The sequence below is a fragment of the Xenopus tropicalis genome, chromosome 6 (genome assembly GCF_000004195.4).
Source record: "Xenopus tropicalis strain Nigerian chromosome 6, UCB_Xtro_10.0, whole genome shotgun sequence".
Lineage (NCBI taxonomy): Eukaryota > Metazoa > Chordata > Amphibia > Anura > Pipidae > Xenopus > Xenopus tropicalis.
Window position 1 is genome coordinate 100,477,318 of NC_030682.2, and position 144,179 is coordinate 100,621,496.

At 37.3% G+C, this 144,179-nt stretch overlaps 1 protein-coding gene across 2 annotated transcripts; it reads left to right on the forward strand.

The window, feature by feature from the left end:
- The first annotated feature begins 38,654 nt into the window (after positions 1 to 38,654).
- On the forward strand, positions 38,655 to 110,576 carry neto1 (neuropilin and tolloid like 1). 2 transcript variants are annotated; one of them, XM_004915261.4, is made up of 11 exons: positions 38,655 to 39,817; positions 41,061 to 41,114; positions 42,175 to 42,312; positions 55,291 to 55,539; positions 92,005 to 92,046; positions 92,134 to 92,261; positions 94,261 to 94,489; positions 102,910 to 103,023; positions 105,027 to 105,573; positions 106,517 to 106,590; positions 108,984 to 110,576. In XM_004915261.4, the coding sequence occupies exons 1-10, from the start codon at positions 39,790 to 39,792 to the stop codon at positions 106,575 to 106,577; spliced, it is 1,590 nt and encodes a 529-aa protein (XP_004915318.1). In that variant the 5' UTR covers positions 38,655 to 39,789; the 3' UTR covers positions 106,578 to 106,590; positions 108,984 to 110,576. The 2 variants fall into 2 exon arrangements, with proteins under 2 accessions (XP_004915318.1, XP_002940520.1); XM_002940474.5 differs by having other exon boundaries at positions 38,656 to 39,817; positions 108,949 to 110,576.
- The last annotated feature ends 33,603 nt before the right edge of the window (positions 110,577 to 144,179 follow it).

A 144,179-nucleotide genomic window follows, 5' to 3' on the forward strand; every position in this document is an offset into this window, starting at 1 on the left:
ATTAACCCCAGGGTCCCCAAACTTTTCACAGTTGGTCACTAGGGGACTGCAGGTTTACTTTTGAAAAGTGGGCAGAGCCAACAACAATCAGATTTCATCTATTGATTTTTATTGGTTTGTTGCCAGGGTTCCCAAACTTTGCGTAGTCAGTCGCTGGGTGACTACGCATTTAAGATTTTTTGTATTTTTTTAAGTGGGTGGAGCCACCAACAGCCAATCAGATTTTACCTATTGACTTTTAATGGGGAAATTCAACCTGCTGTCATTCTCACAGAATTAACACCAGGGTCCCCAAACTTTTCACAGTTGGTCACTAGGGGACTGCAGCTTTAGTTTGGAAAAAGTGGGCGGAGCCACCAACAGCCAATAAGATTTCACCTATTGAATTTTATTGGTTTGATGCCAGGGTTCCCAAACTTTGCACATTCAGTCACTGGGTGACTACGTACTTAAGGTTAGGAAAAGTGGGCGAGGCCACCAAAAGCCAATAACATTTCTTTCAATGTTTTCAGTGGGGAAATTTTAACTGCTGCCAGTCTCACATGTTTAATGTCAGGGTCCCCAAATTTTGCACAGTTTGTCACTGGGTGACTATGTTCCAAGTTTAGAAAAGTGGGCGGAGACAACAACAGCCAATCAGATTTCAATTCAATTTAAATTGCTGCCATTCAGACACTATTAAAACCAGGGTCCCCAAACTGTGGTCCAAGGTTAGAAAAAGTGGGCGGAGCCAACAACAGATCAGATTTCATTCAGTGACTTCATGTTTTTCAACCCAACATGAAGTTTGTTCTCAAACTTCCCTTTCTAGTTCACTATGTAACTTCATGGTGACATCTAATATGCACATATTTTACAATACAACCTGCAGTTTCAATGATATACAAATAAATATATTGTACCAAATTATCTGTTACTTTCTGGGTAGCTGGGCAAGGTATGGGTTCCTTTAACAGCCTGGTACAAAGTAGAGATAACACACTTGCTGAAGTTATGGTGAGAGTGAATGCAGCACTCTCTATTTTACTAGAACAGGTAAATGAAAACTTTAAGAGAACAAGTACAAATAATATCAGTAAGAACAAACCAATACAGTAATACGATTTATTAACCCCTGTGGTGCACCACATATAACTAAGAGTTCAGGCCTGCTTGTTGTGTACACTTTATATTGGTGCGCACTTATCTGTAATCCAAGGTGTGACATCCATAATATCCAGTACATTAGATTTATAATCCTTTCAAGGAAATCTATCCAGTGTTCCCAGGAATTACAGTGTCCAGTATTTAATCCTGGTTCTTCTCTTGGGTAGAACTGGGCCACTAACTAAACAGGGGTAACTGACTCTAACGGGCACTGGAACCTGGGGCTCTAACCTACTCTGATCAGAGAAGGGACCTGACTAATGAACCTTCTGGTTCTTATACAACAATTCCCTAAATCCCTAACTGGGCCCTAGATCTGCACTAGTTACAGTGAGGGCCTACTGAAACTGGAACCTAATGGTGCTAAAGTGCAGGGAGAATAAAATCCTTCCCTGACTGACACTTACTGGCACACTAAGGGAAACCTGCAACTGGTGCAGCCTTTCCTGCACTTTGTCAACCATGTATCCCAGGGGGTCTCTCTCCCCCTTCTGCCAGATCTGTGCATGCTCTCTCCTTGCCTCATTGCCTTGGCTTCCTCTTTCCCATCTCTCCTTGCAAAGTCACATGGTATCAGCTTTGCTGTTTCCCTTCTGCAGGCTGGAAGTGACCTTTGCACAGGCCTCATTTGCCTGCCTGTTACAATATAAAGCTGGGTTGAACTGAGTGATGAACACACTGTGTGGCCAAATGCTATGCAGGCAAGCTATGCTTCAATTCTTTCTTTGCAATAAACATATAAAACATGCAAGTAAAACAGTTTACTTGTATCAGAATAATAGTATGAGATTGGTTGAACTCAAGAAAACTGAAGTGAAATAGAAGTTGTTGTAGACTGGACACACAGTCAATCAGGGTTGGACTGGGCTGTGGAGGGCCCATCGGGGGCCCGTGCCCATAGCGTATCCCCCCCCCTGAAGGCCCCCCCTAACCCCCCTCGCAGGGCCCCCCCTAACCCCCCTCGCAGGGCCCCCCACCCGACGACCTTGCCCGAGCGCGTAAATATAACGTGTCGGGGCAGGAGCGTTCGGGCAGGGGGAGCGCCGCAAGGGTCGGGTGTGGGCCACCGGGGCACACTAGAGCCGGGGCCCACCGGGATTTTTCCCGGTGTCCCGGCGGCCCAGTCCGACCCTGCAGTCAATAAACCAAAATCTTAACCAGGCACAATCCAGGCTGAGTCACAGGACCTTAAACTTTGCCATGTTTGCATTGATTGAGTGCCCAGATCAAAAACAGTTTTATCACTTGGAGGTTTACCTTAAAGTTAACTTTTAATATGTTGTAGACTGGCCAATACTAAGCAACTTTTCAGTTGGTCTTCATTATTTATTTTATACAGATTTTAAATTATTTGCTCTCTGATAAATTGTAGAATTTTATTGTTATTGTTACTTTTTATTACTTATCTTTGTGTTCAGACCCTCACCTATTGCAACTCTACATTAGCAAGTCCCTGGTTGCTAAGGTCATTTGGACCCTAGCAACCAGATAACATTCCAAACTGGAGAGTTGCTGAACGAATAGTAAAATGATTAAAAATAACACAAATAATAGAAAATGAAGACCAATTGCAAATTGTCTCAGAATATCGCTCTCTACATCATACTAAAGCTTAATTCAAAGGTGAACATCCCCTTTAAACATTTTTGGATGAACCTGGATGCAGTGGAGTGGAGAATCGGAACCAGAAGGAATTTTATTATTCTCATTGACCCCCTCTAAGGTTTGTTTCCTGTTGGTACCTGGTTCTTTTACACATTTGCATTACATTGTAAGTAGAACAAAATTATATTGTAACTTAGAATCATATTTGTTTTTAAAAAAGTTTGATTATTTGAATATTGACAGATGGGTGCTAGCTACATGTAGAAGTTCGGTTGGACAAATGAGCTTTTCGTGCCAAAAATAATTGACAAGGCATCAAACCATTAACTGAATACATATTGACACGCAATTAAATAACAGGAACTTGTGAATAAGCCATTTGGAACATTAAGTTGCTTTTGGAGGTTTGATAAGTTATTAAATGTGTACCAGAGTGTATGTTTTGTGCAATTCGAGGTTTCCTTTGTGTATAATTCCATCTTCCTTGTAAATGTTCCTTATTTCTCTTTGTTTTTTCCATTGATCTACTATTATTCATATCTAGAAAAGTGTAAGTAAATGTAAATGAATAAGATTATGTTAATATGGAAAAAATATATTGGAAATCCTGTAATTTCATTGGCAGCTATGGATTTGTGTAGAAATGCCAATATAAAACATAATAGGAAACAGAAAAACATTATATATATATATATATATATATTCACAATACAATAAGAGTTAAGTTTAGCTTGCCTTAAAATATTTAGGGGGTTATCTAATGGTAATTCATTTTTTTGCATAAATAAGAATACAAGTTTGCATTTCACATAAAAAATTCTTCATTAGACAGTTATTGCATATTTTAATTGCACTGAACACAGTTTTAAAGGGGTTGTTTACTTTTAAATTAACTTTTAGTATGTTGGTTAAAACTGCTATTCTGAAACAATTTGCCATTGGTACTCATTTTTATTTTTTGTGTAATCATTATTTCGTTTTTTTATCCGGCAACTCTACATTTTAGCAGCTATATGGTTGCTAGGGTCCAAATTACCCTAGCAACCAGGCAGTGGTATAAATGAGAAAATGGAATATAGATAGGAGAGGGCCTGAATAGAAAGGCAAGTAATAATAACAATAAAATGGAGACCCGTGACCCCCATTTAAAGATAGAAAATGTCAGCAGAAGAAGGCAAATAATAAAAAAATAAAAAATGAAAACCATTTGGAAAGTTGCTAAGAACTGGCCATTCTATAACATTCTAAAAGTTAACTTAAAGGGGAACCACCCCTTTTAAGGTCCTTTCGGGTGCAACTTTTTTAATAAGACTTACATAGCAATAACTTTAAGCCCAGAAGCTCATGCAATGGGAAACTCAGACCTGGTGGCTTACCCTGCTTTAATACTCCTTGAAGAGTTCAACCTGAAGACCACATAAATGTCTCTTTTTTTTTATAAAGCTGAATACCTAGGCAGCAGTGAAGAGTGAACAACACCTAAAATTGTGTCGTTATATGATAGTTACTCACTCATAAGAGTTAGTACTACTGGTTAGACTCTCATACTGGGTCTTGCTGGGAATAAAACAGAACGAAAACAGATGATACAGATTGGATGATATGATAGAAAACATTTTTTTTTCTATAGAAGTTTAATTAAAAATCTCAATTACTGCTATGCAATATTCAGTACCCCATACTCAATAAAGTGCATTAGCAAAATAATTTATAGCTTAGAATTAATACAAAGAAAATTTAATCACATTTGTAGGGTGCTTTGCAGGCATTTGTGCCAACTTCATAAAAAATATAAAACATAACATGCTCTGTGCATTTACGCCATACACAGCTCCCAGGTACACAAGCCACATTTTATAAAACATCACAACTTCTATAAATGGCTGTTCCTTTGTAGCACCCCTCCAGTGCTTCTACTACAGGAATTTACTTTAAGTTGTTTCTCACATCGGAACAACAACCTGGCTGAACTGCAATGCCACACTTCACACCAGATGGAAAATCTCTTCTCCTACTAATAACCCCATAGAAATACTACTAGGAAAACATATTTATGATCGCTCTTATCAGACACAAGTCCCACATATGCCCAGCTCCTTCCCTAATGCAGTTCTTTTCCAGTATAGCGATCATCACTGCTTTTGCGGAGTATCTTCTAGGCCCTGGGCGTGGGTTTCCTCGTTACCTGTGCCCTGCTGCTGATGCATTTGCTTTACTGGCTTCTTCCTGAGCAGTTAAATGCTATCTGCTAATTGGTTGCTATTGGTGATTAAACCTGTAGTAAATTTTGCAGCTTTTATTAAGCAAACATTTCTAATTTTCTATGGGAAAGCAATGCTATTTTTGTCAATAAAATTAGTATTTTGTATATGTTTCGGGCATTCATATTTGCTAATTTTCCTTTGCTGTTTTACTTTTATCATGAATTATAATAAAATTCAAGGTTAAAAGAATTGAGTCTGGCAGAGGATTTTACTAAGCAAATTAAACAAGGCACTGAGACAGATACAGATATAGTTCAGAAGGTGTAGATGACAGTCAGAATTGACATTAAGCAGTTATAACCTACAAAAAGTCAGGAGCAGAAAAAAAAAACCTATAAGATGAGTCATTCATACATCTGGATATATACTGTGAAATCCAACAGCTGCCACTAAAGATTATTACCTCAAAATAGACAATGGTTGATCTGTATATCTTTGTCTAGCTACTGAAATTCCATTTAGGTTAGAAAAAGAAATAAGCTTAGGAAAATTCTCATAAAAACAAGACATAGCAAATGTATCTGGTATCTACAGTTAGTATTAGTGGTTGTATATATAGTGTATGTATGTGAGTGTATAGATTGGTAGGTGTGGGTTGTGTGTGCTGGGTTTAATTGGATGGGTTGAACTTGATGGACTCTGGTCTTTTTTCAACCCTATGTAACTATGTAACTATACTGAGGGGCAGATTTACTAAAATTCTTGCTGGCCAGACACTTAGCAAACACTTTACTGATTATGAGGAAAAGTTTTCCATGAAGTGACACATTTATTAAAGCAGATTACACATATCCATTCATCTGAATGTGTTTCTTTGAGCAGTCAAACATCACTTAAGGTTGTTAGAGCTCAGTGGCAGCACTCCCTCCACATCAATAATCCCCGACACAAAATAATGATGGGAATAAATGCTTTGGAGAAGTTTTTTTCTGCTGTTGAATGCATTGTTCCGTTGTTGGAAAGAGCTTGCTAAATCCGACAGAATTTATATGTATTTTACATTGTTGCCATGTGGTAAAGAATACTGTCATAAATCAGCCTGTTGGTTTTGATCAGTATACTGGAAGTTAGAAAAGGAAACAGAACCCTGATTGGTTGCTCTGCTACAATTATGTGCCTCTATCAACCCTGGCCTCTTTTGAACACTTTTATTTACACAGTATTTGGCCCTTGAGTTACAAAAAAAAGATCAGTGGACTACAGATCTATAAATTACTTAAAAATTCTATAGGATAAATTCTTAACTACCAAGAAAGTAGACCCCGCAGCCTCAGGATGACACCCCCATCCTGGTTGACCCAAGATTTATTTCCCCTCGCAGGTTATCTGCAATTTTATGCAGAGGGGGCCAGAAAATTTTTGCTGGGGGGAAGGGGGGCAGGACACCTCTGCAGTCATCTTGCAGTCAAACCCTGATATTCTTGCATTTTTATGGTTTGTTACTATTTATACACTTTTTTTCTTTCCGTCAATGCCAGTGTAATTAGCTGGATTTTATACGCTTTACACCAACATTTAGTCCTATGTTTCTTAAAAATTCCAATTTTCCTCTTTGAAATAAAGCTGTTCTAAACAGGAACCAGATGCATATCTTGCAATACTAATGAATTCTAATTAGTTTGCACCTCCTGTGACCATCTGCCAATCACTCATCCCTATTCCTCTAACCTGCAAAGTGGACTTTTGCAATAGCTGTGCCACTGAGTACACAGTACAGCTTTGCAGCCTGAACCTTGTTATTAATACATTAAAATACTGTTTTGCACAGAGAAACTGATAACTTTTTTTATATACTTAAATACTTACTTGTTTTAAAACAATTATCCAATCTATTTTTTCCTGAACAATTAAAATTGGGGTTCTTCTGTTTTTTTTTTTTTTTACAAAAAAGTAGGATATTAAAAAATATGTCAATGGTAATTTTAGAGCTTTCTGGGCAAAGGGTCTCTAAATAATAGATCCAGAGCCAGAGAAGCACAAACCATTCTTTAGTCTTAAGTGCCCTATTACTATGGCTTTCTTTAGATATACATCTAGGGAATAAATCATGATCAATAAGAGCTGATCATACTTTATAAAGTCAGATCTTGTTAAATGCCATAGTTAGTCAATATTTTCATCTATAAATTCCACTGGGAAGTTTCTATTATATGCTTCAGACTTATGACTCTCTAAGGGAAAGTGCAGAAATCAACAGAAAATTAATTCAATATATGTTGCTGTAGCTTATTATACATATCCATATATTATTTATTAACTTATTCAGTTGAATATGAATTTTCTTGTCAAATATGTTTTGCTAAACATTATAATCTAATTATGAATAATCAGGATATAAATAGCGCTATCCATTTAAGTAATGAGAATTTGTTGCATAGACATTCTGCCTTATGCTACGCTAATTCATAATAAAATTAATAAAATTAATTTAAGTACAAGTCTCAAAATGTGTGCATAAACATTGACAGTTGTATCCACTGATATACCAGTAGGGATTAATTAATTTAATATGTGTATAGACCCTATAATATTCTCATAGGGTTTTGAATGTAACGGGCTAAACAAGTTTAGCAATATCTTGCATTATTTTGGCAGGCTTATAGAAAGAACAATAGAGGGGATATATTTGACTCTATTACTGACCCTACTTTGACATATTAAGCTGCATTGTAAAATATACTCTTATCCAAATCTGTTTAGCAAATAAATAGTCCATAACTCTTTGAGCCTGATGCCCTCTTATCATTTTTACAGAAGTTACAGTTACTCTACAGGAGCTTGCGATTGAGGAATTTTTGTCTGATTTGTCTAAGCTTGCCTAACATAGGCAGGAAAACAAAAGCAGATGTAACCCCACCTTGGCTGGCTAAGTAATTGATAGAGCACTAGTTACACTGGACACTCTCTTGACAGGACTGGCTTTTGCTATGTGGAAAGGTAAAGGAGAGATGTTGTGTTGTGTGACAAAATAAATTAATTGGACCCCAGATAGTTCTGGAACAAAACAAATAAATAACAGGCTTTATTCTCTTACAGTGGCACCGGGTGGTTATACATGTCATATACATGCCAGGCATAATCACAGCAATCTGATACCCCTGTGGAGATAGCTTTCTCTCACTACCCTTGGGGCCTCTCCTTTACTTGGCATAAATCATGAAATAGCAGGCTTAGGTGCATAAGCACTGAGCATTGAGCAAGAAACCATATATTGGTTGGTGGAACATTAATATCAGAAACAGAAGTGTTAAATGGTAGTTTATTAAATGAATATATTCTCATAGAATGATCTCAAGTGTTTTATGAGTCTGAGTTGAGGTGGTTGGAGAAATTGAACTCTATAGCTCTGCCTTATAGGTTTTACTATACTGTATCAATACAGTGCTTCATTACCTCTTTTTAACAGGCCTTCCCACTCTCTAAAGCACCAGAAGAGCAATTAGCACAGTAAGTACACTATATGGCCAAAGTGGGCACCTGACTGCCTAACATCTCCTAAACCAAGGGAATTAATATAAAGTTGCTGCTATAAAAGTAGAATTCTTAACGGAGCAGTAGAGATTGAGTGTAGGAATGGCTAGAGCAGGGATGACATTTTTAAATTAATGCTGAGATCGCACATTTATATATACTTAGCCTACACACAAGCGAACCCCTGTAATGCTGATGTGCCAATCATTAGGCATGGTGACAGGAAATTGGCACTTGTCCCACAAATGAAAGAAAATATCAAAACTGCTGGTTTGTGGAAATTTTGCTTGTAACTATCTCTCAAATATGATGGGGCTCAGTGTTGTTTGTTTGTGTCCAATTTAAGTAGAATTCTGGCAAACATTTATAAACAAATACATTCCACATATTGACAGTCTGAGTAATAAGTTCATATATGCATTGCATAACTGCCTAGAAATTAGTTTAGTCTGCAGAATTCCAAGTGGTCTATAATTAGACATGTAGCACTGGTGTTTCACTCTTAAAGGAGAAGGAAAGGCTAATAAAGAGTTAATCTTAAGCTGCAGGCATACCTTCAGTTCTCTCAATAGTGCCCTTAAGTCTCCCCATATTTCTCCAGTTCAGATGATCAGAAGCCAAACAGGAAGAAAAAAACACTGAGCTCTGTTAAGAATGTTCCCGTAATGCCTCACTCCTGCACCGACACACAGCCCAGTGTACATGCTCAGTTTGTAAGACTATGAGGAAGCTTCCTGCTGCTGGCTCAGATCCACATTCCTCGGGGGGGGGTGAGTTCTTAGCATTCTTTAGGGAGGGGGGAGCAGGAAAGGGGAGGAGGAGAGAGCTGCATGTCTCTGGCACAGGAAAACAGACACAATAAAACTTTTGACAGAGAACTCAGTGCAGGGTTTCTGTGAGTGCTTATGGCTGTATTTACATAGACCTTTCTGATAAAGCTTACTTAGTTTTTACCTTTCTTTCTCCTTTAAACTAAAGAAGGATAAATCATTAGGGCTGATCTAACCTGCAGCCTACTTTAATGCAATATTTACAGCATTTAATGTGAAATGAGTGAATTATTTAGTTGGAATTGTAGCAGTTTATATAGTGCAAACTGATACATGTCAAACCACTATAATTTCAAAATTAAACAAAATAAACACTTCAACCCCAGCAATGATTTAGCATGACTTTAACCCCAGCCATCATTTAGACACAGGGTGAGATCTATCAATGGTTTAGCTTGATTCTTTTTTTTTATTCCAGTTTTTTGCTCTAAAAAAAACTTGAATTTGAGTTATGGTTCAGAAACTCAAATGTCTGGTATTTATTAAGAGCAAAAATTTAAAAAGTCACCACCTAAAAGCTTGTAAATTTCTATAGAAGTCATTGGGAGTCGTCCTAGGCAAAGTCAAGCCATATTTTCAATTCAATATATTCATATTTTATTTGAGTTTGTAAGCTCAAAAATTCTAGGTAGCTGAGTTTTTTATATTCTTACGAGTTTACCACATTAATAAATAAGCAAGCATTCACTAAGCGACTAGATTTAGAAAAACAAACTCAGATTCACAAACTTGACAATGGATAAATAAGCCCAAAAGAGTCTTATTTTAATATCTCAAGAAAAGTGCTGATTATTACAGATTCAAGCAGTAGTTTCAGTAAAAATAAAAATTGTATGGTTGGCTATTAGGTTTTGTGCTGCAGTTTGTGATGATCTTTGAGCGATTCAAACACTAAATCTAAACATTGGGCTGACCTTCAACAGTAAGGTTCATTTCAGCTAACTGATCTGTGGTATAAAATGAATCAAGTGTGGGAATGAACTAAATATGAAAAATATATGGGCAGTGCAAGAAATGTTTCCTTTGTGCAAAATAAAGCAAAAAAACAAACAAAAAAGTGGCACATTTTTCACCGGTTTATGTAATAAAACTTCTTACCGAAAAATTTATTTTTAGGCAAAAAAAATTCTAAAAGTCAGTTTTTTTTTAACTTCTAGATAATTTCAAGATTTATGAATGTTTTTTTTTTTTTGCCAGAACTCAATTTTTTTTTATTGTTCCCCGAAAAATGGATTTTTAAAAAATAACTACCATAATTTGTGATTTATTAATGTTAAGTTAACTTTTTTTTGTAAAAAAAAATTTGACAGGTTTAATCTGTCGAGTACCATTGAGTCCTATGGAGGCTTAGAATAGTAGAGAAATAAAATAGTCAGCAACAGTCCTGCACATTTTCATGAACAAGTTAATCCCCTCATTGTTTTTGTTTTCACCCAGCTTCAAGGGGAACTTAATCCCCTCATTGTTTTCAATTTCACAGCTTTCAGGGGGAAATTAATCCCATCATTGTTTTCAGTTTCACCCAGTTTGTGAAAAATAAAAAGGATTGTGTTCGTTTAAACTCTAATTTTTCGAGTTTTAACAATGCTTCAACAAGAAAATTTGGGATTTCACACATTATCGTGAACTATTATAAATACAGCAGTGATCGAGTTTAATTCAAATTTATACCATACGACTTTCAAGGCCAGAAAAACACAATTTTTAAGTAAATGTGCCCCAAAGTGTATGGAGAAGTGAACACTGGGCAGCAATGTAGCACAAGTGTTGACATTTACAAACAGCTAAACAGAGCAATATACTGAAAAGATGGGAAAAACAGAAAGCCAAGAAGCAAATTTACATCTAGTAAAAAAATCCCATCATACGTGTCAGGCACCAAGAGCATCACATTATCAAACCTTATTAAAATTGCAAATGTTTTTAATAAACACATTTGCAATTCTAATATTGTTTGGTAATGTGATGTTCCCGAAGACTGAAGTTTATGATGAGATTTTCGAAGCAGATGTTGGGTGCATTTGAATTTTTTGCTCATTTGTGTGACCAAGAACATAAAATTATGTAATAATCCTGGGGCATGTTCAACAAGAATTCAGATTAAACACAGACAGATATTGTGTGTGATAGCTTGAATGGATTGAAAAGTGGATATTAAAGAAACTGAAACACAGAGATGCACAAAACACAGACAGCAACTTACATGTAGATACTGAGGGGGTAATGATTAGATCTCAGCAGCCCAGCAATACTCACAAACAGTTCCATTCTCTAATCATTTTGGGTCCTTCCCAATAATCATATTTGAAAAAAATGTTCCTAAATTTGCTGTTGTTCATTTAAATACAACAATATGGGACCCATTCATGAAAGCACAATTTTTTTTTCAGAATTTTTTTTTTCTAATTTATAGAACTTTTCGTAATGACCACTATAATATCGTTAAAATTACGCGTCTTTTTCATGGTTTGTGTTAACTTCCACTTGCAAAGACTATGATCATTTCGGAATTCATTCAAGCTTCGGTATTGTGACTATCTTTTGACCAGGTTGGACCTGTAGAGTGCCATTGAGTCCTATGGAAGGCTTCCAAAAACATACATTGAAATTTCAAAGCCAGAAAGGTTTTCACGCTGTTTACGATTGTTTGGATCCAAAAATTTGGGACTTACGGATCTCAAACACGATATATTGGTACGACCGCGGAAATGATTTTCGCACAATTTTCGGAAATTATTGTGGTCACTCTGAATATTTTCCAATCATGCTTTTAACCAGTGAAAATCTGTGCTTTCATGAATGGGCCCCTATCTGTTTTGTCCTAGAGGTAGATTTATTAACACTTGAAAAAAAAATATTATTTAAAAAAGTCTCGAATGGGTTAAATCAAGGAAAAAAAGCTGATAATAAATACAATTCAAAATACACTTTAAAACATTTTTCCCGCCGTTTATGATCGTTCGGATACGAAAATTTTGTGACTTTCAGATTGCCAATACAATATTATCGTGACTATTATGATTTTATCGTAAGCATTTTCGTGACATTTGCGATCATCAGAAATTATCGTATCTAATCCGAATTTCGAACTCGTACTTTGATGAATCAGCCCCATAGTCAACCATAAATGTATGAAAAGTATATTCAAGATTGTGATTTTTTTTTGCCAAAGTAACAGCATCCCTTTAATTTATATTTTATTTAATTATCAGATGATAATTAATATTATAATAGTAATATTTTGCTTTGCCATAACAAATTAGATATACTATCAGTACATATAACGTGTAGTTTTTAAAATTCAGAAATTAGGTTACAAGGAATACAATGGTTGAATAGTACATTTTTAATTTTTACCAAATGTTTTACATGCATATTTTAATATAACTGGAGTTATTTGATAAGGAGGGGTGCAGTGACAAATGGTTATGCTGCCTTTGCTGGTTATGTTTACGTTTAAATAGTTTGCTATGTTAGAAATGAGACTTTCATGGTTGACTGGGTATATTGAAAAAGCCAAGTACTGATGAAATTGTTACAAACCCTCAATTGGTTAGGTAAGTGCAAACCCACAAGGGGACAACAGAGGAAGAGCATGGCATGATGGATTGGCCTGGGAGATTGGAATATGTCTGCAGAGACATGACAATAATCATATGCTCATGGAACATAACAGGCCTAGAGTAGAACAGTGGAGGCTTTACCATGAAATATGAAGCTATATGGTCTTATAGTATCCCACATCCCGGAAAGTAGTATAAAATATATACAGATCTTTTTATTTCATATACACTGTACACAATATTTGTAATAAACCCAAACAAATATGTGACGAATAACAAAGAACATGAGCATCAAATAATTATATATAAGACAATATAATGTAATTAAATTATTTCAATGCATTTGCCAATGATTTCGTCCTCTTACCTAACTCTGCTCTTAAATAGAACATCATTTATTTAAATGTAGGTATACTTACCTCTTATACTGTAGCTAGTATCAAAGATTATATTATCTAATAATAAAGGAGAATTTGACTGCAGAAAATAATAATATTGTAACCAATACTTAAAGGAGACATATACAATAATTTTTCACTTTATCTTAAAAAGCAGCTAACACAGTAAAATTGAATACAATAAAGTTTATTTTCTACCTACTCTTCAAGAAGGCTGTTAAATCCCTGCTGAAACGCTGAAGCCCCTCCCATCCACAGGGCTTCCGGCCAGAAGAAAGTCTCTGTCTTCAGCTAGGGCCGCCGGCCCTAGCTTCTTTCCCATAGAGACGCTGCAGCCACTGAGAGAGGAGTGGGCGTGAGATGTGGGCGGGGACTTTGGTGACATCATTTCCCCGCCCACGTCAGTCACGCTGGGGTCCTGCTCTCTTGTGCTGCTCCCGGCCCGCCCAGCCCTCCTGAAAAGCTGTTCACTTTGCTGGCAGTGTCTGTGTAATAAAAAGGGCCTTACCGGCTCGGCGGGGACGCCCGCCGCGCCGCCATCGGCGGGGACGCCCGCCGCGCCGTACTCCCAATGCGCCGGTTCCTTCTTAGTGCGCGCGCGCGCGCACTTCCGCATCTCATAGGCGCATGCGCGCTGACGTCATGACGTCAGCGCGCAATGGCGCGAAATTTAAACTATTTAAAGGGCCATTTTCATACATTCATTGCCCGTGATAGGTTTTACTCCTGGTGCCTGTAATTGTGCTTTATGCTTCCTGGTTGCTCCTGTTTTGACCCTGCCTGGCTTTGACGATTCTAATTCCTGTGTCCTGATCCGTTCCTGTCCCTGACTACTGTTTCTGCCTCATCCTTCTGATTGATTCCCGGTTTGACCCTTTGCCTGCCTGACGATCCTAGTTATCTGCCCGCCTCGACCCAAGCCTGTCTGACCACGTATTTGCCTACTCTTATCTGTACCGTGACCATCGGCCTTAAGACTTATATACAGTCGTGCCCCATTGCTAGCCAGAACTCCTGCTCTGCACCTCTCGTATAAGTCCAGGTGGCATCCGAGTAGCTGAGGGCTCCTCCCGAAGCCAAAGGCGGTCACGCTACTGGTGAAGCACGAGCCGAGACCAGGGTGCTTTGCACTTGTTCTGGTATTGGGTGCCGATCGTGACAGTCTGTGACTCGATCCTGGTAAGTAAGCCTCTTGTATCTCTTTATTGAAAAATAATATTTTTCCAAATTAAAAAAAAACGTTTTTCATACTAAAGGAGTCAAATCTGTTTATTCTATAGACTGTACCTAATGAAGAGAAATGTGTTTTTTTTTTACATGCAACTCCCTGCAACTTGTACTTTGACACCTAAACTGTTTTTTTTTGGTATTTTCTCCTGCAACAACTCCCTGCAACTTGTACTTTGATAACTTAACTGGGTTTTTTTGGTATTTTCTCCTGCAACAACTCCCTGCAACTTGTACTTTGACACCTAAACTGGGTTTTTTTTTGTATTTTCTCCTGCAACAACTCCCTGCAACTTGTACTTTGATACCTAAGCTGGGTTTTTTTGTTATTTTCTCCTGCAACAACTCCCTGCAACTTGTACTTTGATACCTAAGCTGGGTTTTTTTGGTATTTTCTCCTGCAACAACTCCCTGCAACTTGTACTTTGACACCTAAACTGGGTTTTTTTGGTATTTTCTCCTGCAACAACTCCCTGCAACTTGTACTTTGACACCTAAACTGGGTTTTTTTTTGCATTTTCTCCTGCAACAACTCCCTGCAACTTGTACTTTGACACCTAAACTGGCTTTTTTGGTATTTTCTCCTGCAACAACTCCCTGCAACTTGTACTTTGATACCTAAACTGGCTGTTTTTTGGTATTTTCCCCTGCAACAACTCCCTGCAACTTGTACTTTGACACCTAAGCTGGCTGTTTTTTGGTATTTTCTCCTGCAACAACTCCCTGCAACTTGTACTTTGATACCTTAACTGGGTTTTTTGGTATTTTCTCCTGCAACAACTCCCTGCAACTTGTAAAGATCAGGCAGCAACACAGGACAGCTATGTGCAGACTGGTAACAGATACACAGGCAGGGAGGTGGGAGGGGTTTTCCCTGCTACAGCAGAGTTCAGCCTGTCAGTCAGTGCTGTGACCATTTCCTGTGGGAGAATGAAGAGACACTCCCACCTCTCATTTCAGTTTAGCTTCAGAGGAGTGAAGATCTCTCTGCAGCTCTGATATAAAAACGATTTTAGCAGGTAAAATGCATTCAAATCGTTTTTTTTTTCTGCAAGATTACATAGATGGAAGAAAGATGAATCATATAACTGAATATGAAGGTGATATTAAATGTCTCCTTTAATTCAGGCAGGACACCATTTATATTTGTTACCCTGTCTCTCAGATGAGGCCTCTTCTAAAATTAGGGTGATGTTGTTGTGAATTGCAACCTTAGATGCTTCCACTCATTTTTAACATTCAGCTGTTTCAAAAAAAACTCAAGAAACAAAAATTGTTTGAATGTTGGCATTTCACCCCACCATAGACTTCTGTAGAAAATTATCTGATTTTATATGCTGAATTTTCCCATTTAAATTTTAGAGACTTTTTTGGTTGATAAATCTTCAGAAAACTCAAATCCAATAAAACTGAAATCACATTTTTACTCATATTGCAAGCTCCATGTGATAATTATAATGTGCGCAGGGGAAAGGATATTTTGCATATATTCAAATGTTATGCTCACAATTACAGCTAAAAGATAGCAAAAACTAACTGAGGAGGATATATATTGAATAGTGAAGTTTGGGGAGTCATTTATAAACCAGAGACTGACTTAGAAAGAAAAAGTATCCAAACTTAAATCCCAAAGGGGGATGCGTAGTAAAGAGAATGGGGATATTTTAGCTGGAAAGAGGTTTAACTGTATCACCTGATGTGGTAGTAGAGTCAATTAAAATGCTATATATAAATAATATTGGGGCATAACACACACATTCACATGGAAAATTGGCATTTCTTTTAATTTTTCTCCTTTGGGAAATGTGTTTTTTTTTCAGCTGAAATACATTGTATAAATAGCAATGTAAGGATATCTTTTGTGCAAACAATACAGCAAATATACTATACAATTCATGGAAAATAAAAGCTTTTCTTATCATTTTCAATAATCATTGACTTATTTCAAGTGTTTGATTTAAAACAGATGGTAAAAATGACTTTCAGCATTGCTGACAACACACTACATGCTGCTGAGAAATGTGTTTGTCTATCTAATGGGAGGCAGTTATATTTATTTTTTGATGATAAATAATGTAGACAATGCTAATTTTATACTGAACAACATATTTACATATTTAGCTGTAAATAAATGGTACATTGCAGATAAACAGCCAAATAAACAGCCAATTCATGCTTAAAATACATCATAGAATATATAGATTTCCCTGAGATGTACTGATTTTCCAAAGAGAATTGAGCTTGTATATTTTGCTATTCTACTAAATCAAATCTCTTTGCACACCTGGGTATCTTCTAAAATGATACAAAAGTTATCTACTCCACAATCGGAACATCAGTAAGTTATATTTCCTACATAATACACCTAATCAAATTTACAATAATTACATTAGCCATAACGAATAAATGTTAATTCAACATTCTACTAAAATTAATAAGGCATATTTATCATAGCCTGAAGAAAAATCATGAAAATACATAACAACCCTTACTGATGTCTTATTTCCCTTCTTGTTAACATCCTTGAAAATCCCCGTAAACATGTTAAGATTACCTCTCCTACAGAGCCTGTCCAACTAAATTACTATGTAGGAAATCTTACAGGCTGATTTACTCTATACAGAATTCAGTCCTTTGTGGTTCTTATCTAAACGGTAGACTGTCTTGAGTCATGGTAATAATACATGAGCCAGATGTTAGATATCAGGTATACTGTAGAACTAATTTATTTTATCACATAAATCTTACATGAATAATATCCAAAAAATGAACATCAACTCCAGAAATTCCATAAGAGACTTAAATTGTTATCAGAAATGGGGAAATGCAAATATACAAAGGAATGAAACACACTCATTTTGAAAGCTAGTACTATATGTTAAGTTTTCTCCTCCCCTACCCATTATCCAGTTTCCTATTGGTGTTTTGTCTTTTAAATACCGTTGCTGTTGTATGTGCATTTAAGTAGGCTTTATGAGATGAGTGTATAATAAAGATTTTTTCTTTTTAACTTTTCAAATGGCCTGTCTTTTGGATTTCCAGAGTGCCCCCCTTTATCCTTTTTTGTTTCTGCGCTAATGGCTTGTCTGCTCCCTTGAGCTGAGGGTTTGGGGTTGGAGCACCTGGATTATCCTTTTCATCTTGGTGAGTTCTCTACGGTTTACGGATGCTAAATTGCTAGATATAAGTGTGTGTTTGTGTAGTACTATACATTTGCCATTGTTTTAGTGAGATTTATTTAACATGATTTAGCTTAGTTGGTTATGTTAAAACAATGTTTAATTTAGAAAAGAAATAGAAAAGGATTTATTCCATTTTGGAACACATTTGTTCTGTAGAAAAGAAGGACTTAATATACACACAGCCTGACAAAATATTGCTATATTATATATCATTTCAATTCAGAGACTCCACTTCCACTATGAGAATGCCACAACTGATGAAAGACTGCACGGAATGACCATTGAATGTGGAATCCAAATTGGGTAATCAACTGCCAGTTTTCATATCAAACAAGTAAATTCCTATTGTCTTAAAGCAAATTGCTAGCCAAGTATATATTTACATGAGGTAATCTGGAAAAGGCTGTATGTGAGAAAGTAGACTTATCCCGGTAACACAGGCAATAGGCAGAAATAGGGAATAGAGTGTCTCAATTATTAAGTTTATGATTACACAGAGCATGGAAATAGTCTGTATTTCCCATATCATTATAATCTTATATATAATATATTATCTGCAAAGTAGAAGAACTGCTAAGACCTACTGTAAGAATTTCTTCCCTTAGTAAAAGCCACCAGATTTCATTCCTAAGCGGTATGGTAATTATAGCTATCACATTGTCATTGTGATCCTTAATAAATCACAGAATATTTTATATTTTAATTGTTACATTATATTCATACAATATTATCTTGACTGTACTGTAGTAGCCAAAATGCATTGCCATGGCATGGCAGTAAAAAAAGGAATAATCAGAGGTATCAATGATACAGCTTAAAGAACTAGAAAGTATCATAATTCTAAGGCAGTGCTTAAACAAATGTATTTGTTATCAACTTTTATTTAGCCCAGCTGGAAATATTGTATTACAATATTTTAATTCTAGTATAATAATTGTAATAATTGCTAACTGCAATAATAACATGGTTGTGTTGCTAATCTATATATAATGTTTTAGTGAATATTCTGGGTCACTATGACAACACGGTTACTATGATTACTATGTTCTTTCCTGTCAAGAACCTTTTATGGGTTAATGTTACAATGATATGACTATTGTGCCTCTCCATATGCATTTACATTACTAATGTATTGTAATCTGGCAATAACAATCTCTGTAGTTAATAGGGCAGATAATGATCTGGATAATGATCTGTATTCTATACTTTTAATCTCACTCCATCTTACATATATGATAAATGAGGAATAATATCAGCAAATCCCGTTGCCTTCACTTTTCATTAGATAGCTATCATAATACCACTTTTAATGATTGGTTGCCTCACTTTATGATGTCATTCAGATTCAGCATCTTCATTATATTAAAGTTTGTTGGCAAAGCCAGCTTTCTGCTTATAACAAAGCTCTAAACAGGCAAAATGTGTATAATTTTGCACAAACAAATTGTGATACTTTAATTACTCCATTCTGCAATCTCATCTGAGTGCCTGCTTGATGGCTCTTACCAGGGGAAGAAATTCTACAGACTATGGAATATCTCTCACTGCAGTACTCAGTGTTTAGTGAGATTAAACATACCTCTATTCCATACTATCTTTATTGTTAACCTTGTTTTAGAAGTATATACCCCTTTCCATTTCTTTTTTTCCTCCAGTGTGATTTTTACCAGCTAGTTGTACATTTTTTAAATGCATCTAAATTATTTTCTTTTTAAATAAATCTAAGTGGGGAGGTGGATGTCATATTCCAATTTCTATTGCTCTTTATACAGAATTTGCAGCCTGGGGGAATGAATGAAATGCACTGTAGCTATTGGTCGTGTATAAGTAACAAATTCATGTATCCTTTCAATCCCACCTTTTTCCATGTAGACCACATCAATTAAATTGCAAACAGAACGACTAATTCAAGTTGACATCTCAGGGTCCTTTTGTGGATCCCTGTTGATCATTTTGAGCATATACAGTAACAATAATTCAGGATGAAATGATATTTAATAAGGTTTTCTTTGAATATCCAGTGCCTGATACCAGAAGTGACATGTGTATATTGTAATCTTTGTCCTATAACATTTCCTGGGAACCTTAATGGAAATGTCATTCGATTCACAGGACAATATGATCAAAGGTAAGGGAGCTATTCAAATGATTCAGACCAATTCAGACCGGTTATACAGATCATTGGTAAACACTCTTCAGCTCCTAAGGGGTTGTGGCACAGTCCAAGCTCAAGTCCTTCAGGGTTGTTGATACAATTTACACTTTAATATCTTCCTGGCAGTTTATGCGCATGGAATTAAGGCAAATGCTTACATCATTCAGTTTGCATGGAGGGAAGGAGTTCCAACACATTAGCTTCAAACAAAGCTGTGGAAGGTGTGTATTAAGCTAGATGTATCAGTCCAGTGGCATTGTTGGGCAAAATGTTTAGAAGAGGGGGGTAAACGTAAACCACTGAATCTGCTATATCTGCCCAACAACCTTATATGTACAGCTCATGTCACTGTCTATCTAAGGTAAAGCCAAGATTTTATATCTGATATATAATAACTTTTGAACAAAGCAAAACCCATAGTATAAATAAGCAGGGGGTAATTACCAACACTCACAAGTAATAATAACAGAAGAACAACTATAAACAACAATAAACAGAAGTTGGTTACTATATCATAGCAGCACCTACTGTAATAAGGCTCACTAGTAACTCCCTAGTGTAGATATTTATTTATAAAGATACACAGTCAAGTCTTCTTCTCCATTTCATAAAGTTACTACTGTAAGTCATGATGTAAAAACATTTCTTTTCACACCTTGAATTGCAGCTAACTAAACCCAGAAATGATACTTGGTACCTTGGTCTTGATAATAATATTGTAGATTATATTTTCATGTTGTGACAGATGGAGGCACTGCCAAATGTTTTACTCAGGTATGTGGAATTATTAGCCGTGCATCAGGACAACATACAGTATGTTTCCATAGCTTTGATTTTTTTCTTTCACATGCACAAGCATCCAATGATGAGCAGAACCAATAAATATCAATTCTCTGGGGCAGATTTATCAAAATGTTAGGTCAGAGCTCACCAAAGAAAAAATCCAACTTTCTATTCATTCTTATGGGATATTTTAGAAGCACATTTATCAAACTTTATCCATTGATAAATATGCTTTTAAAAATCCCATTGGAATGAATAGGTGAGCTCTATCCCCACATTTTGATAAATCTGCCCCTTGTGCAAGAGTAAACCTACTGAATACAAATCTGGACTAGTCTACAAGGCTTCTTTTCTGTCAACAATGATTATTATAATCACTTAAGCTGTGTTCAAAAGATAAACAACAATCAGTAAATAATACATTTATATCATTTAAAATGTATATTATGCAATTCATACATTTTAAATGTGTTTGGTATCTGGTTCTTGTTTCATGCATTTATATTATATATCATTATAAACATTTATTATAACCCATTTAAAATAGCCTATTGGACATAACTGAAACAATAGGTGACGTCAGCTAAGATAAAATGCTTCTATAGTATTATCAGATTTATATAGTTTGTAAAATAAAAAATGTTCCTTTAGATTTATAATCAATACTTAAGGATAAGCATGCTTTAAGTAAAAGTGTATTCCCATTAACAAGCTAGTGTTTTGCCTTTATTCATTTTTATATATAGTATTTAATAGCAACCAGTAAAGGAAATGCATTGCTGTCAATGGGCCAGCACTGGTGATTGATGAGTTAGAAGCAGCTCATCATTCAGATTACCTCAGGCACAAATCTACAGTATGTAGCTCCTGTTATGAGGCAGGTACATCTGATATAGTTATATGCAATATAAATCATCAATATTTAAAATGATAAGTATAAAAAACAGATTTTTATACTGCAGTCTTCTTAAACATGCAGAATCACAATATGTTCTAGTTATCTTGTTATGGACTGTAGAATGAATTGTATCTATGGAACTTAGTAGTTCCTGTAGTAAAAACACAGGGGGCTCATTTACTAATACTGGGCAAATTCTCCCATCTCCCAGACCAAAACCTATGTCAACCAATAAAATGTTTGTTTTCATTATTCTGCCTGTTGCAGCCTGTAAAAATGTAATCACTAACTGTTTTTTATGGGTTACTGCCCTGGTGCAATTGTCCCAGTGTTGATAAATGAGCACTGGCAACTCCACCTGCCTTTACACATATATCTCTAACTGCAGGCTGGATACCAGCAACACTTTCTCTGGATAGAATAATTCCATTGCCTGAAATATAATTGCATTGGGTAGTGTTTCTACTTTCCGGGTTGTCTTCCTTTAGCGTTCCATGTTCTCCTTCCTTTTTAGTTGAGAGCAACTGTATCATTAAGTAACCTCCTAAGCCTGCTATTCTATATAACTTTCCAAAAAGAAGCAATATTCAGTATCCAGATGTACATGACCATTGGGGATAGACACATTACTAAAAATTCAAGATGTCCCTAAGCTTCAAGCTGTAAGTAAGCTTGCAGAAAGCTCTTGCAAGTAAAATGAGATTGACAAGTGATGGGTTGATTCCACCCTGGTTATTTTGGTAATGATTTCTAAAAACACAGTTGTTACTATACAAATCAGTTGTATAAACATTACTTGGGACTGAAATGTGAAAAATAAAAACAAATCGAAATAATATATGGGGTCATTTACTTCAACCAGGGCAATAGAGTGAATAGAGTGACCCTTAGTGCTTGTGCAGAAAGCTCTTCTGACCGGGGCTGCCTGACCTCGGCACATCGCACTGGATAAAAAATCTGGTGCACGGTGCAGTGTACAGTATTGGTAGGTTCAGGCCATCCCTGCCCTTTTTGCCTGCCATAGAAAGGAATTAATTATAAGGCATATGTACTTATCAGACACGGTCTGCAAAGTGCAGGTTTCAGATCACAACATTTTTTCCTACAGTGCAGTATATTTTCCCAGAACCCCAGCAACATTGTTGATGTGTGTTGAGTTGTGCACACTACAATTGCATCTGATTGGCCAAAACACATCCAAAGTACCTTGCACATTGGTGTGAATTGGGTGCAAGTTGTGGCTAGCATCTTCAGTGATGGCCTTATGTTACTTCCCATGCATGTGGCAAAATGGAATTAGACAACAACAAGAGATCCTCTGCACTCACCCTTTATCAATATATATAGGACATTAAGACATTCTGTGCATTAAGCTACTAAGAAATGCCCTCCCCTAATGGTTTAAAATTTAGTGGTTGAGCACAACTTTCCCCTTTTTTGCAAAATGGCATTAGTCATGGCAAGTCTGGCATTAGGCATGTCTGTAGTATCTATTAATGCAACATATCCTGGAACTGCCAGAAAGTCCAGGGTAGAGTTAAATCCAGGTTTCACCAGCGTCAGTGGGTGCAGTTGCGCATGATTAATTAGAAGATGAATGCATTGTTGCTTAGATCAACTACACAGATGTACAAGGAGCATGTTTGGGCACTTGTAACTTTAATGAATAGCATCAATACATGCCTAAATTTATGTCTAGTTTAGCATGCCTGCACTTGCTGTTGTAAATGAGGCTTTATATCCTAACACACACTTGTACAATCTTGTACCATTTAGCACCTACAAACAACAAGAAGAGTGGCACTCTGGACAGCAATCTTTGCAGAGTTAGCAGAAACAGCAACTGTGGACTGTCAGATCTCTTTTGGCCTATTCATAAATCATCTGTAATGTGAAAATTAAAATAGACCAATGTGACTACTACTTCTACTAACAACGTGAGTTCTAATTAGCCCCACTAAGTTATTCTCAACACAAGCATCAAACAGCTAGTTCGCTGATTGCAATTTCAACCACCACTCTAAAACCATATTCATTCAAATATAAAATGATTAACAGGTGATATGCTGTGAAAATAATCTTTTATATCATGCTTTATACCAATATATTACTTACAAAGATTGCCAAGACCAATGGCAGGTCATTAAGCTGACTAGTGGAGCGGTTCATTGTGGGCACTCCTGATATTGCAAAACAGATTCAACACAGAACACTTCATCATGAATGTAAAGTATGTCACAAGAAGAGATGTGTTAATAGCATGAAAATAATATTTATACCTTGTGCATTTAAGCCTTGCCCCTATTGTGGGGATACAGTAGAACACTGATTTCATTCATCGTTTAAATAGATGTTGGGTACATTGCCCTAAACATGAATTATTAGTACTACATCAAAATACTTTAAAACATATTAAAAGTTTAACTGAAAAAAAAGCTGCTAATTGTCTATCCTTATTCAGTTCCCCAGTCTCCAGGCTACTGAATTCAAAAATCCAAACTGAATCTTACTTGCACAACTGAATAAACTTATGCCTTACCCTATGAATATGTGGCATATGTTATAAACATAAACAGATTTAGCTCATATTGTGGCATTCAGAAAAATGCAAAGACCTCATGTGCCCTTAATCCCTTGAATGTACCCACATCTCTAGTGATAAATCCTACACTGAGTCAGTCACAAGGACACATCACTTAATATCTCAAAATATAGTTGCTACATTTAGGCCTTTAAGCCTGTGACTAATGTGTTGTGGGCTCTAAGGTCAAAATCTTTGAGCAGCCCTTTGCCATAAAGTTTTATATATGATATAAAATATCAAGGTAGATTAACCAAAATGCCATTAAAGTGAGTAAACTGATATTGTTGATGGACTTAAAGGACAATGAAAGGTTAATATAAATTAAAAGTAAGTCTAAAGGCATTCTTTTTAAGTACTTACTGCATATCTAAATTCCCAGATCCCTGCTTGCTTCTCTGAGATATGGTGCTGGCAGCCTACAGCAGTGTGAAGCCTACAGTGACATCACTGAAATCTCTCTGTCCTTCCTGTAGGCTGCCAGCGGCAGCCTTCCTATTCTCTGAGCATGTGTGTAACTTGATCCTGCCTCCTGTTCTGAGCTACACATGGCCACCAGCCAATCAGAAGCGGATCTGGCAGAGGGGAGGGGGGGAGGGAATGAAACACATGTGCAGTATGAAACAAGGAGGGAAAGGAAGGGAGAATACCTTTTTAGAGATGGCTGCCTGTTCTAGAAAATGTGAAGTAAGTGTGACTGAGTAAATATTTGATTAGGTGAGCCAAAAGTGTGGCGTTTTTACTAAACAATAGGAGGACTATTGGGCAGTATGCTTTTTAAATTTTGACTTGCATTCTCCTTTAAATGTGGGTCCAGATTTATTCTTTGATCTAATCTTGGGTAGCACTGGGAATTTATTCTCTCCGGGCAAAAATCACCAAATATATGAACTTATCGTGTTTTATATATAAATACTCACTCCACATTCTACCTTATTTCCAACTGGATAGTTCAAAATGGACTATAGCTCTCCAAATAGAGAATCAAAGTGATTAGCTGGATAAGAAAAGACATCACATGCTGTTTAGAAACAACCATAACCAACCAATGCAAACACATTGTAATGACTCTTTCAAAAGCATATGTATATACAGTACAGATAGATAATTCCAAATTGGATTTTGAAGATGTATGTAGGGCTCTTTCTCATTCAATTCACTTGACAATATGAGTTGGAAATTCCCTACAAGAAGTTAGGCGAGGAGATCAAGGTGTTCTAGCTTTCCAGAACACCAGAAAAAAGGAATGCAGAATATTTTTTTACTTTTTTTGTACATAAACAAATACAAGCACAAGGGTGAAACGTTTCTAACTATTAGAGCAGCTATAGAGTTATGAATGATTAAGCAGGGATTCATAAACTTAAAGGGATCTGTAATGCTTTTTAGGTGTACTTTTTGTTTCTAAACTAAACTGTTTACATAGCAAATAATTCACTCTGCCATTTAAAATGTTATTCTTAAACCAACAAATGTATTTTTTCTTTAGTTGTAATATTGGTGTGTAGGCAGCCATCTCAGTGCATTGTGCCTGATCCTGAGCTTTTAGATGAAGCCTACATTTAGGGTTGCCACCTCTGCCAGCTTTCTTAGCTGGGCAGGGGGTGGGGGTGATGTCATGGGGGCGATGTCATGGGGGCAGTGAGGAGGTGGAACCATGACATCGTGGGGGCGGGGCTATGACACAGTCAGTGTTACTGAGGGTTTTGACCCGGGCAGCCCTTCCGAAAACTGGGCTGTCCGGGTCAAAACCGAACAGGTGGCAACCCTATCTGTGCTACACATTAGAACTGCTTTCAGGTAACCTATTGTTTCTCCTACTCCCATGTAACTGGAGGAGTCCCAAGCCGGACTTGGATTTCTTACTATTGAGTGCTATTCTGATATCTACTGGAAGCTGCTATCTTGTTACCTTCCCATTGTTCTACTCCCATCGGCTGCTGGGGGTAAAAGGGAGGGGAGTAATATCACTTCAACTTGCTGCAATGCAGTAAAGAGTGACTGAAGTTTATCAGAGCACAAGTCACATGGCCGTGGCACACTGGAAAATAAAGAACGTGGCAAGCTTAAATATTTTAAAAATCTGTTTGCACTTTTAAAAAAGGATTTCAATGCAGAATTCTGTTGGAGAAGCTTTATTAACTGATTACTGATAACTGTTTTGAAAAAAAAAAACATGTTTTCCCATAACAGGATTCCTTTAACTACAATAAACAGATTTATGTTAGAAAATGTACCTTAAAGATTCAGATGCCTGTAAAGCCTTGAAATATCAAGTCAAAGTCAAAAGTCAACTGTAAATAATAGTTTTAAATGCATATCAGATCAGATAAGTATGTACTTGAGATTTTCTAGTTATTAAACATGTTAAGATTCATTTGCAAACTCAGCCACAAGTGCAAACATCATAAAACTGACGCAGGATATCACCTAGGATATGGAGTCTTTCTATGTGCATTTTTCTATATTTCCTTATGGGGAGACAATAACCTTATACCTATACCCTTCATGATGCAAGAAAAATGTCTCAATAAAATGTTTTCTCTGCACACTCTTTTCTGTTCTTTGTACACATGTCTACAACTACACTGCAATGTGACTACTGAACAACACGACAGCATTGAAGCATATATTATTCCAGATCCTCAAGTTCTGCTTCATATTTCCAGAAAGACAGAGTTTATAGAACAAATGATTCTGTTGCTCTTACTTGTTTGCCATCATTTGTTTGACAGTGTACATATTTTATGTTGCTGCAGGAGCAATCCCTGTTGTATTACTGACAGTTCGAGCCAACTCACAAATAATTTTGGTTACTAAGAATAAATTGGTGCATTATGTGTAGTAATATAACAGCTTTTTTCATTTTCTGCTCATTTTAATATTCATTTTTATTGATACATTGCTGGCCAATAATGAGATTTAATGTTCTAGTCCATCTTATATCATCAGAGCCCATGATCTATTAGCCCCAACTATTTATTATGAGCATGGGTTGCAAAAACTGAAGTGCTTGTACTTTTATGCCCAACTCCCCATTGCAAGTGTTGGGAGGCATTAAGAAATCCATTCAGACAAGCTTATGTAGAAAAGGCACACATCACATACAAAATAGAAATACATATATAGATTTTAGACATTGCTGCATTCACAGATTGGAAGGAAACCATGGTAGTTGCCAAGACTTTTAGATTTCAATCCTCTTAGTTACAGTGTCTGTACCCCCCTCCTTGGCCATCAAGAGAGATCTGTTTCTCTGCCTTCAAGACAATCTGTGCACCACCCACTATGTAAGGCAAAGGGACTTCAAGTAGCAGAATTCATTACTTTACAATACAACAAGGTAAGGGAGGGGTTTCTCCACCTGGAGAAGGAGGGTTGATGGTACTAAGAGGGACTAAGGTCCAAGTAGAAGTAGTCATTGTGAGGAAAGATTATCTATGAGTGAAAATTAGGATCAGGGTAATAAGTAGAGCAGCTGGAGGCTACAACAAGGAGACTAAAAGGCTTATTACCCTTTGGTATCACCAGCCAGTATAGGTACTCAAGTTCTAATGCTCTGGGATAAAGCTCTGGGGTAAGTACTGCTATAGGCATCCTTCTAGCACTGGGGACTAGTTCACCTATAAGTGAGTACTACCTTTGTCATAACCCCTGTAACTAATACTCTGAGGTATCTGTAAAATGATTGATTAAATGTTTACCATCTGTTAAGTTACACCAAGGAGACTGATCCAGCTAAAATACAGTTATTTTGACAAACCACTGGCAGTGAAGTTATTGAGATATCTGTTCTGTGAGTGTGTAGTTGTGTTTAAACCTCTATCCTACAGCAAGGGCCCACCTGAAAGAAGAGTACTATGTCACACATGCTATACTGGGCCACGAGCCCACATTATGTAATACCCTGCAAGATCCTAGGTACCAAGGATTAGTTCATTTTCTTAATAACATTACAGATATAAAATTGAAATGATACAAGATTTTGTTAAACATAAAAGTTAGTGCTGACAAAGTTAAATTAATGTATAAATAGGTGGGAACACTATTAACTGTAGATAATATTAGTTGCTAATATAACTATAATATAACTTTTGTGAAACTCTAATACCGCATCCATTTTGTCAGTCCACCAGTGTAGGTGATAAAACTCCTTACTGAAAAAGTTGTTATTGTGCCCCAAAAAAATTAAACTAACTTCATGCATGTCTTAAAAAAATGCGCTAGGGGTAAAACTGCCAACAATGCTTTTATGTGGCCTTCCCAAGGCCACATAAAAGCAACTCCCAGAAAATGAAAGCTGTGAATTCTCTGACCTATCCCCATGCAGTTTACCAGAAAAGTTTTTATCATGATGAATTCAACAACTTTTTCAGTGCGTCAGGAGAGCTTGTATAAATTCTTTTTTTTTTTTTTTTTATCTCTGGATATACCATATACAGTATGATCATAGATTGCAAATAGGAATGAAATAGCATATTTTAGAAATATTTTCCCCAGTAGCTTCCCATCTCAAGTGGCAAACTATGCCATTTTGCATGTTTTTATGTCTTTAAAGAGAATGCCAGGCAAATGTTATACATTTATCTATTGATGTGTGCTTCCAGCAAACAAGGCTAGCTTTAAAATGTATACAGATAATATGTTTCTTGTTTTTCCAAATTAAACTTGGCACCTCATAGCTAGTGTTAAGAAAAATGTCATAATAAGAAAAAAATGCTGAAAATAATGTGCTTTGAAATTCTCATGTCACTGATCTATGTGCATGTGTATGGGAATGATTTACAGAATCCTCCTAAAATCGCATATACTGAAAAGACAGATGGACTGGGACTCAATGCAAATAGCTCTGTGCTGTGAAGGACTATTTATCATGATGTTACTGTGCCCTGCCTACCTATGCAATCAATATCAGCATGTAAGGAAAAGTTTAATTACCTGCAATATGGTACAATGTTTGAATTAAGAGATCATATTTTTTTTGTTTTACACTCATGTATGACTAATATGCAGCAGGGTGGTGGAAATTGTTCCAAATCACTGAGTATATAAATTGATGGTACATGTATATACAGTATATGTGCTTATGTTATGCTTGAACAGAATGTAGCTGGATGATTAGAATTACTTATATATACTGAATGCAGTGGATCAGCACTCCCTTTTTCGTTCAAACATTTCTTTATTCATTTTATTAATTCATCATGGTACAAATCTGTATGTATATATATATATGTTACCATTAGGTGAGGGTGCAATGAGGCTGTGACCACAAAATTCATATAAACAACAAGAGATACACAAGACATTAAGACATTCTGTGCATTAAGCTACTAAAAAATACCCTCCCCTTTAAACAAAACAGGAATTGTTTGTCCATATATTGCAATATATTCAAGCCCCCCAACTATGTCAAAGTCATCCCTGGTCTGGGCAAATACTAATACTTAGATGTCAAGATAAACATAGCTATTACGTGCATATGTACTATAGGCTAAGGTGATATTCCCAGTAGCGTACCATTGATAGCGGTACCTCCCCCCTCCCATCTTTATATTTACAATCTTTCCCTTCCAAAATATTCCTAAATGAGGTAAAATGGTTGCACACCACAATATGTATATAAACATACTGGAACACTTACTTAACATGTGTAAAGTTCAAAGAATGGTAAAATCACAAACTTACTTCTAAATCCACTTCACAATATTGGTGTTGTGTTTTTTTCTCCCATGGCCAATTTTATTATGGTAGATAGGGATAGGCAGGCACTATCAGCAGATAGAAAGAGAGGGAGAGCTTAAAGTAATAATGTAGTGGGCAAAGGTATTGAGGGCTAGTATTCATAATGAAATGTAGGAGAAGGATAGTAAATGCATGCACTTTATCAAAGCCACTCAAGAATATGGAACTTCAAAAGCAATATGCCTTTCTTCTGTCCAACAAACCTGGTTGAAGAGTATTGAAATACTGCAATATATTTTATACAATTTCAATTGTCCATTTATTATTTAATGCCACATTTACTAATATTGCTCTGCTGCTTACCATTTATCTTATTTGGTAATGTAAGGGTTATTTATCTTTGGGAGATAGTATATATATAGTATAAACACGATTGGCTATCGCTAGGATCCAAAGAGCAACAAAACTCCAACTTCCCATTAACAGAAATATGGCAACAACAATCCATAAATATATACCCACAGTAATTATATGTCAAAAAAGCCTTTTTATTATCACTTCTAAAAACTGTGCGGCCAGCATACTAATATCGCATCGCTTTCTGGAAGATATCAATATACTTGACCTTGGCAAGTATTGATAGAGGCATTGCATATCCAGAACACCAAGAAGCAGTCTAATTGCTCTCATAGTTTCTGCCAAGACTACAACTCTAGATCACTGCTGAGGTTTATGGACGCCCAAAGATTTACTAATGCTTGCAAGTAAAGCAAAGTGGGTAGTTAATATATTTCTCTAGGCATGTGATAGTGTTCGATAAACTTGAACAACCTATGTCACAACACCATGTTTAAATATGCTTTCAAGCTTGTTTATCCACTTAATAACCTCCTCTGCCTCCAGATCTGATTTCTCCGATGCAAGCCAATCAGCAATCACAGTATGGCTAAGCTATTCAGTTGTCAGCCAATCAGAGTGGTTCTGGTGCTGCACCACCAACCCAGAGACATGCCCGCCCTCCCCTTTGCAACACATACATAAAACCCCCAAATAATTATATGGCCTGCTTAGTAAAAATAAAAACATTTTGCCCAGGCTACTAATATCAATTAATAAATACATTTAATAAACTAATATAAGATGCAATTTTTTTCCAATTTTCCCTGATAATATGATATGCAAAATCAGCTTTTACAGGATGCTGCTGAACAGTTTGTTACTGGCTGTTGAGTCATCATGTAACAAAACTGAATCACAAAATGTCTCCGATTAAACTTACAATGTAACAGATGGATCTAACTGTGCTTATTCATTTCTTCTGTTCTAGACAAAATAGATACTAATTAAAACTTGTGTGATTCATTTTCACCAAAAATTGCAATTCATTTTGATGTTGGAAACAATATAGAACCTTATGTTACACATATTTTTTAACAGAAAAAACTTTGAAGGTTTAGTTAAAGTTATTTTAGTATTCTAAAAAAAAATATGCAGCCCTCCTTTATGAGTATTAAAGGACAACTGAACCCTAAAATTGAATGCGGCTTAAAGAGCCATATTTTATGTACTGTACTTATTGCACCAACGTAAAGTTTTAGCATTTGAGCACATGCTTAGTGGGCTCTAAGTAGCTATTTAAAAGCTAAGGTTAGGGGTTGTCGCAAATTATCAAGCAGATAATAAGGTTTGCCTGTCATATAAGCTAATGCTGCAGGGCTGATTATTAAATTCTGATGTTAACTGCACTGGTTTCTGAGCTACCATTCAGTAAGTATCTGTATTAATTACTTAACAGCCTTATATTGTAACATTTATATTCTATATAAACAGTATATTGTGAATTGGTCCCGTCAACTCAGTAACTGACAGCAGCACAGAGCAGTGCAGTGAATGAGCAGAAAAGAAGATCGGGAGCTACTGGGGGCAACTTTGGGGGCACAGATGTTCCCTGCTAAAGGGCTGTGGTTGCCTTGGGTTGGTACAGAAGCCCAAAACATAATGTAAAATGTTTCTGCCCTACTTCTTTAGTTAGGCTTTAGTTTTCCTTTAAACTAATTTTAAATTTTTGCAGTGTGTAGAAAACAAATATGTTTCTGTATGTCTTTATCTGTGAAAATGCTGTGACAGATTTAGTGGTGCTTAGAGGCTTACCATAGACATATCTGTACTGTACACTCTCACTGTAAAGCTATTTAGCTTCACTTTCTGCAATCCAGTATATGACCAAATCTGACATGGCGAAAACCATTATAACCTATTAGCAGAATTGCCGCAACTGGTTGACCCAGACTACTAAATTGCAGCAAAACATTCATCCATAAGATTTTATTATTGTTTCTCGCTGCTGTATTTCTCGTCCATAAGTCTAGTTTCCCCACAAAGCTCCAAACAATTCTCTTGCCTATATTTTCCAGAATAAAAGGCTGAGCAATGCAGATAATGAAGGAAATGGTCTGCTTTGAATTTACTCCATTTGCATCATTCAAATAAGGTTTTCTCTTTTTTGCATGGTTTTTGCTTCCTTATCTCTTCCACGCATGTCACACAAAATTATTATTTTTTTGTTAAAAAGCTTTATAAGGAAACGTAAACAAGAATAGAGCAGAAGCAGATACAAACCTTAGTTAATATCACACTGCAGAAACTGGCTTCAGCCCTGTGCTATAATACACTGAAATAGGTATCACAGACCCTCAATGATGGTTCAAACTATAAGCCAAGACCGCTTGGTATCCTCTAGCTTTTCCCACTGTTCATCCATTTTGTAGTCCAACTCCAGTACCAGACAGACAGCTGGTTGCTCATCATTTATAGTCAGAAGCACAAACAATATAATACAATCTAATTAACAACATTTGCAGTCTGTGCAAATCAGTAATGCAAAAGCTGCTAGAGGGCACAAAAGGTGCAGCAAGAGACTACAAATTCTCATGTCTCATGGCTTCATTTAATTAAGGTTTCTTCCTAAATTAGCACCACTGTACTTGCTTCTGGTTACACGTGAAGCTTTAGTATACATTTCTATGTTTTGTTGAATTAAAAATAGAACTGAAAATTCTTTTACACAGCAAAATATTTTCATCCTCATCAAAAGAATTATAAGCAGTTGCATAGCTAATTGAACAGGTAGTGTGACTTGAAAGCAATTCAGCTATGCGATCCTTTGAGGGCTCTTTACAGCTCAAATATTTAGATGCTGATTGCTGTGCTTGGGTAATCACAGTGCAAGAGCAGATCATGAACCCAACGTCCAGATGTTCGCTTCCCTTTAGCAGCATAGGCTTTGTTAATCCTAGGCATTATATGAGATTCTAGAGATATGAAAAGTGGCGATTAATTATTCACAACATAAATGCAAAGTAATTGGTTTTATTTATTCAGACTAATAAAGCAGTGTTCACAATTATGAAAAACAATGGTTGTAGTTTTGCTACAATCTGCTAGATTGTTAGAAGTCTGGACCCTGCCTTTCCATGTTTATGTTGAATTAAAAAACGAGGGGTTGTGACCTGTTGACATGCTCTGTGACCCTTAAACAGTGCAACTTCACTTGTGGAACATATAGATCAACCTGAAGACAATGAGAGATAATTTACAGCAGACAGGGGAAAAGAAGTGCAGGGCACTAAGAGGTGTTAGTGTAGAAAGAAATGGATCTTGATTTTTTTAAAAATTATTATTGTATCCATGTTTCAATATTTAAAAACTTCCCTAACTGTCATAGTGTTGCTTATCAGTAGTGACCACTTCTAAGCAGTCACATGGTCTTTACAGAACCAGAACCTGCTTTGAAAACCTTTACTATGCAAGCCAATGGACCACTGGTGCTATAAAGCCTAACTAATTAATATGACCGTGGCTGCCCAAAAGAAGAGCTCAATAATAATTCTTCTGCTCCAATGATACATTCACATTTACAAAAAAATAAATATACAAACCTGGCTGGCAGCTCGGCAACAATGTTGAATTGTAGCTATAAAAAATCGTGAATTGCATTAATTTTTTTGCATTTTGGACTCATGTAGTAAATTTAGTTAATGACCCCTATGATGTATTAGCTGAAGCAGAGTAGATAGATGCATGGAACTGATAAACTATACAAGTATATGAAAGCTGAACTGTTATTGTAACAGAAAATTATGGAATTCTATTAAAGCTTGATTAAGAAAGTGTCAATATGGTAGCCCTTTAACAATACACAGCAGATTTCTTAAAATTTAAGTACAGTGTGTTATAATTTTGTTGAGTACCTTATTAGATATGTTTTGGTAATGTATTCATATTGAAGACTAGTGCTTGCATTTCATACAATACATAGATGTACTTTTGCATTTAAAAAACAACAATAAAGAATATTCATGCTTCTCCTCAGTGCATATATTTTTTCTTACTGGAAATGCTAAACATTGCAAAATAAGTTTAATAAGAATGTTCAGCTGAAGACAAAAAAACTGAACTCTTCCAAAATACATAGCATCAGTGAGCTGAAACACCATCTATGCATTACTTTCTATAAATAACATGCTTGGCCCTGATATCTGGTTTTTGAAACCTAAGGCATATGCCATATTTGTGTCTATGCTCTTTGAATATTTTAGGCACAAAACTTTATTTGTACCACCTGTTCTCAGTGGGAAAGAAAGCTACCTTTCTGCTTTTATGGTATAGCATGTGAACATTAATTAAGCTATATTTGTACTTTAGGAAGTGATGGTGAATGCTTAGAAAAAGTTCCATTGTTAATCAGGGAGCTTGAGTTTGGAAGACACTGCTTTTCTTGTCATTTTAGGCAATATGACAAATAATACAGAAAAATGCCATGACCTATAATATTTTTTGGCTGGAAAAGAATTGTCTTGAATGTGGTTACCATAAGTTAAGCTAATGTTTATAGGCAATGTTGTATGTTATTGTATAAATTTTTCCTCAAGGGACCACCTTGTAGATCCAACATGCTTTCCCTGCATTGCACCATAACAGCTGTGCTTCACTTTCTGTTATTATATGTTATATGTTATTAACAACCAGAAGTCAGCAAGGTGTACTGTCTATATTATAATAGAAAGAAACAGCATATGCAATACAGCTTTTTCTTACTGTAATATTTGCACTGTTTTCATGGTTGCATGGGGCAAGGAAAGAGATTTTTCTGGGTATGGTTAGCTTTAGACTTTCTAATAAAACCCTTGTAAAAATTCTGTCTTTGGTTTCTTTCATTCAAAGCGGAAACAGTGAATCTCACATTCCAACATTGATATGCAACAGAGATTTATGGTTTTAAGACCATGTCAATACTTTAATTTGCTCAAACAATGTCTTTTCCCACAATTCTGTGCTGGTAATCAACAAAATTAAGCAAGCCTAGACAGAATAACAAATTCCCCAGTTTCGGTGATACATCTAAGTAACACTATAGTGTTTGTGTACAGTCATTGCTTAACTTGAGTGATGCGTTACGTAAAAGAAAATAAATATAGGTATGACTTTAATGAACATTCTTTTTAATTTAATTAGAAGGATAGCCCCCCACCCCCACCAAACAAGAAAAGGCAAGGAAGGAGAACAATTGAGCTTTATTTTCTTTATTATGGATTAGCGTAATGTAAACCATAAAACACAAGCAATTTCATATAAAAGGCACTGCTTTATAACAGACACAGATGTTATTTCCATGATAAGAAGGTATTAATAACTTAATAACAACACTACTCACATTTATTGAGATATCAGCAAGTCATTATTTAGCTCTGTAGAGGACGACTAATGGAAATAAAGTAGAAAAAAAACATCAAATGGAACCCCAGTTTATTTTTCATATATTTATTTTTTAAAGAATTGTTACCCCTCTTACCCCAAAAGTATATATCTAGGATGCAGTCTATGTTAAGAGATAAAACAAAGTCAACCTGATAGATATCTGTACAAGCCCCTGTCAGACTTTGGTTAGAGACATAATAGTTTTGGTTACATAGGCCCATAAACTTCCAATGAGGTCAAGAGACCCAGTATTGGTCTGTATATGGTGAACTTTATCCCTACTGTACCTTGGTTTATTTTTTCATACATTTTTCATACATTTGAACATGCAAATGAGGGGTTGGGTAAGGTTCGGTAGTCAGTCAATCCCCAAACATCTGCTTTTGATTTCTCTCTGCTATATAAAGAAAGTGGATAAAAGAATAGTGGATGCTGATTGGGCTGTTATAAAAAGGTTATCCAGCAAAAAACAGTGGAAAAGTCCAAGCAATGATTTCAGGAAACGGTAAATCAGAAGATGTTTATATAACATCTACAATATGTGGAAGAGCCATTTCATTGATGCTTGTAAATCACATCAGATGATTTAATAGCATGAATCTTTTTAATCATTCACAAAGAGCAATGCTCCATGTGAACTGCCAACTCTCAAGTCTGCTGACAGCTCAAAACTGACAGCAAGCACACTGCATCGCAGTTTTATACTACAGAATCATTCTAGGTGCTGGTTGCTCTCCAAGGTTGAGACCATGGTTTGTTTTGACACCTTCTTCCAGTAAAAAAAGTGGACCTCTTTTAAACCTGAAGTAGGGCCCAAAAACGTTGTGTGCTGCCTTCGAAATAAATATGGCTCTGTGCCTTTCAACTTCCTTTTCCAAGCCATCCTGTGCTCCTTTTCCTTAGCTTACTGTTACACATTCATGGACAATGTGGACGCTATAGAAACAGAGAGCACCAGTAAGAAGACAAGGGGAGAATAATAGGATGGTTCACCTTTAAGTTAATTTTTTGTATGTAATTTTTATAGTAGGGATGCACCAAATCCAGGATTCGGTTCAGTATTCAACCAATATTCGGCCTTTTTGGGCAGGGTTTCGGATTTGGCCAAATCCATGGTCCCGGCTGAACCAAATCCGAATCCTAATTAGCATATGCTAATTAGGATTCGGTTCAGTATTCGGGTGAATCCCTTACAATGGATTCGGGGGTTCGGCTGAATCCAAAAGACTGAGTTTGGTGCATCCCTACTTTATAGTAATAAGTTATAGTTGGTACTGTTTGCAAAAGAACCCCAGTCTATGGGTTATATCATAATTAAATGTACTAAGCTGCAAACGACCATCAGTAATTGAAATAATAGTGGAAAATAAAAATCTAAATATAATTAGGACAAAAAAAACAGTCTAATGTGTTTCGTTCATTATGGGGCACTCATAGGCTATTGGTCACACCCGGTACAAATTATTTATAGGGGTAATGACCTCTCAGAGTAAGTCACAGAAATTACTTGTTAAATATCTTCTTTTCAGTTCTGATCTATTCATAATCCAGTCTTTCATTCAAATCACTGCCTGGTTGCTATGGTAAATAAGACCCTAGCAACAAGATAGCTGCTAAAATACCAACCTTTTAATACAACAGGAGGTGTGCTTATCTTTGCATTAGTTCTGGACCCTGAAAGGCAGAAACATACAGGGCACACAGTTGTTGAGGCTTTATCTGGCACATAGTGCCCTAGGTTTCCCTTCCATACTGATGGATTGGTGCCATCATGATGGTTATTTTTTCAGTGTGAGGCGGGGTAAATAAAAAATAGAACAGCTAATAAATTCTCTAAGACTAGAACTTGTGCAGGTGTTAGAGCAGATCAGGTAATGGGCCTGGTCCAATCTGCAGCAGTACATGTATTCCAGATAAAAGAGTCCATTGCTTTAAAATATTAGGATTTCCTTTCTTATAACCACAGGCAGCAGACAGTATAATAACCTAACCTTTCACCCTGTCTGGAGAGGAAAGGAGTCATATTCCTAATAATAAGCACTATTGCGTGTTCTCTTTTAATATAAAGGCAGTGTCTTATTTTTAGGTGTCAGTATCACTTTATCAGATAAGTATGACTCCATACAGACCTGTCTGGGTGTATGTATCTGCAGTTCTACAAAATGACATGATGTGGGAGATAAGTCACCAATACAGTATGTTTTTATGAAAAAGATGAAGAAGATGAAATGAGTTGCACAAAGAGTGCCAAAGACAAACTCTAAAATAAACCAGTATACACTTCTTCCCCATAGATAGGAGGTTTTATAATGTAAATGGAAAAGTGGCTTTTCCGTTTTGTTTTAATCTTTTGATGCTAAAAGGCTTTTATGTTTGTTTATTGAAAAATGAGCTAAAGAAGGGGAGGATGACCTAAGATTGCCTGTACCATAGGGTTAAAGTAAATGGCATGAACTTATATTTCTTCATACAGCTCCACTAGAGGAAGATTCTCCTGTGTCCCTGGTAGGGTAATTCCACTGTCTAAGCAGGAACAGACAAAGTTATCCTACTTTTCTGCTCTTAACCAGATAGAAAGGGTAAAAGACTGAGTTTAGGAACAATGCAGGTTCATGTGGAAAGCTGTGAGAACCTCTGCACAATCATTCCTCCCTTGAGTTCCTAATACAAAGCAAAAAGCCTTAATGCACAATGATAACGATTGCTCCAGTGTGAATCAGAAGATCATTCTCATACTAGCTTATGTATTTACTTTCAGACTACTGAATGTGCACAACACAGCTTAGTTTAAAGAATCTGTGGCCAAAATTGCCTATAGATACTGCCTGGGGGTATGGTAGACCATTCACAAATAAGTGTATGCTACTCCAGATAATGGAGACAGTTGGATTAATATGATCTCAATCTCTTTTAAAAGTTGCAATCAGAATAAATGCGAGAGAAGCTGATCCTGTGTTACATGCTGGTTGCATTATGTTTTCAAGGGGAATTCTGCCGCATAAAGATTGCCTGGTAGTTGATGTCTTGTACAATGATCAAATAAAAGAAAACCCTCACCCCTGCCCCTTCCCTCCTTCCCTCTCCCCCCTTTCCCTGGCTCCAGTGCAAAGCCTCCCAGTTTGCTGCTGAGTAGTTTGCAGCGCTAGTGACGCTCAGACAGAGCATGAGGATTGCAGTGCTGCTGTGCGACAGGCCGGACTCGCTACTCTGTGCTGCTGATACTCTCAGGTGCTCCAAAGCAAAGAGACTGCTTAAATAAGTCTCTGAATGAAAAAGTGGACAGCAAATGGATTTAGGCTGCTTTTTAACTTTCAGTCTCGAAAGGATTTCTCGGTGACTGCATGCCAAGCAAATCTGCCTTGATGTATTCTGCTTGGTGAGGCACCAGATGTGAGAAGGACGGATACGATCTAAACTGTGAGCACTCACCAGAGTGGGGAGCCCTCTCATCTGGCCCAGGGATCCGATGCCAAAGTTTCATTGCAGCTCTAATATTGGAGGGATTAATTAAAGGGACAGGGCGCTGGGCAGCCGGCGAGTTATTGGTGAAGCAAATCGTCTGGATTTATCTAGCAATTTGTCTGTGCCTATACAATCCCCCTTCTTCTTACAGTATGCAACAATCAGATTGGTTACATCATGGATGTTTTTCACTCGGGGGGATTTGGGTTTTTTAATGCGGATTTAATCGCAGAAATACTACTAAATCGCTATTTTTGTGCAGCTTTTGTGGAGAACGTTGCAAAGGTGGAGCAAGCGAGGGCAGCAGATGACGGACCCATTAATCCTGTCAGTGCTTGGGAGCAGCGCCGGGACCCAGGAAGCGCTGCCGTCTGAATCGCCTCGATGCTTCGATCTCCTATTGATCGCAGATGAAACTAGCGATTGTTCCTTTTTGCGGCAGAAGCGATGCTTTTTTTTTTCTCTCTCCTAGCAATTCACATCGCTAACAGTAGTTATGGTAAAGTGACCAGCCGCTGTCCATTTGCGGTGCCAGCGATCTGTTGCAGCAGCAGAGCTCCAGTGGTCTGGATCTCAGATGTCATGTAGAAGGATGTGTTTGGGTGAAGCGCTTCCATACATTTATCTGTGGATGCGATCGAGGTGATCGAGAGGAAGTGGCGATTCCTGCTGTGCTGTCTTGGATTTTTTTTTTCTAATCCATCCTATTCCCCCGCACTGGAAGTCCTCCTGTATCTAAATGGAATTAGTGGAGATCGAAGCCCCTTGTGTAAGGAACAGACATGATCCATGGGCGCAGTTTGTTTCACAGTAAGTGAGCTCCACTCTCAGCTATGAATATTCACTCAACTCTCTCCCTGTGCTGCTGTCTGTCTAGCTGATGCAGTGCTTTAGATATGTGTCTGAAACCTACAATATTAGCCATCCTGTCAGGCACCCTTGTCCAATGTCGGACTTACTTTGGCCATTATTGAGAGAGAAGGCTAGTAGTGGAATATGGGAGAGAGCCGGCTGGATTGTGCCGGGCAATGATTGACATTCACTGGATGTAGCCTAACTATTTCCCTATGCTGTGATGTGTGGTGCTGGCAGGTAGCTCAGTCCTGGCTTTTCTGCAGTGATTAGGAAATGCTAGACAACTGCTGTTTAAAGGGATACTGATATAGGTTTAAACCGGTTAGTGCTTATAGTGTAGGTGCCAATAAATCCCCTGCAGTCTGCTGATGTTTAAATAAAAGGACATGGTTATATGGTTGAGGTTGTTGTTTTCAGGGAACTGCACTAAAAATATTTCCCCCAGCCTTCCATTTCACTGTATTAAACATCCAAAGGCCATTTAATGTGTGTGTATTAAGGAGGTTCATTTCCATAACTCATTAAGCACCAAGGACAGCTCCATCTGTGTGTCAATATATCGGTCTTTTGATGCCACTGTCTCTTATCATAGCAGCCTTTCCTCAATCCCTTTCATATGCCTTTTCCACTAAAACAGCCCAGAATCAACTAAAATTCATTTCAATGAAAGTACTTCTGATAGATAGGAGGCCTGCCTGGGTAGTACTGTGTATGTATACATTTTACTCCTGAATAAACCCTCATTTTAGATTTTTTGCAACCGATATCTAAAAGTGAATGGGCTTCATGCAAATATTAATGTAAAATTCCCCCTAAGGTGTATGAAAGGACAGCCTCAAAGTTTAATGTGATCATTAGGTTTTACTCCATTGATAGCTACTCGGTGGCTCTTTATTCCCTCCAACTGATTGGTAAGGCTAGGAATAGCTTATTTAATGCATCAAACCATTTTATGTGCCAGATGCATACCAGACAGTGCTGCTATTTTGGCTGTGACAAAGACATACAATATTTTACCTGGGCATGGTCAAATGATGCTTATTTCTGTAGTTTTAAATGCCCTGTAATAATACAAGACTAGAACGTTTCATGCAATGTGATCTTGGCACCAGGAACTTACTGAGCCCCATAATATTTGCTTTATTAATCTCCAAAGTATAAATGCATTTGAAAAACAAAGTGTCTTCTTTTGTTTCAGTTGTAACAAGTCTAATTATTCTACATGTGTCTTGGGCAACAAAAACAGGAGAAGGTAAGTGCCTTACTAGACTGACCCTTCATTTACAGATTTTTTAGTATTATGCAATAAATCAGTATGAAAATGAAGTTACAATGTATTTTATATATTTTGTATGTAATGCAAGTATAAGTACATATGATCTACAATATAAAAATACAATATAAGTACAGAAGTAAGTTGCCCAGTGACCTTTAATACCATGCCTTATAGTATATTAAAGGTGCACTAACCTTAATAAAAGCTCCACTGCATCCCACAGAGTTATCTCTTGACTGGATTGTGACTATAAAGGTGGTTGTACACAGGGTGAAATTAGTTATTAGTAGTTCAGCCTGAGCCAACTTATTGGCTTATGTATGGGTTCAAGACAATAGACTGCTGGACTTATATCTAGCTGGAGACATGTCAGATATTTAGTGGGCCTTAAAGTCTGCCCCCAGCTGACTAGATTACCAACTTGCTTCAATACTTTGCTTTTTAAAGGCAATGAGGGGTGATCCTTTTACTGGAAGTGTGAGATAGAATGTAAAGAAAGGCATAATGGTGTCAATAAATATGGATCTCCAACATGCAGTATCTAGCTGTTTTGGGATTTCAATTGCCATTATCCACTGATAGCTGAAAGCTGGCAGTGGTTGCTGGGAGGTGTAGTCTAATAAAAGCTAAAGAATAACAGTGGCCCCAGTTAGGGTATTTTGCCTCAGACCCTGCCTGTTGTGCAAGGAGAGAGGACAGGTATTCCACTCAGGGAACAAATCCTGGCACCAACTCCCTCTTATGGTGACTATGGAATAGCCATCCATTTAAGTGTATGTTCCATATAGGGTATGAGTGGCATACAGGCTGCAGAGCTATTACATGCAGGGATAAAGCCCTGACATGTTGAGAAAAAAGGAAAGCAAATGGCATATTATGGTGTTGTTTTTAGCAGTCTGGGCCAAGGCATATTCCTCAGTGTTTCTGGTTTCCTGTTATACTAAATTATTACAGAGCAGCAGACACTATTAATAGAAGGTGTATATGTTGGTTTTATTTATGAAGATATTGTATCTTGATTATTTTTATTTTTTAGACAAACAGACCACCACAGAAGGGCAGAAACCAGTAGAGTGTGGTTCTTGGACAAAACATTCAAATGGAGGCACGTTCACATCTCCCAACTACCCCAACAAGTACCCTCCTGACAGGGAGTGCATCTACATTATAGAAGGTACAGAAAAGTATGTTTAGTATGTCACAATATGGGAAAAGCCTTAGTCTAGAAAACCATACCCTATAGCAAGCAAAAAGCAATTACCTTTTTAGGTTTGTGATAGCAAATGCCACCCTGGTTGGTTTCTTTAGTCTACTAGACTGGGGCAAAGTTTGCCAATGTTTCTAGAAAAGTATTGTATCATTTTTTATAGCTTCTAGTAGTTAACCCTGTAAAAACTGTAAAAATTTCCTGAGACTGATCATTATATGATCTAATCATGATGGCCATATATCTTTTTAACCACAACAAGCATTGTTTTATTATTAAGGTACTATGATATATGTATATTATTATAATAGCCTATGCAATAGTTTGTGATGCTGCCGTTTTGTGTAGCTTTAGTCACTGTGTCAAAATTTCAGGACAGTGTGAAGTTGCTTCTTGGAGAAATGAAGGACAGGCACTACAGTATACATCATCATAATCACAGGCAGATTTTACTGCAGTGATGTTTCCTCTTGGGTTTGTAGAATACAAATGCACCATATCTATGCACACACATACACACACACATATTTATAGTGATAATCATATCTTATAATTACAGTTGCATTTCTATTCTTTTTAGTGCCAAGACTGCCAATAGTGTATCATTCAGTAAAAGCCTAGAGTTTATAGGAAGGTATAAGTTTAGAATGAAGCATGTTAAAACAATGGTATACTGCTGAAAAATCACATCATAGTGTGGGATTTATACCCAGAATCATACTGGGTCATTTCTGGTAGAAATCCTTTTATCCCATATTTAATGTAGACCTTATATTATGGACAAGCAATTAACATACAGTTTTTAAAATTAACATCATGCTGACTTTAGATAATTACACGTATGTGCATTCTGATTTGAGGCTCCTGAATTGCCATAGTACGGGTTACTCAAGCTTCAAAAAAATCAAATCAACCCTAGTTGTGATGAAGTTATTAAGCATACAGCTTTGTGGTGGCTGCTGCTCAGATGTTCAAAGAACACAGACTTGTGCTAAGGTCTAAATGATGGTGAAGGAAGTAGAGCTTGGGCCTATGATTACCAGCCACAAGCAAGAATGTAACAGGGCACTCCAACACCAAACGTGGGACATCATGAGATAGACAGTGGCAAAAAAAATACATGTCACATTCTAAATCCCATTCTACATATCATCAACTTTCACAAAAATTCAAAAATCTTAAATTGAAAAAGTCATTTAAATTTTGCTAGGACAACTCCCATCGACTTCTACATGAACTCTGCCTCTTTTAGATGCCGAATTTTTTACATTCAAGTTTTGAATAAATCTTGAATACTGTGATCTTTTGAGTTTTAGTGCAAACAACTTGATTGGTGGTAAAAATGTCCATAAGAAGATTGATTAATCCCCAACTTATAGAGGGGGAAACGACTTTTACAGGGGCTGATTTACTAACATATGTACTAAATTGTATCAGTTTAAACACCCATGGCTACCAATGAGCAATTTGATTAGTACAAATTACAAATTAAGCACCTGTGTTGGTAAATGAGACCCACAGAATAAACCAGAGATTTTAATTTTAAATTATCCTCTTGTTGTAATTTAACTTGTGAGCTTTAGTTGATTAAAGAGAAGTATTTGTAACCCAGTGATATGGTTGCACTCAGGGTAGAGGCTACCTTCACTGTAGTCTGAAACCTGAAAACAAATAGAACACAAGTTTTAGCCCTTTAGAGGCCCTGAGATTTCAGAGTAGGTACTTATGTAGATCCTACTCACTTCAGGAAAGCAGAAAAGTGAGAAAGGCGAAGAAACCAAATGTTTAGCTGGCCAGATGTATTGTTGGCATATGAGCTTAAGGTCCAGGCAGGCAGCAAGTGAGAGTCTGTATTTAGCTAATAGGCGAGTGCAGACTGCTGATATCACAATCCAGGAAGAGGATAAGTTCAAGAACAGGGCAGAAGCCAAGATCTCTAATAGCAATGGCAAGAATGGATTTAGCTTGTCTTGATACACAGCAGATGACATCACGGGCAACAATCATGAAGGAGCTCATGTTTAAATAGGGGATTTGGAACCAAATAATAAAGTCACCTTCCAAGGTGTATGTCCATAGACATCAATTGCTACCAAAGGAAAAAGCTTGGGGTTTTTTATTTCCTGGGAGCCAAAATCTATTGAAAGTGAAGTAAATTCACCTATATGTGGTAGTCCTAATTGTAGCTACACAAGTAATATTTCACATGGGTGATCTCTCTGACCTTAGTGAAGAAAAGCTTGAGCATACCCAGATAAGTTGGGTGTATTGGTGTTCTCTGCCACCTCCTCGCTTGGTTTGTATAATGGTCTCTCCCTTGGTTGCTCCAAGCCTTGGTTTTCCACCTGTCTTTGATGTGCGTATGCAGGATCTCTATACTTGTCACCTGTCTAAAGTTAGTGTTGCTTTAATCAACTTCAAATACCAGGGTCTTTAATTTTTACTATAGGCATGTTTTAGGCGCCCCACCTGAATCTGTGTTTGAGTCGAAGAGTTTACTCCATATAATTTCAGTACTTTTCTGCTACAAGGTGACCTCAAATGAAGTGATATTCTTTAAATGTTGGTGATCTTATCAGTACTGCCCGACCAATATGACCCATATGCAATTCTGATGGGAGATGCTGGTCACATGTCAGTAACTGCAATCACATAAACAACTCTTTGTAAGAAAGCAAGTCCAAGTGATTCATTATAACATAAATAACCATTACATAAATGTTTATGAGTTTCCTTGGAAGGAGGTTGCTAATCCTTGAATTACATTAATAGGCAAAGCAGGTGCTTATTTTAGAAGCTCTTATGTGGGATTTTAAATATGGACATGACATCTATAGTGACTTGTAGGCTCTGTTTTGAGGAGTTTTTTTTTATTACATTCACTGCTTTTCCTGCACAGGCATAAATGTGGAAGAACATGTGGAATAGGGGCTGTTACACACAAGAGGATATCTAAATCCTACACACGTTTGTATCTGTCCACATCGATGTATTCTAATATTCTATAGTGACTTGTAGGCTCTGTTTTGAGGAGTTTTTTTTTTATTACATGCAGTGCTTTTCCTGCACAGGCATAAATGATGAAGAACATGTGGAATAGGGGCTGTTATACACAAGAGGATATCTAAATCCTACACACGTTTGTATCTGTCCACATCGATGTAGTCTAATATTCTGTACCTAGTGATGCTGAAATGTATTCCCATATAAATGTATTTGTATCAGCCATAGGCACATAATGGTGATATTTGCACTTGTTCCTTGGTATGAGGATCCTTTGGCTTTTTGTGGAGCAGTGCTGGTTTTATTCTTGCTATGAATTATATTCATTATGTGCAGGTGATCAGTTTTAGTGAATACTGTTTTTTTAATCCTTTTGTCTATAAGAAAAATGTTTGTTTTGTATGCAAGATTCTATGTTTGTACAGTTTATCTGTATAGCACCATCAGTTATTATTATCCTTTTTTTTTATAGCCCAAGTGCTATTCATTCCTATGGGTTTTTTAGAAGTATATTTATCAAATGATGAGTTCTAACTTTCACCCACTGATAAATACATTCCCATAGGAATGAACAGAATGTGGGTGAGTTTGTATTCTAAACTCACATTTTGAAAAATCTGCCCCATAATGTAATACACCATAGGAAAGACACTTATAATCAGATTGGTAACTATGTACACAACATTTTTTTAATGCTAAAAGCATACAGTAAATACCGTGTCACATACTGATTAAGCATACTGAAAACAATACAAATGTACTGTTAAACCTTGCTAGAAAAATATCACCTCAGCTATTGCTAAGCTACAATACCCAGCATGCTTCACGCCCTTATCATATGCTGGAAGTTCTGCAAATTCCAGTGCATTATCAGTCTCAGCTGTGACAATACACAGTTTGGAACCACCTGCCAGTAGCAGTGACTTCCTATGTATTTGTCATATATACATGCATTGTGGTGTGAATATGATGCTGCCATCCAACAGCTCACAATGCTTTGCCAAATCAAATCTTTATATTACGCTCAATCCATACACTGGTTCAGGGCTGTCCATCTGGAGACCAGCAGGGACCCTCCGATGCATTTTTATGGCCCCCAGTCTGTTCAGGGGCTCCACAGTTGTAGTTGTATGACATCATTTTAATAATCTGGCCATCCAACACAGTGTATGAGAAATAATCATGTAACAAGTTGGAGAGCCTTACAGCAGTTTAATTAGGGTTTCCATGGCACTGAAGAACCGAGAGTGGTACAGATTTTCTTCATGATACATTAAATTGTATAATTTCATAATAGTAGGCATGGGAACTACTCTACATTACTTGCAGATTCTTAGAAAGAGTTTTTCAGCAGCATCTATTTTTGCTGAATGGAAATTGCTTGCAAACAATATTTAATTAAATAAGCTGTTTCAAACTTAAATGAATGGCAAATTTGAGATGCAAGAATGCTTTTTAGGCTTTTTGGTTTTATCGTTGTTGGATATCATTGATGCACTATCTCCCGGATATGGTTTGCGATTCAGATGAATCCGAGGCATTTTAAGCAGGATTTGGACTAATCCAATTGCCACCCAGCATAAGGGTTTGGATTTGGTTCAGTATTTAGCTGAATCCATACTGAGGGGTTTGGGGATTCAATACCAAAATGAAGGGTTTGGGACATTCATATTTAGCAGCACTTATAAAAAAGTATTATATATAATATTAAAGGTAATGAAAGCAGCAAATCACATTTTGTTGTTTTTTTAGTACCCAACCTACCGTATGTTGTTTAGAAAATCTGTGATGAAAATGTAACTTCAGTTTGGTGATTTAAGAGTATCAGAATGAATATTTATACTTTTAATGCATCTTGCTTAGGATAGAAATGCTAAAGGATAAGAGTTAGGGGAAGCAGACCTAGTTAATATGGAATTTAGGACTCAAACTAAAATTGCTCATCGGGGAATCAATACACCACATAATCAGTAAAACATATAATCAACGACTGCATAATAGCGTACTGCAACTGGCAAATCATCTGCATCAATTAGGCAATGCACAAGACATTCAGAAAGAAATCATTCTGAGCAGTCCACTGTGACAGTCACTTGGGGGTGAATGCAGTTACCTGATCACTCAAACAAAAAGCTGCCTGACATTACTCAAACAGTATTGATCTCCCGGGGAGTGGGGTTGCTGGCCTGTGACCTGGCAAAATGCTTAACAGAAAGTGCTGAGCAATTAGGTAACGCTAGGGAGTGTTGTATGAATGCTATAATCAAATTAATTTTGTGAGCAGGGATTTTGCATTGTTTTCACTCCTATCAAAAGAGTTCCCTTTATGATGGAATGATGAACTTGGATATATTATGGGGCAGGGGGTAATTCAATAAAATACAGGTCTAGGACCTGTTATCTAGAATGTATGGTACCTAGGGTTTTCCATATAAGGGATCTTTCCATAATTTGGATCTCCATACTTTGTCTACTAAAAAATCATTGACATATTCATTAAACCCAATAGGGTTGTTTTACCTTCAATAATGATTATGTATAGCTTAATTGGGATCAAGTACAAGGCACTATTTTATTATTACAGAGAAAAAGGAAATCATTTTTAAATATTAGTTATTATTTGCTTATAATGGAGTCTATGGTCTTGGACTGTGATTTTGAACTTTCTAGATAACAGGTTTATGGGTAATGAATCCCATACCTCTATACAAATATGCAAGTTTTCAAATTGAGTATTTCTATGTTTTCTTGTGCTTGGGTTAGCAATAGGAAGTTGCAAATGATTTTTTATTCTTGCAGGAAGTTCCATACATTTCTAATGGCCAGAGATCACCCTCCGTCTGCAGCTCTTGACATGTGGCACTTTGGCACTTAACCTTTGTATCTGTATATATTTATTAAACTGTTTGGTCTCCCTTTGGTTAATCAATCAATTACAAAATATATACAGCACTATGCATACAATAGCACTATATAAATACATATACATTTTCTAATAACAATGTTGGCTTGTAATTCAAGCATGCAATATATTAAAGGTCCTTTGTACACTTCTTTAATTTCATATGGAAATAAACAATTGCACCTTTTAGAATTGTTAGATCCTATATTTACATGAATAAATGAAAACATTGTTATTGCTACCATTTACCATTTGTGTTTCAAAAAGAAGCTTGCAAACTTACCTGTTAACCTGCTGTAATTAAAACAATTAAGCTATAGAAGTGGCTACTACAGCCAATACTTTCTATTCTGGTCACTTTTCAAACCAGTAAATATACCCTATATATATATATATATATATATATATATATATATATATATATATATACAGTGGAGGAAATAATTATTTGACCCCTCACTGATTTTGTAAGTTTGTCCAATGACAAAGAAATGAAAAGTCTCAGAACAGTATCATTTCAATGGTAGGTTTATTTTAACAGTGGCAGATAGCACATCAAAAGGAAAATCGAAAAAATAACTTTAAATAAAAGATAGCAACTGATTTGCATTTCATTGAGTGAAATAAGTTTTTGAACCCTCTAACAAAAAAAGACTTAATACTTAGTGGAAAAACCCTTGTTTGCAAGCACAGAGGTCAAACGTTTCTTGTAATTGATGACCAAGTTTGCGCACATTTTAGGAGGAATGTTGGTCCCACTCCTCTTTGCAGATCATCTCTAAATCCCTAAGGTTTCGAGGCTGTCTCTGTGCAACTCTGAGCTTGAGCTCCCTTCATAGGTTTTCTATTGGATTAAGGTCCGGAGACTGACTAGGCCACTCCATGACCTTAATGTGCTTCTTCTTGAGCCACTCCTTTGTTGCCTTTGCTGTATGTTTTGGGTCATTGTCGTGCTGGAACACCCATCCACGACCCATTTTCAGTTTCCTGGCAGAGGGAAGGAGGTTGTCGTTCAGGATTTCACGATACATGGCTCCGTCCATTTTCCCGTTAATGCGAATAAGTTGTCCTGTGCCCTTAGCAGAAAAACACCCCCAAAGCAAAATGATTCCACCCCCATGCTTGACGGTGGGGACGGTGTTTTGGGGGTCATAGGCAGCATTTTTCTTCCTCCAAACACAGCGAGTTGAGTTAATGCCAAAGAGCTCTATTTTGGTCTCATCAGACCACAGCACCTTCTCCCAGTCACTCACAGAATCATTCAGGTGTTCATTGGCAAACTTCAGACGGCCTGCACATGTGCCTTCTTGAGCAGGGGGACCTTGCGAGCCCTGCAGGATTTTAATCCATTGCGGTTTTCTTGGTGACTGTGGTCCCTGCTAATTTGAGGTCATTAACTAACTCCTCCCGTGTAGTTCTAGGATGCTTTTTCACCTTTCTCAGAATCATTGACACCCCACGAGGTGAGATCTTGCGTGGAGCCCCAGAGCGAGGTCGATTGATGGTCATTTTGTGCTCCTTCCATTTTCGAACAATCGCACCAACAGTTGTCACCTTCTCTCCCAGCTTCTTGCTAATGGTTTTGTAGCCCATTCCAGCCTTGTGCAGGTCTACAATTTTGTCTCTGACATCCTTGGACAGCTCTTTGGTCTTTCCCATGTTGGAGAGTTTGGAGTCTGCTTGATTGATTGATTCTGTGGACAGGTGTCTTTTATACAGGTGACTAGTTAAGACAGGTGTCCTTAATGAGGTTGACTAATTGAGTAGAAGTGTCTAACCACTCTGTGGGAGCCAGAACTCTTAATGGTTGGTAGGGGTTCAAAAACTTATTTCACTCAATGAAAGGCAAATCAGTTGCTATCTTTTATTTAAAGTTATTTTTTCGATTTTCCTTTTGATGTGCTATCTGCCACTGTTAAAATAAACCTACCATTGAAATGATACTGTTCTGAGACTTTTCATTTCTTTGTCATTGGACAAACTTACAAAATCAGTGAGGGGTCAAACAATTATTTCCTCCACTGTATATATGTGTGTGTATACTGGTATCGGAACACTTAACCGGAAACCCATTATCCAGAAAGTTCCGAATTACGGAAAGCCCATCTCCCATAGACTCCATTGTAATCAAATAATTCACATTTTTAAAAATAGTTTCCTTTTTCTCTGTAATAATAAAACTGTACCTTGTACTTGATCCCAACTAATATATAATTAACCCTTACTGGAGGCAAAACAATCCTATTGGGTTTAATTACTGTTTAAATAATTGTTTTAGTAGAGTTAAGGTAGGAGATCTGAATTACAGAAAGACCCCTTATCTGGAAAACCCCAGGTCCCGAGCATTCTAGATAACGGGTCCCATACCTGTATATATATTCAAATGCTACAGTATAAAAGTAATGTAAATTTAAAAAAGATGTGAAAAGTACTGTGCGTGTGTATATACAGTGGATATAAAAAGTCTGTCAGGTTCCTGTGCTGTACAAAAATGAGACAAAGATAAATCATTTCAGAACTTTTTCCACCTTTATTGTGACCTATAAACTGTACCACTCAGTTGAAAAACAAACTGAAATCTTTTAGGTGGAGGGAAGAAAACCAAAAAAACTAAAATAATGTGGTTGCATAAGTGTGCACACCCTTAAACTAATACTTTGTTGAAGCACCTTTTGATTTTATTACAGCACTCAGTCTTTTTGGGTATGAGTCTATCAGCATAGCACATTTTGACTCTGCAAGATTTGCCCACTCTTCTTTGCAGAAACACTCCAAATCTGTCAGATTGCGAGGGCATCTCCTGGGCACAGCCCTCTTCAGATCACCCCACAGATTTTCGGATTCAGGTCTGGGCTTTGGCTGGGCCGTTCCAAAACTTTGTTTGGATGTATGCTTTGGGTCGTTGTCATGCTGAAAGATGAAGTTCCTTCTCATGTTCAGGTTTCTAGCAGAAGCCTGAAGGTTTTGTGCCAATAATGACTGGTATTTGGAACTGTTCATAATTCCCTCTATCTTAACTAAGGCCCCAGTTCCAGCTGAAGAAAAACAGCCCCAAAGCATGATGCTGCCACCACCATGCCTCACTGTGGGTATGGTGTTCTTTTGGTGATGTGCAGTATTGTTTTTGTGCCAAACATATTTTTTTACTATGGCTAAAAAGTTCAACCTTGGTTTCATCAGACCATAACACCTTTTCCCACAACCTTTTGGGAGACTTCTCGAGTTTTTGCAAAATGTAGCCTGGCTTGGATGTTTTTCTTCGTAAGAAAAGGCTTTTGTCTTGCCACTCTACCCCATAGCCCAGACATAAGAAGAATACGGGAGACTGTTGTCACATGTACCTCACAGCCAGTACTTGCCAGATATTCCTGCAGCTCCTTTAATGTTGCTGTAGGCCTCTTGGTAGCCTCCCTGACCAGTTTTCTTCTCGTCTTTTCATCAATTTTGGAGGGACTTCCAGTTCTTGGTAATGTAACTGTTGTGCCATATTTTCTCCACTTGATGATGACTGTCTTCACTGTGTTCCATGGTATATCTAATGCCTTGGAAATTCTTTTGTGCCCTTCTCCTGACTGATATCTTTTAACAATGAGATCCCTCTGATGCTTTGGAAGCTCTCTGGGGACTACGGCTTTTGCTGTGGGATGCGACTAAAAAAATGTCAGGAAAGACCAACTAGAGCAGCTGAACTTTATTTGGGGTTAATTAGAGGCACTTTAAATGATGGCAGGTGTATGCTGACTCCTATTTAACATTATTTTGAATGAGATTGCTTAATTCTGAACACAGCTACATCCCCAGTTAGAAGAGGGTGTGCACACTTATGCAACCACATTATTTTAGTTTTTTTGGTTTTCTTTCCTCCACCTAAAAGATTTCAGTTTGTTTTTCAATTGATTGGTACAGTTTATAGGTCACATTAAAGGTGGAAAAAGTTCTGAAATGATTTATCTTTGTCTCATTTTTGTACAGCACAGGAACCTGACATTTTACTAGGGGTGTGTAGACTTTTTATATCCACTGTGTATATATGTACAAAGTGCGTCTGTGCCTCTCAGATAGATAGATAGATAGATAGATAGATAGATAGATAGATAGATGAGAGGCAGATAGATGAGAGGCACAGACGCACTTTGTACATATATACACAGTGGATATAAAAAGTCTATCTATCTATCTATCTATCTATCTTTCTATATATATACAAAATTACCGTATATACTCGAGTATAAGCCGAGTTTTCCAGCACTCAAAATGTGCTAAAAAAGGAATCCTCGGCTTATACTCGAGTCAAGCAGTACCGGCGCATCTGTTGTGTGATGCTGCAGTCACATTGAGCCGCCGATCAACACCCCAGAACCCCCGCCCTGCGTCGCCCAAGCGCTCCAATCCAACAGCTGCATGCAGGCACGGCACGCATACGTAAAGGGGAGGGGTTAGGTACTTGCGAGCGACGTGCCTGATGTTCCTGTACTAAGTCCGTATGACTGACGGTATGAATGTGAGAGCACGGGGCAGCGTCCGGCGGCGCGACATGGACCGGTGAATGCCGACGGCGCGACATAGGACTGTGAGTACTCGGGCGGCGCAACTTAGCCTGACAGAGCTCGGGTGACACACGGGGGGGGCGGGTCCGAGTGGTGTTAGCCGGCGGCGAGACTTAGACTGACAGTGCTCAGGTGACACACGGGGGGGGTGTTAGCCGGAGGCGAGACGTAGGACTGACAGCCCACTTTTGCATTCTACTTATGGTGTGCCTATTGTGTTTTGGGCCCAATGGCACAGGTATCTTTTAGGGCCAGTAGGATGAAACTGGAGCTTATGCAGAAATGCTTATAAACACATTGCATTGCCAGGGGCTGGCTGGTTTGTGCACTTGGCATCACAACATCCAATACAGTAGCACAGCATATACTAAGTGAAGGGCCCCATTGAAGACGAACTTTGCCTACATATGGCATGACCATGCTCTTCAACCATCTGGGAATGTGTGTGAGCTCCCGGGATCAGATCATGTCTGCGCATAGGTCATGGTCCATCAGTCAGGGGGGTAGGAGCTCTTTTTTACTCCCCGTCAGATTTGGGCTGTTGACCTGAAGGAATGTAATAAATGCATTGGCTTATCCTGTTATCCGGGATATAGGATTGAGAGGGCATGTAGTAAGATATGAGGTAAGCAGAAGTTTTGATAATTGGAATTTCTTATGGTATCAGTTTTGCTTTGAGAGCTTTAATACACTGTAGAACTCTCAGTATCATTCCTGTTACTTACACACTTTTTGTGAGTGTCCTTTTATTAAATAATTTGATTATCGAAACTTAGCAGTAGCTGCTGCATTTCCCACCCTAGGCTTATACTCGAGTCAATAAGTTTTTCCAGTTTTCTTAGGTAAAATTAGGTACCTCGGCTTATACTCGGGTCGGCTTATACTCGAGTATATACGGTACATTCTTTTCATAAAAAATCTATTTTTTCTTGTAGACTGAGAAACCCATTTAAGCAAAATGCCAAATGCAATGCAAAAAATGTCAAAATGTTCCTGTCCATAATTTTGCCATAGTTATTGGAACGTTACAGTATAAAAGTAATGGCATTTCAGTAGCATTATGCTAAGTGAGATTTTGATTCCATTATTGACAGATAAGGCACTTTTTGTTCAATTGTAGTGAGAAATTTTCATAGTTTATAAATTCCTACTTTAATAAAGACCATCAAAAGGCATAAAAGTAGAAAATGTTCTTAGTTTTATAGATAAGACCCTGAGCTGACTGCAATGAACAAATAAAAATAATTGAAGTCCCCCCTCTCTTCTCACACACAATATAATGGGAGCACTCACATTGGTATTACAGGAAGGTTTACACTTTCGTAATTAGATACAGAGAACAGCCCTTCATTTCTCTACACCTCACTACCCATCTTCATTTGTGTCTCCATATATTCCCTAACATACAGTATGCCCCTGTTGCTCTCAGATCTACAACCACTCCCACTGCTGTACCCATCTTAAACCTTATATATCTTGCTGCTCCTTATGTATGGAATTGTCTCCCTATATTCTTCCCCCAGTCTCTTCAAAAGTAAACAGAAAAACTACCTATTTAAGCGCTGGCATAGCACCTAATTCAGTCTTGACACTTATCTTGCAATGCCTCAGACACTGAAAATAGCAGCACTTATTACCCCCTGTTTGTACCAACCTGCTTAAATTGCAAACTCTTTGGGGGCAGGTACCTCCTTCTTCTTATGTTTCTTAACACAAGTATAATTTAGTTCATGGTGTGCTGTTATTTAGTTTCTTTTATTGCATTATTCTCAGTTTATTCTAATACGATATTGTTTGAATGCAAAGTACTGCATATTCTAGTAGCATTATATACATAAAAACATACATGCATAAATATAAAATGAAAATTCCCAGCAGTGATATATAGTCTGTATATAAAACTGACAGAGCTATCTTTACATCATGCTCACAAATGACCCTCTGGGGTAGGCTGCATGTCACATATTCCAGGAAGTTGTAATGCCATTTATATGACACACAAGCTGTGTATTTAGTGTGTAAGCTTCGGCTCAGTGTCTACCTTCTTCTTTTCCATTTGCCTGAGATGGAGTAATGGTAACGTGTACATTGTGTGATATTATCTTTATTTACAAAAGAAACAACAAAATGTGAAACTGTTATAAAACAAATACACTTTAGACTACAGAGTAAACTGATAATCCTTGAAACGGCTTGCTATTTCGGCAAAATTAAAAGTGCATAATTACCAATCCTTCCATTGCATTGTACATTATACAATCCAAAATGTGCAGTTCATTATCTTCTTGGTAATCCTCCAACACTTTTATTGTTTGTATTGCTGTTCTTACATCTACTTTCTTTAATTATGATAACAATTTTCAGTTTTACTTTTAGCTTGCTGCTACTTCCCATAGCACTCCAAATTGAGTGTGTTAGTACAAATAGTGTTAGATCTTAACTCTCATGTAACTGGAAACTGAATATTTCTTTTCACTGACATTTCTCCTCCAGCGGCCCCAAGACAATGCATTGAGCTCCATTTTGATGAAAATTACTCCATTGAATCTTCTTGGGAATGTAAATTTGATCACATTGAGGTTAGAGATGGACCATTTGGCTTTTCTCCAATCATTGGGCGCTATTGTGGACAGCAAAGCCCACCTTTTATAAAATCAAGTGGAAGATTCCTTTGGATTAAATTTTTTGCTGATGGTGAACTGCAATCTTTGGGGTTTTCTGCACAATATAATTTTACACCAGGTGAGTAAGAAAAAAAAAATCTTTCGTTATTTTTCTTTTTGGCTTTGTTTGTAAAGTTGCACACTTTTATATATTTCTATAGTTATAAGACTGACAGTGCTGGATTTTCGAGTATCATTGCAACTGAGATATTTGCTAATGTCTTTGTCGTTATTACAATTGTTGTTAGGGAAGATTAAGGCTTTATTTTATCCAAACGAGTGCTTTTGCTGAGAATAACTAATTAATAGTGTAACAGTCAAAGCTCTGAGAATGTACATTGGGAGTATTTGACATTTATTATTATCACTGCAATAACCAATCTATATTAACTGTCAAGAGCCATATTTGAGCTCAAATTGCTGATTCCTTAAATGGCCCCAGGGGTTTATATTGTAAATCAACAGTTTACTCTATTTTCTTTTATTTACAGTTTGGCATTTAATAATTTTATCTTTCTTTTTCACACTTTTCACTTTTCTTCACATTTCCCTCATCATGATATTCACTCTTTCTCTGTCTTTGCTTTGTTTTTTTTTTTAGACTCTTCATCTCAGCAGTATCTGCTAAAAAGAAACAGGCTGCTAATTAGTTTAAATCCTTTGCCATATATGTTAGAGAATCCTGTTTGGTTCTTCTTGTTCATTATTTAAACAGCATGAAATTAAAGAGATGCACTGAAATATGATCCTAATAACCCCTTTGGTTTGCTGCTCTAGTATCTAATGTGAAGTTATTATATACAAGCTGTGTTATACTATGATCTACTGTATCTAGTAATGTAAAGCCATATACTGTACCATTCAAATGTGAGGTTATTTCAGTGCTAGTTTCCTTTAATTTAATAAGAGAGAATTTTCCAGTTGACCAGTGTTTTCATCTATGCTCATTTTATTTCTATTAATCTTATCCATAGCCTACCTTTAGGGGCCTATTTATTATGCTGTGAAAAAATGACAACAAAATTTGCCAGGGTTTGCTGAGTATAATCTGTAAAATCTGGTGTTCAGGTGGCAAAATTTACCGTTTATTTTACACAGCTTTTTACACAGCATAATAAATAGGCCCTTATTGTAAATGTATATATAAAATAGCCTTAAATACACACAAGCCCAGAATATCCTATAAATGATATCCTTCTAAATAGTGCTAAGGGAAGTCACTTCAGAGTTCCATAACCTGTATAAAATCACCAAGCCTTCAGCTTTGTGCCTTTATATGGCTATGGAACTCCTCAGTAACTTATAATATACATATAATATTCAATGAATACCCATGAATATCATGTAAATGATATCCTTCTAAACAGTGCTTATTGATGTAATCAGTTATAATCAGTACTTGGTGATGTAACATATATTAGATGACTCACTAAAAACTTGTGTATTATGAAAATAAAGTACCCCTTATTGAAATGTATAAGGATATTAGAAGTCACCCCAGAGTTCCATGACCTGTATAAAACCACTAAGTATTCAGTCTTGTGCAATCACAACAAGCAGGCAGACGCCATTTTGTAGACTCTGTTATTATGGCAAATTTTTATATCACCCCAAATCTTATGTGTATGCTCCAGAATGGGAGGCCTGCCAATGCCAATGCACAGGCTACCCAGTTACAGACTGTCAAGAGGAAGTGGGAATGTGAAGGGTACAGTGACAATTAGGAAGTGATGATGTAATATGAAAGTAATTGACTGACCTACCCATATGCTTCAGGCATAGAGGCGAACAGGCAATATATTATTGACAGCTCAGATTTTTAAATACATTTATAACTGGTATGAATATTTTAATAAAAAGAAGAATTTGGGTTTCATGTTTAATTTGCAAAGGACCTATTATACAGCTTTTTATGTGTGGGTGATTCCCTTTTAATATAAATAAATGATGCACCTCTACTCTTGAATTTGCAAATCAGAAGACAGATGTACATTTAGGCAATTTAGTCGTTTGTAAATCTTTCAACACCCATGTTGTTATTGAACTCATATTTCTATTCTAATTCCATATATTTATATAATCCAATAGACACAATATATTATATTTTCTATATATTATTTTAAATCAGCTTCTGTGGTGTTTGAATTTATATGGCAGGCATATTTGGGCGTTTAAAATATGGTCCTTTTGTTTTAAGTACTCAACATATATACAAGGTACAATATATAGCAAGGATGGTGGTGCATCATTTCTTCCCTACAATGAGTACAATGGGTCCCGCAATTGATTCCGTTGGGTGAAAAGATTTGGATGACTATTTTCCACTCTGTAATGAATTGTCCCAAAGGTTGAAATGGTTAAATCCAAAAGTATCAGTACTGTTTTACTGACCAGTATTTGTCATTACCACTTAAAATTTACATATACTTAATAAATTGCCCCCTTGCTGTCAGTTTAATTGGCTCCTCAGGAAACTGACCCTGGTGTTCATATGATAGGGACCTTAGGTTATAAACTCCACTCAGGCAGGGGATGATGAACAGCCTTAAAAGGTGCCTCATGTCAGTACTCTGTAACAAAGAATACTAATAAGTGTGCAGCTAGATATACTGACATAAAGCTTCCGCACTCCCTTTTTGTTTAATATTTCAGATGAACACCTTAAAACACCTTATATTTTGAGATTTTATAGTGTCATTCATACCTTGCACATCCAAGGGTATTTGCTGAGAACTAATGGCAGAAAGTAAAAATATGCAAATGTAAAATAAATATCTACAGTATTACTTGTACCCCAAAACAAATAAATCACAACAAACACCTATCGTTGGTTTGTGCTAATAAGAAAATCCAAGGAAAGAAAAAAAGAAAGCTTTGAAATACAATTTTTTCACAATCTTTTACTCCATTACTCTTTCCCTCTGTAAAAACACATCACCATGCAAACAGCCATCACCTCTTTGACACCAAAAATATATTGCACTCCGCTCATTACAATGTGTAAGCAGAATGATTTCTTTCTCAGATGCTGTAGGATAGTGGGAATGCACAATTTATCAGGGAAATGTAATGTCATCATAGTGTCAATTTCATCTCAGTCACAAATCCTAAAACATTGCCATTTGACAATTTGTTTTGTAAGTCTAGTGTACACATATACACAGGTCTCTGGGAAGTAAGGAACTAAACCCATTTACCAGCTATACACATGGTATTCCGATACAGCAGAACAGCCACACATGCTGGTTATTCAGTGCTATACAGAGATATTACAGTATATGCTCTATGGCCAAAAGTATGCAGACACTCCTTCTAATTTAACCCACACATTATTGCTGACACAGATAATCCACTGCTTCCTACTTTGTGGCAACAGTTGGGGGAAGGCTTTTTCCTGTTTCAGCACAATAATTGCCCCATGCATAAAATGAGGTCCTGGCCTTAACCCAACTAAATTCCTATAGGATCAATTGGGCCAGTCCTGTGTCCTGAGAGTAAACATTGTTTGAGCAGCAAAGAAAGGACACACTTTATATTTTTTCCCTTGGTTATTGAGATTTTAAAGAGGCATGTGTTCACATACTTGTGGCCATATAGTGTACTCTATTGTTTTTTTCAATATGTATTTTTTATTCTTCTTTACAGTAGTGTTTATTCAAGCCCCCACCTATCTGCTATGGCACTGCTCATTTTAAAAGGGTCCTGTGTTCAAAATAAGATCAATGACTAGGGCTTGTGTGGTATTTAAATTATTAATGTACCCTGGTGGCATTATATAAATGAAATTAAAGAATATGTATACAGCAGTGGGGACAGTGATCTTTGGGGTTTAAAATATAAGAATAGTTACAATGCATTTTGGTTTCTCCATAAATATTTTATTCTTACCACAAGTGGCAAAAGATATGGTGTAAAAACGGATGCTTATATTACAGGTCATACCACAAAATAGTATCTATCTGACAGTGCCTTGTAAAATCTCTCTAGCGTATTCTGAAATTGGATACAATATCATTTTTGTCTTACAATGTTTTCTGTCAAATTTGAATACTGATAAAGGGAAATCATTCCTCTGATTAGAGTAAATGGCAAATTCCTTTTACGAAAATAGCTATTTTTATTTTTAGTAAATAACAAAGGATACGACAGTGATTTGTGAGTAGCCCTTGCCATAAGATCATCCCTAGAGGTCAAATTATGTGGTGCATAAATAGATTGTGAACTCGGCATATGTACATGATTTACTGCAAGCAAGGTGACCTGTTGGCTGTATTCCCAAGCATTGTGGGACTGGGGGGTGTCTGAATTCTTCCCCCCAAGAAATCTTGATTTTTAGGATGTGCAATTGGTTTGGGGTCCTAACCTTTGTGTCGCCAGCTGTTGCTGAACTATAAGTCCCATTTGGCTGCAGCATAAAATCAATTGTTGAAGGTTTCTAGGTGTTATAGTTTGGCAGGGGCTGTGATTGCTTATTTAGAAGAGAACATTTATTGATTATTGATTTGACTGAGAAGTCAGTTTGTCTTTCTTACTAGGCAGGCCTGTTTTTGATTTGTTTATTGCAGCCTGCACAAGGAATAAAAAGGAGTCCATTGCTGGTAGCCTTATATAAGTTGTGTACGAATTAAGAGTTGAGATGGATAGCCTACACTGAAGGGGTTGGGCTACTGCCTTTGTTGTATAGATGTTACAGATGAATGGAAAGGGAAGCCTGCTCTTTATGGGGGATGCTTTATTCTAAAGTAATTCAATCAGTACAGCAACCATATGTCATATAGTATTAATATTTCCATAAATCTATAGTATAAAAGCTGAAGGTTGTCTGATCAGTACAGCATTATATTGCATTGTATTGTACACTTTTGTATTTGTGGGTTTAGGTATCTTCTATCTGGTTGCAAGAGCAGTTACATGTATATGTACAAAGTACATTAGTGGACTCTATTCAAAGGCATTGTGATTTTGATAAAAGCATATGTGAGCCTGGCTTAATAGCAGTTTTTGTGTAACTGGAAATATGGAAATGTATTTCTCAATTTAGGATAAGAATCTGAATGACCAGATTCATATTTATTCAAATGTACATATACACAAACACATACACACAGTGCAAAGTACCTACTTCATAATGCATACAATTCTGCAATGGACAGTAGCAAAAATAGCATTGACACTTTAGTGAAACTGTTATGTTTTAATTAGCTTTTACGCATTTCACTAGGTTTTCTTTTCTATTTCAATTAGTACACATTTGATTTAGAAGACCAGTGTATTGTATTCTGAACAGGGGAGTCCTTTGCCATAGGAGAGGAAAGAATAACATGATATAGAAGACAAAGCAGCTTTATATTTTAACTATTCATTTACTAGTATTTTATTCTTTAATTAGAGGAATGTAAATGGCATATTCTCCTAAACATTAATTCTCCTTCAATAACTAGGCAAGGCATTGTGGGAATGTATGTCTTGGCTGGAGGGGAGCCATTACAATGTTGCAGTAGTATAAGTAGTCAGGGAAAGCAGAGGAGGGAACTGGAACAGAATAGACAGAATTAGAATAGATCAATAGGAACTGTTTTTAATAGCAATTACATTAACAAATGAATCACTAAACCATCTTAATATGTAGCAATGGCTAAATGACTAGTAGTGATGAGCAAATCTGTCTGTTTCGCTTCGCCAAAAAATTTGCAAAACTGCAGCAAAATTAGGGAAACGGCAAAAAATCTGGGAAACATGGTTACTGCACAACTTTTTTGACACGACCGCAACTTTTATGCCATGACTTTTTCCTCAATCAGCACATTTTTGCTGCCACTTTACGAAAAGATCCAGCAATGGTGAAATGCAGAGTTTGGCAGTGAATCCGTGCCAGGGGAAAAATTTCACTCATCATTAATGAATAGTGATGGTCCCATAATTTGACTCAGTACATATAAATGCTTTATATGATGACTGGCAGGAATATTAAGATATTTTAGTCCACAAGAAAAAAGAAAACAATAGCAAGCACTGATGTAGTACAGCTTTACCTAGCAAATGTTTCTGTGTGCAAGCAACTAAAATGTGTGCACTTGCCAGGACAATATCTCAGGATGTCCTGTAACTTCTGTTAATGCCTTTAAGAGGGGCATGGATGAGTTCTTGAACAATCAGAATATCCAAGGCTATTGTGATCCTAATATCTACAGTTAGTATTAGTGGTTGTATATATATAGTTTATGTATGTGAGTGTATAGATTGGTAGGTGTGGGTTGTGTGTGCTGGGTTTACTTGGATGGGTTGAGCTTGATGGACTCCGGTCTTTTTTCAACCCTATTTAACTATGTAACTAACTATGTAACTATGTAACTTAGTACAAGGCTGACTATGGGTTACTGTGCTTGTGTATAAGGGCTGGCATTTGGTTGGGAGGCACAGAACTCTTTGCAGAATGGATTTATTTCTGCTTCTGTTAGAAATGTTTCTGGAATGGCTGGTCTTACTAGCTATCTACAGCTAGTATATTGTCATTCTAGCACCTTCATTCACCACCGGCTTTGTTTCATTGACTGCTTCCTTTAAAGTTAAATAGTTAAATAGACTAGAAACATCACTGTAGTTATAGTAGCATAAAGGCAGCCTTTTAGGGTACTGGCACATGAAGAGATTTGTCAAGCATGGTAAATCTTCCCAATCACAGGTGACAAATCTCCTTTCCCTTGCCTAACCTTCAAATCACCGTAAGCAAAACACATTACTTGCAGTGATCTGGATCATTTGCATTTTCCCACAATTAAATCTGATTGCTGCAAGTAATGTATCTTACTAGCGGTGATCTAATGCTTAGGCAAGGGGAAACCATTTGTTGCCTTTGGTAGTGACATGAGTGACAAATCTCCTTGTGTGGCAGTACCCTTAATTACACTGAGAGAGATTTTTTTAGGGAGACATTGGTAAAAGCTATGGCATCCGTTATCCAGAAACCCATTATCCAGAAAGCTCCCAATTAGGGAATGGCCATCTCACATTCACATTTTTAAAAATGTTTTCTTTTTCTCAGTAATAATGACATTATGTTGTATTTGATTCCAACCAAGATATATTTAATCCTTATGGGAGGCAAAACAATTCTATTAGGTTTAAATAATGTTCAAATTGTTTTTTTAGTAGACTTAAGGTATGTTGATTAGAATTGTGGAAAGAACTCTTATGCAGAAAACACCAGGTCCCAAGCATTCTGGATAATAGGTCTCATACATGTATTATTACCAATCTTTATTAATTGGGTCACAAGGGACATAACCCTTTCATATTTGCTCAGTTCATCATTAATAGTTTCATGTCAAAAGAGCACCTCTCTATTTGATTTTGACAATGGTATACCAAAGGTTGTTAGCTATCTAAATACAAATATCCACATGTAGGGATGAGCAATTTTTTTTCACCAGGCACAGATTCGCAGCGAATTGTTTTGCAAAACTTCCATCAAAATTTGCAGGAAAAAAAATTGATGTGCGCAAAAAAATCTTTGTCGTCCGTCAAATTGGATGCAGTTGTGTCAAAAAAAGGGCGCCAAAGGGCGACAAAAAAAGACGCGGACGACAAAAAAAAAATCAAATTGCGCAACAAATGCGTTCATTGCAAATTTTTGGCCCGTGAATTTTCTTGCTGTTCTGCGAATTTTATGGCGAAGCCACATGCAAATATTATAGTTTAATTGTCGCATGCAGTTCTTCTTCTTGAGTAAAGTTATCTTCCAGAAACTTCAAAGTACCTACTTCATAATGCATTAAATTCTTCTTCCAGAAGAAACTTTAGGCTCTGATTATTTTTTGGGTGGGTTACATTCGTTTGAGTGCACTATTGTGTGATTATTTAGGAAGTGACACCAAGCGTTGTTGAAGCTTCTAAGGACTTTGGGATCCAATATCTGAATTTTCCATAAAAACCTCAGTTGTTTGTGCAATGAGCTCTAGTGATGAGCGAATCTCTCCCGTTTCACTTAGATTAAAAATTCACTAAACTACAGGAAAATGTGCAAAATGGCAAAAATTTTGGGAAACATACTTTTTTTGACACAACCATCTTTTTTTGATGCGACTGAATTTATTTTGTGGAGGTTTCGCGAAACGCAGAAATTCGCTCATCGCTAATGAGCACATTTTTTGTTCAGACAGAGTTTCTGCCATTGAAGCCCTCCTCTTGTTCAGTATTTGAGATCCCCTCTATAGCCCTTTATGTAAAGACCCGTAGACCTTTTATGTTAAGCAAACCTTTAGCTCTGTTTGTCTATAGTTATTCAGACTGAGGAGGTGATACTTTTTCCATACTATTGCATTATTGCATATTTTCTTTTATTTTACAGGTAAAGCATAGATTGCATTACATTTAAATGCCACCTGCCACCCTGGCAAGAAACTTACTTATTAGGCTGTTCCACTGACTGACTTAATTACTCCTTCTGATAGTGTACTTTCACACTGCCGCTAGTTTACCTTGTATGCATGTAGATAGATTGCTAGTAGATGTATGTAACAAAGTAGTAGATTTTTACTTGTAAATAATATTAGAAGTTTGACTAGCAGATTAAACAAATGGTTAAATGCTATAATGACATGTTGTTCCAACCTTAACTACTAATTATGTAAAAGATAAAACAGACATTTGGGGCCTGATTCACTAAAGTGCGATAAAAATGATCACACGCTTTTTTGCGGTAAAAAAGACGCAATAATTTGCGCGCAATTCACCATAGTATTATCGCGTGCGATAAATCGCCATTTTCGCATGCGGTATTTCTCGCGCTAGTTTTACCGCATGCGTTAATTTCCGCGCTGAAAAGAATACGATGGCATGATTCACTATAACTTTTGCGCGCTAAATATCGCATTCGGCTATGCGAAAATTAACTCCTACTACAGGCAGGCGAAAAATTATAGAAAAGTACAGTAAATGATTTTTTTGCAATAAAATATGGACTTACAGTGTTATTTATTCAAGTATGTGTCTTTTTCACCAAATTTTACTCAAAATTAACACCTACTACAGGCAGGCGATAATTATAGAAAAGTACAGTAAATGAGTTTTTTGCAATAAAATATGGACTTTGCAGTGTTATTTATTGAAGTCTGTGTTTCCCCTAGAGTGACGCAGCCGCCAGTTTGCAGCGAAATGTTCATTTTTAATACAGTAATTTTCCGCAAGTATTGGCGTGTATGGCTAACATGGCGTGCGTTCATTTGCGCGACTATTTATATTTGGCTACAAGTGATGAAATGTCTCGCCAGGCATGGATTCGCAGCGAATTTTTGGACGTGCGTTGAATTTTTTCGCGGCAGATTTTTTCATGCGTTTCGCAAAACAATCCGCCAATGGCAAAACGCATGAAAAAATTCGCCACGCAAAAATTCAACGCACATCCAAAAATTTATACAAGCGTCAAAAAATAATAGTCACGGGCAACAATTTTTTTGCCCACACAACATTTTTGCCGTTTCGTGGATCTTTCGAAAGATTTGCTAATTTTTCACTAAAGATAACCAGAACACTTTTGCTCATCACTAGTGGCTACTATTTATAAGCATCTACTATTTATATGATACCATTTATATGCTACCATTTATATGTGGCTAATATTTATATACACCATTTATATGTGGCGACAATTTTTATACACTATTTCTATGCTACCATTCATATGCGGCGACTATTCGCGTGCGTAATTTAGCGCATGTACTGGCAAATACCGCATTGAAATAGTCTTCGCGAGTTAAATAACGCATGCAATATCGCGCTTAAAAAAGCGCAAGTATGCTTATAGTGAATTGTGCGAAAAATCGCCAAAATTAAGACGCGGTAAAATTTATAGCGCACACTAAAAATAGCGCACATTTAATCGCACTTTAGTGAATCAGGCCCTTGATGTTATAAGATAGACAAGGAGAAATCCTGTGTTCACCTGATCCACATGTATGTTTTTATTTAATCTCTATCTCTGCCATGCTGTTCTGTCAGTCACAAATGTCTGAGTCTATCTCTTTACATTATTTATCACCTGTTGTCTATTCTCTCTGCCCACTGTTCCATGACATACCAGAAGCATTTTTTTTTTACTATGGGGAACTATAAAATAAGTTAAGTTACTACAGTGTGACTTCCATTACGTAGAACATTGATCACACTGGTTTAATGCAACCACTCTCTTTTTTGACGTGCCCACATCTTTTTTTGATGTGTCTGTGCCTTTTTTTTCATGCAACCACACCTTTTTTACTTGACCGCAAAGTTTCACGAAAAAATTTGCCAATGGCAAAATGCCGAATTTTCATGCGAATCCATTCCTGCTGAAAAAAAATCACTCATCACTACCCAGGGTTATTAATTGAGCTTAAATCACTCCATCTTAAAGAGTCTCAAATAGCTGAATAGCAGTACTGTAATGTCCACATGGATTAAATATAGACAGAAACAAGAGATTCTCTGCACTCACCCATTATCAACATATATATATATAGGACAGTAAGACATTCTGTGCATTAAGCTACTAGGAAATGCCCTCCCCTTTAAGCAAAACAGGGATTGTTTGTCCATATATTGCTAAACACTCCAAGCTGGCCAAATACATCAAAGTCATCCATGGTCTGGCCAGTCCTACACTCACTTTTATCTAATTCATTAAAATTTTACTGCTTTACTATACATTTAACAAAGGGACTAAGTTTTTCCTGCTTGCTTTCAAGGTTAAAACCCCCAAATGGTTGCCCTTTTATTGGCCCACTGGGATCACCTGACTGTAGCTGGGAATGATGGGAACTATAGCAAAAAAAGGGAAAGTTGTGCTCACCACTAAATTGTAAACCATTAGGCGGGGGTGCAATGAGGCTGTGACAACAAAATTCATATAAACAACAAAACCAAATCCTCTGCACTCACCCATTACCAATATATATAGGACATTAAGACATTCTGTGCATTAAGCTACCATGATATTCCCTCCCCTTTAAGCAAAACAGGGATTGTTTGTCCATATATTGCTATACACTTCAAGCTGGCCAACTACATCAAAGTCATCCCTGGTCTGGCCAGTCCTACACTTACTTTTATCTGATTCATTAAGAATGACATCAGCGACACTATTTCTAGAACACAGGTTTGAAATGAAGGTTATTGAAGATTACTGTAAGGCTGCAAATATGTATATGACAAACTTGTGTAGAAACTATGGGGCTGATTTACTTACCCACGAACGGGTCGAATGGAGTCCGATTGCGTTTTTTTCGTAATGATCGGTATTTTGCGATTTTTTCGGATTCTTTACAAATTTTTCGTTACCAATACGATTTTTGCGTAAAAACGCGAGTTTTCCTATCCATTATGAAAGTTGCGTAAAAAGTTGCGCATTTTTCGTAGCGTTAAAACTTACGCGAAAAATGCGCAACTTTTCGCGTAAGTTTTAACGCTACGAAAAATGCGCAACTTTTTACGCAACTTTCGTAATGGATACGAAAAACTCGCGTTTTTACGCAAAAATCGTATTGGTAACGAAAAATTCGTAAAGAATCCGAAAAAATCGCAAAACATACGAAAAAGTCGCAAAATGTTCGTTTTCAAGTCGGAACTTTTCCAATTCGGGTCGGATTCGTGGGTTAGTAAATCAGCCCCTATGTGTATGAACTATAAATCCTTAGTCCACACTGCCTGTTGGAGGGGAAAATTGTATATTAGCTTTGCCTATAATGGTAGGAATGTATGCCGAGAAAAGACAGGGGCACAAAAATGCAGAAAAAATTGAAATTTGCCTTTACTATTCACTCAAAAGAATTCACACAACAACAGTGTTCTTGCCTTCATATAGCTCAATTTGACTCTCACAAATGAGAATGCAGTCTTCCTGACTACCCCAGGCCCTCTCCCAGACACTGATCCACCACCAAGGTTGCAAACATTACTCACAGTTCAGAGATTAAGTTCTCTCTATTACCAGGCCACACAACTTACTCTTAAGTCAGTCTCAGACCCCTTGGCGCTCTCTCTTTGTCTCAGATCCCTTGGCACTCTCTGTCTCAGGCTCCACAGGCCCCTCGGTTCTCTCACAGGCTTTTTTTCACACACACTAGGGGGCACATTTACTAATCCATGAATCCGAATCACGAATGGGAAAAAATCGTATTGGAAACGAAAACTTTGGAAGATTGCAAATATCACGAAAATGCTTACGAAAAAATTGTATTAGTCACGATAATATCGTATTGGCGATCCGAGAGTCACGAAATTTTCGTACCGAACAATTGTAAACAACGGTAAAACCTTTCCGATTTTTTCGTGCAAACGTCCGAAAAAGTCGTGTGCCGTACGAAAAAGTTGTGCGCCGTATGAAAAAGTCGTGCGGATGCCCGAAAAAATTGGCGAAAATACGCTCAGAGCGTTCGCATGAACGCTTGAGCGTTCGTGCTTTTGTAAATGTGCCCCTTGGAACTGAAATACGCATTGAAGCAAACCCCATTTTTTCTACAGTCAGCTCCACTCTCAGCTGCCACCTAATTACCTGACTGAGAGGTTACATTAACCCTATCTCCACCAGGCAACCCCCGGCAGCCCATAACATGCACCTTAGATACACACTTCCTTGTACATTTTTATGCCAGACAGTTGGGTTGTCCAAACACACTGTCAAAATATTCAGTGCAAATTTATAGGACTTTGGAGAGTAGTGCACACAGTTATAGCACAAATACAAATACAATACAAATACAAAAAAGAAGTATCAATTAATGCCCTCCCCTTTAAGCAAAACAGGGATTGTTTGTCCATATATTGCAGAAATAAACTCAAAGATTATCTCTTGAGGCAACAATGACTCAATCAGTATAAATGTCAGCACTTGTTTTCTACCTATTTGTGACTATAAGTTACCTAACCACTGAAACTGTAAGCTCCACAGGTTAGGGACCTTCTTTTTCTTGTGTTTTAACACTTAACCAATCTTGAATGTGACTATTTTTGGATTTAGAGTTCAACAAGTTGCTAGGCCACTGCCTCAGGCAACAAACATGCTTCCGTAAGGAGACACAGGATCAGTGCATTTTTACTACTGTGGACTGCTGCAGGAGAAGGGGGTAAGAGTGCTAACCAATTACACATATATGCATATTTCATATGCTGGTGTAAATTCCAGCCTTTACAACAATACCTTACTCCCAGTTTTAGTAGGGTAACTTCAGTTCTGAGACTAACAACATATAGTAACAAATTTAGCAAAAAAGACAAAAACAGGTTATAGATTACGACTGATTTATAAAATCCTAACTCACACATTATGCCAAAATATGTACTGCTACCTTTGCATACCCCCCAACTGTCCCGCTTTCCGCGGGACAGTCCCGCTTTCTATAGCTCTTCCTACTGTCCCGGATAGTTCCCTGAATGTCCCGCATTTTCGTAATAGATTACTGAAATGCGGGACATTCATAGAAGGATGCGCGACAGCGGGATGAGAAGGCTTAAGATGAGCGCTCCGACTCCTTGCGCTGCTTCTTTCCTGTGGCTCCTTCTCCGGCGGTCCCTGGCCCTTTTATAAGGTTGTGCCCATGCATAATGACGTCACACGTACACACGGGGCGCAACCTTATAAAAGGGCCAGGGACCGCCGGCGAAGGAGCTACAGGAGAGAAGCAGCGGAAGGAGTCGGAGCGCGTATGGGGGCTCTGTGTTTGGGGGGCTCTGTGTATGGGGGGCTCTGTGTATGGGGGGCCTCTGTGTTTGGTGGGGCTCTGTGTATGGGGGGCTCTGTGTATGGGGGGCTCTGTGTTTGGGGGCCTCTGTGTATGGAGCCTGGATGGGGGCCTCTGTGTATGGGGGGCTCTGTGTATGGGGGGCTCTGTGTTTGGGGGGCCTCTGTGTATGGGGGGCACTGTGTATGGGGGGGCACTGTGTATGGGGGGCCTCTGTGTTTGGGGGGCCTCTGTGTTTGGGGGGCCTCTGTGTATGGGGGGGCACTGTGTATGGGGGGGCTCTGTGTATAAAGGGTACTGTATATAAAGGGTACTGTGTATGGGGGGTACTGTACATGGGGGGGGCTCTGTGTATGAAGGGCACTGTGTATGGGGGGCTCTGTGGGCTTCCTTAGGTAGTACAGTATGAGGGTATAGCACATTTGCATCTGATCCCACCATTTCAACTATATAAAAGGAGTATTTTTAGAAAAAAAATGGGGTGTGTTAATTGGGGCGTGGTCACAAAAGTGGGCGTGGCCAAAAATTTGCCACGCTGCGTGCGCCAAATCTTTTTGTCCCTCTTTTTGTTTTTCAAATGTTGGGAGGTATGCCTTTGTAAATTCCAGATGAAAAGCAGATGGAATAATATACGTGTGATGCTGGTTAGATCAATATACATTCACTTTTGATAGACTGACCACACACGTAAATCAATGATCGTTTATATCTTTGTCTGAGTGATAATTACATTTGTGTTTGCTCTAAGCTATTTTCTTAAATACCTGATAAACATTTGACTGTACAGTAGAGCCAGACCCAAAATTCAAATAAATTGATTACTGTGGCACAGTTATTATTAAAAAGGTCTTTGAAGCATGACAGACTCTCTGTGGTTGCATTATTATTCTACTCACAAGCCGACTCTCTGGATGAAACTGTGAAACCACCTTTTGTTGTGCAAAAGGACTTACAAACCTCCTTCCCCAGATGTTATCTAACAGTTACTGCCCACGGGAGCAAACTTTAATGTATCTAGTCACTTTGTTATTACATGAAATAGTCAGAGGCTGAATCTATTCTTTACTTATAGAGCCAATTAGCTCAGGAAAAATATACGTATTAAATAAATTAGAATATAATAGTTATAAAATATTACATCTGCAAAACTCAATGTATAACACTTGGGGGCACATTTACTAAGCAATTATGAGATAAAGTCAGATTTTTCTTACTTCTAGATCATTTCGAGATTTACAAATGGGTTTTCACCAGAACTCAATGTTTTTGTTATTATTCCCAGAAAAATACAAGCTTTTCGAAAATAACTCCCATAATTTATGATTTATTGGTCAAAAAAATGTAGGTTTGATCGAGTCGAGTACCATTAAGTCCTATAGAGGCTTAGAATAATAAAGGAATAGAAAAGTGAGTGACAGCCTGTCCTGGAACTTTCAATGAGAAGTCAATCCCCTCATTGTTTTCCATTTCACCCATCTTCAAGGGGGACTTAATCCCCTCATTGTTTTCAGTTTCACCCATCTTCAAGGGGGACTTAATCCCCTCATTGTTTTCAGTTTCATCCAGCATCAAGGGGAATTTAATCCCATTATTGCTTTGCAAGAATGAGTGCCAATGCTCCTAAAATGGCTGCTGGAGCAATTCCTGTTTGGGAAAAATAAAATGGATTCGTGGAAACGAATAAACTTGAATTTCACAATTTTAACAATACTTTTAACTTGAAAAATTCTGGATTTTTCAATGTACAATTGCTATAGAAAAGTATTTATTATACTTTTCAAGTTATTTTTATTATTATTATACATGGCCATCTGCTAATACAGTATATTTTCATTGCACAATTACTCGCACTGCTCTATTGTTATTTTTATAGAGTTAATATACCATGACTCATTTTCACACAGCTCATATGACCTTGAGAGCTTTGTAATTCAATTTCCTTAAAGGAATTAAAAAACGTGATCAATGTTAGAGAACTTTCACACGACTTACAAAAACTAACAAATCATGATCTCCGCCTACAAATATGATTACTCATTTCAATTTGCCGTACACTGTTTGTTTCAGGATTAAAATGTCTGTGTTTGTATCAGTTCCCATTGATCCCCAGTTAGGTGGTTACCCTGCTAAAAATATCATGTTTACCTACAGTGCGTTTATAGATAATTATGAAGACTTTGCAAAAAATGACCCATTATTTGGGGCATGATACTTTGGGGAGGGGGTTATTTATCAAAACTTGTATTTGTGTAATTAACAATTTTTTTTCTACTTTGAATCACATGGAAAAATGAAAAAAAAAAAGAGAATGTCACCTTATTTATTAAAAAATAAATAAATAAATAAATTAATTAAATAAAATAAAACAATGAGAAAAAAACTTAAATACAGGTATAGGACCCATTATCCAGAATGCTCGGGACCAAGGGTATTCCGGATAAGGGGTCTTTCCGTAATTTGGATCTCAATACCTTAAGTCTACTAAGAAATCAATAAAATATTAATTAAACCCAATAGGATTGTTTTGCATCCAATAAGGATTAATTATATCTTAGTTGGAATCAATTACAAGGTTCTGTTTTATTTCTACATAGAAAAAGGAAATTCTGAAAATTCTGAATTATTTGATTAAAATGGAGTCTATGGGAGACGGGCATTCTGTAATTCGGAGCTTTCTGGATAACGGGTTTCCGGATAAGGGGTCCGATACCTGTACCTTGAATTGGTATTTTTCTTATCATTCTTAATGGGTTGACAAGCTCAAAAATAATTACCGTTTGACCTGGCAACTTTTAGATGCCACAGTTTTACATTCGTTTTTTTTGTAGCAAAAATGTGTGTTTTATAAACAATTATTCAAATTCAGATTGTATTTGCACAAAAAAATGGGGGATGGGGGCGGTGGGGGGCACCTCCGCCCCAGGGGCCCGCATCCCAAAGTCCGACCCTGCTGGGGCCCCAAAGTTTTCCCCTGCAGGTGATTTTTGCTGACAATTCATGTGAAATTTAGTGTAGAAAAGGTAGGAAAAGGTTTGATCAAAATAGATCATGTTCAGAGATTTTTCTGAAACTGAACACAACTTTTCAGTAGTGGGTCAATACGTTTAGATCTGGTAAAAAATGTTTTGGGGAACTTTGCGGTGACTTTCAATTTTACATTTTCTGTTCTGACATTAGAAACAGGTTTCCTGCAACATATAATATTAAACAAAGATAGTTTTTTGGCCCTCAAAATTTGAAATACATTTTAAAATAAGGCTTTTAAAAAGGCTTTCCAACATTTTAGTTGGATAAATAGGTATATTGCAAAATTGAGGGGGAAATATATTTTTATTGATTCCAAGTTCATGGTGGAGAATACAGGAGACAGCCAGGAACACATGGAGATAAAAATGTAATGAGATGTTAAAAGGGATTGTGGAAATTATTCTTTGCTAATAGAAAACCATGATCCTAGATTTACAGGGAGGCCCATTTATCAACATTTTTGTGGTTTTAGAGGTGTTTGAAACCAAGACTAAACTCATGTCCAATGTCTACTTATTTATTGAAAGCAACCTGAAAAAAACAAATAAAAAAAGACGCTGAGAAAATGTGAAAACTGCTAATTTTTCTTATTGATGCATAAAAAAATTAAATTTTTTTACCTGGCAAAATTATATTGTGGTGCAAAAATATACAAATGGCGAAAAAAATCAAATGTTAGTAAATGTGTTTTTTTGTTAGGTTTCAGGTTAGGTTTCAGAGGCTCACTATGGCTTACATGTTCATGCTTATTTAGGCGGTATCTTTTTACATACAGTACTTTTTATATACTGTGTAACACTTATAAAAATATACTGATCTAATTCCTAATAAACCAATCTAATTCCTAATAAACTATTGCTATTTGTAATACATATATATATATATATTTAGTCAACAATATGTTTTGTTTTTTTTTTTACACTTTTTCTTTTCATTTCTTTTTCCTGAGGGTCTTTTTGCCCTTCCGTCAACTGCTAACTTCTGTAAGAGCTATGTAGGCTTGCTGTCTAGATTCTGGTTGCCTAGGAAATAAAGCAGATTAGAGAAGGGACAGAGGTAACATTTGTTACAGTTGTCACGTTTGTCATGACTCATGTCATTTGCCTGATCACGACTGCTGACAGATTGAGTTGCAGTGCCTGCCATAAGTATCTAAGAAATACAGGAATCAAGAGGGAACAGTCATAAACGTGTTCCTTGCAAAAATATTAGTCTGTGTAAGATGGACCTTGAATATACACACATAAGTCTTTGTCTTACTAAATTCGTACATGTAATATATTGTATTACTATTACAAATGACTGTGGTTTTGAAACTCTCTCTGTGGTAGAAGTACCATCAAGTATTATCACCTTCAGCAGTATTTGTATACCTGGTAAGACTCTTTGGGGCTGATTTACTTACCCACGAACGGGTCGAATGGAGTCCGATTGCGTTTTTTTCGTAATGATCGGTACTTAACGGTAGCGTTAAAACTTACGCGAAAAGTTGCGCATTTTTCGTAGCGTTAAGTTTTAACGCTACGAAAAATGCACAACTTTTCGCGTAAGTTTTAACGCTACGCAAAATGCGCAACTTTTTACGCAACTTTCGTAATGGATACGAAAAACTCGCGTTTTTACGCAAAAATCGTATTGGATCCGAAAAATTCGTACAGAATCCGAAAAAATCGCAAAACATACGAAAAAGTCGCAAAATATTCGTTTTCAAGTCGGAACTTTTCCAATTCGGGTCGGATTCGTGGGTTAGTAAATCAGCCCCTTTGTGTTACAAGCCTAAACATACGGCTGTCCCTATTTTATTTATCACACAAAGCTAGTCACAATGTAATCTTTTCTAAAAGGCTTCATATAAGGTTATTAGAAAGGCATGGGATTTAATAATATACAAAAATCTTGGGACCTGGTATTTTTTTGGATAGGGGTTTTTTATTTTGTAATTTAGATTACCGACTGGCTTGGCACCGATATGGGTTTATGCAGCTTAGCTATGATTATTATTATTATTATTTTTTTTAAAAAAAACTGTAAAAATGTTAATTATTTCTTGAACGCTATGGGAAAAGGTCCTCCTACAATTTAGAACTTTCCACATATTGGGTTTTCGGACAGGAGATCCTATACATGTACTACCACAAACATCACCAAAATTACATCAGAAAAGTCTTCTGAATAAAGAGATATGAAACATTTCTCGATTTTCCTTTTCCCGATGTTGTCAGATTAGGTGGTCTTCTTCCCAAGATGCAAGATACCTATTGACTTTCCTTTATGTGTGTTGCTTATTAAGATAATAGCAGCGGCGATTTTGCCATCTTTTCCTCCCCTAGTAACATCAAGAACTAAATTTACCTTGAAATTGAGCTCTTGCAGAGAATTCATTTGTGCTCTAAAGTGTACACTTAATGCCTTCCTTTCACAAGGAGGCCTTTGTGAAGCACAGCACTAGAACTGTGGGAAAACAGACATGCCTGTTTCATTTAATTATTTAAAATTGCACAAATAATAAATTAGGGAACTGTAGGAGACTACAGTTTAATTAAAATTGTACATTTTTTAAACATATTTCCTTTTTTCTCTGTAACAACAAAACTGTCCTCTTGGCCTCTATGAGCCCAAGCCCATTATTGGCCACAGGAGCCCCATGGCTTTGTAATTCTGCTTACAAAAATCAGGCAAATTGATGCTTGCTAATACCAACATCCATATAATTCACATTTGCTTAATGAACATTAAGGGGCTGATTTATTAACCTATGGGAAAGTATTTGATTTTACTGCTAAAAGCAGTCAGTTCAATCTCAGATTTCCTTGTAGTTATGCCCTTGGCAAAATGCTTCACTACTGGGCTTATTTATGAATTTTTGAATTTTTGAATTAGAGTTTGTTTTTCTAAATCAAATAATTTCTCATTTCGAATGCTCGCTTTTTTATTTATTAAAAAAAACTTTTGCAAATAAAACACTCAAATATCTCAAATATTTTCGAGTTCACACAGTCAAAAAACAATCTTGAAAACTTGACAACTCCCATTGACTTCTACAGAAGCGCACAAGCTTTTAGATGGTAAAGTTTTACATTGGAGTTTTTGTTTTTTTTGCACTTAATAAATACCAGACATTCAAGTTTTTAAACTGTTTTAGCATTAAAAAAAAACAAATACAAAAATAAATCAAACTGGAATGTTGATAAATCACCCCCTAACTGTTTGAATATACCTAAAAATCATTATATTACATATTATACATTACAAAATAACAGTTGCCAAAATGTACTTCTAAGTAGTAATATAATAAAAGGTAGCTTGTTACCAGTCTAGTAACCCACATCAACCAATTAACAGCATCTGCTGGTCACCTGTTTGATCACACACATCTGGTTGGGCATCTATGGGTTACTAGAACTGGGCATACTTTGTGCCTTTTATTAAATGAGTGTCAAGGGCAGCATTTTGGATTCAACACATTACTTATAATGAAACAGATCATGTATTAGATCTAATCAAATAAAAAGAAAAGAGGTTTAACATTTAGTAGGTGCATTTAGAGTTCTGTAAGAGAAAGTTCACCTAATATTTTGTCATTTCCAAATGCATGTACTGAGGACTGACCTGAGGGCATAGAAGGGAATTGCTTTCAAGCTCCTTGAAAGGTACACAAGAAATATAATTTAAAAAGATTGCCTTTGGGGCTTTCCTCAGCTCTCTGAAGATTCTGCTTTTATATTTTGTTATTGTTTCACCATAAAACGACTTAAAATCAACACAGGTCACAAGTGATATGTTGTGTTTGTTGTACTCTGCCTCTTCCAGGCGTTCTCATGCCTCCAGAGTACAAGAGCCGCACAAGCAATCAACAATTCACAATCACGCTGTGCTTTGTGTGATTTGACTTGGTCACTCATGCATGAGATGGTTTCCTGATGCACCTTCATGTCTTCTTGCGCCTTTATGTCATAACTGGGAGGCAGAGGATTTCACTTCTCTCTTCTTGTTCTGACAGCCTTTTTGCTGCTTTATAACTGAGTGAGAGGACCATTAGCTCACTTCTTTCACTTGCATATTCAATCACCCTGACAAGTTATTTGCTGTCGCTAATGCTTAAAGGAGAACTGTCACTAATAGAAAAAAAAATTACACTAAACTGTAGTGGATGTGTCACAGTAAAGCCTCAATAATTGTTTCTTACGCCTGTTGTGTCTATATATATATATATATATATATCAGGAGCAGAGAAGAGCACAACTCATCAAAATATAATAGCTGCCTGGGTGCAGGTTAAAAAACATGTATAGAGAGAGAGTACCGCAATCGCTGGGACTTTGTGTAAAAAAGCAAAAGTTTTATTGAAAGAAATCCAATGTTCTGAGCACAAACAATGCAGGGACAAACTATATATATATATATATATATATATATATACATATACACACAGTATATACACATGTACTGGAACAGGGACAGCACTCCTAGCATTTAAAGAAGGATTTGTGTCCTTGTTACAGTGTATTTTTTTTTTGGTACTAGCACCCAGGTTTTATTGCTGTATGATGTACACCCAGAAAATTGATGAATTAATAGTTTTAGCTCAACCTCAACTCAAACACTGATAAATCTCCCCCTCAGTACTCAGTATTTGCATGATAGAGATCTCACCTAATAAAAGGCCCCTCTGCCCTATTTGCAAGTGAACTTAAAATGGGGAACTAGAAATACAGTAAGGTCCTTGTGGTGTGGCAAGAAATGTTCAATTTGTGTAATAGACAGGATACAAAATAAGGAAAAATGCACAGTTCATTATACACAGTATCAGGGCCGGAACTAGGGGTAGGCAGAAGAGACAGCCGCCTAAGGCGCAACGATTGAGGGGCGCCAGGCAGGAGCCTCTCCTGCCTACCCCTAGTGCTACTTTGTCATTGCCTCCGCCGCTTGTCATTAGCGGCGGAGGCAATGACCGATCTAATCGCACCGCCCCCCCCTGCACCTCCTCCTGTGCTTTGGCGCGCATGCACCGTTCGGGGGGGGGGCGGGGAGGTGGGCGGAGTTGGCCGACCGGGTTGCCTAGGGCGCCCGGTCGGCTTGGCCCGCCCCTGCACAGTATGGATTGGAAAAAACTTAAACTCGCAGGGCTTGTAGTGAAACAAAAAGTGAATCCTTATTCAAAGTTTTAGCTCAACCTCAAGAATTCATCAGGAACCCCAATTTTATTGAACAGTGAACTTTAACCCTTCTTTCAATTTTTATTTCACTACAAGCACCTTGAAAATGTTTGCAATTAATATTATATGTGTGTGTAGTAATCAGTATGTACATTATTTGTATATTCATATATTTTAGAAATAGTCAATATTAAATCAGTGTTAAGTGTTTTCACCACAAGTCCAAAAACTGACAAATGCAACTGATCATTTTCCCCTGTGAAGTAGAAGAAATAAATTTATGATTTAGTGGCCAGAATTTTGTCTCTTACAGTTCCCATAAAAACAATCAACGCACCAGAGGTCACGCCTTTAGCTTAGAGGAACGGAGCTTCCATTTGAAGCAGCGTAGGTGGTTTTTCACGGTGAGGGCAGTGAGGTTGAGGAATGCCCTTCCTTGTGATGTGGTAATGGCAGACTCTGTTAATGCCTTTAAGAGGGGCCTAGATGAGTTCTTGAACAAGCAGAATATCCAAGGCTATTGTGATACTAATATCTACAGTTGGTATTAGTGGTTGTATATATAGTTTATGTATGTGAGTGTATAGATTGGTAAGTATAGGTTGTGTGTGCTGGGTTTACTTGGATGGGTTGAACTTGATGGACTCTGGTCTTTTTTCAACCCTATGTAACTATGTAACTATGTAACTATGTAACTATCCCTGGTAACTTGTGACTGACACTTTTCCAACTCTGAGCCATATCTAAGAATTTACCCTTTAAATTTTGATCAGGGTCAAAAGAAAAGTTTTGACAGGCTGCTGACAAAATTTTGGGGGTCACTGTTATATGCTGCCACAGTATCCAAATGTCATTCCCCTGAATTCAGGGCAATATTTATAATAAGGAACCTGTTTTTTGGGTTTTTTAAATTAAAAAAAAACTGCCCCCAGCCTCTGCTGTGGATTTCACTAGGAAATCCGGTGACAGAGCTGGGGGGGTGAGGGGGTCGCAGACTTTGAGGGAAGTGATGTTGCACGCATGCTGCGTGTGATGTCACTTTCACGATGTTGGTGCGTGTGACGTTATGTGCAATGTGCCTGTGACATCACACACATGACGTAGGGGTGTATTTTTTTGGCCTGAATTATATAAAGCACTGCTGCCTGGAGACCCAGTAGACTGGAAATATGGTTAAGGCTGAACTGTGTCTGTCATGGGGGCCAGTGTTGTGTCTGCCAGGAAATGCTTGAGGACCACAGTGTGTCATGAAGTGCAGAGAAAGGGATACTGGGACTGTGGCCACAAAGTGGGTGTGTTCATTATTTTGGTACTGAGCTACACACTGCAGTTAATAATATGCCATTTTTTATGTTTTGGGAGAATGCAGTCGGGTGTGTCTGGGGTTAATTCAATTTGAAATAATTTGGATATTTTGGATGTTTGATTGTTTTACTGTAATTTGCAGTCAGCAGCATTTGTTAAAGTAATACTACTGACTAAAACTAAACTGCATGTGCTGGGCACAGAGAGCAGGGCAACATCAGCCATCCAAGTAACTGGAGAGTGGGTAATGGACATGGGTAGTGGTTCCAGGCTTGAGACGGCTAAGAGAAGGCATATTTTCATATGTATATTGCATATATATTCCATCTTCTCTTAACCCTGCTGAATTATATGCATTGTAAGCTGCCCTTGCTGAGGGGAGCTGCTGCACACATTCACTGGCACCCTGTTATGCCGGGAATCATGCCACACATTCAGTATGGGGGGCCCACCGGTATACCTGACCCCCATGGGCCCTAGTTTCCAGTGCCAACATTCCCCCCACACACACACAGTTTTTACACATCACTGCCCTGGTACCAACCCTAATCTCCCATGCACCTCACTGCGCACCTTCTTATACCTCCCCCCCCCACTGCTGCACATCACCGCCTGAAAGAAGCCTGATCCCCCCCACACCACAAACACCAGCCTGCTCCATCTCCCTGCCAATAACTGTTGACAGGACCCCAATCCCCTTTGCACCTCACCACACTGTGCACCTACAGCTGCCTCCTCCGCCCCCCATCGCACATCACTACCCAATGGAACCCCAGTGCCCTTGTGCCCATTGATTGTGTAAAAAAAGTTGCGCATTAGCAGCATTTTGCAAATTTTCGGCAAAGCAAGACAGGACAGATTCGCTTAACACTTCCCATGAAATTTATTACTGCAGTACTAAAAAAATATAAGAATATATCAAAAGAAACGTTTGCTGAGGTTTTAATTTTTATTTAGGTAGACCCCTGTCCTTGACAGTTCATTTACTATACACACCGACTGGGAAAAAGGAGTGGAAAATGTAGAAGTACTGCCTTTTTTCCATCCCAATATCTGGCTATTAAGCAACAAATGAATGATGTGGCTACAGAGAGAAACAAACAATGTTGATAATGAGAGAAATACTAAGTATATCTGCAATCTACAGGGAGGTAGGCAGGGTAAGTTATTACAGTCAGAGGCCCCTAGGCAGAAGAACTGTGCTCACCTGTCACTAATATCAAATTGTCAATAAGATTCCTCGGCACTCACTGTCACAGAGCAGTCATTACCCGACAGAGCCAATTTCTGAAATTCTTTGTCAGCAGCTCTACTCCTTGGGAAAGACAAGCACTGGACTGTACACATCTTCATTCAGGGGCCTATTTATTATATTGTATAAAATGGTGCAAAAAGCTGTGTAAGATAAATTTATCTAAGGTGTGTTTTGTCTTACACTGTTGCTCTAAGAAAAAATGCATACAAAATGATGCCCTTTTTATGTGACGAAGCCTGGCAATATGTTGTGGTTATAACACTGCACAATGAATCTGCCCATTAAAGTGTTGTCATCTTGTATCTTTACTCCTGATCTGCTAAGGGCTCTGTAATAAATAGATAGATATACTGCAACCCTCCTGCTATCCAATAGCAACACATGTATTTTTATTTTTCTCTATTATTTGTAGTTAAACATTGTAATGCAGTAAGAAGCAAAGAAATGGTATGTTTAAATTTTAGTTCAAGGGCTTGTCTATAAGTCTATAAAATGCAAATTATTTTCTGGAACATACCCGATAAGACATGTGAGACCTCGTGCAATAGCTCCCTCTGCTGTCTCTGGGAGATCCAGCATCTTGAATTTAGACAGAAAATCACTGACTGTGGGAGTAAAGACTCATGACAAACTGCATAAAAAAACGTTTCAAATAATTTCTACTCATTTCACAATAACTTTAAGCATAAAATAGAATGTGGCTCCTAAGCTTTTTAAAAAGAAAAACTACATTAAATCAATGAGTCAGGCTCCTGGCCTAAGATATACCTATCACTGTAAACTGTTCCTTCAAAAAGTATGAATAAATACCATTTTATATGCTCAAATCCAGCTGCAAAATAGTTCTTCTCTTTCTGCATTATTTGAATGCCTGGCAGAAGAGGAGGGACTAAAACATTAATGTTACAAATTGTAACAACTTCTCCACAGCTTGCAGGAACTACATAAACCACAATGCATTGCACTGTGACGTTACTTTCCTCATTGACATGTGTGCAGGGGATTGTGGGATTGGGAGGATGCAGGTTGAGGACAGTCAACTACTGTTATATTTTTTTTGAGTCTCAAAATAGTCTGCAGGAGAACAGGGGGCCAAGCCAAGGTAACTCTTTCAAACCACATTATTCATTAAAAAAAAACATTAAGAGGCTGCATATTAATGTATATTGCAAATAAACTTTCACTGCTTATCCGAGCAGCTTCTGCCTGGTATGGGAAGTCCTTGGCATATGAACTCTTCCACTAATCCAATCACAATGGCACATTGTAACTCTTCAGAGAGGTGACACCTGAAAGTTACACAGATGTGAATGCTGTGGGGTTACTGTGATAGGATTACCAAGGTATCATGCAACTCACAGAGACAGGTGCTACTTGTAAGAGTTGCATGAATTGATGTGTGGAGTGTTCTGAAGCCGCCGAGGTACAGATGTTAGAACAGCATTGTATGTAGCAGACAGGTGGTGCTGATTTACTTATACCAGATATATCATGATCTTGATCAATGAAAATCTTTAAAGTCATATATTGCAAAGTAGAAGGAATGACTATATACTTAAGTGATGAAACAGATACTGAAAGCAGCATGATCATAGAAATGGGAGACTTGCCTATTAAGTATGTAAGTAGCAGACAAAGGAGCAGGTCTGACTATAATATTAGCAAATTTTGACATCAAATAATAACATTGTTTGAATTCTCCTCCTCTCATCCAGGAGAGTTCAGGCCCTTCCCCTGCTAAAGTCCTTATCGTGGCTTCCTATTAAACAAAGAATATTTTACAAACTCCTTCTTATAACCTTCAAAGCCCTCCATTCCCCTGCTCCTCACTACATCTCTTCCCTTGTGTCTCCGTACGTTCCTGGCCGACTCCTTTGTTCCTCGCAGAGCAATCGTTTGGTTGCGCCCCCCACTACTATTGCTGTCTCCCGCCTTAAACCCTTCTGCCTTGCTGCCCCTTACATGTGGAATGCCCTTCCCGATTTCCTCCAGAGAGAATCCTCCCTCAGTCTTTTTAAAACCAAACTTAAAGACTACCTTTTAGAGCACTCACCCAGCACCTGATCTGGGAACTGGCACTTATATTGTAGTGCCACCCACTGTGACCTAAAGCACTTATATTTGCCTATTTGGGTCTGTAAGTTACCCTCCCATATAGATTGTAAGCTCTACGGGGCAGGGACCTCCATCCTCTTGTGTCTTTGACTCTTATCTTATTGCAACTGTATCTTGTATTTGTGTTTATTGTAATACTTTGTATTTATCTATTATTATCTTATTAACCCCCTGTTTGTATTAATGTATTCTACTGTACAGCGCTGCGTACATAAGTAGCACTTTATAAATAAAGATATACATACATACATTAGGTAGAGTGCAGACCTATTTTATTAATGGTACATATTGCAAGAATAGGTAACAGGTAGAGTACTGATGTTTTTTTTATTCACTTAATTTGTATATTAGTGACAAACATTGATAAAGTGATATCTGCCTGATGGAACAAACATAAAAAATAACAAAATAGATTGTGACTGAGTTTAAATATAACCATAATTTTCCAACACAATAACGAATGGCATCTATGGGTCAAATATAATTTAATAACTCTAAATACAAAATAATCACCAGGACATAAAAATCCCATTAAGAGCACATTATTAATAGCACACAATTGAAAGATATAAATGTAGGGCAAGTGAAGGCAGATTATTTTAAGTAAATGGTACAGATATACAGTAGGAGGCACTGACAGGATATTTGGCTGCATAGGCAGGGGGTTATGGAATAACACTGGCCTCCTTTGGAGAAAGTTATTTCATTCTGGAATATAATTTGAAGCACATTTTCAGCTACAAACATAATGCTTGTAAAACAAATTTTCAATGTCTAGTGATTATAAAATATTAGCAAATATTTTCCTCAAATTCCAGCATAAATATGGAATCTGTTTTGCACTTCTGCTTGCTTTTGTGAAATGAGTAAATTAAACTACTGAAACAACTGTTTCCTGGTCACTCCCAAAACACACAAAAGCAATGGATGAACTCCTCCCAGGGGACCCTAAGCAGCAGATTGTAGTTACATAGTTAACATAGTTCATTTTGGTTAGCAATAAAAACTACTATAGTCCACAAAGTCCAACCCTTTCAATTGATCCACAAATACACATATACAGGTATGGGACCTTTTATCCAGAACGCTCGGGACCTGGGGCTTTCTAGATAAGAGATCTTTCTGTAATTTGAATCTTCATACCTTAAGTTTACTCAAAAGCATTTAAACATTAAATAAACCCAATATAATTGTTTTAATTCCAATATGGATTAATTATATCTTAGTTGGGATCAAGTACAAGGTACTGTTTTATTATTATAGAGATAAAGGAAATCATTTTTAAAAATTATAATTATTGGCCTACAGCTCATATGTAAAGGTCTACGGCCTTTACGTAATTTAGAACTTTCTGGTTAACAGATCCCATACCTGTATATGTAAAAGAATGCTGGCACTCACATTTACCAGAAGCACTGCATCTGGATACAGTCCACATAACAATAGATGCCCATGTATTGAAAGAAATGCACACTGGCAGATCTTGGTCAGAAAGTTGAATTTAATGCAAAGCCAATTTTTATACATATAAAACTAACTGTAGATCTTGAGCCTTTAGCCTCTTGTCCTTCTTCTTATAATGCCCTGTAATGTATTTGTAAATATTAATCATGTCCCCTCGTAATAGGCTTTTCTCCCCAACCTTGATCCTCATACTTACATCCATACTCACAGCCAAGCAATTAATGACTAAAGCTCACCACTACTCTTTTAAACATTTTATTGAAGTTTTGCAGTAAACATGTAGGATGAATAATGACAAATTATTTAAATATAGGTTGTACAACAATAGTCACATTCGACAGTTTGTCCTTCAAAAAGATAAGAAATGAAGAAAATAGAATACTTACAGAGAAACAAAATAAGTAATTAAAATAGAGAAAAACAAAACAATGCTCACCACTACGAATGTTGGTTCCAGCTGCACATGCCCCACACCTATAGCTTTACAAGTGGTGTTCTTGAGGTAAAAATAGTGGTTGATTGGCACTGAAAACTGGGCCACATCAGTTGAAATAGTTTTTTTAAGAGGAAAAAACTTAAAAAAAAAAAAAATAGCCTACACTATTATTGTTGGATTATCCACAGGTTTCTCTGCTCAGAGACCTGCGCCAATTCTTTATTCAAGGAAGGCCTCCCTACTAGTTAGTGACCCCTTTGCTTGCTGCCACAACTTTTCACTTATACTTATATAATTAGGGGCCCATTTATCAAAGTACGATTTCTTCTGAATGCAAAAATATTGTATTTTTTTTAAGTTTTCGTACTGTGCGTATTTTCTGCGTTTTTTTTGTTAATTTGCGCAACTTTTTTGTACTTTGCTACAAAACTTATGCAAGAAGATTGTATCTGTTGCAACAAGTACAAAAGTTTCGGCCAGGTTGGAGCTGCAGAGTGCCAATGGGAGGCTTCCAAAATCATGCACAGAAGGATCAAAGTCAGAAAGGTTTTCCCAGCATTTATGATCATTCGGATACGAAAATTTTGTGACTTTTCGGATCGCCAATACGTTATTATCGTGACTATTCCAATATTTTTGTAAGCATTTTCCTGACATTTCCGATCAGCAGAAATTATCGTATCTAATCCGAATTTTACCTATTTCGGGATTCGAACTTGTACTGATGAATCTGCCCCTTAGTGTTCATAAATCAAACTCTTCTTTTCAATATATGCTGTAAACATTTGGAAGGCAAGGTCTGAGTAGAAAAAGCACCAATTAAAATGTGCACAATGGTGGTGCAGGGTGTCCCCTGAAGCTATTTCTCTATAGTGAAAGAAAGCTTAACAATCCAGTACATTTTTATTGCAAATTTTTATACTTTTTAAAAAATGTGATTGTAACTAAAAGTCAAACCTTTTCACGACTTGTTAATGAGATGACTTCAGCTACATTGTTTCAGGAATCACAACCAGGAGTGCAGAGGATATAAATAGCCAGACACTTGTTTTTGTTAGACTAGTGTGTGTGTACACTGTTAGTTAGCAACACAAACCTTCTCACTGATATACTGAGCAATTTGCCAATGAAAAGAATAATTGAAGATCATGTAAAATCATCCCTCAGCCACAGAGCTAAGCTCTTTCAGTTACAGGGAATGAATACCCTCAGGCACTACTTCTGATTTCTTATAAACTTCTACATCTAGGTCTTGTTTTCAACAACCAAGTTAAGTGACCAACTTGGCAAAATTTTGACTATGGTACCTTTTAGCCACACTCTCAATATACCTTGACCACAATAACCAAAACCAAAATCCCCCCAGACGTGCCAGTAAGATCACTACAGAAATGGCCAATAAGCACTCCCATTAACCCTACACATGCCAGTAGGATCACTGCAAAAATGAATAGATTAAAAAGCATTACCTCACCTAAATTTGCACATACCACAATTTTGTTCTTCTTTCCCAGTGTTCCTACACTGCTTGCCTCTTCTCTGCCTTGCTGAAACAAAATCACATATGGCCGTGCATTCCACAGTGGAACACATGGGTAACTTTGATTTTCACCTTCCCTATCTGCTCCAGCAAGTGAGCGGCAGCAGAAGTGACAGTGGGGGAAATCAAGATTCAAATTTAAAGATTTATTAAAGGAGAAAGAAAGGTAAAAACTAAGTAAGTTTTATCAGAAATACAAAGCCTATGTAAATACAGCCATAAGCACTCACAGAAACGCTGCACTGACTTCTCTGTCAAAAGATTTTTGTGTCCGTAATTCATGTGCCAGAGACACGCAGCTTTCTGCTCTCTGCTCTCTCCTGCTCCCCCCCTCCCTCAAGAATGCTAAGAACTTATTCCCCCCCTTAGGAATGTGGATCTGAGCCAATCAGCAGGAAGCTGACTTATAGGGGCAGATTCATGAAATCACGAGTTTGAATCCCGAATGGGATAAATTCGTATTGGATACAATAATTTCTTAAGATCGCAAATATCACGAATATGCTTACGAAAAGAATCATATTAGTCACGAGATCGCATTGGCGATCTGAAAGTCACAACATTTTCGTACTGAACGATCGTAAAATGCAGGAAAACCTTTCTGACTTTGATCCTTCTGTGCATGATTTTGGAAGCCTCCCATAGGACTCAATGGCACTCTGCAGCTCCAACCTGGCCCAAGGAAAGTCTCCCATAGGGCTCAATGGCACTCTGCAGCTCCAACCTGGCCCAAGGAAAGTCTCCCATAGGGCTCAATGGCACTCTGCAGCTCCAACCTGGCCCAAGGAAAGTCACGATACCGAAGCTTGAATGAATCTGAAACTTTCGTACTCAGTGCGACAAATACGATTGTGTCGCACAAATTTTGTCGCAAAATACAAACTTTCTTTACACAGCTCAGCGTTTTTTCTTCCTGTTTGGCTTCTGATCATCTAAACAGGTGAAATATGGGGAGACTTAAGGGCACTATTGAGACAACTGAAGGTATGCCTGCAGCTTGAGATTAACTCTTTATTAGCCTTTCCTTCTCCTTTAACATTAACTGTAATTTTTCTTATTTAACTGTCTGAATTAGGTTATTTTCTTTTTTATTTCTTCGTCATAGAAATCCTCATTATTTGGATCTTTGTTAGCAGAAAACTATATAGATAGGCATAAAATAAAAATGTAATTAGTAGCTTAGTGTTAACCTTTTTGATACCACATTTTTTACCATGCAGAAGCCTGTTCTTACATTATCTATTTCAGCAGTAAATCATTGAAACATTTATGTAAAATATTCATAATTGTGAATGCAAAATTCATTGGCAATGTGATAAAAGTAATTTAAGGATTGTTGAAGTACTAATTGATGTTATAAATCATTATTTTATGCATTATATGCCCTTTCTTCATTTTTATGAGGCTACAAGGATGGATGTTTAAAACCACATGCAAAATGAAAGTGAGGCTTATGTTAGTCATTGTGTAAGTGCCCCATTAGTTTGAACTCTATGAAGTTCATTTATGGGAACTGATACAGTTCTATGTTTTTACCCAAAATGCTAAGTTCTTGTAACTGAGCCCACTGCAGAATTTGTTTCTGAGGCAACTTGCAGCTGATGAATTAATGGTGGTGCTAAATTTGGGTGACAAGATGAATGGGACAGTACGAGGTGTCTCAGCATCAGTGTAGGTGGTGCAGCCTCAGGGATGGCAAATGTATGTAACAGCGTATAAAGGTAAAAGAACTTTTATAAATATGATTCATTTTGCCATTTTGCCTCCATTGCTACTTTTTCGGTCCAATTCTTTAGGTACATTTCCATTGCATTTTTAAGCTGGCAGCATTGGGAACTCTGGAACTACTTTTACCATCGAGGTGCTGCTTGATTTATCCAAACAGACTAGTGGGGCTTCTTGTCACTTGGGCCAAAATTTGCAAGAGCAAGAAGTGGCTTCCTATGCAAGAACCTGTGCCAATTAAAGTGCTACCACAGCTGCAGTTGTTGGTATAATAAGCCCTTTTATGTGATATACTGTTGGCTAGTTCTTTATTGTCCAGATTCTCTTCACACAGTAACGTTCACTATTAAGTTTGAGTTATTGGTGCAGTTATCTGGTGATTTTTTTATTCCATTGTTTGCTCCCATTGATTTGTATTGCTGATCTTCGTCTGATCAATTGTGTGCTTAACAAATTTAATTAATTGTTGAATATTGTTGAAGATAAACAAACTGTGCAAAAACTGATTTAATAACATTCTGAAAATATTTTTCACTAAAACCAAAAATACCAAGTAGGCACCGAATCTAGGATTTAGTTCAGGAGATTTAGTTCAAGATTCGGCCTTTTTCAGCAGGATTTTGATCCAGCCAAAACCACTAAAAAAAATGAAAACTACCAAAAAGAATTAGAAAAAGCTCCAAATCCTTGTTTTCGTATGTATTTACTTGCGCTTGCAATTCCATATAGCAGACATGGATCAGGAAGTTAATACTAAACCTGATTCCCTCATCAGTACTGCAGTCCCTTCACTTAGGCAAGTGGAGCCTAGGGGAGAGCTGCTCCCTGCTATCAAATCCTACGTTGGAGCACAGAGCTGCTCTTACTAGCTAGAACTATCTCACTTTCATAGAAAGTGCTATAACAAATAATAACCTGTCTCTGACTAAATCCTCATTAACGGGATCTCTGCTCCCTGAATTCTCCAGAGGTAAAAGTATAACCAAGAGGGCAGAAACAGCTTTACTGGGGCCTTGTTGTGTGTGGGAGGAGCAGGCAGATGTTGGATGAAATATCACTGTCCACACTGTAAAATCGCATATTTATTTTTTTATTCGGCACAACAGGTGATTACTGCACAGAATCATAAATCAAGACAATCTGCAGTTCCAACTGCACTTCCAACAGTAAGAGTCATAGCAACAGGCCCTCTTCCAGTTAGGCATATCTTCATCAACTCCATTGTTACGTTTGGACTTCCTATTCCCACCTATCCACAAGCAGTCCAGCACTCCTCAAGGGTGCCCCTCTGCTCTCCTCAAGACAGGACTTTTCTGTAATAGCCTTGGCCTGAAGCTTAATCCATCCACTTACTGGTCCTGCACTACCACAAGGCTCCCTCAGTAACGGGGAATCTGTGGGGGACCTAGTCACCATAACTCCTCATTGGGGTGATGGGCTGCCTGTGCTTGCTTGCTTGTCTGTCTTGTGCACCTAGTGCTCACACTTACTTACAGCTAAACCTCCACTCTCAGTGCCAGGTCTGACTCACCCTCTTGCAGTTGGTGCTCTTCCTGGTACGCCCTCCAGATCCTGGACCTTGGTGTCACCGCCCTTTTCATACTACACTGAACCCTGGTTGCTGGTGGTATAAGTACACTCACCCTATTTTCTATTAAAACTATGTTACTCTGCTGCCACCTAGTGTCCAAGTAAACACATAACATTTTTGCATCACTATTAACAATTTAACACACTCAATATCACACTTTTTACCTATGCACGTGTTCCATTCATATTTTTCCACCTACTTACAAGTAGGCATTCACCTGGTTTAACATATACAGGCCAAAGAGGAAGATCATCCCCTGTTAAACACTATATTACAGTGTGCCAGGAAGTGGGCATAAGTCTTAGGGGCCAATAGCACATAATATGCAAAAAAAATGCATGGGCATCCTCCAACTAACAGTGAAATAAGGAAGTGTAGGGATTTTATAGGGGATGTTAACCATATAGGTCCCTACAGGCCCCTAAGTGTATGCTTTATTCAGTGGAATGTTTGGACTGTGTTTGAAATATTTCACTGTCCGTTATTTGCATTTTACATAAATACAGTATAGTCTTTTAGGGGCAGGGGCACTGATGCCATGAGGCAAGTTGAGAAACTTAAAGAGACGAAATTCTGATTTTTAAATCGGAATTTCAGCACTTCTAGTGCAGAGAGCACTGTTGCACTCTCTGCACTAGCGATCCAGCCCCCGCCCCCCCCCCCACCCCCCTCTGATGTGAAAAATCTAAGCGAGGAGGGCGGCATCAATTTGGCTGCCTCAGATGGCCAGGACCCCTGAGGCGCCGCTGCCTAGGGGTATATTTATAATAGTAATATGTTACAACAAAAAAGGTATAAAGGTTGGTGTGAAATAAATCGTGTGACTTAAAAGCTTGGTTGCAGCCAACACTGACAATAATTTTATTACAAATGAAGTATATTTGTATCTGAAAAGAAATATGGAGCAAAGTATTCTAGCGTTGAATCGAAATGTAACTGTATGTAAATGTAAATGTTTTTAAAAGCTATAGCTGGAGTTGTGATGGCATGAAAAAGAGAAATCAAATACAGGTATGGGATCTGTTATCTGGAAACAAGTTATCCAGAAAGCTATGAATTTCGCTAAGCCTGTCTCCCATAGACTCCATTTTAATCAAATATTTCAGATTTTTAAAATTGATATCCTTTTTCTCTATACAAATAAAACAGTTCCTTGTATTTTATCCCAGCTAAGCTTATTGGATGCAAAACAATCCTATTGGGTTTAATTAATGTTTTATTGATTTTTTTAGTAGACAAAGTATGAAGATCTAAATTACAGAAAGATCCCTTATCCGGGAAACCCTTGGTCCCGAGAATTCTGGATAACGTTCCTATACCTTTAATTGTCTTCCTTTCACAAAATGGCAGTTCTGTCATATTTTGTGATCCTCACAACATCTGTGGATTGGGACATGTACATGATCCTATAGCTTAGACCTAATGGAAGATGTTCTCCTTGTATGTGAGTGTGTAAATATGTTAATGCAGAGCAATAGCACCCCAAATATATCTTTATAATTCAGGGATTGGCCTCTGCAATTCTAGGGGGCTGATTTACTAACCCACGAACGGGTCGAAATGAGTCCGATTTTTCGTAAAGATCGGTATTTTGCGATTTTTTCGTATTTTTTGCGATTTTTTCGGCGTCTTTACGAATTTTTCGTTACCAATACGATTTTTGCGTAAAAACGCGAGTTTTTCGTAGCCATTACGAAAGTTGCGTAAAATCTTGCGATTTTTCGTAACATTAAAACTTGCGCAAAAAGTTGCGCTTTTTTCGTAGCGTTAAAACTTACGCAAAACTTCGCACCTTTTAAGTTTTAACGCTACGAAAAAGGCACAACTTTTCGCGTAAGTTTTAACGCTACGGAAAAATCGCAAGATTTTACGCAACTTTCGTAAAGGCTACGAAAAACTCGCGTTTTTACGCAAAAATCGTATTGGTAACGAAAAATTCGTAAAGACGCCGAAAAAATCGCAAAACATACGAAAAAGTCGCAAAATGTTCGTTTTCAAGTCGGAACTTTTCCAATTCGGGTTGGATTCGTGGGTTAGTAAATCAGCCCCTAGGACTATACATTTATCTTTAATAAAATATACCAGTCCATTATTAGATTTTTACTTTAATTTCAGTAGAAGTTACCTCCAAAATATTACTCATGTTATACCTAGTGATGGTCTGTCCATTAAAAACACAATGTGCACCCTGAGACTATAGTGCAGGGTTACCTCCCCCTTCTTCATACCTAGTGATGAGCGAAATATTTTCGGCAGGCATGGGTTCACAGTTAATTTCTGCATTTCGCCATTGGCGAATTGTTTCACGAAACTTCTGTGAAAATTTGCTGCGGAAAAATTTGTTGTGTGTAAAAAAATTTTGTCACGCATCAAATTGGGTGCGATCGCAGCAAAAAAAGGGGCGTGTCACGTAAAAAAAGCACGAATGACCAAAAAAAAAAGCCGTGGGCGATAAAAAAAATTGTGCTACAAATTCAATCAATATACTCCCAACAACATCCTGTGGCTCAATTCTCTAATGGAATTGTAAAATGTTACATGATTTTTGCCCATAAATGTGCTTGCCTGTACAATTTATGAGAATTGTCCAAAAACACCAAGATTCCCAAAGAGAGCAATGGGGCAATAGAAGGCAATTTTTTAGAACTTTTTAAAATGAAAAACCATGACAAGGGAAAGGTCCTAAAATGGGTGACATTTGTAATAAATTTAATTATATGAAATATAAGCATCTAGCCTCACCATCAATCCACTTTATGGTTGCTAAGGTCAGTGACTAGGAAATGGCATTTAAAATTATAGTCTGTAAACCAGACCCTATGGGCATTTTCAACATTGAAATGGTTTGTTTAAAATAATGTAATTATCGTTACCAATCAGACAAATCATCTGTTATTTATCTAAATGTATCTTAAGTAATCAAATAGGACATTAAGAGGTGTTTTCACCTACATTTATGTTATTTAGGTTTCTTTGATCTTCATTCAAAAAAAACTTGTATCTTTATGTAATGACATTATACACTTTTCCAATACATTGGGGAATAACCTTTTATGTTTCTTCATCATTAATTTGATCATTAATTGATTAATTTTTTTAAATGATTTTTTGGCCACATCCAATACATCAGATGCTGATAAAATCACTTGTAACTGTGTTCCTTTTCATTTCGAAAGTTGAATATTTAACAAAATAATTTCTCTGTTCTTTTCCTTTAGATCCTGATTTTAAAGACCTTGGAATTCTAAAGCCTTTACCAGGTTTGTGGTCAGGTTGGCAACATCATTGTTTCAGTAATGGCATTCATTTACTGTACTATCCAAATAGGTTTTTTTCTGTTTTTCTAGTTTGTGAATTTGAAATGGGGGGCCCAGAAGGAATCATTGAATCCATGCAAATTGTGAAAGAAGGAAAGGCTTCAGCAAATGAGGCAGTAGACTGCAAATGGTATATTCGTGCACCGCCTCGCTCCAAGGTAATAGATTTTATTTCAAAGCAAAAAGTAACTGCATGTTTAAGGCAAATTAATAAATTCAAATTGTCTGAGCAATAAATTAGGTGGCAGGATAGGCTACACAATAGAATATTTTGGATATATCATTACGCACAAAATAAGTTTAAAAACATGACAATTATATTATAACCAAGAACTCTTGGGGGCACATTCATGAAATCAAGAGTTCAAATCCCGAATGGGAAAAATTCGGATTGGATAAGATAATTTCTGAAGATCGCAAATATCACGAAAATGCCTACGCAAAAATCATATTAGTCACAATAATATCGTATTGGCAATCCAAAATTTTCGTACCAAACGATTGTAAACAGCGGGAAAACCTTTTCGACTTTGATCCTTCTGTGCATGATTTTGGAAGCCTCCCATAGGACTCAATGGCACTCTGCAGCTCCAACCTGGCCCAAGGAAAGTCTCCCATAGGACTCAATGGCACTCTGCAGCTCCAACCCGGCCCAAGGAAAGTCTCCCATAGGGCTCAATGGCACTCTGCAGCTCCAACCTGGCCCAAGGAAAGTCTCCCATAGGGCTCAATGGCACTCTGCAGCTCCAACCTGGCCCAAGGAAAGTCACGATAACGAAGCTTGAATGAATCCAAAACTTTCGTACTTGGCGCGACAATACGATTTTGTCGCACAAATTTTGTTGCAAAGTATGAAAAAGTCGTGCAAGGTACGAAAAAGTCGCAGAAAATATGCTCAGAGTGTTCAAACAAACACTCGGAGCGTTCATGTATTAATAGATGTTCCCCTTGGTGTTCATCAACTTCAGCAAGTGCTGGAAGAGGAGAAGGCATTCTGTACATACACAGGATTCCTTAAATAAATAATAATGACAATACAATACTTTGGAGATCGCATCATGGAGAGAAGAAAGAGAGTGTTCAGAACAGTTTTAGTCTAGTGAGTGAGTTCAACACAGTTGTCACATTTTTGGAAAAATAAACTGCAGAGAAATTGTTCCAAGGAAGGACTATTTGGTTATTTGAGACAGAGGAGATGTTTAGTTGGCCTAACAATCTACAAAAAAACTCTCCAAAGTTTGAAAACAACCTGCAGGCTATAGTCTGAAATAATGGAATGCTGTCGGTAGGATATACTATAGATGGCCAATGTCTTAAGTGCTATGTCTAGAAACTATGTAAAGCTGGAGGTTTCTTGAAAATAAGTTGCAAAAAGACGTAGGGGATACTTTTTATTTGGAGTGACTGTAATTATTGTAGGAAAACGAATCTTGAGCGCTACCTTCATGGATTTTATTTATAAACACTTGATATCCACGTATGACACGCACACATTATAACAAAACCGTGGCCTACATTAATGAAAGCCTGTCAGAGTTCCCCCTTAGTCACAATACTGTTGTTCCAAAGAATTTTTGTAATTTTCTTATATACAGGAACTAACAAACAACATGTATGATTTTGTGAATATTTGTTATACTTTATCTATTTTACTCTTTTTTTGCAAATATCTTAATGTTTTGTAAATACACAGTACTCCCAAAATGTCACATTCTCCCTCTGTAATAGGAGACATAATGTATACGTTATGCAATTTTATTGATCCATTGCAGTGCTGCTGTTCCTGAATAACTATATATATTGCTCATTAAGCATCTTCTGATGTTCATAACTATAAATCAAAATGTGCCATACAAGTCTTGCAAGGCATTGTCATTTATTATTTGTCTTGGTTTTATTTTGTTTTCTGGAGCAAAAAGTGTTGTATAATGGATTTGTGTTGATGAATATGGTAGACACTTTAAGATGCTCTCAGAATAAGATGTCTTGGCAAAATCTTAAAACCTCGGTTCATCAAGCATAGAAGGGGTTCCTAGTTTAATAAAAGGTTTGCTTTGAATAGCAGATAATTGAAGTGCTTGCTGATTGAGCTGTGAATGTTCAATCAAAGTGTAATAGCTATGGTGTGATCACAAGATGTACTTTCTTTATTTTCAGATATACTTGCGATTTTTGGACTATGAAATGCAGAATTCAAACGAGTGCAAACGAAATTTTGTGGCTGTGTATGATGGGAGCAGTTCTGTGGAAGACCTGAGAGCAAAGTTTTGCAGTACAGTTGCCAATGACGTGATGCTTTCCACGGGACTTGGAGTAATCCGAATGTGGGCAGATGAAGGCAGTCGAACTAGTCGTTTTCAGATGCTCTTCACATCTTTTCAAGAGCGTAAGGCATATTAGAATTTTCCCTTGATTAATGCTTAAAGATTTATTTAATACCTTTTATTTGATATCTTGAATTCTTTATCATATTATCATTATCCCAAACAGTTTATTTTATTCATTATTTTCCCATCATTTAGAATTTCACCATAGCTGTCTATCTGCTGTCAATATTCCAGTTTTAATTTACTTTTTAAGTTTTAATTAGTTTACCCTCGATTTGTTATGAGTAGGATTTGAAGTTGTGATAGTCATACCTACTAACAAATAAATCAATTTACAACCTGCAAATGGGGGGTAGATTTGATATGAGGGGCAGATTTGCTTGAACCCCCAGGCTTGAGTAATCAGTTAGTGTAACCACGCTTAAGTTCCTGAACTTTTTGCCTAACACACGACCAGAGTTAAAGTATTTACACATTTATCAAAGCTGATGTATGTGTCAATTTGTCTAAAGGTGCCCAACTGCTTTGATTGCGTTTCAGTGGGGTGTTAGTGTTCAGAACAGCTCAGCGCTAAGCACCAACACCCATTTATAAGGGGTGGTTCACATTATAGTCAACTTTTAGTACTGAAAGTCCTATTCTTAGCAACTTTGCAATTGTTTTTCTTTATTTATAATTTTTTACTTTTCTATTTTGCCTCTTTCCAACTTGAAAATGGGGGTCACTGTCCCCAGCAACCAAAACAGCCCAGCAGCTAAAAATCTATTATTATTGTTACTTTTTATTACTTATATTCATCTTAAGACCCTTGTCTATCTTTAGTGATGAGCGAACCTGTCCTGTTTCACTTCGCCGAAAAAATTGCGAAACAACAGGAAAATCCTCGAAATGGCGAAAAATCTGTGAAATGCGTTTGTTGCACAACTTTTTTGTTGGCCGCGGTTTTTGTCAAACGTCTTTTTTTCCTATTTTTGATGCAACCACGACTTTTTTTTAACACGCAACAATTTTTGTGCACAAAATTTTTGCGAAAGTTTTGTGAAACAATTCGCCAACGGCGAAATGCAGGAAATTGCTGCGAATCCATGCCTGGTTCATCACTATTCATCTTCCAGCCTTTCATTCAAACCACTGCCACATTGTTAGGGTAAATAAGACCCTAGTAACCAGATAACTGCTGAAATGCCAATTCATAGAGATGAGAACAATTGCAAATTGTCTACTTCATGCTTAAAAATTAGTTTAAAGGTGAATAGCCTTTAAATCCCAGAAGCAAATAGCACAAGCCATTCCAACTAGAATTCTTTTTGGGGGAGGATTTCAAGTAGTCTAAAGTAATTTCCTTTCTTGCTGTTCCTCAGGGCAAATGCAGCAGACCAATAGTTGATAGTTGACAAATAAAAGGTTGTGGATTATTTTTGAATTTTTGAAGGAGCAATAAAAAGCTCCCTTAAACTTCAACATAAATAACCTCACCTTGTACTAAAAAAAATATACTAAGGGGCCCATTTACTAGCCAGATTTTTTTTTCTCAGTTCGTTTTTTTAGCACTAAAAGTCGCAGGGAAAAAATGCTGGGACTTTTTGGAGATCTACTATGCATCTAAACGGCTAAAAATCCAAATCCAAAAGTCAATGGCAGACGTCCCTCCTCTATCCCTGAAAATCCTTCTTTTGTCATGAAACTTTAGAGGTTTTGAATTTATTTTTAAGACAAAATTAGTGAGACTAAGGGGGAGATTTACTAATCCACGAATGCTCCGAGCACTCTTTCAAATGCTTTGAGCGTATTTTCAGCGACTTTTTCGGATTTTACGCTACTTTTTCGGATTTTACGCTACTTTTTGTCGTGCAGAGTACAAAAGTTTCATTTTAAACTTTTTTTAAGCTTCGTTATCGTAACTTTCCTTGGGCCGGGTTGGAGCTTCAGAGTGCCATTGAGCCCTATGGGAGACTTTCCTTGGGCCAGGTTGGAGCTGCAGAGTGCCATTGAGTCCTATGGGAGACTTTCCTTGGGCCGGGTTGGAGCTGCAGAGTGCCATTGAGCCCTATGGGAGACTTTCCTTGGGCCAGGTTGGAGCTGCAGAGTGCCATTGAGCCCTATGGGAGACTTTCCTTGGGCCAGGTTGGAGCTGCAGAGTGCCATTGAGTTCTGTGGGAGACTTTCCTTGGGCCAGGTTGGAGCTGCAGAGTGCCATTGAGCCCTATGGGAGGCTTCCAAAATCATGCACAGAAGAATTAAAGTCAGAAAGGTTTTCCTGCCGTTTATGTTCGTTCGGTACGAAAATGTTGTGCCTTTCAGATCTCCAATACGATATTATCGTGACTAATAGGATTTTTTTGTAAGCATATTCGTGATATTTGCGATCTTAAGAAATTATCGTATCCAATCCGAATTTATCCCGAACTTATGTTTTCATGAATGTGCCCCTTAATAATTGTTTTAAGATTAGAAACACAAGGGAGGGCAGGGAAAAGATTTTTGTTAAAACAAGCTCTAGTAATTAGGCTAAATAGTGAAGTACTGATTGTAGTATTTCAAAATAGGACAGGCTTTTTCTTTTAGCAGATTACTTAAAGCAAAGCTGCAGCTAGAAGTTACTTATACAAACATAAGAAGCAGCTGTAATGAATGCACATTTGTTAACAGTTTAATAATGATGGATTCTATATAAAGCACGTAGATTCTAGATTATTCATATTCTTTTAAAGCTTCGTCATATATCATCTAACACTCTGACGCATCCTATACTAGAGCCTACTGTAGGTCACACAAATAATGGGAAATGTATAAATAGCTGCGAAAAATGTTTTACTTACAAAAAGAAAATGTAAAATGTTTCTTGAATGCCACACTAATGCCTAAAGCTATTGAAATATTTAATATCACTCTAGACCTGGCGTAACCCATTCAAATTAGTGGAACACATTCCAGCAAGGAAGAAATGTTGCAATGAAAAGTAGCTAAAAATGGTTTCTTAACTGATTTTTACCCTAACACCATAGTGTTAAAGTGGCAAAATATATTGTATTCTAATACAGGTATGCAACCTGCCAGAATGTTCGGGACCTGGGGTTTTCCAGATAACGGATCTTTCCATAATTTAGATCTCCATGCCTTAAGGCTCCTAAAAATAATTTAAACATGAAATAATCCAAATAGGATTGTTTTTATCCTCTTATATGGATTTAGATGGAATCAAGTACAAGTTTCATTTTTATTACAAGAGACAAAGGGGAAATATGTTATAAAATTTTGAATATATTGATATAAATGGAGTCGATGGGAGATCCCATCATTCGGAGCAGGTTTTTTTCACAGTGTGTTCCCTTTTGTGTCACCATCAGGACAATGATACCTATCATTTTTAAGAGCAATTTTATTTATACAGAACCCCAAAGAACAAAGAGGGGAAGTGCTTAAAGAAAGACCTGAAATCCCAGTATATATATGTATGTTTTATAGGCTAAATATCACTGCAATAAAAAGACTTTTAGTCAGAATAAAAAAATTAAAAAAAGATTATTCCAGGTAAGTCCGTGTATCTACTAAGAATCCCTTTTGATAGATACAATTTAGTAATATAATATTGATCTTTTACTATTTAACAGTTTCTTTTCTGAAAAGTCCAGATCTTTTCTTTCCCAAATAGTATTTGCATTGCAAATTTAGGTTCTGGATCGGTGTTAGTGCTCAGCACTGATGCTGAGCTGCTCTGAGTACCAGAGTGGGGCTGAGATATACACTTGATCAAGGCCACCTGAAGCTTCCTGCTTGCAGCTCTAGAGGCTGGTTGCTCAGATTACACATTCCTAAGGGTGGGGGGAGTGAGTTACCCTAAGAACATGTTTACAAAAAAGGAGACAAGAAATCCTGTGTTTCTTTTGATAGAGGACTCTGTTTCTGAGTGCTTATGGCTGTATTTACATAGACCTTTCTGATAACGCTTTCTTAGTTTTTACCTTTAGCTATTTTTGGGAACTGGATTGACAGCAGTCCCCTACACCTTAGGGCTATTTTAAATGTGATATAATCCCATTTTATTAAAAGAAATGAAAGGAGAGACATATTGTAGTATATACATTGCAGCATGTAATTTCAGTATTACTTAAACTAATCCCTGGTGACTAAATCTCTCTTGTTTCCACTTCACTGTGACATGTGAATCGCTGCTGGGGAAACATACATGGAACAACTACTTTCTGAAATTGCCCACAGTATCCTTGTGCCACTCATGTTTCCCCAGTGGCGATTCGCATGTTAGCCAATAGAAAGGAAACATGGGGCGTTTTGTTGCCTGCTGTATCTAATATTAATCTTGACAAAATGTCCTGTCTGTCATTGCCCTAATGCACAGGCCATGCTGCAGCAAAAGCAAGAATAACTTAAACTACAGCCTGCCAGCACTAAGTAAATGCAGCAAAAGAATTCTAACAATGAAAATGCACTCATGCACGGACAGACACTGCCATCTGCTGGTCTTGCCTCATTACCAGACTGTTCAATAACCTTACACTGAGAGTCAAATGCATCTTCACCCATTTTCTGTTTTTAAACTGAAACACCTGCTGAAAATATATAATAAGTTTCCATAGAATTATTTGTTGAGCTAAAAGGGTCCATATAAAATTGGAAACATCTGTGAATTATTGCAGTATTGTTACTTATCCTTATTTTTATTTTAACTTGACATAAGTTGTGATCCGATCTTGATCCTTCCAGCAGGTAATCAAATAACACTTAGAGGGTAAAATAATTTAAAAAAACTAACAAATCAGTTGGAATCAGGTTGAATGCTGAGATATAGCCCCCACTCACTATGAAATCTCGCCAGATATATATAGTCAAGAGCTTTCAGCTAGTAAAATCTAAATGTCACTTCTCAACACTCATATACTGTATATAAGACCTCTGTGCAGCCTGTGGCTCAATTGATCAGTCATTCCCCTAGATACATTGTAGATTGTAAGCTCTTTTGGGCAGGGCCCTCTTCACCTCTTGTATCGGTAACTGATTGCTTTATATGTTACTCTGTATGTCCAATGTATGTAACCCACTTATTGTACAGCGCTGCGGAATATGTTGGCGCTTTATAAATAAATGTTAATGTACCGTATATACTCGAGTATAAGCCGATCCGAATATAAGCCGAGGTACCTAATTTTACCTAAGAAAACTGGAAAAACTTATTGACTCGAGTATAAGCCTAGGGTGGGAAATGCAGCAGCTACTGCTAAGTTTTAATAATCAAAATAAATACCAATAAAATTACATTAATTGAGGCATCAGTGGGGGATATGTTTTTCAATATTTATTTAAAAGAAAAACAGTAAACTAGCTCTGTAAGCGGAGAAGAGGGTCAACAAAAACAATATGAGTACTACCCCACGCTCATTGCGCATTGGCAAACTGGCAGCAGACCCAGTCCCGGAGGAAATGTAAGGGGAAATAAGTATTGCTAGTGGGAGCCTAGGCCAGGGCACTGGAGGGTCTGGTTGCAGGTGGCCTAATTTGCACACAAAGGAGAGAGGGTGCAAGTCTGGGGGGACCCATGGCACCCAACTCGAGTATAAGCCGAGGATGACTTTTTCAGCACATTTTGGGTGCTGAAAAAATAGGCTTATACTCGAGTATATACAGTAATAATACATTGTAATATACTGCAATTCATTCTGTCCTGGCTTAAATTGTATATTTCTGATTATTCTTTAAAAGCTTTTTTTTGGACCTTCAACCTCCTTACTCTTTCTGTTAGAATTCCTAAAGACAATCTCTTACATCCTCTGTCCTTCTCACTCTGCACCATATCTCATATGAAAACTGACTCAGTCTGCAATCTCTGTTTAGCTAACCCCCAGGTCTACCAGTTTTCGCAGATCTCTCTCGTTTTATACTGAGCATATTCAAGCATTACACTCTACACTCTTTCACCACAGGGCCCACTAATGATTCTAATGATTCTTTCTATAACCCTTCTTTGTAATTTATTGAAATTTATAGAAAAGAGAGCGTCCAAGACAACCTCAATCACCCCACCCTAGACACTTGCCCCTTTTGCCTAGCCCAAGTTTAGGCATGGTACTACATAGGTCTGTGTCTCCCATTCACTCCTGTGCATCTCTGCGTCAGATGTTTTCCATCCTTGTTGATCACTCCCAGTCGGTAGTTTTTCTGTCCTGGTTCAGTTAAGGATGCTGGAATGTGACACCTGCACAAAAACCTTTTGATATAGCAGAGAAACTTCTTCAATACACTTCAAGCAAATGGAAAGTAAAGGGCAAGCACACTCTTGGTTCAATTCCAGTCTTTCTCAGTATCTCTTTTTCAGTTACTTACCCTCATTACTTTAATTCATTTAAAATGATTTCAAATTATCCTTTTTAAACATTTATTTGCAGTTTTTGGCATTATACAAATTATTATGATTCCAAATTGGAATAGCAGCTAATACTTCAAACTGTATATACATATATATTTATAATATCAGATTAATGGCAGGGATATTCCTTAACCATGAAAGACACCCTTCATGCAAATTCCTACTCTCATTGACCTCTGCAGTGGCCTGAGCTTGCTGGTTATTATCAGTGCCAGAAATGTGTCAGTATTTTTTATTAAACTATTTGCTCTGTGGGTTTAACTTATGGTTCTGGTTCAGGAACTGTTTATCTATTAATAATACACACAAACCATGAATATCCTGTGAATTATATTCTTATAAACAGTGCTTAGTGATGTCATCAGTTTAAGACACTTGACTCACTGAAACTTGTGTATTATAATAAATAATGTTCCCCCTGTTGTAAAATAGGAGGATATAGAAGTCACCTTGGTGTTCCGTGACTTGTATAACAACACTTAGGGGAATATTTATTATGCTGTGTAAAAAGTGAAGTAAAGCATTACTGGTGATGTTGCCCAGGGCATCCAATCAGCAATTAGATTTCAACAGTTAGAAAACCAAAGCAAAGCATCTTATTGGCTGCTATGAGCAACATCTCTGGTAATGTTTTACTTCACTTTTTACACAGCATAATAAATATACCCCCCTAAGGGGTATATTTATCATGCTGTATAAAAAGTGGAGTGAAGCATTACTGGTGATGTTGCCCAGGGAAACCAATCAGCAATTAGATTTCAACAGTTAGAAAACCAAAGCAAAGCATCTGATTGGCTGCTATGAGCAACATCACTGGTGATATTTTACTCCACTTTTTACACAGCATGATAAGTATACTTCTTAGCATTCAGGCTCGTCCCTTCATATGGTTATGGCACTGCTCTGTGACTGTAAACTGTATATGTATGCTTGGCACGTTTTGAACATACCGTTTAAACAAATAGTACATAGTACATAAAAAAAGTACATAGTGATCATATTAGTTAATGATTTATAATGTTGTTTTTTTTGTGTGAGTTATTGAAAACTATTTGTTATAAGGAAAAAACAATAATATTGATTTTAAAGCAGTTAGAATATTATGTCACCCACACTATAATGTAGAAGGAATCACCCTCAATCTGTCCTGTTTAGCTTAGCTGTAAAATTTGCGAAACGGCCAAAAAATGGGCAAAACGAGGGTACCACATAACTTTTTTGACTTCCTCGTCCTTTGTTGACGTGACCATGCCTTTTTTTGCCGCAGCTGCTCCTTTTTTTGTCCTGACCACAAATTTTTTATGGCAAAATTTTGTAGAAGGCTTGCAAAGCAATTTGCCAATGGTGAAATGCGGAATTTTGCTGCAAATCCATGTCTGGCGAAAAAAAATTGCTCATCACTACTCATGACCCAGATTTTGGGAAGAAATGGCTTGTTGCTTTTATATGGTAATGGGACTTCTTGCTGGCTTCTAGAATCCTTTATTCCAACTACCACAGAAAGCTTGCCATTCACTACTTGCCAACACATCTTAGTGAGGTATGGATGTAAAATACATTACTACTGGACCCCAAACCTTCCTTTTTTTCTAACCTAATGATTTGTTGTTTGTCTTTTTTGTTTGCTGCAGGTCCGTACAATGCCTGCACTGACAAACTAAATAAACCCCCAGACTGCTAGTCAAATACTTTAATTCTAAAACTGTTAGCTCTTTAGCAAGTAATATGCACCAGTATCATGTGTAAAGAATGAATGCTAGTTATTAAATCAGCCTCCAAATCTCCTGCTATTCTGTTTTTTTCTCCATGTTCTTTGATGTGATTTTGCGCATTTATGGTTCAGGTCAATATTTAGGCTTAAGTATTTCCTATGGTTTCTCTTAGATACACAGTTTTCTTAGGTGCAGAAGCCCATTGCTTTTAAACATGGCACTATTACATGCCACCCACTGTTTGGTTACTAAATCAAGAGCAAACGTTGCCTTATGCATGCTGGGAAACTAGGAAGCTTTATTATTGTACCTTTTATTGCATATTTTTTTGATTTATACAAAATATATTTATTATGAGTACTGACATTTTTTTTTGCTTTATTTTTAGCTCCATGTGAAGCAAATTCATTTTTTTGTCATAGTAACATGTGTATTAATAATACATTGGTCTGCAATGGAATTCAGAACTGTGTATACCCGTGGGATGAAAATCACTGCAAAGGTAACAAATATATCATTATGCAATGCCAGTAAGTTAGTAAATGTTATTGTTATATGTTTAACCAAGTACTTCTGAAATAAGGTTATAATGTACATGTTCTCATCAACATAGGCGTACCTATGTTACCTTTGTCGCCTGGTTTAAAAGGATTCTCTCATAATTTTTAGGTTATAGTTTTTATTACTATATTCCACTGTTCACATAGCAAATAATTGATTGTACCATTTTAAATGTTATTGTTAAACCAATAAATATATGTAACCCTTTCTTGGCACACTCACTTGGGCTGTATATAGACTTAGAAACAGGAGATTTCTTTGTTCTCTTGAATTTTAGATACTGGGAACTGGGAAATAGTGCAGTGCCTCCACCTAGTGGACACTGAGGAACACACCTCATGGGACTTCCACTAGGAATAATCACACACAGTTTGCAGCAATATCAAACTTTATATAACAGTTGAAAATGGAAATAAACAACTTTATGGATAACTGAGTATCCTGCTCTGAGGGACCTGTGCAGTCTATCCACTGCTGGCACAGTCAGTCTCTATAGCTTCCCAGTCCCAACTTGGATCAGGATAGACCGCAACCGTTTTATTCAGTTCAGTCCCTTCCCCAAGAGCTCTTAAGTCTCCCAGGTAGCGCTACTTGCCCCAAAGAACCTTACCCTATGGAATTGTGGCTGCTCCCACGTACAATACCTGTTCTCACCAGGGGACACACAAAGAGATTCCACAGAGGCCTTTGTAATCACCAGCAGCCCAGCAGACTTCTCTCTTTGCAGTCTGAACTCACAACAGTTTGTACTGGCTGCTCACTCTGGATCTCTCTTTCAACACTGGCAAAAACAATAGAGGCTCCCTTTATAAACTGCTGGGCCCGCCCCTAGATTTATGGCTCCAAACCTTAAGCATGCCTCTCCTAGACGGGCACTGGGGCATCCAGCAAATCAGGTCCTTCTCTGGTCTGTAGCTAGGCTGGATGATGTCACAGACTGAGAAACAGGGGACAGGGTTCTCTACATATATATGAATATTTAGTTGTAATATTGGTGTGTAGGCAGCCATCTCAGTGCATTGTGCCTGAGTCTGAGCTTTCAGAAAGAAGCAACACTGCAGAGTAGAACTGCTTTCAGAAAACTATTGTTTTTCCTACTCAGTGTAACTAAAGTAAGGAAAGCCTGTGATTGAGAATTTGCAGTGCTTTTCTCTATTCTCATTTTCGTAGACTCTGGAGATATTACTTGACATGGTAAAAGAACACTGCATACAATAAACCTTAATAGATATATAAATTATTTAACTCTCTAAAAACTATATTTAATCTTCATTAAAACCAATACATAACAGCACAAAGTTATTGGGGAAGCACAGTGTTTGTAGACTGCATCAGGAGCTGTCTCCAGAAATATATGGAATCTAGGCTAGATGAGTGACAAATCGCAGAGATATTTATCAGTGCAGCCTAACTAACAGATTGGGTCTACCTGGTATGTTACAGAACACCGCTGCATTTCTGCAATAGCTTGAGGGCAAAGGTTGGACATTCCTGATTTCTTTAAAGAAAATAATAAAAGGTGTCTTGGTGGTACTCCTGCATATGTGATAAATAGTCCCCGCATAAGGAAACATATGCAATGCAGTCCTTCTAGTGCAGCCTACACTTAAGGAAAACCTCCCCACCAACAGAGCAAGGGGTGAAAAGTTGGGGGCCACAGATTTTTGCTAATTTGGGCATCAGAATGGAAGTTGGAGGCCACAGGTCTTTGCTACTTTGGGCATCAGAATAGTTAGCTTCTTCTGTTAACACTTGTTACCTAGGATATGACCTTTTCTGCCTATACTAAAACTAGCCTGTAAATATATATTATATAGTTCTTTTCCAGATTTTATTTCAGCAGCAAATTCTGTCACAGCTATCTCTGCAATAATTATTTTATGTAGGCATTTCTGCACATTTATTCTTAGTAATACATTTACATTTTTATATCCTCTCATTTAGAAAAAAGAAAATCAAATCTCTTGGACCAGCTTACCAATACAAGTGGGACGGTGATTGGGGTTTCCTCTTGCATTGTTATCATCCTCATTATTATATCTGTTATAGTACAGATCAAGCAACCTCGTAAAAAATTTGTCCAAAGGAAAACAGACTTTGACCAAACAGTGTTTCAGGAGGTGTTCGAGCCCCCACATTACGAGTTATGCACTCTCAGAGGCACAGAGCCTACAGCTGACCTGGCAGATGTTGCAGATGATTTTGAAAATTACCATAAATTACGGAGATCGTCTTCAAAATGCATTCATGACCATCACTGTGGATCCCAAATTTCTAGCATTAAGGGCAGTCGTAGTAACCTGAGTATGAGAGATGCTAGCTTATTATCAGAAACACAAAGCCAGCCTGTCAAGCCGCTAAACAGAAGAAACATCCTGGTTATGAAGCATAGCTACTCGCAGGATGCTGCAGACACGTGTGACATTGATGAAATTGAAGATGTCCCCACTACAAGTCATAGGCTGTCCAGGCATGAAAAAGCTGTCCAGCGGTCAGTATCAATAAATTTCTGATGGAGACTGTTGCCTAAGGACTCATCCCCTTTCCCCTAACTTTTCATACTTTTCTCTCTTTTATTTTTATCATGAACTCTTTGACCATTTTTTCTTTTTTTAAGTCCTTTTTAATGGCTTTCAAACAGGGCATACAGCTGTCACAAATAAAGAACCCCAAAGCCACTTTGACTTCCAAATGTAGAAGTAGTTGCTTTTAGCTGAATAATAATTATTCATTAATTGAAACTATTAGCAATTTTTGATATGCATAGAATAGTGCGTCTGTATTCATCCTGTATTTAATGAATGACTTTTAGATACATATATAGTTATGCTTTTTATATAAATGTTTGTCATGTTCTAACCCAGAGATGTCCATGTCTTTGGCCTCTAGTAGGTGGCAACTGCCTCTTGTATCATCCTTAGCCCACTTGGATGCTGGGAGTTTCACAGCATAGGAGTGGCATGCATTAGACATACCAGCACGTAAACTCAAACTTGCATATTTCAGGCACAGAAAAGTAATATTTAAACAAAATAGATCTAATATGAATTACTATTGAATTAAAAAAAATGATTTTATGAAAAAAAACTGTAAGATGCTCATGCTTTTTAATGCAATCAGTTTTTTTTTTAAATACTACTGAATGCCTTTAACTAGGACTCTTTAACATAATAGCAAAGCCATAAAGCCCCCATTGGATGTTGTATTACTGAGTATTTCTCTGTGGATCTGTGTTTGTATTGCATGCGTAATAAGTGTGCCTCTTTGCTTGTTTACATGCTCTTTCTAGTTTCTTTGCACATTAAAATCACTTATATATCTAAAAACACTCTTCTGTTCTATTAGTATTTTTTTTTTAATTGCATGTTGATGTGTTTTTTGTATTGGCTACATTTTATGCAAACATAATGAGTGAAATAGCCGTAACATTACAGGTTCTGCCTCATTGGGTCTCTAAGCAAACACGAAACAGAATACAACACAACTAGGGTATGAAAAGAAACTCAAGGTAAGCAAATATAACTGGATGTTTATTTATTTATCATGACTAACTGCATCACTGCATTAACAGTAGGCTGATATCATTATCCATATGCTGACTTGGCTCATCCTGTATTTTATTATAGATATAAGGCTCTAGTTCTAATGGCATTTTACAGATTCACTGAATATTCATTTTTAGAATTGTGACTAGTAGTTTGCATGTGCAGTTGTCTTGGAATGAATTTAAAGGGGAAATAGAGATTTTTATTTTTTTTCTGCAAATGTTTAGTTAAATCATATGGGCTTGTTGTATTCTTTGAGTAAAGCTTTTTATGATTGTCAGTTTGTTAAAGGTATTATTGTTTATTGATAGTGTATTACTTGTTTCTGAAATTCCCAGCTTAACAGCGACTCTCTAGTCATGTCATCACTGAAATGTTAGAATATGTTATTATGGTTGAAGTGAAACATCTGTAAGATATATGTCTTTGCAAAGCATGCTTTTTTTGCATTTACAAATGCATCACTCAATATAATATGGCTTTAACAGCTTATTAGGGTCAGTAAATTGATAGATAGACAGATAAGTAGATCTCACTTAGCTCTGTATTGGTGCCTTGATCAACATAAGATATTAACTCAACTCAGCTGAGCATATAACTTATTGGCTGGCCACATTGAAGCGATATACAGATAAGTAGATGGACAAATAGATCAAGATTTCCCCCTCACTTAGCTCTGTATTGGTGCCTTGATCAACATAAGACATTAACTCAACTCTGCTGAGTATATAACTTATTGGCTGGCCACATTGAATCGATATACAGATAAGTAGATGGACAAATAGATCAAGATTTCCCCCTCACTTAGCTCTGTATTGGTGCCTTGATCAACATAAGACATTAACTCAACTCTGCTGAGTATATAACTTATTGGCTGGCCACATTGAAGCGAAAAGATTTTTATATTAAAGTTGCATATATAATAGAAAATATTAACTCAAGCCTATAATTATTGCCAACACTTACATCCATTAAGAGAGTTCCTTTGATAAGAAACCAACAGCTTCTCTGTAGATTAAACAGGAAGTTTGCAGTAGTTCTCCAGTTAAAGGCCCAAGATGCAAGTTTATCTGGAAAAGATAAGATTTAGTGCAAGAAATACAATGGCATTTCCACGATAGCAGTATGATTTCCAGAAAAAAAGAGATAATTTGGCTGGTTGGTTCAGGAAATAAATAAGGTCAGTGGCACATGTAATGTTTTGTTTCCTAAATCTTTTTCTGAAGCAAAATATACCCTATTTTAAACACACTTTAGGTTTCTACCAGCGTTTAATAAAATTTATTGGCTCAAACAGCGTTATTTATCTGCATATGTGTGCTAGCAGTCACAATTGTTCTCATAAGGTCTTAAAACCAGTAGCCAATCATGAAAAATTTTAAAAATCGTGCTTGTCTATAACAGTTTTTGCGCAAACATATGAGCAAAATATCTAAAAAACATAAGGGGTCATTTACAAATGCAAACGCAGTGATTTCTTCCAATAATTCCAGCATAATTGCAGCCACACTTTTGTTGTGTCCACCACACTTGTGTCTGATGCATCAAAAAGGGTGCAATTGTGCTTGTGTTTTGATTCAAATCACATCCAAATTGTGTGTAGAATTTTCAGTGAAGTTGTTGCATAACTGCTGCATAACAAAATGGCATTTAACTGGGAGCATGGTTGGTGCACTGAGGGGCGTATTTATTATGCTGTGTAAAACTAATTCGCCGAAAAAGCTGTGTAAAATAAATGGAAAAGATCGCCTTCGGAATGCCGGATATTACGCCGTTATTTTCCATAAGTTCCGGTGGAAGAAAAAACGCGTAAAACAATTATGCCGATTTTACGCCGTTTTTACGCCATTTTTTAAAGGCGAAGCCTGGCGATGTGTGGCGAATTTTCTCTCCGTTTTTTACACAGCATAATAAATATGCCCCTTAGTGACACAACCCTCTGTGGGAACACTGGAGAGTCTGCCGGGTCCATTTTAGAGCACCCACACAGGTACATTTGTAAATGACGCCTATAGTTGTACTATTACTTTGCTGAGCAACAAAGGTCATACAAGATATATATTATTTTCTAAATCCATAATTGGTCAGTGCAATAACCATTAAGTGTTGCATTTTTGTGTGATAACCATGCCAGTGTGTCATGCATGCCATGATTACATTTTACTATAATGGAAAGTGACCCACAACAATTCCTTTTGCTTCATGCTTCATGCTCTCAGGAATTGTCATGGCCACAGCCATTGCGTGTTTACACATTATTAATAAGTGCAATGATTGATGGATTGATTTCTTTTTTCTGTTTGTTTGTTTTTACTTTTTAGGATGAAAATTTCTAAAATATTTCTTTTGCTTTCAGAGAAGATGTCTTTTTACAAAACTAGGAGACAAATGAGTTTGTTCTTAAATGTTATAACCATCTTTGAACAAAAAAAGACTCTGTTCTACTTTCATTCCACTGCCTTGTTACAAATGTAGGATAAACAGACATTTCTACCCTCAACATGATGCTCCTGCTACTCAATGACATTTGTTGTAATTTGGTTGCTGGCCACCAAGTGCTCCTTAGTTTTTAAGTACATTTTGAAATTTACTGGATACTTGAAGAAGAATCTAGTTACTGATTGCAAATATCCCAAGCGCTTGCTTTCGAAGACCGAATTGTGCATTTCGTTTTTAGTTAGTGAACATGGCATGGAAGATGAAGGGAAATATCACAGAACAATTTCTTATTCTGCATTTGTACATGATTTTCACATTACTAACTACTTGAAATTTCCTGGTTTATAACGTTTGTTGAAGATCAGTTTCAAACAGCGGACACTAATGTTATTGACATGTTTTCCTATTTGTCAAACAATGCAGAAAATAACACGATTGGAAACATTGGCAATAAGAAATGTGTGTTTTTATTGTAATGCCACACAGCCATTACAGTGTTTCATTAAAATGTTGTATGTCTTTTTATTTGAATTCTCCATTTCATCAGCAGGTGTCACCAGGAGTGGGATGGATACCATGTAGGGGGAATGACTGCCAGTCTTGTAACTTAAAGGTGGGAGGTGGAAAGTATTTGACTATTAAAAAAAAATGTACAAAGCATGCATTATCATTTAACGTCATTACGGACTCATTACATTTTTTTTTTTTGCTTGCACATTGTACTTTTTGATATATTCATACATATAACAATGGTTAGAATTTCCTACAACTATGCTTTCATTACCTTCTGCAAGCTTAACCTGAAGACAAAAGTTTGACCCGAAGATAAAAATGAAAAACTTTAAGCAACCGCCGAATAGATTTCTCTACACCCAGTGATGCAGCATTGCTGTCAACAAGGTTTCCAGAAACCACATATAGATCCCCATGCTAAGTTTCTTTTACTGTTAAGTGATGGGAAACGTAGAGATATTTTTCCAAAGCAAAGAAGACTTTTCAGTGTATTTGTGTTACAGAACTGAATGAAGTACTAAAATAAACTTGTTTATATGTTATTTTTTTAAACAAACTAACAGCAACATATTGTATCTGATAAAATGTATTAAAATATACTTTAGAAAAAAAAATGATTTCGCTGGTGGCCTGGTTAACAAGAGTGTGTCTCATATGCAGCTATTATGATTATTGTGGCTAAAAATGGTAAGCATAAACATAAACAATGGTTACACCCTCAAATGTTCTTTTTCTGTTCCACAGTCAACGTAAAAGATTCTTACTCCTGCCCTCTGGTAGTTTTTTGTGTACATCTTCCTTATTATAATGTATGCGTCATGTATTGTGGAAAGTCAGTTGCCCTTTCAATAGCTAAGACTCTTATTTTGTATATTTTATTGAGCTTTTTAGAATAGGCAGTACTTAGATAGTTTCCTTTCCTACCCCATTTAATCTAATCGGGACTTAAGAAGCAAAGATATGTATCTCTTTCTCGATATTATGTAAATAAATCTATCTATCTATCATCTGTCTGTCTATCTATCATCTATCTGTCTGTCTGTCTATCTATCTATCTATCTATCTATCTATCTATCTATCATCTATCTGTCTGTCTGTCATTCTATCTATCTATCTATCTATCTATCTATCTATTTATCTCTCTACCTACCTACCTACCTGTCTGTCTATCATCTATCTACCTATCTATGTGTCTGTCTATGTAGCTACCTATCTGTCTATCGATCTAATATATATCTATCTATCTATCTATCATCTGTCTGTCTATCTATCTATCTATCTATCATCTGTCTGTCTATCTATCTATCTATCTATCTATCATCTATCTATCTATCTATCTATCTATCTATCATCTATCTATCTGTCTGTCTGTCTGTCGTTCTATCTATTTATCTATCTATCTATCTACCTACCTACCTGTCTGTCTATCATCTATCTACCTACCTATCTGTCTGTCTATCTATCAAATATCTATCTATCTATCATCTATCATCTATCTATCTATCTACCTACCTGTCTGTCTATCATCTATCTACCTACCTATCTGTCTATCTAGCTATCTATCTATCTATCTATCTATCTATCTATCAAATATCTATCTATCTATCTATGTATCTATCTATCTATCTATCTATCTATCTATCTATCATCTGTCTGTCTATCTATCTATCATCTATCTGTCTGTCTGTCTTTCTATCTATCTATCTATCTATCATCTATCTATCTATCTATCTATCTATCTATCTATCTATCTATCTATCTATCATCTGCCTGTCTATCTATCTATCATCTATCTGTCTGTCTATCTATCTATCTATCTATCTATCTATCATCTATCTATTTATCTATCTATCTTTGTAACTGGTGTGTGGCCCAGTAAACATCATCTCAAAACACAAGATTTAGTTTTGCCTGGTTTGAGTCTGAAAAAATGAATAGAATGGTGAAGTGGTTCAGGCACTTGAAGAGGTGGTTCGCCTTCAAATTAACTTTTAGTATGATGCAGACCATCAATATTCTGAGAACATTTGCAAGAGCTCTATTCTTTTGTTTGTTTGTAGGGTTTTCTTTTATTATTTAGATTTGTCTTCAGCACCTCTCCAGTCTGGAATATAAGCAGGTAGCAGTGGCTTGAATAATGATGACTAGAAGAGGGGGTCAAAATAGAGAGGAAAATAATTAAAAGTAACAACAACAATTAAACTCTAGACTCATAGAGCAATCTATTTTTGGCTGCAAGGATCAGTGACCCCTATTTGAAAGCTAAAAGGATCCAGAACAAAAAGGCAAATATTTTTTTTTAAAAAAACTGTAAAAAACAAAAAAGAAGGCCAACTAAAATGTTTCTAACAATAGGGGTTATTAAAGCTGAAGTTCTATGTCTAGTTACACCTCTGATTAATTATTATGGGTTATTAGACTTGGTACAAAATTTACAACTTTTATTACATTACCCTGATACTTTTTTCTGTGTGTAAATGTCATTACATTGCCCATTATTCTACGTTTTATTGATTTATGTCACACAGATGGATTGATAAGATGTGGAATCTAATTGTCTCCAAGACCAATGACAGTATAAAGTATTACACCTATGGAAGAACATCACTGTGATGGTGTTGGGTGTGTATAAAAAATAATGAACATCATGGATGCAATAATACACATATAGAGTAATTTAATAAGCTAACCCTTATCAATAAAGATGGTTTACACTTTCTTCTTTAAAATTACTTTCATTCCAGACCAAAGTTGTGTGAAAAGAAAACTACTTTTATCTCCATATTTCTCTTCCTTGGCTAACTGCTACTGCAGGTATATCATATATTAGAGTATATGGGTAGAGAATTGCAAGAATAAAGAGTGGAGATAACCATTAATGATCTGTGCTTTGAAGAGCCTTTGTAACAAACTACTGCTTACTGAAGCAAACAATTTTTGACAAACATGATCTCTATATTTTTGTCCTAACCAATACACAATAAAACAAAATTCACAAAACACACAAATATAAACATTTTCAAATGCATACACTTAGGGGCAGATTTACTAATGCAGGAACGGGCCGAAAGTGTCCGAATACGTTTTTTTTGTAATGATCGGTATTTTGCGATTTTTTTCGTCGCCGGCGTGTTTTTTTTTCGCGAATTGTCACGACTTTTTCGCTAATTGTCATGACTTTTTCGCAAATTGTTGCAAATTTTTTGTCGCCGTCGCGAAAAAATCATACTGTCACGCCGAGTACGAAAGTTTCGGATTCATTCAAGCTTCAGTATCGTGACTTTCCTTGGGCCAGGTTGGAGCTGCAGAGTGCCATTGAGTCCTATGGGAGGCTTCCAAAATCATGCAAAGTCGGAAAGGTTTGCCCGCCGTTTACGAGCGCTCAATACAAAAAAGTCGCGACAATTCACGAAAGTCGTAACGGCTACAAAAAAGTCGCGACGGCGCTGAAAAAATTGCAAAAAATACGAAAAAGTCGCAAAATGTTAGTTTCCAATCCGATTTTTTCCCATTCGGATTCGTGGACTAGTAAATCTGCCCCTTAGGGGTGCATTTACTAAGATCCAATTTTTTTTCTGGGATTAAAACATGATTTGGAAATATTTGGAGTACCCACAATAATTTCTGATGTTCTTAAATGTCTTGACAATGCTTTTATCGGTCATACGAAAATATCGCAATTGCATTCCAAAAGTCACGAAACGCCACAAAAACCTTTCTGGCTTTGAAACCTTCCATGTCTGGCTTTGGAAGCCTTCCATAGGACTCAATTGGACTCGACAGATCAAACCTGGTGAAAAGATAGTCCTGAGGAAAGAGTAACCAAAGTGTTAAAGAATTCCGAAATGTTTGTATTCTGTGTTCAAAATATGATTTTTTAGCGGAAATTTAACGCAAACCACAAAAAACTTGTGGAATTTAACAAACTTTTTGCATACATTCCAAAATGTTCTGTAAGTTAGAAAACATTTAGAAAAAATAGGAATTTATCTCAAAATTGTTTAGTAAATGGGCCCCTTAGACAGAGTGCTAAAATATTTAATGCTATACTAAACACCCAGAAATGTTTATTGTTGTATAAATCTTTTTTAGCCCTTACATTTGTTTAGAATATCACCAGAAAGTTCCACTAGTGAGAGCAATGATCTATAGTGGTCCACATATGATTTACACTGGCCAAACTGAGTTCATCATTATCTTTACAGCTACTCAAGCAGATATTACGGTATGACAATGCACTAATACAACCAATAGCAGATCATAAAGTGAAGAAATTAATTCCCATTTGAAAAAACATACAGCTCTCCAAAAACATTGTTAGTCCTTTTTGTATAATATTTACAGTATGATTGAAATAAACCTTTTTTCCATATAAACCAGTGATTCCTAAATTGTGTGGATGGCCCCCCTATGTTGTGAAATTTGAGAAAAATGCCTAGATAGTTCTGGAAGCCCAGCTTAAAGTTGAAAGACTAATGATATTTAGATGACTCTGATCAGCCATGGGAAAGTCATGTGCTCCCACATTTGCAAATTTACTCCTAGATTTTGGTAGGGACAATAATGTATGTATGTATGTATGTATAACTTTATTTATAAAGCGCCACAAGGGTACGCAGCGCTGTACAGTCTTACAGAATACAAAATTACACACAGGGAGGACGAGTGATATAATAAATAAATACAATAAATACATATATGTATATATATATATAAGTGCCATGTGGTATGAGACACAGTAGGAAGGAGGTCCCTGCCCCGTAGAGCTTACAATCTAAGTGGTTGGGTAACATACAGGCACAAACTGGAAGGTAAGAGTGCACCAGGTATGGGCATTTGCCCTTAAGCGCAGGACTGGGCAAAATAATGTCTTAGTGCTCCAGAAGGTAACAGCTGAGCTTTTTCTTAAAGAGAGTGGGTGAGTTTTCCCTACGGAGGGATTCAGGGATAGAGTTCCAGAGGTAAGGAGCAGCAAGATAGAAAGGTTTAAGACGAGAGAGCGCAGTGGGTGTGGATGGTGTAAAAAGACGGAGGCTCTGAGAGGAGCGGAGGAGACGACCAGGAACATGTAGGGAGACCAGTGAAGAAATTTAGTGAGGAGCAAAGGAGTGAAGGGCTTTGAATGTTAGCAGAAGGATTTTGCATGCTATCCTTTGCTTAACAGGCAGCCATGCAAGAGAGCTTAATTGAGGCTGAGCAGGATCCCTCTTAGGAGAGAGCAGGAGGATCCTGGCAGCAGAGTTTAAAATTGATTTCAGGGGAGAGAGGTGGGAGTCTGGGAGGCCGGTTAGTAGGAGATTGCAGTAATCTAAGCGGGAAAGGATAAGGGCATAGATTAGTGTTTTAGCTGTTGCTTGTGAAAGAAAGGGACGTATCTTGGCAATATTGCGGAGGAAAAAGCGGCAGGTTTTGGCAGTGTTATTAATATGGTTAGAGAAGGAGAGTGACTGGTCAAAGATAACCCCAAGGCAGAATTTACAGGGTTGATGGTCATGCCGTCAATAGTAATGGTGAAAGGAGGAGGAGGGCCAGATTTGGGCGGGAAGACCATGAGCTCTGTTTTAGCAAGGTTAAGTTTGAACTGGCGTCGGTTCATCCAGGAGGAGATAGCCAGGAGGCAGTTACCAATCTGGGTTTGAACATCTAGCAAGAAAATCCCTAATAATAACTTGGCATAATTTGCTAAGCAGCACATACAGTTATTTTTAAAAGAGAAAGTCTTCTGCCGGCATTGCCCTCCTATATGCCTTTGACAAAACTGGTTGGTGAAATGTGTGCCAGATGCGTATGCATATTTTTTGTTACATTATGTTTTTTTTCCTCCTTTCCAGTTCAATTAACTGCATACCCAGATCCCTGCAAGGAAATGGGGGGGATTTTGTAGCCCAGTAAATGAATTAATGGTTTGGGTGATTAATTAATAGGTAGTTCAAGTGAAGCTTAATGCAGTTACTACTGATATAAGTAATAGGGACTGTTGTCAGCAGATTATGGTCAATAGGGACTACTACAGCAGATTATAGTTTTCTAACATACCAAGTCTTTGCAACTAATGTTATGTAAGACATGTAGCAAGACATGTAAGCCTTACTCAAAGCTTATTGGACTATGTATCCTATGTATCCGGTAGTGCCGATACTGAAAACTCGTTGGATATCAGTGATGTGCCAGTAAACAAAAGGCACTCTCCCAACCTAACTCTGGAGTGCCACCATTACTTATATACTCAGTCTGCCCCTCTCTTATGTCACTGAAGGGGAAGGGGCATGCCAGGCTTAAGTATATAAATAAGTGACAGTCCAGGGAAGGAGAAGGAAAGTGTTGCGCCAGCCCAAACCTGCCCAATGTGGCTTTTGGGCCAGCCCATGCAGCACTACTGTATATATAAGCCAGTTTTGAAAATCATTTCGCTCCATAGGTCTGCACTATGATCTGCTCATTGGCTCCTGCGTCTACGACCAATTCTCAGATCTGCTAAACAGACATGGAGCTGAATTACCGAGTAGGGGCTAGGAAGGAGCAGTAGTTTAGTGGTCTCTTTGTTTAACCCAATTGCCAATGTGCACAGATACAGCCAGCGAGTTATCACATTTTGTCACACCATGGCCAGACACCAGATGGTGCTAGAGTGGAGTTTTTTAAGTATGTTTTCTGAAATGCTTTCTCGTGATGGGCTCAGGCTGTGGTCACAAGGTGAATTTGCTCTGCTTCTCTCCACCTGTGGTTTTCAGTTAGGCAGAGAGAAATGGATCTGCTCTAATACCCATCTCCCTCCAATTAGTTGGTTAGGCAAAAATGTAATATATAAAATCTGGGGTAAATAGATGCCTAATAGATGCCTAATAACCAGAACACCTACTTCCTTCTCTTCAGCCCTCTAACCTGTTTCTCTATCACCAAATTGAAGAGGGAAGGTCGGTTGCTTTCTTCCTGATCTGCACTCTCTCGAAGAGACCAGCCTTTAGAGCTCATGATCTATTTTGTTTTCATCTTCTTTAACTCCATATATTATTATTAGTAGAGCAACAAATGTGCAGTACAGATTTCAAATATTGCTCAGAACTGTTCCTTCAAAAAGATATAGTGGCAAAATAATAAATAAGACAAGAGAAAGTAATGCAGTGCAAGAAGAAAACATACAAGATCATTGATTTTAATACTGATTAGAGAGTAGAATTTTGGTTGGAAAAGGGATTGAACGACCAACCTTTCACACTGCTGCCATATGCCCATCCCACTAGCCTATTTGAGTTACTGCTGTGCCAGAGGCTTTAAAACAACCTTATTTTTATTACAGTTACTTGAAGAATAAGCTGTAGTGTGAAATAACAAACTTCTCTGCTTGCAGTTCCCTGTACAAAACAAAGGATAACTTTCACACTTCACCTTGCTTTGTTCAAAATGAAAAAGTTTAGTGTTTGTATTAAGAAAATTGTTTAGGAAATATTTCATAAAATTACTATATGACCAATAAACTGTCACTTGAGTTGCCTTGTCAAATAAAAGTAAAAAAAGAAGAAGAAGAGTGGAAGCTCCCTTAGCAGTAAGTAGTGATAAGCGAATCTGTCCCGTTTTGCATCGTCCAAAATTTCGCGAAACTATGAAAAAATTTGTGAAATGGTAACAAACAGGCATAGGAACTAACCTGAAACCTGAGTCTTAAACATGGTTCTGCACTAAGGCAACAGGGTCTGTAGGGAAGAGTTCTTCCAGCTAATCTTTCCTGGTTGGAGCCAGAAACTGCTCTTTCTAACTAGTCTCACTATCTTACTTTCCTAGAAAGTGCTATTAAAGATGTTATCCTGATTCTTGCTAATCCTCGTTCACGGGTCCCTGTTCCCTAGCTTCTCTAGAGTCAGATGCAGCGAAAAAGACTTACCAACCCCTTTGCTAAACACTATATTAGAGTGCAAAGGGAGTGGTCTACCTATAAACCAATAATGCACAAATGCTAATATCAAACTAGATACATGGATCTTTGCCCAGTAACAGGAAGATATAGGAAATGGTAGGGCTTAAAGCCATAGGAGCATATTAACCCTATGGGTCCCTACAGCAGCAATGTCTCAAACTAGTGGGATAGGCATATGGCAGCTCTGTAAAAGGTTATTGGTTCAATTCCCTTTTCCAACCAAAATTCTGCTCTCTCTAATCAATATTAAAATAAGCATTTTCTTCTTGCACCCCATTACTTTCTCTTGTCTTCTTCTTTATTTTACCACCATATCTTTTGAAGGAAAAGAACTGAGCAATATGTGAAATATTTACTGCACATCTGTTGTTCAGCAATAAGAATATGTGGAGTGGAAGAAGAAAAGGAACATCAAAATGAAATAAAATAAATGTAAACCAGAAGTTAAAAGCAGGAGAAAGCATTGGTTAATTTGAGGAATTGAACCCCCAACCTCTATAGTCAAGTCTCCCATCCAGAAACATTGCCAGCAAAACACAGTAGAAAATGCCATAGATCATGCGTCACCTGGTTGTGAGTTTTGGGACTTTTTTTCCCCTTGTGTTAAAGACATAATGCAACAACACGCTAAGGGATCTTGGCTGCATCTGTATCACAGGTATTTTAAGTTCACAGAGTTCCACCCCCCCCCCCATACATACCTGTCAACGCATCCAAATTTCCTGAGAATGTCCCAGTGTCAGACCACTAGACTGCCGACACTAGATGGCATTCTCATGATGTTTTATATTTCCCTGGCAAGGTTAAAATTGCGTATGCATAGCGACGTAAAAAAATGCTCTGCACATACGCAATGAGCATTTACCTCTGTGTATCTGCAATAAGCATACAGTTATGTTATTCTACCAATGCAGAAAAATGCTCGATATGGCCTAATCAGAGGTCCCTGAATGACGTTACAGGATGTTAATTGTTAATGTGCGGGGCAGCTGTTTCCCACATCTGTGTTTTTTGGATGGTTTGGTAACAATTGCTGCAGTTCTTCATGAAGCACCACCTGCCACCAAATATGCCCTATGCAAGCATAGAGCTTCTACCAGCATCTGTCTGTATGTGCGGCTGGGCGACCTGCCACCCCTAAAGTTGTGCCGCTCTAGGCCCGGGCCTTTGTGGCCTTACCACAAATCCAGGCCTGGTGGTTGGGGGGGCTAGAATTTCAGGAAGATGGTTGAGTGTTAAATTCCAGCTTCTTCCAACATCCATCTTTTAGGGATGGTTTGGTTATAACTGCCTTGGTTTCTCATGAAGGGCTATCTTCCATCAAATTTGCAAATCCAAAAACAGAGCTTCAACGGTTTAGACATATGAGGTGCTGCTTTGTAAGACGTAGGTTACTGTTCACTTCCAGCTCCTGGATTTTTTTTATTCATATAGAGGATCAGAGGCAAAAAGGTTTGGGCTTCAATTCAATGACCAGTTGTAAACAGCTTAGAGAGCTGAAAGGAGGCAGTAGTATTCTGGCTATTATGTTAGACACCTGTCCACTCCAGCCTTTATAGATTACATTTTTGCTTAACAAACTATATTACAAATATTTTTTATTTTGTGCAGTCTATCCATTTTACCCAGTCTCATTTTTACACGGAACTGTTCCTTTAATCTTTGCCTATGCATTCTTTTATATCCACTGTATACGTTTATTAGCAGCTAGAGCTATTGATCTGTTAAAAGTGCTTTTGCAAAACACCATTAAACACCAGTTTGAACTGTACTATTCATTATAACTATTCATTCTCGGACTTTCTTCATAAAGAATTCAATAGCTGGTTAAAGTGCTAAAATCAAACCCCTTCGCTTCAAAACTTTGGTTAAGCCACACTTGCCCAGAAATTATTGTTTGTGAATATGCTGCATTTGGACAGCGCAGAAATGGCAACCTTCACTTGTACAAACTTACAAGTCATTTCATGGTCTTTACAGCAAGTTTACAAATGTTTCTACTTATCCAGAAGGTTTATGTGCATGTTACAGTGTAAGTAACTGCAAAACATGATCAGATATATTATTCTGTTGTCATCACATATCATATCAAACAAACTAATAGCACATTGTCAATTTTACTTTCAAACCTGCTGAATACAACTTTAAATTTTTCAAAGATTTTTTAAAATCCATTTCAATAGTCTGACATATCAACATCTTTTATTTACATTAAAGGGCATTTTAAAAGACATGTGAATCCCCCACTAAAATTGTAATCAGTGGACAGTCTCTTTAAAATCTTTAAACACCTGCCACCCCTCTTAATAGTAAGGCTGCAGCATTCCATTAATCACTTAGGATTCCTTCCCCCTCTCTAACTCACTCGGCCCCTCCCTTTGGAATTTGTCTTGGCTGTTGGCTACTGAGCATGCTCAATTCTTCTCAGCACAGGTTACTAAACATGCCTTCCAGTCTAGCAGTCAACCAAGAGACGGCAAAGCTGGTTCCCATAGAAACTCTGCTCTAGCTGTACAATCTGATTATATATAGATTGTAAACCCTACGGGGCAGGGACCTCCATCCTCTTGTGTCTTTGACTCTTATCTCATTGCAACTATATATTTTATTTATTTGTGTTTATTGTAATACTTTGTATTTATCTATTATTATCTTAATAACCTCCTGTTTGTATTAATGTATTCTACTGTACAGCGCTGCGTAGATAAGTAGCGCTTTATAAATAAAGATATACATACATACATAAAATCTGTGGGAGAAACATGTTTCTCCCCCTCTTCTAAGCTCAGCATTAAAAGGCACAATCCAAGCCGGACTTATTAAAGTCAGTTCTGCCTGTGTAAGCCTGCATTCTTGATTGCATGAAATTTACATTGCACATGCAGATATTAATGTCACTGATGATGTTAGAAGGAAAATGGCCACAGCGTGAAAACTGCTATTTGTTTTGGGAAAATATGGCAGAACTGGCAAACAGAGGGAGATATAATCAGTAGAAATGGTGTGGGTTTGGGTGGGGGAGATGTGCCCCACTTATATACAATACCTGGTGGGAAAATGTAAGGTTTACATATTTATTAAGCAGAAATACAGCCTGATTCTATGTAAATAAAACATATTCACAAATAAATATTATGCTTTAGCCCCAAGCTGTCTTGCTGTATTAAGTGGGCATTGTGACTATAGGTTCCAAAGGTTGGCTCCCTAGCAATGATTCCTGCCAATGTGTTTCTTTAGCATGCAATATCTCAGTGTGTGTAAACCTGCGAGTGGGGAGATGTGGGACTTGACTGCTTTACCCAGCCATGCTCTCTTGCTCCTTTTGAATTTTGAAAGAAATGCAAGCAATGGGAAGTAAATAAAAGCAATATGGGTACTTATGGAAGCCTTTGCCATTGTCAATATTATGATTGCAATCATATGAGAGCAAATGATTGTTGTCAGTGGGTTCCAGGTGATTCTCCCCACAGTCAATTAAATACAGGCATGTCATTTTTATCTTGTTTAGTTGCACTAATGGCCATGACATTTACAGTATTGTCAGTCTTAATATGCCATTGACAAATGGAGAACTACAAGGGCACACAATACCTCAGGCCCTATAATATTCACCCTCTGCCCTTCATAAATTGACATGTGAATTTTGATTTATTTATTTGCCCTTTCTATGGGAATAAATGCTCAAGGGAAACTCATTTAATCTTCCACATGAGGGATTTGTCACCACAAAGGAATGCTAGCTGTCTCAGCTTGTCTCTCAAGAAGAGCTGACGCTTGCATTGGATTTTAAAACCTCTATATTAAATATATATCATCTATCTATCTATCTATCTATCTATCTATATATCTCAAGTCTATCTTTATGTCTATGATTTATCAAGATAAGAGGAAAACATTGCTTTGGTAAACATGTTGTATTTCAAGCTGTCATTCGCATAAGGTTAATCTGATTTTTACTCACTTCTCTGAATGAAAGATCTTTGCTGTGAACTGTAAATTTAAACTGCCGTATTACTGATTTTAATATACCCTACACAGTTCTGGCAAAGAAATCTACCCTTCCGGGAGACTTTTTAGCGCTATTGTTTACTGTACCTGTTTCAAAATTTAAAATAATCTGAATATTTCAAATGTCTCTAATGATTGTAAACTTGGGCTGGTATTTATTGGTGCCTTTGGCTCATGTTTTAATCCTGCATTTATTGGGAATAGTGAGCAGGGCAGGGGTAACAAAAAGCGAATAAGGATGAAACCCTTTACAAAATGGAGAATACCTGAATACATGTTTTTTCATTTATTGAAATATTCTACCCCTATGAAATCAGGCAAAGGTAAGAAAAACATACTGCCATACTGGCAACAATTATAGCTACTTACTACTTTCTGACACAATATTTTCAGAATATATGGAAATCTACATGCTGATTTGTATTACACAATTCATACTGATACAACTGTGTAACAGTGTTTTCCTATTCTCTACCAGTAGTTTAAGCTTAACTGCTTTAGCGCAGTTACTCTTAGTTGAAAATAAATGATGCTTATATTTGATACAGTATAGGTAATTCATTGATTTCCCCTTTGTAGTGCCAGGGAGCTATTCCTTTACTAATTACTGGTATATTTTATCTTTATCTTTTAGCTTAACAAAAGTCTTGCTGCCATTCATTGAATGAGCTCTACAAGGAATTAGAAATGGCTGTTCAAACCTGTTTAAAGCTGCTTCTCTCCTAGAAGCAAATATCTTATAAAGCCTTGCACTGACCAACTCTTAACATGTATACATGTGCTGGTAAGTGCACAAACAGCTCACAAAACCATTGCAGCAACATGTTAGCAGTTCCATGATGAAAAACCCAATTTATATGCATTAATGTATGCACTTTGTTTTTCTTTCCAACCTGTAGCTGAATATTAAAGTTTTAGATACATGAAACCATATAAACCTATGCACAGTATGTTGATCCAAAGGCAGGCCTTCAGCATGAGAATTTTACACATGTAAGGGGTTATGTATTAATGCAAAGGCAAAGTGCAAAGCTCTAATATACTGGATACACAAGTCACCATTTTTGACCTGCTTATGGCTTTGTTAGTATATCGGCCCTATACAGTGCTATAATATTTCCTGCTTATCTTAATATATAATGATTGCAGTTACAGAATCAGCTTTTACAAATGACCTTGAAGTAATAAAAGGTTTATACCACTAATATACCATTAATAAATGTATCCCACTGTAAAGAATTAGCTTTCCAAATAGTAATTGTAGCTTTATACCACTAGAGGGCAACAGAGATTTACAAATAGTGAAAAAAAAATGTGAAAAGCCAACCATATTCCAAAATATTGAACCTTGCGGCGCACTTTTCCATCAGTGCACAAGATGTTATTTTTCTGATGATCCCATCATAAAAATCTATAACTATTCAGATCCGATAAATCAGTTTTTTTCTTAAAAAGAATATATTATATCACATTTAGGTTCTGCCATGTTAACATTTGTGCTAACAGGTCTATACAAAAGATGTGGTTTATTTAAAAGCAAGTTTATGCTGTTACCATATAAATTCATAAATAAAGTATTAACTAATGAACTAATGAACCTCTCTAATATATATCATCTATCTATTGTAGTACATTTTATTTTACCAATGTTTTTTAGCTTCATTTACTGTGCCTGTAGCTGTTTCAGTGTACAGCCTGCAAAGATGTCACATCATGCCTGAACGGCATTCAGTATCAAATTCAATAGAAGATGATATTTTAACTCTGTGTCTGTGTGTTTCAATACCAAAGATGTGACTGGCAGCTATGGATCTGATTCAAGAGTGATTTTAATTTTCTTGTTAGTTACCCTTTTCAGAATGTTGGCCAATAAAGAGCAGGATTGCAGATCTGGAGGCTTTAACTAAAAATCAAACAATTACAAGATCTTATCTTTATATACACCTGTCAACCCAATAAATCATTTTTTGCCTAATAAAAGAAAATATAATTCTAAGCAACTTTGCAATATACATTCATTACAAATTTGAAATGTTTTTTTACTTATTTGTATATATAAGTGGCATTAAAAGCAGTGTTTGCCTGTCCTTTCCATTCTCTGCCCTGGTGGCTCTGGCATTTCAAACAAAGTAACAGAAGCCAGCAGCCTGACAGACCTGTCGTGTTGGAGAAGCAAGACCTTTGCAACATTGTTCAAAAAGTAACAACCAGGAGTTCAGCAAATGCTGCTTTCTATAGCAAATACTTTTACAAATAACTTTTAAAGCACAATAAATTCACATTGGAAAATTGCTTGTAATTGCTTGTTTTCTTTTATTAGGCAAGAACTTAGTTTTGGAGTTGACATGTCCTTTATATATTACATTTTTTTCTGTGAGCTATATACTTACAATTTCTGTATTTAGTATGAATATGAGAATCACGGTGTGCCACAGAGACCGCTGCGGCCACAGGGCTTTGCTCAGATCTATGCCACGCTGTCATTTTCATATTCATACTTAATACAGCAATTGTAAGTATAAAGCTCACAGAAAGAAAGAAATCATGTTGTCAAACATACCCATGGAAGGAAAAAGTCAACTAAAAAAGTCCCCCTGACACTTAAAATAAGTAAGCACCATTATGCACCATTTCAAAGTGCACCAAACTGTCTGAGCGTGGGAGGCTCCTGCTACCAACCCGGCCAGCTGCTCCTCTGCTGCTTCACTTCATTTGTTATTTCCCTGATTAGTGCTCTGAGAAGCAATTACCAGGTACATGGCTAATATAACATCCAGGCAGTTTTTGTGCACTTTTAACTGTTGCACAATAGAGCATATATAACAATACATATATCAAATACATAATATCAGATTCTGGTTTTATGAAGAGCAGGTCTGCTTATGTGAGCAGGTGCATAGGTTATTCGATCGGGGTAATGTTGGCCTTTGGACTGAACTGCATGATCATCTTTAAATGTGTCACCCATTAATGTGATTTGGAACATGGAGAGGAATAAGCTGTAACATTTATTGATTAACATATTAATATAAACAATGCGCCTGATGGGTTTCATGTGTTCAGCACTCTATCATGAGTGTTAGCCGTGTCTGCACCTGGTGTGAGTCTATTTGGAGCTATTGATTTTGGTTGAGGTGAAGACACTGATACAGTCCCTCCTATTTTATGCTTAGAAAAATATCTCAGCCTGATGGATAAGACCCAAACCCCCAACCGTCTGTCAGTGGTTGACCATGGCTTATAAGGCCTTGCCATTAATTAAGCTTACTTATATGACAAGAGGTTGTTCAGGAAAGGATGAGCTAATATGGAGTCCTTGTGTAAGGGAGTAATCCCTAAGGGGAAGGAGAATAGTCATAAGACTCTTTGAGCTGAAATATAAAGTGAATAGCCCAAATGTAATTTTATAGTGTATAGACCCTTTGCATAATTTGGACACCATGTATGTGTTTGTTTATATTTGCAATACCAACCAAGTATGTATTGAATGCCTATTTAATTCAGTGTGTGCAATTTAGTATTTACTGCTGTTTGTACTTTGCTGCAGAGCTGAGATGTGTGTGCAATGGGTTCTACAAAATATTCAGGTGAGCTGAGGCTTGTTAAATTCATCATCGGCATCATTATCATTTATTTGAATAGCGCCAGCAAGTTATGTAGTGCTTTAAGTTAATTTATAATAAACAACAATAATAATAATTTAACAAACAAGGGTCACAGAGTATAATAGAATCAGAGGGAGCTACTTGCAAGAGCTTACAATCTAGGATACAGGTACATTTAGGGTTATGGTACATTTGAAATATGAAATCAGTTGATGATTTATGATATGCTGATGTCCGATCAATCTAGATACATTATATAAGCTTCCCTAAACAGCTGGGTCTTTGAAAGTTTGGAAGGAAGGGAGAGTCTGATAGCCCAAGGCAGTGAGTTCCAGAGTCACATCAGAGCTGAGATATAGGGAGGGGCTTCATTGTTAAGGGCCTAAGTGTTAATAATCTGAATTAGATTCAAGAGGAGAGATTGGGAGCCAATGAAAGGATATGAATAGGGGAGTAACTGGAGAGATGACCGATTGGACAGATTGGCGTTGTGAAAGGCAATATGTTGGAATGCCTGTAAGGAGTAAATTGCAGTAGTCAAGGAGGGAAATAATTAGAGACTGAATAAGTGCTTAAGTTGTATCTAAATGAGGTAAGGTCATATTTGGGCAATGTTGCACAGATAAATACAGCAAGATTTGGCAAGTGTTTGGATATGTAGCGTAAAAGACAGATGGGAGTGTATATTATAATAAATTCTGTTTTATTAAGATTCAGTTTCAGGTGAAGCTGTGACATCCAATAGGAGATACATAAAGATAGCCTGTAACTTGACAAAAGGACAGACACAGTGAGGGCAGAAGTAGACTGGTAGATTAAACACTTGTTTGTAATGTATGGTGACACCAGGTCTTTGTCTTAATAATGGACCTCATTGTCCAGTTTGCTGCCCAGTTTTCCAATCAGATTGCGAAGTGACTACATCAAAGTGGCAACATCCTGCTTGGAAGTACTGTTTCATACCCACCGTAAGTTCAATAATAAACAAGTTAGAATGCAAAGGGCCAAGCACAGATCCCTGCAGTACTCAACTACTACAATTAGAAAATGTTCTATTTACTAACAAAGCCTAAGTAGATCATATCCACTGCCATGCCTGAGTCTAGGTTCCTGCTCATCGCCTCATATTAGGCAATTAAATTAAATTAGTTGATATATGTATCTTTCTGCCTTATTAATAACATAGGCATCAAGCATTTGTACTGGTAAGGACAATAAAATACCATTTCAGGGAGAACCCTACTTTCCAAGTAGATTTTAGCAGCTAGTAAAAACATGTAGCATGACATCAATATCTAGCACCTGGAGAAAAGATTCTAGGGATAATTTACTAACATGTAAAAACAATTGGAGCAATTAACCCTTTATTTTGTTTATTTGTGCTTATGTGAGTATTTCACAGGATTTTCCACCATGGGCTCCCTTGCATCAGTGTGCATTGCACCTTGTGCCTTTAACCATATATTTTGAAAGAGGTTTAGGTACCTAGCGTTGCACCAAGCAGTAATAAATGAGCCCTCCTGTGCATTATTTATTTGTTAAAATTGTTAAAATGCACTTTGTGCATAGGTCATGATTTGCAGAATGAAAGATGTATTATAGAAATATGAAATAGCTTGACAAATTGATGTATTACCTTAAAGGGGAACTCTGGCTTCCAACCCAAAACCCCACACAACACAGAAACCTTTAATATCCCTATCACTGTAATCTGATCATTATTTATGAAGAAACATTTTTATATTATCAAACGATCTCTTTCTGCATCATTTGAAATCCTAGTGGGGGAGGAGGGACTAAAACTCTGATGTTACAAATTGTAACAACTTCTTCAAAGCTTACAGACAGCATGTAAGAACTACATAAACCACAATGCATTGACATCACATGTACAGGGAATTGTGGGACTTGGAGAGAGCAGGCTGAAGGCAAGCTAAGGACAGTCAGCTGCTGTTACATTTATTTTGAGTTTCAAAGTAGTCAGCCAGATCAGCAATAGAACAGGGAGCCAGGCTTAGGTAACTGTTCCAAACTATGTTATTACATTAAAAATCATGAAAAGGCTGCATATTTTTTAACTGGTTTATATTGCAAAGTTGCTTGAAATTATATTTACTTTTCAAAAAGCTTAAGTTGTGTAGGGTGGAGTTCCCCTTTAAAAATAAATTATTTTTGTATATTGTATACTTTGTATGATCAACATGTAAGAACAAAATGTGACTGCAAGAGGGCTTATGTACAAGCTTAAGTACAGTGTGCAACATTTCAGGTGCAAGTTGCCAAGTTTTTTCTACCCCAAAAATTATCCCCCAATTCTAGTGGAACTATGGGTGTGAGGTTGTAATGAACCAGACACACTTGTAGCTGATGCACTGAAATGGAAAATAGATACAATTGTACTGAAAATCTTTGATGTTTGAATGTTGTAATTTCTTGTGCTTAGTATTAAAATTGTATCAGCACCTGATTCTATGGGTGCACCTATTGGCTATTGATGCAAGAGACCTCTGGAGCTCCTGCCACCATCAATCTCTTGCATCAGTAGCCAATAGGCACTCTGTGTTGTATTCACCAGGGGGAGCAATGGCGCTTTGTGCAAATGGTGACAGTTGCAAGGAGAAGCTTAGACAAAAGTACTTTTAATTAATGTATTTTTTTCAAATTACTATTTTACCATAAATGATTCTAATTCTTTAAGATGTTTTATAGTTATTTCCTTTATCTGAAAGATGGACGTGGAAGCAGAAGGTGGAAGAGTAGAAGAAAAATCTTTTGGTAAATTGGCCTTTGATATCCAGTTTACAAAAGTGTTCATTCATCCACATTGCCTCTGGCCTAGAGCGCACTGATACAAGAGAAAACGAGCATGGCAAGCAAACTACAGACAACCCCAGGACTAAGCCCATGGAAAACTCACATACTGTAATTTTTGTTGGATTTTTTTTGTATTCTTTTCTATCTTCTATTTTCCTTGTGGACTCATGTGCCTTCACAGCCGGGAACTGTCTGTTGGGGACTTTCTGTCATATATATTAAACCCATTTTTCATCCAAATTTGTACTTCTGGCAGTTACACTTTGCTGGTTATCACTATATATTTCTCCTTATGCGTATTACGATATAGATCACACTTTTTTTTGTTTGACTGATATCCTTATGGAAAGATTAATGGTGCTTTACGTTAAGTTCATATGAAAATGTAAAGAATAATTAGACTTTTATAAACAACTTTAACCTTACTTGTACTTGGGGAAAATAATCTTTTCTGCTATAAAATATACCTGCCCATACATTATCTAACAAGGCAATTAGTTAACTGAAACGAACCTGACATATGCTAATTAGCTGTCCCGCAAACATTACGGAAACATTAGCATTAAATAACCCCAGAGTCACTAATTCCAGTTTAGTGTGGAACATTATGAAAAGGGTTTTTGCTCTGTGTAAAGTACACATTCCCCATGAGATTCTGTTGCTTTCATGTATACACATCTGCGTTTAGGAGCTACAAAAGGGATGGGAGGCAGAGGAATATTAATGTCTTTACATATCTGTTGCCATTGATCAAACTTCAGCAAAATGTGTGGCTTGGTGTGTAAAGCTTGGCTGCAGCTTGATTTATGGCTCCCACCAGCTCCCGTATACCCTGGCGTTGTGCAGGGGTCACACACTGCATATCTGATGCCAACGATTCCAGAATGGAAGAAGGACAGAAAAAATGTTTTCTATTTTTGTGCCTTAATGTTGACTTTTAAACCATTTTAAATCATTTAAATGTAAGGTGTTCCTTCTTTTTTAACCATTAACCATTTTGTGGTTATAGCATTACACAAGCTGTATATTTTATGCCCAAGGTAGTTCAGAGGAAATCTATTAAGTAGTTCCAATAGCAATAAAACAGGGGATATTTTAAATAACTAAATTCCATAAAAAAATAAAAGCAACCTCTACACACTGTAATCTTTTTTTTATGAAGGTGAAAGCCTAACTGACCAATCATAGCTACTACCACATAGCACAACATTTAAAAACTGACTGATCCAAGAACACACGCACAGTATGGAAACCTTCCTCTGACCTGCCTCATTATTGTTCATATCTGTTTTTATAAGCAAAACGGTACCAGGGCCCATTATAAGCTCTAACCTCTACCCTTCTACTTCATTTCACTTTACCTCATCTTACCTTGCATTTGCCATTGCCAGACTTTTTTGTGTGAAGCCTTTTGTTTTCCCTTTGGTGCATTTTTCAGAATTCTGACAGATGTCCCTCAAATCTTCATTTCTATATTTCTGGTTGTTGAGTCGATTTAATGGCCCATAGTTCCTGTTACAGATAAAATATTGGATCTGCAACCACTCTGAAACCATAATCTAATTTAGTTTTCTTGAGACCCTGTCTTTGTAAGAAAGAAGATAATTCTTCTATAGAAAATCATAAAGCGGTCTAGAAAAAAAAATGTGTTTCAAGTTCTGTTTACACTATAATGGGGTCCCCAACATTTTTTCTTTTTACCTGTGAGCCACATTCAATTGTAAAAAGAGTTGGGGAGCAACACAAACATGACACATGGGGGTGCCAAATAATGACTGTGGCTGGCTAGTTGGTATCCCCTATGTGTACTAAAAGTCTAAAGGAGGTTCTGTTTGGTAGTACATCTGGTTTTTTGCAACCAAAACTTGCCTCCAAGCCATAAATTCTAACTTAAGTGAGGCCACATGTTGCTCAGGAGCCAATGGTTGGGGATCACTTTAATGTATCGGCTACAGAGATCAGTGCTAATTTCAAAAGTAACCTTTCTACAAAAGTTAAGAATTAATCTATGTGTACGATATCCTCTGCCTGGCCTCATATCTTACTAGGATTTATGTGAGATGAGAAGTTTCATGTGAAGGTGATGCTCAGCGCATTCAACACTCCATGGTACACTCCTTCTATCCACATATAACAGCTTGGGATAGTGGGGGGGTTCTTTATGCTTTCAAACCTGGAAAAGTCAAGATAGATTTTTCAGTACAAGAATCTCTTCATAAACAAATAGACACATACAGAAGTAATTGTTATATCACACATAGCTTCAAAGCAGTGAGGGTATACGGAGTACAGCAGGGAGGATTAGTGCAGATAGCTTATTGTCCTACAGAGAAGGCATACAGTATGCTTCTGTTGCAAGCTAAATCATCAAATAATAAGTATATATTAAATACTGGCTTGTTTACCTCAAATTTTTCAAAACATTTTTCGAAAGTTTTAAAATATCACTTGACTTTGCCTAGGGTAAGTCCTGTTGACTCTCAAGCTTTTAGATTTGAGTTTTTGGATTTGTGCACTTAATAAATTCCAGACCTTCGAGTTTTTGAAACATAACTTGAATCCTGAAAAAAACTCAAACTTATAATAAAATGTGTCAAAGTAATTCAGTTATAATATACTGCTGCCCTGCACTGGTAACACTGCTACCCTGCTGTGTAGCCATGGGGGTAGAAATTCAAGCTGGAAAAAGGAGAAAAGGCACAGGTTACATAGCAGATAACATAAAATGATATTACACTCTAAAGAGATTATCTGTTATCTGCTATGTAGCCTGAATGGCTGCCCATGTGGCTACACAGCAGGGTATTTATATAAACTATAGTAGGGTTTCTCAGGCAAGCATACCAGTGTTACCAGGGCAGGGCAGTAGTACATTATTTTACTTACTTTCATTTTTTGGCGTTACTGTCCCTTTAAAGTAGGCGCAGCGCAATCGCTTCAAAAATACTGGAAAAACGCTGCATTGTGGGGAAAAAAATGGCAAATGTTTTCAAAATTGCTCACTGTAGTACATGTGATCTTTTATATGTTAATTGGCATAATTAATGGATTCTCACATTGCAGCATTCAACAGACTGATCTACATCTTTTAACATCCTCATTATTTAGCAATAAATTGAAGATTTATTGAAGGATTTTCCATCAAAGAAGTGTGATTCCTCCATCTGACCAATAAAAGAGTTGGCAAATCACTGGTTCATATATACCCCTTCATCCACCCCAAAAAATCCTGTAGCCATAACCAAAACAACCATTTTTAGAAAACATTAAGCATCTATATTAAATACTGGGTTGTTTAAATCCCAATCCATGGAGTATGACAGAATATAATGATTTCTGCCAGAGATTGTGATGCGTGTAACAGCGTCTAGTGAAGTGAATTAAATAGCAGGGTTGAAATGGAATGGTCTATTTTATAATAACAAAATATATGTGATTTAGTATTGTAGCTCCTCAGCTGTCTTTTTTTCAAATGAATATTTCTATAACCCCTTTATGTATAAAACTAGACAGTCCATGGATAATTGGTCGGCTCATAATGACTGCTTTGAATGCACCAGGTGAATCAAATGCTGACATCGTTCCAGAGATGTTTCAGCCATCACTAACTTATATAACTAATGGCTGACACAACAAATGCTGTCAATTTCTTTACATGTCAGACCACAGTATTTTGCCTTAAGGATAGAATGAAGGACACTGACTATTTTAAAACAAATAATAAAAATTTAACCTTTATAACAATATTAAAATATGAAACATACTTTACACCAAGAAGGGGTTTCAACTGATTAGTGGGGATAAGTGAGAAATGTACCAAATAAATCCAGTTGAATACAGAGTTACATGGTGCTTATGGCATGTCATAACCATAATTATTTGGTATCATTTATAGATTAGTAGATTGTTTAGTCATCATTATTCACTTTTCTGAACTTTGTAGCCCCTTAACTTCCTTCTTCTAGTCTCATTAGCCATGAAAATAGACAGTCCTTCCATAATAAGTTGGGTTGTAAAATATGACAGTTGCAAACTGGGTTGCAAACACAGCAGATGCATTTAAAGCATTGAACAAACACTGCCATATTTTAGCTTTGTAGAGAAGTTGTGTATATATTTTTTTCTTACCTTTCACCCTGTTAATAGCTCAACACTGGGCTCCAGTTTAGCCTGTGACTGAGGGCCTTTCCTTCTGCCCTCCATGAATTGTTTTATAAAAACAAAATGAATGAATCAATCCATACATTCAAGCCTGGATGCTTGTGTGATGCTAGCAGTTTCCATGACTACCATGTAAGCAATAACATATTAAGCAAACATAAGCAATAAAGCAAAGTGATGATTACGGATGAACAAAACAGAAGGGAGCCGTAAACAAAAATGAAACTCATATCAGTTTTAGGAAAGGATTCTATCGATGGGCGAAAAAATTTGGCAGGCATGGATTTGCAGCGAATTTCCGCATTTCACCATTGGCGGGTTTTTTCGGAAACAGGCAACAAAATGTGCAGTGGAAAAATCCATTGTGCAACCAAAAATTAACACCCGCTGCAAAAGTATTGTTGCTCAAATCAAAAGAATTGTCTCACGCAACATTTTCACCATTTCACAAATCTTTTTGTGTACTCAGATGGGCAGAACTTTGATAGTCTTTCACTTTAGCAAGCAGTGTCCCTTCAATTAAAATCTTGACAGATATAGGACTGTTACTTTCCCATCTAGGGATTGTGCCACCCCCACTTTATACACAGGTAACCCTAAAAAAATATTTTTAAAAAATCCAATGCCACAAGTAAGTGGCAAATGGGGCATTGGATTATATTCATGCAATTTATTGTTTCATAAATTATATTCCTCTCTTGTGCTTCTCATAGAAAATTAAATAAAACTACGTTTGTCTGTTTGAATTTCTATTTGCAACTTCTTAAATAATAAGGTAGGAATAGGTGCAAATAAGAGAGGGAAGAGATAAACAAAGCTATACATCACATATCTTATTCTGAATTTTGGATAGACTTTGGGTACAATGACTGTTTCTTATCTGCCTTGGGCTCTACAAATAGAACCTAGAGTGTATGTGTTAAACTTTCAGCAGATTATATACAAGTACCGGGTATATCTCTAGCTTTCAGGGACTGTTCTACACAAGGCTGTTGGTGAATGTTTGTTGCACATCCTTTCCGCTCTGCATGTTTATTGCCCTTTATGCTATGCATGTCATGTATTGTATAGCTCTCTCTCATTCTGCCTTATTCTCAGTAATTGTATTGCATGTGGCTGTTGCTAGCTGCAACTCTTTTGTATGCCTCTCACTCTCAGCATATGTTTCTTTCTGTTTAATTTATGTCCTTGCTCTAGTTCGAAGTTTGTCTTGTTTTTCTCTCTGTCTGTTATTGTTAGCACACGTTTCCATATCTGCGGGCATATGTCATGTCCTGTATTGTCTGTAAATAGTTCAGTCAGGTTTTGTGTTTCTGAGCATTTTATGAAAAGGTACGGGGTGGATTTTCATTACGTTGCAAATATGCAAAGTATATCACTGTATTTAATTAGTGGTGAATTAAAAAGTCACTAAATAAATTTCCGACCCCCCAAAAAATTACAAACAGTGAAAATTTGCAAAATGCATTGAAGTTAATAGGTGTTTTTTTTGCAGTGAATTTTCATAGCGACATTTTTTCATGGAGACTTTTCCTGTGCAAAATACATTGTAGTCTAGGGGTATTTTTTCACAGCAACTTTTTTCATGCAAAATACATTTGGGTCTATTGGCAATTTATGACAGCATTTTTTACAGAAACATTTTTGCAGAAATTGTCGAAATTTGCCGCAAATCCATACCTGTCAAATGGTTTCTCTTATCCCTTTTTAACTAAACAAACAATGAAATTGGTTTTGTTTTCTCTCTATGTTTTTATCAGGTATTGTTCTATTTTCCCTCTTGTGATGTGACACAGAAATGGTTTTAAAATGGTTCCATGGAAAATCAGGTTTATGAGCTTATTTTTCTTTTTAGAAACAGCATAATTTTATTGCAGTTATTTTACTGTTCCGTTATCTATGTTCATGTGTTTGGTATGACCAAAATGTGAGGAAAAATGTGCGAAACCAATTAACCAATTAGCCAATTAGCGTGCAACTGTAACTTCTCGTACTATGTAATAGTTTCATATCAGATGGGTATATAACACCCCACAAAATAATTCTTATTTGCAAGTCTTCACATTGCTATCTGGGTTTCTTATTACCATTGAAGCCTGCCTGCATAATCTCCTGATTTTCCCTGGGGTCCAGAGTTCTTCTTGTTGCTGTATCCATACTGCATAAGTAAATCCAAGTATTGCTGATTTGCATTTGTACGCAAACAGGGAAAACTTAAAGCTAGTGTACTGGCAACACAAGTACATTATTTTCATATCATTTAGTCAATTTGCCAATAATGTATTGATGAGAATTATATCAGTCACTTATATACCACTACCACAATTCTGTAGCATGTTACTGTCATTATTCCCTTCTCCAGAGGAGCTTATATTTTAAGGTCTCTTTACATATAGAATAAGGTCAGATTAATAAGGTATTCAATAACCTTCTTGTAAGGTGTATGGGAATAAACCAGAGTACCTTGAGGAAACCCACACAGACACAAGGAGAATATACTAACAGCAGATAGTGCCCTGGCTGGAATCAAACTCAAGATCCCAGTGCTCCAAGGCAGCAGTGCTGCCCACTGAGCCAATGCAGACAGTTTTCACAATTGAAATACATGCTGACCTGTGGTTCAGTATTTGGTTTCATTAGTCAGTTCCAAAGTGAAAGCACACACACACTTTGCCTCTCCAAAGTTTCTAGCCCAGTGCTATAGGAGCAAAGGAGGACAGCCCCCCCCCCCCACTAAATCTGCAACACAAAAAACTCTTGAGCAAATGGGATAACCCACGTGTTTACTCATGTCCAGCCAAACAATTACTGGAGGCGAGCCCCTTGTATGGCTCATTAGACAACCCAAAATTGCATGGGCCTACTTTTCTCATCACTTTAATCAAAAGAATGTGGCCTTCCACATTTTGACCTAAAATGTACAATAATCTAATATTTCAACCGGGCCCAGACTGGTAATCTGTTTATTCTGGCAAATGCCAGAGGGGCTGCTGTATGATACCATAGACAGTCACTACTGTATTTAGTGGGCTGGTGGGGGGCTATTTTGGACTTTGCGTACTTAAAATGACAGGGCCTATTTTGAATCCCAGTCAAGACCAGGTTTCAACACATCTGTGCTTATAAAAAGTTGGGCCAAAAAACCAAAATCTGTTTTCATATCAACTGGACAAAAGGGAAAATATATTATTTTTATATTATAATATAAAATTATAATATACATAATTATATGATATATATAATATATGTCTGTCTATCCACTTATCATCTGTCCTGTAATATAGGAACTACTTAAGGGGTGCTTTCAGCTTGTTCCTATATAGTAAATCATTGTTAAAAGTACTGAATGTAAAAAAACCAGAAACACTATTATTATGCTGAATGCTGAGCATGTTTGTTGTTGTAAGTTTTAAGTCTTGCTATGGGAATTACAATGAATTCCAGGGGTGAGTACTCTGTATAATGTTTATCAAGAAAAAATAATGAAAATGACAGCAGAGAACTTTACAGTCTAACAGCAGTTGTCCTACTAAGAAAATACCACTTACCTGCGAGTACAGCATTATCTTGCAGCTCACACTTTTGCAGACACTTTGCTGCTTCTCTCTTTACTTCTCCACCTCCTTTTCTATTCACTTTGTTATTCTTCCTCCAACCCCAAGAGCCTCAACTTCTAAAACAGCTTTTATCTTCTGCTGCTTGCAAAATGCCCTTTAAAAAACTAAACATAATAATGTCAAGTACATCTGATTGCCATCTTTTTCTGTATTATTCTCCAGAAAGTCAAATATATTAGTTAGACCACGGCTGCCCTTTAGGATTTCTTTAAGAGGTTTTTTTTCTTTTCTAAAGCGAGCCTCCACAGATCATTGATTTCTTTAGAAATAAGATCTTCATGTAAACAGGAAAGACTACTGGTAAATACCAAGCCATGTTATAGGAAATAAAAATGTGAAATATTTTGTTTTATGTCATTATGAAGTGATTTTCTAAAACAGAATTTTGTAGCAATTGTGATTTTGTAATTTAAAGGGGGACTTAAGGCTTCTGAAGTCTTTTTAATTTAGAACCTTTAAACTTGCCCCCCTGGCCCCTTCTCGAACTGCAGTACTGGCAGAACATAACTGTTGCGCTGCAGCATGGAGAAAAGTGAAGAGCTGTGCAGTGATGTTGACATCTACCATGTTTGGCCATGTCACTTCCATTTCATACCTGAATCCCCATGAGGGGTGAATAGGCACAAGCACGCTATTCCAGGATAAACTTGCAAGTCACTGGGATTCATACAGTGAACAGAATGGGTGTGGTCTAAGATGGTTCCAGCCAAGGAATCCCCTATATAAGTAATTATATTTTGCATTCTTCAATCTATTTGGCTATAATCTGTAAGTTTACTTAGGGCTATATATACACTATAATAGCTTTGTCATATCCTAAAATATTCAAATGTGTATTGAAATAAGTTGCAATTAGTTTATAGGTGGAATTAAACTAAAATTAAAAATATGTTATTTTGCAAAAGTGCTCAAAAGAATTTTCCAAACAATTTTAGATTAAATTGCATTGTCCCCTTTAATATAAATTAAAAATGGCTTGATTTGGGTGGGGCAATAACAACTTATTGTCAGACACACAGCGGCATAACTTGGTCACTCTGGGCCCCCTACAGAAAAATCCTCTAAGGCGGCCCAGCACGACCAGTACCTCCTCCCGGTCTCTTCCGTCCCTCCTCCCAGCCCTCATGGTGCCAACTGCATCACAATATTCAAAAGTAGGAGAAGTGCTGGGGAGGGAGGACTATGGTACAGCAGACTCTGTGGTCCTCCGTGGTTTTCTGTTGCCCGGGCCCCCCTGACCTGTTGTATACATAGTTATGGCAGAGACAGATATAATTATTCACTGGGTAAACCAGGTGTGGGCAACCACAGAATTCCATAGAATTTCACAGATTCATAGAAAGATAGGACACTGAGTATTATTTACTGGTCACCTAATTAAAAGCATACATTGTATTGGTTGCTATGGGTTATTGCACCTGGGGAAAAGTAGGGGGGGTCATTTACTTTTCCCCAGGGCACAGGTGTTAGAACACTTTGGGGGAGATTCAGTAATCCACGAATGGTCTGAAGGCGTCCAAATGTGGTTTTTCATAATGATCGGTATTTTTGCGACTTTTTCGTCGCCGTCCCGACTTTTTCGTATGTTGCGCGACTTTTTCGTCACCGTCGCAACTTTTTCGTATATTTTCCGCTACTTTTTCGTCACCGTCGCGAAAAAATCAGATTGGTTTTTCTGCCGTTTACAATCGCTCAATACGAAAAAATCGTGACGGCATCGAAATAGTCGCACAAAATACGATAGAGTCGCGGCGGTGACGAAAAAGTTGTGACAAATATGAAAAAATCGCAACGGCGACGAAAAAGTCGCAAAATTTTCGTTTTCAATTCGATTTTTTCCCTTTCGGGATTCGGATTCATGGATTAGTAAATCTCCCCCTAAGGGTGACCTCTAATAAGCTTATAATGTACATAATTAGTTCTTTTTTTTTTTACATAAGGAGGCTATTGTTATATTACTATCCCAGTGGAGCTTTTATGTAATTAGGCATCTTTATTTTGGTTTCCTCCTTGGTGCTTGATCTGTATTTTTGGAAATCTATTCTGGTATCACATTGCCACATCTATGGAAGAAACTCTAAGGGGCGCATTTATTAACATTGGAGACAAACATTACCAGTGATGTTGCCCATTGCAACCAATCAGACCTTTGCTTTTGTTTTCTAACTTGTCGGTGTTCAAATCTAATTGCTTTGCTGATTGATTGCTATGGGCAACATCGCCAGTGATCTTTGTCTTTGATGTTAATAAATACATTCCTAAGCATTCCCTAGAACAGAGACAAATGGTGGTGCCTACATGGAATCATGTAATCTCTGGAAGTCTCCATAAAGTCAATTTCCAATGTTGCCCCGGGCACAAAAAACATTCCAAAGCTCCAAAGCTTCTTAGATGATCTGTTGTGTACAGTACTGGTGGGTGCATAAAACAAGTGGGATCAACCCAAAAAGAAAAATGCCAGTTAACAAGAAAATTGTGGGGATACTAAGAGACTATGGCATATGACAAGACTTCAGGGCTTATTTACTAAATGCACATTGCAGGCTGTACTTGCTCCCACTGTTGTCCGACAAATTGTTGCACCTGGTTCTGGAGGGATCTTACTGTGAATGGGGAACAAGTGGGTATAACCTGCTGCCACCGTGTAAGGGCTGACACATGAGTAGCTGTAATTTGTGCCATATCTCTGCTATCAACACTGCAGTAGAAGCTTAGATACCATATCCCATTTGTTTACAATAAGGAAGCATTTATACAGTAATTATCTAACAATCTAACCTTCCTGTACTACTGAGGTAAAAGCATAAACTGTTTATCTGCTGTAGAACAGCGTAAAAACTCTATCTTACCTCCTCAGGGTCAGTGATGCAAGCAGTCAGTGTTGAACATAATGCGTAAATTTGTTTTTTCCAACTCATATTAAACATGTAGAGTAGCTATATAATAGCAAGTATTGTGAAGGAGGATGTGGATTAGTTCATGGAAAAAAAGTGGCACTAAATGCCAACGACGTGTCCCATACGTTGTTGGCATTTAAGCGCTGCTCTCTGCAGCGAGTCTTCAGGACAGGTAAGGACTTTTTTTTTTTTTTGCATTTACACACTTACACACACACTTACATACATTTATACACACTTACATACATTTACACACACTTACAGCACACATTTTAGCAGTTTTTTTTTGGGGGGGGGGATTTCTTCATTTTTCACACTTTTATACACTTATTTACACTCATATACACACTTACACACTATAACACAACTTTTACACATGTACACACATGTATACACAAACACTTTGTTTTTTTTTTTTTCATTTTACCACTTTGTTTTTAGTTTCTTTTACCTAAAAACTGTTTATTTTGACAGCGTGACTATTGGATCAGATATTCTGACCACTAATTACACTGTCATTGACTTATTTTGTTGTTTCACTGATTTGCACAATGTTTGTGGTTTTATCGCATTTTATCCCTGTATAAGTGTTCCTAATCTGTTTTTAGCATAGCTTTGCCAGGTGTAACTTTGGTGTACAAAAATAACTTTGCCTATTTTGAATTCATCAGAATGTGTACTTTCCAAAAATATATGGTTTTCTGGGGGTCTCTGTATAGTTAGGGGGGGTTACTGCACATAATACGCTGTCAGGGGGCTCTGTGTGCAAAAGCTGAGTTGGCAGGCGAGAAATCCTTATGCGCTATTTTCATTTAGGGTTCAGTACATACCGCAGACTTTGGTATATCTATGCATATTGGGCATCAAACTGTTCAGTAGGCCTCTGGTGTTCCTATTTGGGGTGACTTGCCTTTGTATGCAAGAAATTGTGTGAGATAAATGCGGAAAATTGCAACATTTTTAGGCGATTTTCTAAATGTCATATAAATCTGCAAACTTAGGAAAGCTTTACAGCTTGGTACTTTGGAGCAAAAAGAAATGTTTACCCATTATAGATTCGGGGGGATGTGTACTTTCCAAAAATATATGGCTTTCTGGGGTGAGTGTACTTTTTTTGTAGCATTATCCCACATAAAGGATTTTCTGAAATGTCATAAAAACCAATAACTTTAGGAAAGCTTTGCAGATTGGTACTTTGGTGTAGAAAGGACTCTTTACCCTTGTTGGATTTGTCAGAATATGTACTTTCCAAAAATATATGGTTTTGTGGGGGTCTCTGTGTAGTTAGGGGAAGTTTCAGCACATAATACACTGACAGGGGGCTCTGTGTGCAAAAGCTGAGCTGGCAGGCGAGAAATCCTTATGCGCTCTTTTCATTTTGGGGTCAGTACATACCGCAGACTTGGGTATATCTATGCATATTGGGCATCAAACTGTTCAGTAGACCATAGGTGTTCCTATTTGGGCCTTTATCTGATCTTTATCAAGAAATTGTGAGAGATAAATGCGGCAAACTGCAACATTTTTATGCGATTTTCGAAATGTCATATAAATCTGCAAACTTAGGAAAGCTTTACAGCTTGGTACTTTGGAGCAAAAAGAAATGTTTACCCATTATAGATTCGGGGGGATGTGTACTTTCCAAAAATATATGGCTTTCTGGGGTGAGTGTACTTTTTTTGCAGCATTATCCCACATAAATGATGTAAATGTGTTGATTTTGCAGGAGCTGAAATGATACATCATATGGGGGTATGTTCCCATTGGGGCCCCTACATGCCACATACTTAGGTAAACCTATACATATTGGGCATCAAACTGTTCAGTGGACCCCTGGCGTTCAAATTTAGGGTGTTTTATCTTGGTACCTAACACTATGTAGGAGATAAGATGCTGCGAAGTGGAAGCTTTGAGGGGATTTTTGGAAATGTCATCAAAATTGCTAACTTTAGAAAAGCTGCGTGGCTTGGTACTTTCTAGTAGAAAGAAATTGGGGCCCCTACATTTGCCACATACTTAGGTAAAACCTTATACATATTGGGGCATCAAACTGTTCAGTGGACCCCTGGCGTTCAAATTTAGGGGGTTTTATCTTCGGTAACCTAACACTAATGTAGGAGATAAGATGCTGCAAGTGGAAGCTTTGAGGGGATTTTTGGAAATGTCATCAAAATTGCTAACTTTAGAAAAGCTGCGTGGCTTGGTACTTTCTAGTAGAAAGACATGGGTACCATTTTAGATTCGGGGGAATGTGTACTTTCCAAAAATATATGACTTTCTGGGGTGAGCATACTTTTTACTAGTTTTATCCCACATATAATGATGTAAATGTGTTGATTTTGCTGGAGCTGAAATAACAGAAATGATAGATCATATGGGGGTATGTTCACATTGGGGCCCCTACATGCCACATACTTAGGTAAACCTATACATATTGGGCATCAAACTGTTCAGTGGACCCCTGGCGTTCATATTTAGGGTGTTTTATTTGGTTACTTTATGACCTATAGGAGATAAGATACTATAGACTGGAAGCTTTGAAGCAATTTTTAAAAAAAAATCACAAATTTTGATAAAAACCAATAACTTTAGGAAAGCATTGTGACTTGATAGTTTGGAGTAGACAGACAGTTGTGCCTATTCTGTATTCCCCAGTATCTGTTCTTTCCAAAAATGTACAATTTTCTGGGATAAACCTTCTGTTAGTGGAAATTTTGTCCTTGAAATCTAAAGTATGCAGCTTTCTGGAGCAGTGCTTTGGAAATTTGGTAATGTACTGCTGGGAGTTTTTGACCTATAAAAGTGACAAATCTCCATAAAACTATATATATTTGGTATTGGCACGTTCAGGAGACATGGGACTTTCCAAATCAGTTGTATATTCATGCATAAAATATTTTTTGTTTCTATTATGTGTGTTTATATTATGGAAAATTAGATTTTTTTTTGCATTTTTAGACATTTAGAAGCCTATATCTTGTTACAGAATTGGAATTACACAAAAATTCTACCATATTTTGAAAGCTTAGGTTGTTCTGAAAAAAACAATATATTGTTTTCCTGGGTAAACTAAAAGTCCCCCCGAGGAAAGGCCCCTAAAGTGAAACAGTGCAAAATGTTCAAAAACTGTCTGGCAATACAAGTTCCGCTTTGACCAAAACAGCTGGCAGTAAAAGGGTTAAAGGGTGGGCTGACCTTCATATTAACTTTTAGTATGATGCAAACAGTGATATTCTGAGACAATTTGCAACTGGTTGGTTTTCATTTTTTTTTTTTTAGTTATTTAGCTTGTTTGGCGGCTCTCCAGTTTGCTCAGCAGATATCTGGTTGCTTATTCAACCTAGCTACTAGGCAGTGATTTCAATGAGAGACTGTAATATGAAAAGGTGAAGGACTGAATAAAAAAAGATAAGTAATAAAAAAGTAACAATAAAATAGTAGCTTCTGAGAGAGCAATAGCTTTTGTGTGTAGGTCAGTGACCCCCATCTGAAAGCAAGAAAGAGGCAGAAAAGGAAAGGAAATATTTTAACAACTATAATAAATAAATAATAAAGACCAGTTGCAAAATTGCTAGGAATAGGACATTCTCTAACACAGTAAAAGTCAATTGCACCTTATTCCATGGAATACTTTTTGTAAGGGGCAGGCACCGCAGTGCACCTGGCGTCATGCTAATGGTCAGCCCTGATCCAACCAAGGAATGCACTGACTAGAGCCTCAGTTTTGTGATGCAAAAAGTAAGGAAATTTAGAGCAGGACCAAATACTGTATATGATAGTTTGCATGCTAAAGCACTATGGAAATGAATCCAACAGTCTGCAAATGCATGCAGTGGTTACATTGTGCCAGCCAAACCTACATGACTCTGCAGCACATTTTGCTGTAAAGTGCACAACTGTGCTGGTAAAAATGCTTCAGTCACAGTCCCTTCCCAGAAGCTATTATCCCCCACTGCTACTATAGGCACCATCTCTCCCTACTATACCTGCTATCCCACAGCCACAGTCCCTTCCCAGAGGCTATTATCCCCCCACTGCTACTATAGGCACCATCTCTCCCTACTATACCTGCTATCCCACAGCCCCAGTCCCTTCCCAGAGGCTATTATCCCCCCACTGCTACTATAGGCACCATCTCTCCCTACTATACCTGCTATCCCACAGCCCCAGTCCCTTCCCAGAGGCTATTATCCCCCCACTGCTACTATAGGCACCATCTCTCCCTACTATAACTGCTATCCCACAGCCCCAGTCCCTTCCCAGAGGCTACTATCCCACTGCTACTATAGGCACCATCTCTCCCTACTAAACCTGCTATCCCACAGCCACAGTCCCTTTCCAGAGGTTATTATCCCCATTTTTACTATAGGCACCATCACTCTCTTCATACAGGCAAGTCCAAATCACCAACCACCAATACACAGTTTCACACACATACACAAATCTATGCAGACAAAAAGGTTGAATTAGCACATGCCATAGCATGTGAGCAGTAATGCCGTGCCAAGGCTCCAACCCATGTTACTGAGCATTCACCCTCCTTTCATATCTTGGGGTTCACAACAGTTCACACTTCCAGTTATGTACTTTGAAGGATTAACACCTTCATCAATGAGAATCTTGGTACCATTGTGATTGGATCATACCTTCTTACACCTGTCAGTTTCAGCTAACACCTAACTGAACAAGTTCAATGGAACCATTGTGATTGGATGTCTGTGACTGTACTACCATCAAGAGTTTAAATACCGGGGAATTCCCTACCAGTCATTTGAACTGAAGAAGCCACTCGGATGAGTGGTGAAACGTTTTCAAGAAAAACTCAGAAAAGTCCAGTTGTTTTAGACTTATTTCTACTAGATACTGGATATCATGACCTGGATGAATGAGAATCTTCATAGACATTTAACAAATCCCCTTTTACGTCCGTAATCCCCCTCCCTTTCCCCTGCAGCCCCTAATCCCCCTGCACTCCTCCTTCAGATCCTAATCCCCCTCCTTTTTACCGCTACAGGACTGCAGCCCTTAATCCCCCTACACCTCTGCCTGCAGCCCCTAATCCCCCTGCACTTCTGCCTGCAGCCCCTAATCCCCCTGCATTTACGCCTGCAGACCTTAATTCCCTTACACTTCTGCCTACAACCCCTAATCCCACTGCACTTCCACCTGCAGCCCCTAATCCCCCTGCTTTTCCCCCTGCAATCCCTAATCCAACTCCACTTTGCCCACCACTGTCTGCAATTCTCTGTATTGTCTGTGGCAGGGTAATTTCTGGTGTTTAATAGCCATGAAAAAGTAGCTGCTACTAGTAGCTCCATGTGTCTTCCAGGCCCGGATTTGTGGAAAGGCCTCAAAGGGCCGGGCTTAGGGCGGCACAACTTTAGGGGCGGCATGCCGCAACAACATTTTAAAATTTTGCTCCCATACGGACAAATCCGGCACTGGTGTCTTCACCCTTAGTCTTTCTACAAACCCCACACAAACAGTATATATTTTGACTAGGTCACTTGAAAATGTTTAATAAATTCATGTTGAAGGTCTGAACTGACTGCATTTACTTGTAATTGCAATCAGCACAGCCCTAAT

Excerpts from the sequence above, each read along its gene's own strand:
- neto1 (XM_004915261.4), top strand. The coding sequence starts at position 39,790 with ATGATCCATGGGCGCAGTTTGTTTCACA. Across the intron at positions 42,313-55,290 it reads GTGCATCTACATTATAGAAG|CGGCCCCAAGACAATGCATT; the intron begins GTACAGAAAAGT and ends TTTCTCCTCCAG. Across the intron at positions 55,540-92,004 it reads ACAATATAATTTTACACCAG|ATCCTGATTTTAAAGACCTT; the intron begins GTGAGTAAGAAA and ends CTTTTCCTTTAG.